The sequence below is a fragment of the Mycena indigotica genome (assembly GCF_014461135.1).
Source record: "Mycena indigotica strain 171206Taipei chromosome Unknown Mind.scaff0006, whole genome shotgun sequence".
NCBI lineage: Eukaryota > Fungi > Basidiomycota > Agaricomycetes > Agaricales > Mycenaceae > Mycena > Mycena indigotica.
The window spans coordinates 236,551-343,531 of NW_023503005.1; the positions used below are offsets into that span (position 1 = coordinate 236,551).

At 51.1% G+C, this 106,981-nt stretch overlaps 25 protein-coding genes across 25 annotated transcripts; 10 read left to right on the forward strand and 15 right to left on the reverse strand.

The window, feature by feature from the left end:
- Window positions 1–20,640: 20,640 nt before the first annotated feature.
- MIND_00659700 (uncharacterized protein) lies at window positions 20,641–22,650 on the reverse strand (the record flags this gene model as incomplete). The annotated part of the gene is made up of 10 exons (XM_037363322.1): window positions 20,641–20,832; window positions 20,879–21,169; window positions 21,214–21,375; window positions 21,423–21,470; window positions 21,519–21,577; window positions 21,621–21,916; window positions 21,966–21,980; window positions 22,033–22,182; window positions 22,227–22,341; window positions 22,389–22,650. 10 exons carry the CDS (start codon window positions 22,648–22,650, stop codon window positions 20,641–20,643), a joined length of 1,590 nt encoding a protein of 529 aa, XP_037218966.1.
- A 132-nt stretch (window positions 22,651–22,782) lies between these two features.
- Window positions 22,783–23,416, reverse strand: MIND_00659800 (Rsa3 domain-containing protein; the record flags this gene model as incomplete). Its single annotated transcript, XM_037363323.1, has 2 exons — window positions 22,783–22,905; window positions 22,958–23,416. The coding sequence occupies 2 exons, from the start codon at window positions 23,414–23,416 to the stop codon at window positions 22,783–22,785; spliced, it is 582 nt and encodes a 193-aa protein (XP_037218967.1).
- A 73-nt stretch (window positions 23,417–23,489) lies between these two features.
- On the forward strand, window positions 23,490–25,409 carry MIND_00659900 (phosphoribosylaminoimidazole carboxylase; the record flags this gene model as incomplete). Its single annotated transcript, XM_037363324.1, has 4 exons — window positions 23,490–23,523; window positions 23,615–24,373; window positions 24,419–25,161; window positions 25,212–25,409. 4 exons carry the CDS (start codon window positions 23,490–23,492, stop codon window positions 25,407–25,409), a joined length of 1,734 nt encoding a protein of 577 aa, XP_037218968.1.
- A 613-nt stretch (window positions 25,410–26,022) lies between these two features.
- MIND_00660000 (Pectate lyase a) lies at window positions 26,023–27,664 on the forward strand (the record flags this gene model as incomplete). Its single annotated transcript, XM_037363325.1, has 14 exons — window positions 26,023–26,073; window positions 26,127–26,190; window positions 26,235–26,250; window positions 26,300–26,352; window positions 26,407–26,523; window positions 26,571–26,593; window positions 26,640–26,703; window positions 26,755–26,823; window positions 26,874–26,889; window positions 26,985–27,039; window positions 27,095–27,256; window positions 27,307–27,463; window positions 27,513–27,587; window positions 27,633–27,664. 14 exons carry the CDS (start codon window positions 26,023–26,025, stop codon window positions 27,662–27,664), a joined length of 954 nt encoding a protein of 317 aa, XP_037218969.1.
- A 775-nt stretch (window positions 27,665–28,439) lies between these two features.
- MIND_00660100 (Abhydrolase domain-containing protein mpaH) lies at window positions 28,440–29,779 on the forward strand (the record flags this gene model as incomplete). The annotated part of the gene is made up of 8 exons (XM_037363326.1): window positions 28,440–28,749; window positions 28,792–28,918; window positions 28,968–29,196; window positions 29,246–29,267; window positions 29,313–29,380; window positions 29,426–29,532; window positions 29,578–29,656; window positions 29,699–29,779. 8 exons carry the CDS (start codon window positions 28,440–28,442, stop codon window positions 29,777–29,779), a joined length of 1,023 nt encoding a protein of 340 aa, XP_037218970.1.
- Window positions 29,780–32,015: 2,236 nt separating this feature from the next.
- On the reverse strand, window positions 32,016–35,492 carry MIND_00660200 (Periplasmic beta-glucosidase; the record flags this gene model as incomplete). The annotated part of the gene is made up of 19 exons (XM_037363327.1): window positions 32,016–32,172; window positions 32,229–32,305; window positions 32,353–32,458; window positions 32,507–32,518; window positions 32,567–32,622; window positions 32,674–32,801; window positions 32,851–32,895; window positions 32,945–32,989; window positions 33,042–33,447; window positions 33,496–33,671; window positions 33,718–33,810; window positions 33,867–33,987; window positions 34,036–34,089; window positions 34,138–34,154; window positions 34,199–34,338; window positions 34,389–34,737; window positions 34,782–34,901; window positions 34,952–35,058; window positions 35,116–35,492. The coding sequence occupies 19 exons, from the start codon at window positions 35,490–35,492 to the stop codon at window positions 32,016–32,018; spliced, it is 2,586 nt and encodes an 861-aa protein (XP_037218971.1).
- Window positions 35,493–35,809: 317 nt separating this feature from the next.
- Window positions 35,810–37,865, reverse strand: MIND_00660300 (Glycoside hydrolase family 3 protein; the record flags this gene model as incomplete). Its single annotated transcript, XM_037363328.1, has 11 exons — window positions 35,810–36,074; window positions 36,126–36,216; window positions 36,261–36,552; window positions 36,607–36,749; window positions 36,795–36,982; window positions 37,032–37,097; window positions 37,143–37,301; window positions 37,350–37,518; window positions 37,572–37,666; window positions 37,713–37,752; window positions 37,805–37,865. 11 exons carry the CDS (start codon window positions 37,863–37,865, stop codon window positions 35,810–35,812), a joined length of 1,569 nt encoding a protein of 522 aa, XP_037218972.1.
- A 107-nt stretch (window positions 37,866–37,972) lies between these two features.
- Window positions 37,973–39,213, forward strand: MIND_00660400 (uncharacterized protein; the record flags this gene model as incomplete). The annotated part of the gene is made up of 5 exons (XM_037363329.1): window positions 37,973–38,122; window positions 38,171–38,269; window positions 38,409–38,416; window positions 38,464–38,506; window positions 39,194–39,213. Exons 1-5 carry the CDS (start codon window positions 38,068–38,070, stop codon window positions 39,211–39,213), a joined length of 225 nt encoding a protein of 74 aa, XP_037218973.1. The 5' UTR covers window positions 37,973–38,067.
- A 160-nt stretch (window positions 39,214–39,373) lies between these two features.
- Window positions 39,374–41,670, reverse strand: MIND_00660500 (putative laccase 9; the record flags this gene model as incomplete). Its single annotated transcript, XM_037363330.1, has 16 exons — window positions 39,374–39,384; window positions 39,436–39,575; window positions 39,623–39,766; window positions 39,814–40,013; window positions 40,064–40,135; window positions 40,180–40,325; window positions 40,370–40,540; window positions 40,589–40,706; window positions 40,754–40,917; window positions 40,963–40,983; window positions 41,032–41,076; window positions 41,124–41,183; window positions 41,230–41,275; window positions 41,323–41,340; window positions 41,387–41,545; window positions 41,599–41,670. 16 exons carry the CDS (start codon window positions 41,668–41,670, stop codon window positions 39,374–39,376), a joined length of 1,587 nt encoding a protein of 528 aa, XP_037218974.1.
- Window positions 41,671–42,796: 1,126 nt separating this feature from the next.
- MIND_00660600 (uncharacterized protein) lies at window positions 42,797–43,620 on the forward strand (the record flags this gene model as incomplete). The annotated part of the gene is made up of 5 exons (XM_037363331.1): window positions 42,797–42,879; window positions 42,967–43,017; window positions 43,063–43,152; window positions 43,200–43,233; window positions 43,285–43,620. The coding sequence occupies exons 1-5, from the start codon at window positions 42,803–42,805 to the stop codon at window positions 43,618–43,620; spliced, it is 588 nt and encodes a 195-aa protein (XP_037218975.1). The 5' UTR covers window positions 42,797–42,802.
- On the reverse strand, window positions 43,586–43,884 carry MIND_00660700 (Ankyrin repeat protein; the record flags this gene model as incomplete). The annotated part of the gene is made up of 2 exons (XM_037363332.1): window positions 43,586–43,825; window positions 43,867–43,884. The coding sequence occupies 2 exons, from the start codon at window positions 43,882–43,884 to the stop codon at window positions 43,586–43,588; spliced, it is 258 nt and encodes an 85-aa protein (XP_037218976.1).
- A 2,605-nt stretch (window positions 43,885–46,489) lies between these two features.
- On the reverse strand, window positions 46,490–52,242 carry MIND_00660800 (putative ankyrin repeat protein; the record flags this gene model as incomplete). Its single annotated transcript, XM_037363333.1, has 12 exons — window positions 46,490–47,233; window positions 47,282–47,408; window positions 47,457–47,576; window positions 47,625–48,387; window positions 48,436–48,567; window positions 48,622–49,346; window positions 49,405–50,613; window positions 50,664–50,835; window positions 50,881–51,181; window positions 51,228–51,502; window positions 51,546–51,642; window positions 51,694–52,242. The coding sequence occupies 12 exons, from the start codon at window positions 52,240–52,242 to the stop codon at window positions 46,490–46,492; spliced, it is 5,214 nt and encodes a 1,737-aa protein (XP_037218977.1).
- Window positions 52,243–52,617: 375 nt separating this feature from the next.
- On the reverse strand, window positions 52,618–54,070 carry MIND_00660900 (uncharacterized protein; the record flags this gene model as incomplete). Its single annotated transcript, XM_037363334.1, has 9 exons — window positions 52,618–52,875; window positions 52,926–53,027; window positions 53,076–53,161; window positions 53,213–53,338; window positions 53,387–53,465; window positions 53,511–53,660; window positions 53,708–53,823; window positions 53,876–53,909; window positions 53,957–54,070. 9 exons carry the CDS (start codon window positions 54,068–54,070, stop codon window positions 52,618–52,620), a joined length of 1,065 nt encoding a protein of 354 aa, XP_037218978.1.
- Window positions 54,071–54,920: 850 nt separating this feature from the next.
- Window positions 54,921–56,303, reverse strand: MIND_00661000 (uncharacterized protein; the record flags this gene model as incomplete). Its single annotated transcript, XM_037363335.1, has 9 exons — window positions 54,921–55,160; window positions 55,219–55,320; window positions 55,372–55,457; window positions 55,510–55,635; window positions 55,682–55,760; window positions 55,808–55,957; window positions 56,010–56,125; window positions 56,191–56,224; window positions 56,274–56,303. The coding sequence occupies 9 exons, from the start codon at window positions 56,301–56,303 to the stop codon at window positions 54,921–54,923; spliced, it is 963 nt and encodes a 320-aa protein (XP_037218979.1).
- Window positions 56,304–56,728: 425 nt separating this feature from the next.
- MIND_00661100 (uncharacterized protein) lies at window positions 56,729–57,570 on the reverse strand (the record flags this gene model as incomplete). Its single annotated transcript, XM_037363336.1, has 3 exons — window positions 56,729–57,052; window positions 57,106–57,394; window positions 57,449–57,570. The coding sequence occupies 3 exons, from the start codon at window positions 57,568–57,570 to the stop codon at window positions 56,729–56,731; spliced, it is 735 nt and encodes a 244-aa protein (XP_037218980.1).
- Window positions 57,571–57,726: 156 nt separating this feature from the next.
- Window positions 57,727–59,839, reverse strand: MIND_00661200 (uncharacterized protein; the record flags this gene model as incomplete). The annotated part of the gene is made up of 9 exons (XM_037363337.1): window positions 57,727–57,851; window positions 57,902–58,045; window positions 58,089–58,237; window positions 58,285–58,347; window positions 58,396–58,515; window positions 58,565–58,920; window positions 58,970–59,230; window positions 59,280–59,468; window positions 59,522–59,839. 9 exons carry the CDS (start codon window positions 59,837–59,839, stop codon window positions 57,727–57,729), a joined length of 1,725 nt encoding a protein of 574 aa, XP_037218981.1.
- Window positions 59,840–60,710: 871 nt separating this feature from the next.
- Window positions 60,711–62,094, reverse strand: MIND_00661300 (uncharacterized protein; the record flags this gene model as incomplete). The annotated part of the gene is made up of 3 exons (XM_037363338.1): window positions 60,711–60,924; window positions 60,974–61,986; window positions 62,038–62,094. 3 exons carry the CDS (start codon window positions 62,092–62,094, stop codon window positions 60,711–60,713), a joined length of 1,284 nt encoding a protein of 427 aa, XP_037218982.1.
- A 601-nt stretch (window positions 62,095–62,695) lies between these two features.
- On the forward strand, window positions 62,696–64,670 carry MIND_00661400 (ABC1 domain-containing protein; the record flags this gene model as incomplete). The annotated part of the gene is made up of 4 exons (XM_037363339.1): window positions 62,696–62,968; window positions 63,020–63,046; window positions 63,093–64,294; window positions 64,343–64,670. Exons 1-4 carry the CDS (start codon window positions 62,774–62,776, stop codon window positions 64,668–64,670), a joined length of 1,752 nt encoding a protein of 583 aa, XP_037218983.1. The 5' UTR covers window positions 62,696–62,773.
- Window positions 64,671–64,913: 243 nt separating this feature from the next.
- Window positions 64,914–66,990, reverse strand: MIND_00661500 (SH3-domain-containing protein; the record flags this gene model as incomplete). The annotated part of the gene is made up of 6 exons (XM_037363340.1): window positions 64,914–65,092; window positions 65,144–65,636; window positions 65,680–66,241; window positions 66,294–66,368; window positions 66,419–66,792; window positions 66,838–66,990. The coding sequence occupies 6 exons, from the start codon at window positions 66,988–66,990 to the stop codon at window positions 64,914–64,916; spliced, it is 1,836 nt and encodes a 611-aa protein (XP_037218984.1).
- A 15,885-nt stretch (window positions 66,991–82,875) lies between these two features.
- Window positions 82,876–84,262, reverse strand: MIND_00661600 (H-K-ATPase alpha; the record flags this gene model as incomplete). Its single annotated transcript, XM_037363341.1, has 5 exons — window positions 82,876–82,968; window positions 83,013–83,434; window positions 83,481–83,856; window positions 83,919–83,985; window positions 84,036–84,262. The coding sequence occupies 5 exons, from the start codon at window positions 84,260–84,262 to the stop codon at window positions 82,876–82,878; spliced, it is 1,185 nt and encodes a 394-aa protein (XP_037218985.1).
- A 3,068-nt stretch (window positions 84,263–87,330) lies between these two features.
- MIND_00661700 (H-K-ATPase alpha) lies at window positions 87,331–88,247 on the reverse strand (the record flags this gene model as incomplete). The annotated part of the gene is made up of 4 exons (XM_037363342.1): window positions 87,331–87,419; window positions 87,465–87,840; window positions 87,885–87,966; window positions 88,021–88,247. 4 exons carry the CDS (start codon window positions 88,245–88,247, stop codon window positions 87,331–87,333), a joined length of 774 nt encoding a protein of 257 aa, XP_037218986.1.
- A 512-nt stretch (window positions 88,248–88,759) lies between these two features.
- Window positions 88,760–90,173, forward strand: MIND_00661800 (uncharacterized protein; the record flags this gene model as incomplete). Its single annotated transcript, XM_037363343.1, has 3 exons — window positions 88,760–88,768; window positions 88,819–89,790; window positions 89,841–90,173. 3 exons carry the CDS (start codon window positions 88,760–88,762, stop codon window positions 90,171–90,173), a joined length of 1,314 nt encoding a protein of 437 aa, XP_037218987.1.
- Window positions 90,174–91,143: 970 nt separating this feature from the next.
- MIND_00661900 (Laccase 17) lies at window positions 91,144–93,459 on the forward strand (the record flags this gene model as incomplete). The annotated part of the gene is made up of 16 exons (XM_037363344.1): window positions 91,144–91,215; window positions 91,269–91,427; window positions 91,474–91,491; window positions 91,539–91,584; window positions 91,631–91,690; window positions 91,740–91,784; window positions 91,833–91,853; window positions 91,899–92,062; window positions 92,112–92,229; window positions 92,283–92,453; window positions 92,505–92,650; window positions 92,695–92,766; window positions 92,817–93,016; window positions 93,064–93,207; window positions 93,258–93,397; window positions 93,449–93,459. The coding sequence occupies 16 exons, from the start codon at window positions 91,144–91,146 to the stop codon at window positions 93,457–93,459; spliced, it is 1,587 nt and encodes a 528-aa protein (XP_037218988.1).
- A 1,733-nt stretch (window positions 93,460–95,192) lies between these two features.
- MIND_00662000 (uncharacterized protein) lies at window positions 95,193–98,157 on the forward strand (the record flags this gene model as incomplete). Its single annotated transcript, XM_037363345.1, has 11 exons — window positions 95,193–95,907; window positions 95,952–96,029; window positions 96,084–96,170; window positions 96,222–96,347; window positions 96,395–96,496; window positions 96,553–96,594; window positions 96,647–96,799; window positions 96,852–96,881; window positions 96,930–97,268; window positions 97,319–97,378; window positions 97,430–98,157. The coding sequence occupies 11 exons, from the start codon at window positions 95,193–95,195 to the stop codon at window positions 98,155–98,157; spliced, it is 2,460 nt and encodes an 819-aa protein (XP_037218989.1).
- A 151-nt stretch (window positions 98,158–98,308) lies between these two features.
- MIND_00662100 (uncharacterized protein) lies at window positions 98,309–99,498 on the forward strand (the record flags this gene model as incomplete). Its single annotated transcript, XM_037363346.1, has 7 exons — window positions 98,309–98,516; window positions 98,569–98,612; window positions 98,663–98,703; window positions 98,756–98,834; window positions 98,880–98,966; window positions 99,011–99,123; window positions 99,174–99,498. The coding sequence occupies 7 exons, from the start codon at window positions 98,309–98,311 to the stop codon at window positions 99,496–99,498; spliced, it is 897 nt and encodes a 298-aa protein (XP_037218990.1).
- Between the last annotated feature and the right edge of the window lie 7,483 nt (window positions 99,499–106,981).

Below are 106,981 nucleotides of genomic sequence, written 5' to 3' on the forward strand. Positions count from 1 at the left end.
CATCCATGCCCTCCAACATGAGCTCTACCCCCCTCAATACGCCAACTCGGCCCCCACAATCAGCAAACCCAAAGAGTTCTTGATGTTTTTTGCAGCACCTTCGACACGGCACCCGGCGCAGCCATGCCGGACGAAACCACCGATGCATGATCTTTTCTGAACCATGGATCAGCGCCGGACCCAGCGGCAAAGCCTGACGGCGTACCCGAACCGCTTTGGCGTGTCGACCGCCCATATGGCTTCCCAGCGGCGCGAACAGCACCGCTAGGGTAGAGCACGGGTCAGGGTCAACCCGCAGGGGTTTCAGGGTAGGGTCTGTCAGGGTCAGGGTCAGGGTACACCAATTTCTGAACCCGGCCAAACCCGGACCCTTTCAGGGTCAACCCGGAGGGTCCAATAAGCTGTTGTGATTTAACAATTCCCTATCTAAACATGATTTTTGTGAGTTTTTAAGAGACACAAAAAATTACATGTCACTTAAGTCACTCGTGTGACATGTGACATATAAGTAAACTGTATTAACTATGCTTAAAATCTTGAAAAATAGGCTACATATTCTATATCTGAGCCAATATCACATGGCAATATATATATGATGTCAAAATTATTGTTCCAAATACACCTTCTGCTACCATGTCTGTAACCCGTGGGTCAACCTGGACCCGGTTAGACCCGTACCCGGAAGGGTCAGGGTTGGTCAGGGTCAGGGTCAGGGTCAGCCTTCTGAGACCCGGACCCGGACCCGTGCTCAACCCTAAGCACCGCTCCCACTCCTCCAAGCGCTTTTTGTACCGGGTCGAGTACCCTATCTTGAAGGCGACGCGCCCATCGTCGAGGACTACCTCCAAAGCGTAGATGTAGCCGATTTTCGGGTCATTGACGTATATATATCGGTGCCCGATTGTCTGCGCGCGATTGTAAACGGCCTCCTTGAATTTGGATTCGAGTTGGACCCATTCGGCCTGGGTCGTGGGAGCAGGGTATGCCGAGAGGACCTGACGAGCGATGAAACGCACTTGTAGGTCGAGCCTGTGGTATTGGATGAGGTCTGCAGCGCAGGGGCGCGCCCATAAACTTCGACGGCATGAAGGGATAAAGTGGTGCTTGGTGTGACGATGGCGGCGAAGGTCACGTTAAGCGCGAGAGCAGTGGTGACGATGGGTGACGAAGAATGCGCTGGGACGTGTCGGTCAACGGCGGGAGTGAGGAGCGGATGGGCAGGTGAATCGGGAACGGTGTAACGGCCCGGTGACCGGCTAATTGACGCCGAATCCCGAAACGGTGCGAGTGGGCCGACCGGGAGAACGGGTGTGGACGGTCCGACGGCCCGGTTGCCGGATAAGGCCCGGGGCTTGGCGGGGGCGCGTTTGGCGCGCTGAGCTGGCCATGCCAGCCTATGAGGGGGGCAGAGGGACGGGCTGGTCCGCCGATGGTGGCCGCGCCAACGAAAACTAGGGCTAGGGGAGATTTGCGGGCGCGAGTGTGTCAATTCGTCGGTGGTTGGGGAAGACATGACGTGAACGGGTTGGTGTTCGTCGGCGGGCCCGTCTAAGATCCCTAGGATCAGTTAGCATACCATAATACATGCAAATTGAAGCACATACCTGGAGTTTTCATCCCCGACGACGTGGACGAGTTTTTGCCCGCCTGAACGATTTTTCGTTTAGGTGCAAATTTTTGAGGCCTGACGAGAAAAAAGATCGCCCAAGGGCTTCGCCACTGCCGACGCGAAACGCGTCCACGAATGCAGGGTGGTGACGATTTTTCGCCCACATGGACGATTTTTCGCCAACAGGGCGATTTTTCGCCCAAGTGTCCATCTTGAGGCGGAAGGGGAAGGGGGGAAAGAGGGATGCCGGAGACACCACCACGACCACTCCCGACGCAGAGCGCGTCCAGGAAGGCGGGGTGGGTGGTGGTTTGGTTTTCGTCGATGAGGACGATTTTTTCGTCGTCAGGGACGAGTTTTCGCCCGGGTCTGTATGTCGATGGAGAGGGGATGGAAATATGGGAAATAAGGGAGCCACCACTGCCGCCACTCCTGACGCAGAGCGCGTCCAGGAGGGCGGGGGTGGTGAGGAAGAGAAGACAAGAGGTTTGATGTGACAAGCTTGGTGTGACGATCACGGATCAAATCATGATCATCATCACATCTCAACTCTGAGCTCAAATGAAAATTTTTGTTGCATCGAAGCATTGTTTATCGACAGACACTTACGACAAGTACTACTGAATAACAACACTATGCTGCTGCCGCACGCTCAGTGGCCAACACAAACAGATTAAATACCTGGTGAGACACCTTCAGCTTCTTGACCTCGGATGGGGATTGCTCCTTGAGCCAGCCCTGGCTGTATAAGCTACGAGGAAGGCCAACGGGAGCGGGAGCAAACCCAGGCATCTCAGAGTGTTTGCGGGGCAGGGATTTGGGGCCGCGACTTCCTTTTTTGAATCCTTCCACTTCTGGATCCACAAGGCGATGCAGATAGTCCGTCACGAGCTCGTGTCGCCAGATGCAAAACTTGACCCAAAATACTTCATAACGTTCCCCATTCTTGTCCTCATCCTCGCCCAACTCCTCCGATGACATGCCCTCCCAGCCGAGTAATTCAACCATCTGCAAAAGGTGCTGCCAAGCTAAGATATCAGGCTCGTTGTTGAGAATCTTGTATTCGATGGTGCTGCGAAGAGCGTCCGCACGATCGACAAATTTCTATAGACCCTTGAGTAAGATGACGCCTTGTGAAGAGAATACTGACCCGCGTCTTGGCTGAATTGATACGTTGATCAAACTGCTGCTGTTGATTGGTCTCCAGTGCATGGTCAAGAGCAGCCTGTGCCGTCTCAACTTCGTCCGTGTCTGGGTCGAAACGTGGCTGCGCACTCATCCATTTGCGGCGATAAGTCTCGATCTTGTCATAGACCATCATCTCTAGCATTGCTGGAGTAACATCGGTGCCTTCCAGTATGTTCCCTGACTTCTTATCTTGCGCAACAGACACTTCAACAATCTCAGCCACAATCAACTCGTTCCACCTCGATTCACGGTACTTGCGACCGAAGTCTAGATGCGAGCAGTCTTGTGGGTCTTCGGCATGGTTTTCGCAGTTAAGGACCTCGTTTTCGGTGGCAGGAACGTGGGTGAGGAAGCTTTTGATGTTTTGAACCCCTATAAGCTTGTATGCCGCTTTTCGTAAAAGTTCCTGCAATGCCGGAGTTGATCAAGGCCATTGGGAAAGAATGGATAAACACGCACATGAATGGCATTCTTCACGCTAGGATCTCGCAGACTTGACGACGAGGCGAGAAGTTCCTCTCCTACGAGCTTGCCATCGTTCCCGTCCTCAAACGTGCTGCGCGCTGTCTGCCTTTTGCGTCTCCGCGATTTGGAGGGCGTGTTAATGGTTGCTGAGAGTCCTGTCCGACGAAGCTCATCCACCAGTTTGTTTACGATTGCGTCCAAAGTCTCCGGAGTCAGTTGTGAAGGTAGCTCTGGGACAGTCAAAGATTGTTGTTGCGGGGAAGAATTGCTGGTGGATAAACCAAGGGGTAGCATAAGGATATGGCGATTGTTGTGGGGGGTGAGACTGGCCCTTGTACCTTGACGCTGCGCTGGTAGCCGCTGAGGGGTGGTTTCCGCCTTCTTCGGCGTTGTGAAGTACTTGAAAAATCTCGTTGTCTTTCATCGTCTAGATTGATCTTAAAAGTGTGCACTATAAGGAGGATAGTTGGCTCACGACATCGCTGGACTTTTGTGTCAACTCGTTGGACTTCTGGGCCAACTCGTTAGCCTTGTCATCCTGGAGGGTGTTAGCCCGCACTCTCGACGAATACAAGTCTACGAACCCGCTCTTGTGTAACTTCTTTCAATTTTTCTGAGCGCTGAGCAAGATCTTCTTGAGCTTTGTTGATTTGCGCTTTCAAATTGGCTATCTGGGCTCGCTGGAGTCTTGTCAGTCGGAGTTTCAACGGGTAAGCTTAGATAGGCCGACACTCACCCCCTCCGCGTCATCATCATCGACCTCCATCGTCTTGTCATACAATTGACCTTGGACAGTCCTCAAAACGCTTTCCTGGTCTCGAACTGCCGCCGTAAGGCCTTCTACCTGAATCTGGAGTTGCCGTTTTTGCTCCTGAAGCAGTCGATTTTCGGTAGTAAGGGCGCGGGCAGCGCTGTGTTGTTTCTCAGCCCGCTCCTTGTAGATCTTGACTGTTTCAACAGCCTATGCAGTGTGAGTAAACAAAACAGTGGGAAGGGGGAACGAACATTGTCTTGTTGTTGTTGAGACGGCCCCGCGACCGCACGAGCTTTGGAAGAAGCTTGCCCGCCGTTGGATCGCCGACGCATGTTGGGGGTGGGATGTTCAAGCTGGTTACCCAGCTTTTTTTAAGTGAACGAGCGATCCGCTTTCAGCAAAAAAGCAAACAGGAACAATAACGAGGCACGATCAGAGCGGCACCACAATAATCGAGCTGACGCAGGGCGCGTCCAGCTCAATCGTTTCCATTGTCCGCGCAAAGCGCGCGCAACAAGGGGTGTGGTGGAAGAAAGTAAGGTGAAGATCAAGGTGACGTGACGGGTGACAGTGATGATGGCTGGCATATTTTCACACACAATCGTAACCACATTGGGAAATTTCGCACACGATTAGGTACGATTGATTCAAAGTAGACTAAAATTATCACACATCCTCCAATTCGACTGAGAGACTACTAAGGCTACTTGTATCTGAGCTTTCAACCTCAACTCTGTGTGCGGCTTAATAAGAACAACGATGAGCATAAAGATGATGACTTACTTCGCCCGAGCCTTGCCCTTTGCCTTGCCGGTCTTTGCCGTCGGAATGGGCTTGAGGATCACAGTCTTCTTCTTCTTGGCGGAGGGGCCGGCTTCAATTGTGCTGCCGGCCTTGGCAGACTTGCCGGCCACGTTGCCCGCCGCGGCTTTGTCGGCTTTATCGGCTTTGCCGGCCTTGTTCAGCTGGGCACTGAAGTCAGGACGGAGATGAGTGTTCAACTGCTCGAGAAGTTCTGCTCTCCCGGCGGCCTCCTTGTTTGCCGCGGTACTCGTGCTGTGGAGACGCTGGATAAGGAGAGCTTCGACCGGCCAGTTGCCCATGTACTTGGCGAGCACCGGAAAAGCTTGCTCAATCTATAAACGGGTTAACTTCGACACCATGCTGATCAGCTACTAACTTTGTGATAGACAATAGCTAGCTGCTGATCGTCCTGGCCCTTGAAGCTTTGTTTTGTGTCGAGATGGAGGCGATCGGACTGTGTCCTGTGGAAGATCGTTCAGATGACAAGTAAGATGAAGAAGCAAAACACACTTTGAGTTCCTTTGTAAACAGAGCGCTCTCCTTCCATTCTGCACAGAGGTCCAAGTTCAGTTTTGACAAGGGACCAGGAGGCGGAATCTTCTCAGTTGCCGCGGGCGAAGGAGGATATGTCCCTTGACGGCCAACAAGTCCGAGTGGTTTAGTTTTGGCAGGAAGATCGCTAAGACCCTTGGCGGGAAGATCGCGCTTGACAGGAAGATCGCCTTTCAAGTCTTCGTGCATCAGAAGCCTCACATTCGAAATGACTTTCGTATCAAGATCCGTGTGGGCAAGACTGAGAACGAGAGGAGGCGGCGGAAGTTCTGTCGCAGCAAACAGGGAGATATGATGGGTGAGTGCCATTTCTTGAGGACGTTGATCATGACGGGCACATGTTTTATATGCAAGCGTGATAATACAGAGACAATAGTGGTTGACAAGGTGCTAATAGCAAGGGTTGGATGACGAAGCAGAATGAGTGACCCAGGCTTATAATAATCCTAGAACGCAAGTGACGCGAAGTTCAGCTATGTTTTTTTCGCGCATCACGTTCGAAAACCGGTGCATACAGCTTGCGCGGCGAAGCTTCGCGGTCATACAGGTGCCATTCTGACCATGAGTGCGAACGATGACGGGTGACTACTTGCAAGTGGAGGTTTGACGAATTGTTTTGTCCATATGCTATTACTGAGCGAATGGTAGGAAGCGACGGCACGAAGATTTGGGATATTCAAGCGATGAGGTCGGTAACTGTGCCGAACATGGCGGAAACGTGTGGAGCAACGACAGCTCTCACGTGGGCGGTGCATGAAGAGGTCATGGAAGAAGGGGTCTTTTACGGGACAGAGAGAGGCTATTTGGTCTGTTGGACTCTAGCGCTGGATGATGCGGTTCGTTTGAATCCCAAGTCAGACTGATTCCCATGCTGATTACAGTTCCAGGGCTCGTTGAAGGTTGAGCAGATGCAATATAAGCGCATCGTCAAGCCAGCAGAGATTACTGGTATGGCTTGGGACTCCGCAACGTCACGCCTCGCGGTTTGCCACCGGGGTGGAGTTATCTAAGTATACACCTTGCCCCTCAAAATGATATTTTCTGTCGAGCTGCCGGGTGTCGTACCGAGAACTATTGCGTTCGGCCAATTGAAGGGCAACTCGAGGGAACACCTGTAGTTGTGCACATTTGACAACTGCACTGAGTGCACTGAGTCAACCTGGTGTCAAATCCACTAGCTCCACTGAGGCCTGAGTGCAGTTAGTCCATTTGTCTTCTGTTCCCCTATAAGACTGATCAAACTTTGATATAACATCAGTATTAATAATGATTATACTTAATAAATGAATGTTAAGTTCCTTTTCTTCAGGCCGAAGACCCGTTATATAATTTGGAAGACTATATATCTAGAAAATAATTAATAATCCCAATTTGGGCAGAAATGATGTAGCTGGTTACAATCATCAAAACTTTTGATGGCAATCAAAAATGTTTCCACATTGATAACATTATCTAGATGCCATCAATTCCATCATCAATTACCATAATAGTAGTGTTAAATAAATAAAATAAGCCTTTGAAGGAATGTGACATATGTGACAAAAAGCCCTGCTCAGTGTATTTGACAACTGTTATGCTAGCTGTAGCTAGTTGCATTTGTAAAAATATAACACCCATGGCTTCGAGGGAAATCATGGTCTTCGGCCTGTACAGTGGCGATGTGTGAGGTAAAGTTGAGCAGTTTGACGATTTACTAACCTTTTTTCAAGATATGTGCTGCACGATGCTGGCCAAGGAGTGGTGGAAATGGATGAGCCGTGGAATGTCGGAGGTCTCATGTGAGTAATGGTCACGACTTTGGGAAGCAATCTTATCGCCGTTGTTAGTGGCCACGCGGGTCGTCGACACAAGAAAAGGGATCGCATGTTTAGACGACCCTTCGAGCGGTGCTAGACTGTATCGTCTAGACAGTTTCAGGCTTGTCAAGACTTTCAGAGTTCCCGTGACGAAGAAGAGGCGCATTCGGAACGTGGCCTTGATAGACGACGCCCAAGTCATTGTTAGCGGCAGTGACCATGGCTTGATTTATGTGTTTAATCGGCGGACTGCTGAGATGATTGACGAATTAAGGGTGCATCCCAAGGAGTGGGTTCAAACAGTCGCAGTAAGTCGTTACTAATGCTGGACTGGGTCTGAACATACACTTAGGTTGCTGAGCGGGGTCGAGCTTGTACGATCTTTGCAGCCAAGTCGCGCGACCTCGAAGGGCCAAATGCCATTACGGTTTGGGACAAGCAGCTCGGAGAAAGGGAGAAAACGAGTGTCGGCTTGCTTGCTCTTCGAATTTTGCTGGAAGTCATCGTCGCGGTTATTGTAGTTGTTGGGGCGATCGTGTACTCGGACAGCATATGTTTCCCACTTCATCGCATGTAGTAGTCCATTTCAATGGAAAATCCCTTGGTTATTAACGCAGGGCGCGTTCAACAACACTCTGACCAGCCATGGCGCAGTGCGCGCCCAAGGTGGTGGTGTGGATTAGAGACGATGACGAAGGCTGTGTTGATCGATGGAATCACGTGCCAACGACTTGTTGACTCGATTCAGACAAGAAGATATCGGCAGCACTTATTATTGATTGACAAAAAAATACAGCACTTGATTGACAAAAAATACAGAAATATGATACAGCTACTGATGACGCTTGACTACTACGGGGCAACGGTCCAAGAAATAGGCAGAATGACTGGTATGCTTATCAGCGAGAGTCTTGGTTCGCCCATTCAGTCGAATCGCTGATTTCCATTTGTGGGATTTCATCAATTTGGCCCCACCTGCACGCATCCCTCGCAAGCGTGTCTAGAACCAGTGTTCGCAATTAGCATTCCACCAACTCGTGTTGAGACCGGACGGTTGGAAACTGCCTGGAGATAGCCACCATGAGATATACTTGCGTTGCGATGAGTTGTTCTCTGTCAAGCGTTGAATTAAAATGGCTTAGCCAGCAAACCAAGATTACCTGTTGGAACCGAATATACTCCACAGATGAGGTCTATCTCGTCTTCTTCCAGAGCACATTGATATAGTCCATCTCCGTCCAGATCCAGAATCTTGCAACTGAAAAAAAGGTCTTCGTCTGAGGGGTATGACGAAACCAAGTCCTCCACGTTCTCGATTACCATGCGAGCGAGCCTACCGACGAATCCCCCCTGTAGCAGTGCCAATGCGCCACGCGGTGTACCCAGAAACTCTTCCCGGCGCTGAACATAAGCGTAATAGTCGAGTATGTCGCCTTGGTGCTGCTCCAGTCGCATACCGAGTGGTTTGGGCAGGTACGAGCCATCTTTATATGTCGACATATTAGCACATTTGAAACTCGCAGGTCTGCGCTAAGCGGGGTAAAACTCTGCACCGATGCGGGCAAGATGCCTGACAATCTCGATTGTGCTTTGTTTACCCAGTTGAAGGCATTCTACTACTAAAGCAGCATTGTGAATCACGATGTATGGCTCCTTCAACTCGTCAAAGACCGGAGCGAGGACATAAAAAACATAGGATTGCCGCTGAATTTGCAACACAGAAACCGACCAGCCTTCTTGTTGCAGGACACTTCTACGGTCGGACAAGTCGGACAGGCCAAAAGGAATGGTGTCCGGGGTCTCCTCAACTGTGATACATTCGAAAAGAACTCCAATGTTGTTCATCAGAATCATCTCCGTAGACCTGCGATTTCCTATTGCCCATTTAACGTCATTGACATTGAAACGTTTCGCGTCATTGGGGGCATTGTTTGCAAGTAGGAATCCATAATGCCGGAATAGCTGGTCCTGGTCGACAACAGGAAAGTAACCTTGGTCTGCAATTTCATCCACTTGATTGTATGCTTTGGCGACCAATGGTATCAAACTATTGACATCGACATCCTCAACAATTTTATGGCCAGGCACGTCTTTAGGGACTTCAAGCGCCTTGCTCGTCGACATTTCGATCGGGCAAGTTCCCGTAATCGTAATCTTTGTCGTCATCGATGTCAGAAGATGGTGGTGTTGTTGCTTTGGGGTCCAATTCCTTGGCAAGATCCCATTCATTACGCAGCCCGTCATATTTGCGTTGAGTGGGCGCATAATCATCCCAAACTTCTGCTGCTCTTCTGACATTGTATGGTACACGAGTGGTTATTTCATCTCTGGGATTGACAAATTCCCAGACCCAGACGCGAGTGCGATGTTTCCCATTCAGAGAAGGGTGATGCCCAGTTGCTGCAATTTGTTCCCGTTGAAGTCGTTCTTGTGCTTGCCTCTCTGTTTCTTTTGCCAGTCGCTGTTCCGTGGATGGCGCTCGTCGAGCCATAAATTCATGGAAAGTCTCCCCTGGTTTCTGCCCGCTGGTTGGATCAACAGCCGGGAAAACCTTCACAGGCGCTTCCGGAAGTGGCCCAGTATCTTCCCAGGCTGGAGGTGCTTGTCTATTTTCCCAGTCCATCCACGACGATGGATCATGAGGTGGAGAATCATGAGGCGGAGTTTGCCTTTCCGCTGGAGTGAAGTGAACACGAGAAGGCTCGGGAGGGCGTTGGAAGAGATTGGGGCGAGGGGCTTTTGGCGGTGGACGTGGCGGAGGGGGAGCTGGTTCAAATCCTTCGGGAGCATTCCGCAAACTCATCCAGACAGACGAATGGATGTCCCATGGACTAAACACCACTTTGTGGAGCCGCATTTGCAGATACTCGACCTCCTGTAAATCTGGTACGAGTCCTTTGTCGATTAATGCTGGAGGGATAGGCTCTGTGAAGGGGATTTGATTTCCATAGTAAAAATACAATGGTACTGGTAAGCGGCCGAGTATGTAAGGCAAAAGCCAACAAATATAACGAGGAAGGCGATGCTCTTGGTGGGATTTGCTCTCAGTAATGTCAATCATGCCGCCTAGATGTCTGATGCGCATGTTGCCGACAACTGAATCTTGTAAATCGTCGAGCCATTGAAATGACACGCTTGCTGCCCGCTGAACAGAGCTTCTCCAGTCGCCCATATCGATCTTGTCGAGAATAACGATTGCCATGGTAATCGCTGCCATGAGAGGACGAAATGCATCGCGTGAACGGAGAGCAATTCGGATTGCATCCTCGCGCGTGCGGGCCATTCGGAGAGTGTAGCCATATTGAAGGGGCAGTGGGAATGTCCACACCATAGAGTCTCTAATGTGGGTCTCTATGAAGTACCACATTTTCAGATACATTTTTCGAAGTGCGCCTTCGAGGTGTGTCCACTCGTCGATCGTCTTCTGCGTCAGACCCCAACGCTCTATCCTCCGGGGACGACTGGCAATCTCGACATCGTCGCCCCCCACGTTCGACAATTACGGTTCGGGCTGTTATGTCGAGACAGCCCGAAAATAGGCCCTTTAAAAGGGTTGTCGACGCGCGGCAGAAAGAGGAGGAATGGGTAGCTGGGATGAATCCAGCTTGGGCGTTCGAAGTCGCCTCTTTGAATTCTCGAGGAATCCGGCAGGGGCGCGCGGTCTTGAGATGGTATATCCAACATAAAATATGGGTCCCCGCAATGGACGCCGAAGATACCTTGGGCGTTGCGGAAGAAGCCATCGAATTCGTCTTGCTAAAGATGTGTCAGTGTAAATGCAATAGAGAATTGGTCAAGAAACGTACCTTGGGGAACGTTGGGATGGTCGATGAGCGAAATTTAACAGACATGGCTGTTTGCCAACCACGGGGGAAGATTTAAGATGCTGCGCAGTGCGCGCACACGTTTACTTCTGTCCCAAGTCCCAAGCGATGAACCAAAGCGCAGAGCGCGCTCTCGGATTGTTCGATGGTGGTGGTCCAAGTCAGAGTTGTTTTAGAGTATGTTCGTCACCATCCGATCAGTCTCGTGCCTTTGGTCACCATCCGATCAGTCTCGTGCCGTTGGTCACGTCACACCAAGCGATTTTCTTTCTAAGTCCACCACCACCGTTGGGCGCGCTCTGCGCCATCGGTGGTTGGTCTCGCGCCTGGCCATTGTTGGGCGCGCTCTGCGCCAACAAACCACAGGCTCATGACACCGCGTCGTTTCCATAAGGGCGAATCACCCTGAAGACGTTGGCTACTTGCTTTGTCCTGAGTCTTTTTGTCTCGAGGATTGAAAAACAGTATCGCTGTCCTTCGCTTTCACCCATCTTTGCTTCGATGAGCAACAGTCTCACTCAGGCTACCCCCAATCCCCATGCTTTGCGCATTAGTGCTTCTGGTTCTTGTAAGTTTCTGAACTTTGTCCTCCGCCCATTCTAACCGTTTGTTAGCACACCATGTTTGTCACCACTGCAATACTTGTAGTGCTTGTGGCTCAGTCCCCAACTCGGTCGTTCTTGCTGGCTCAGACTCTCGCGCCGAACTAACGGATTGTAAGTGTCGCACAGTGTGGTCTGTGCTATTATTAATTCTCCTCCAGATCATCTCTTGCCCAAACTTCCCAAACTGCCGTTCGCATTTATGGTCCTGCTGTTTTTCATTCTGCTCATCATACGGGTGAACTGGCTCTTGCTCGTCGTATCTTTCGGTGTCACGTATTATCTTACGTTGGGGTGCATGTGAACTCTTTGGAACAATAAATCACCCTTTCCATTGTCTTATATTGTGCGAAAGACTTGGCATACTTCACCCACTTTGTCCTGAACACCTTGCGTCTTGACAATTCCTCCACATATGCCACCAGGCGGTTCTCGATACTACAAGTGTTCAAAATGCCCATTGCACAACGGCAACGCGCATTTCGAGGAAGTCACCCGGCGTGGCATACATAACGCCGAGATTTCCGCCAAACGGGCTCTTGTGGACCTGGACAGGCATGCCACTCTTGTAATGGGGCTTGTTGTGTCAGACGACGGTCCCAACGTCAGAGGACAACAACACTCCAAACTATTCAGCCCTCGCGACGAATTTCAAGAGTCACTTTCTCGTGTACCAGTCCAACTCAAGGCGCCTTCGTTCCAGGAAGCTACAATCAGTCTGAAAGCTGTAGCTGTCCCACCAAAACGCGAGCCGCAAACGACCCGAAAGGAGCGCCGACAAATGACCCTCGTTGAGCTGCTTGGTCGCCTCCACGCAGCGCACGACGACCTTGATTTTGCCCGGGTAATCCATGATGAGTCATCAAATGTCGATGCAACGATAGTGGCTTTGGATGCTGCAGCAAAACTGGTAGATGAAGCGGGCACAACCTTGGCAAAACAAAAGGCTGCGAGACGAGCACGTGAACCTGAGACCCAAAAGTTGTGGGACGACGCCTATGCGGCAGCCTTGAAGCTCGACAAGCTTGTAGACTGTGTTGGGGCGATTGTCCCTGAGTCTGGAGCAGTCGCTGTGGAATCTCAAGTATACGACACCGGTAAGTCGTCGATCGCTAATATTATAAACGAGAAACCTCATATTCTTCTTTGCAGCACATCATTTCGAGGATCCAGTGGGAGACATGAACGTCTTATCCCAAATTCTCATCCTTCTTGCTGTTATTGCCAATATAATCATAGGTTTGAGCAGGGAGGCTGTCAACTTCCTCCTCGACGTTGTCAACCTGGTCGTTCCGATAAGCATGCAATCGTCCCCACCGCATGAGTTGACAGCTGACCAAGACCACATCATCTCCGAGCTCCCCCAAACTCTCGAAAGTGCATTGCAATCGTTTCAGCTCGAGCCTAAAACCAGAATTTTTGCTGCTTGTCCCGAATGTCACCACACGCACGATCCAAAGGTGAATCGACTGACCAAGGAAGCAAATTATCCGAGACTTTGCCAGAACAAAGTGTTCCGGGATAAACACGGGCCAGCAATGCTCTGTGGGACACCGTTGCTCGAAAGTCGTCAAGGCAAAGAACGCCCAATCAAGCCTTTCATCTATCCCGATGATGAGTGCGGAGTGGGGACAGCAAATGAGCTCTCTAACTAACCAAACCAACAAAAACAACCAAAACTCCACTTTTCGTAGAGAGAAAGATGTATAATGTCGAGTAGGAAAAGTCACAAAACCCAAAAATCGTCAACTCCTTGTGCGAGTACAGGCCCCTGTGAACAGAGCCTTGGCACAGATGTGTAAGGTTGTAGGGTAGATACGAGTTTCTTGCGAAAAACATTGATTTGTCGTGCCCCAAAGCGTACTATCGATGAAACTCAGCAATAGAGAAGCGCCAATACGATGCCCGGAGAGTTTATACTCGTTGGATCAGGACTAACTGCCTTAAACCCTCTGAGTTGTCTCGAGTCAGGAACTAACTGCCTTAAACTCTCGACCAGCAACTGAAACCCAATAAACAGCAACCGGAACTCTTGTATTCAGCAACCGAAACCCTCAACCAATAATCCTTCCGACGCGATGATACTATTTCAAAAGAGCTAGCAAGATAGATTGACGAGCTAGATCCCCAGATGCACCTAGTAGAGCGGGGCAATCCGTGAACCTGCCAAATACAAAACAGAGATATAAATACTAAACAGAAATTGATAGAATCAGGGAAAATCTCGAGTAAGAAAAGTAGTCCATGTGCATAATTGTATAGGTATCGTTTCGCCATACGGCCCAGAGTCGAAAATCCAGGTCCAGATGACTGGTATCGCGTGTATTGGAGTCAATGACCTGTGTAAATCTTCTGTGTTCGCGACCATCTAGTTTTGCTTGTGAAGAATCCCTCGATCTTGAGTAGGATAAGTGGATAGCTCTGCTTCCCAGCTTTCAATTGACCCCCATAACTCGTATCTTGTGCGTATGGCCTCAGCGGTGGTTGTCCCAACTCTCCTGGCGCATTTCCAATGTTCAGATGATCAGTTCCTCGACAGTGTTTTAGAGTCGCCGTTGATCACAGGTCCAGGCCCCAATCAATTGAGTAGGTTTTCGCCGTTTAACCGTCCCTTGGCACTCTCGATCCTCCAGCATGATCCGAAACCACGTTCCAATGATGTCAGTCGTCGATACCAACAGAGATAGGGGTGTCCCTTATCTAGGAGAAGTCGATCTCGAGTCTCCACTGAGCGCCAAACCGAATATGCCTTTAGAATACACTCCCTTTGGGTATTTTGCATAGAATTGGATAGATTTTAGCGTGGAACGGGCTCTGCGAACTTTTCCTAGTCAAGATTTTGGAATCACTGAGAGCGATTTGATAGATTTTGACTGGAGTTTGACTGGTTCTTGTGCAGGTAATTCCCTAGTTGACCATTCGGGACTCATGTCAACTCTGAGACGTGCGCTGAGTAACAAAATCGACAAAAATAGTCGTTTCCTGGTCTGTCCCAGACTGCGGCTTATCACCGAGTTCAAAGATTACTTGGCAGCAACACTCTCCGATCCCGATGTTGTTCAAATGTGCAATAGCGCCTGCGACAAAGCTTGGGAAGCAGTACATGCGGGCATAGATACGGATGGGAACAAGTCCGCCCGAACGAGTCAACGACATATTTGAAGCCGAGTTCCTACGGAGCTTCCCAGGTCCCGTACCTGATGAGCTTTTCATTAACTGAGGCGGTCGAATGAGACTGGCTTTCGAAATACTTATCGACTTCTTCAATCCACACGGCTTGAAAAAGCGAGGCAATCACGATTCTGTTGGGATTATGGCTGTCGCCTATCTTAACATCCCCAAACATCTTCGATACAAGCCGGAGTTCTTGTGGCTCAGTATCATCCTTGGCCCCCAAGAACTAAATCACGATCAGATTGGCTCTTATATGCGTCCTTTGGTCGACGAATTTGTTACGGGCTGGAAGGATGGCTTGAGTTTTTCCCGCGTCGGCGGCACTGACGATGATGATGGGCCAATTCATGTCGATATCGCTATCGCTCTGACCATAAACGACCTTCCCGCTTCCCGCAAAATCCTTGGTCTTGCTGGTGTTGGCTCAAACCATATATGCACCGTCTGTAATTGCAAGGGTGCACGGAACGCTCATCGGACCAATACTGACCACCCCTACTGGGCAAGGAGAGATGTCGCAGATCTTCATCGATGGGCACTCGAATGGAAAAACACCGAGAGTCAAGCCAAGCGAGACAAGCTCTTTCAAGATCACGGAGTCCGTTGGTCCGAACTTTGGTGGTTACCCTATTGGGATCCGACCAAGATGGGTGCTGTCGACTCAATGCATTGCATCCTCGAGGGTCTTGTGCATTATCACTGCCGTCGCGTATTACGAATCGACCACGACATTGCGAAGAAGAAAGACAGCCCGAGTATCGCATTCCACCACGATTGGGTCGACTATGAGCCTTCTGATTTGCCTGAATCATACCACCTCTCCAATCCTGATACCGAGTTATCGCAAATATATCGCATTCAGAACACGCTTGTCCAGTCTCTGCAAGACGCTCCAGAGAACCAACAATTACCTGACGCGCCCAGAGGCAATGAAACCCACTCTGTAACTGAGGCAGCAATGGAAAAAGCTCTCAAGACCAACAATATCGCCGCTCTCCGATTTGTTGCCTTCACTCTCGGGGTTGATACTGAAGGCGCCACACAACGGGCTCATTTCGCTGCCAAACTCATGGCCTGGGTAAGTATTTATTCGCATTATCTTAGCAGCATGCTAATGAGCTCACAGCGTCGCACCAAACCTCGGAATGGTAATCTGTCCAACTCGAAGGCAATCAATCGCGACCAACTCAAGTTCATCCAAAGTGTTATTGCGGATACTGCTACTCCCTTATGGGTCAACACAGTACCTCTCGCAACTATGGCGAGAGTGCAGCGGGTACCATCAAAGCGGACGAGTGGCGAACATTGTCGACCTTGTACCTTCCGATTGCCCTTGTCTTACTTTGGGGCGATCGTCCTGTCGATGAACATACCCCCGCGTCTTACTCGAATGCTTCAACATTCTATGGCACTATTTGCCGCCGTCCTCCTTGTTTGTCGTCACACCATGACCAAGGAACGTGCTGAGAGATATCGAGAACATCTGCAGCGGTGGGTCGAAGACATTGCTGTATGCTATCCCCATACCAGTCAATACGTGGAAAGACCCAACATTCGCATGGCATTCCATATTTACAACTTCCTGCTTCTCTTCGGCCCTGTCACTTCTTGGTGGTGTTTCCCATTCAAGCGGATGATTGGTTATCTCCAACGCATCAACACCAATAATCGTGTCGGAGGAGATCTCGAGCGCACTCTTGTCATGTCGTATTTCAAAGGTGCCAAGTTGCGTCGCTGGCTTCGACGTCCCGATTGTCCAGAAATCATCAAACAGTTCAAAGCCCTATTCGATCGAACCTTTGCTCCTCGTAGTGAAGCTGGAACTTCTAACCCACCAGCTAAGGAGGGTGAGCGCGCATACTACAGACTCAACGGTGTCCATCATCCCACCCCTTCAAGTGTCGCAGTCGTGGGAAGCATCGAAAGGATCATATATAAAGATCAAACGACTTCATTTGTTATCCGCCCACAACTTCCCCTGCTCGAAGGAGAATCGGATCCTTTTGAGCCTTTCCACCCATATTTTCCTGCTTTTACTTATTCATCCAAGATGATGGAACGCACTGATACTGTTGATCCTTCGCAGGTCGTTTCGCATTGCGCCACGCTATGAGTTTAGCCAGAACCGAGCTGTAATACTGAACTTATCTAGAAGTTAGCATTCTCATGTACTCTTATCTCTTGTAATCTTATCTCCGTAATCTCATCACCGATTGTCTCATAAATCATTCGCTGAGTCTGATCATCATGATATCAGCATCACCTCATCACACCGTCACACACTTCTCTTCTCTCTGAACCACCACCCGTAACAGCCATCAAGTCCCCCACCTTCCTGGACGCGCTCTGCGTCAGGAGTCGTGGGGGGTGGCATTGCTTTCTGTGGGCGAGGAAAACTGTCGCGCTCGCAAGCTTATCGCTTTCGGAACCCGCTACGGTGGGGATACAGTATATACTGGACGCGCTCTGCGTCAGTATATACTGTATGATGTCTGCCCAGCTGCTCGCGGTATCTTGGACGTACTCAATGCCGTTAAGATTTTCTCCCTGCTTGTCAGCACCGGCTGGTTATTTCCAAAGACAATTAGACAATGCAACTTTTTGATATATAATTCTTGCTCGTCTCGTCCTTTCGAGTTCGCCTCACCGCTCCTCTGTCCCGTCTCCTGTTCAAAATGGCCCACGGGCGCATTGCTATGCCATCAACGGTGTGTTGTGTGCCCCCAATTTCCCCTGAAACTGAAAAGTATCTAGCGAAAACGTGTTCTGCGTGTCAGGCTTTATTCCACTGACCGCCGTAGTCCGCTCTGTGTTGCGGCACCTATCGTTGCTCAGCCCGGCCTGCGAAATTGGCAATTGCTGGCTGTTGATGCTATCCTTGGCGGGCATGAAGTTCAGCCTCGGGTCCACGAAATGGATGTCGGCCTTCGCCACGGACGCGCGCAATACACTTACTTCAAAGTTTTTTACAAAGATCACACTCGACTCCCGCAAAATAACCAGCTCGGTGTGAGGGGTGATATGGCTGTGGTCAAGTTGGGCAGAAACGGGTATCCAACCTCAATTGTCAGTAAGCATGACTGCTGTTTAGCGGATTTTGTCGCGATCTCGTATGTAACCTTCCATTATGCCGCCGCCGTCCTGACTTACTTTGATTTCTCAGCGCCAGCGACACCGTCCAAGATTTCCAAGACTATCAACGTCGTGCTCCACGAAGAGGTTTCGCAAAAGCGTATGATATGCCCAGCAACTTTGTATCATTATGGAATGCGTAGTGTGTACACTTATATGTTAGTATCTTTACTATTCAAATATTTCTACCCCTTTCAGACCAAGCCTTGAGTTGACTGGACGGAATTTTCATTTGATCATGATCGTCACATCAGCATGTCACATCAAACCCCTTCTCTTCTCTTCCTCACCACCCCGCCCTCCTGGATGCGCTCTGCGTCAGGAGTGGTGGCGGTGGTGGCTCCGACATTTCCCATCTCTCCATCCCCTCTCCATCGACATACAGACCCGGGCGAAAACTTCGTCCCTGACGACGAAAAATCGTCCTCATCGACGAAAACAAACCACCACCCACCCCGCCTTCCTGGACGCGCTCTGCGTCGGGAGTGGTCGTGGTGGTGGCTCCGGCATCCCTCTTTTTTCCCCCTTCCCATCCCGCCTCAAGATGGACACTTGGGCGAAAAATCGCCCTGTTGGCGAAAAATCGTCCATGTGGGCGAAAAATCGTTACCACCCTGCATTCGTGGACGCGTTTCGCGTCGGCAGTGGCGAAGCCCTTGGGCGATTTTTTTTTTCTCGTCAGGCCTCAAAAATTTGCACCTAAACGAAAAATCGTTCAGGCGGGCAAAAACTTCGTCCACGTCGTCAGGGATGAAAACTCCAGGTATGTGCTTCAATTTGCGTGTATTATGGTATGCTAACTGATACTAGGGATCTTAGACGGGCCCGCCCGACGAACACCAACCCGTTCAGGTCATGTCTTTTCACGTTGGCGGCCTTCCCAAACCACCGACCAATCGACAGACCCCCGCCCGCAAATCCCCCTAGCCATGCTTTTCGTTGGCGCGGATATTATCAGCGAGCCAGCCAGTCCCTCTGCCCCCCTCATTGGCTGGCATGGCCATTCCAGCGCTGCTCAGCGCGCCAAAAGCACCCCTGCCAAGCTCCGGGCCTTATCCGGCAACCGGGCCGTCGGGCCGTCCACACCCGCTCATCCGGTCGGCCCACTCGCGCCCGTTTCGGGATCCGGCCTCACTTAGCCGGTCACCAGGCCGTTACTCCGTTCCCGATTCACCCGCCCATCCGCTCCTCACTCCCGCCGTTGACCGACGCGTCCGCCCGACGCCATCTCCGCGTTACTGGCTCCCCATCGTCACCGTTGTCACCATCGTCACCATCGTCACTCGCGCTCGTCGCGCTCCCGCCGTCACACCTCCACTACCACACCACCTCATGCCATCCTCCGAGAACGCCTTCACCTACCACCGACTGGACCTGCGCTCGCGTTTGATCGCGCGTCGGGTTCTCTCGGCATACCCGTTCCCCAGCCGAAGTCGAGTTCCTTGACTCCCAATACCAAGAAGCCGTTTTCGATCGCGTTGACTCCCTCGGCCAACGTTATATGCGTGTCAAAGACGACAAATGCGGGCAGATCTATGCGTTGGAGGTGGTGCTCGATGATGGCCGGCTTGCTTTCAAAATTGGCTACACCACCCGTGGAAAGAAGCGGCTGGGGGAGTGGGAGCGGTGCCGTCTGCGCCGCTGGGAGGCTGTTTGGGAGGTCCCCGCGCCGAAGCGGTTTGGTACGCCGGTAGGGCTCACCGCAGGGTCCGCCACTGATGCGCGATTCAGAAAAAATCGCGCATTCTTGGTTTCGTCCGGCGTGGCTAGGCTGGGTGCCGTGTCGACGCTGCCGCAGAAGACATCAAGAACTATTTGGGTTTGCTGCTTGTGGGGGCCAAGTTGGCATGGTGAGGGCAATGACGTTGATTCTGGAGGGCATGGATGTGCCTGTTCGGCGCGTATATATATATAAAAACTAAATGCAATACAAGCGCTTTTCGCGCGATTTCGGGCGCTCTCGGGGCGAAATCGCCCACCCTTGGAAAAACTTTAAGTTTTTATTTCACCACATTCGGCCCAAAAAACTTGTTGTTTTCCGGTTCAAAAAATGGATTGAAACACCTGAAGTTTTCCGGTTCGGAAAACGCATTAAAATACTCGACATTCTCCGGGTCAAAAAACGCATCTAAATCTTAGATGTTTTTTTTTCCATTATTCGGGTCAAAAAACGAGTCAAAACACTTGAGCTTTTTTGAGCAGAAAAACTCATTCGAATACTTCCCCTTTTAGAATACATTTTCCCTCGTTCTCAAAACTCGTAGAAAAGCCTCATGTTTTTAGATGACTTTGTAGCTAAAGAACATTTGTAGTAATACTTGCCATTTGTAGCGCCAAAATACCTATTTGTAAATTTTACTTTGTCCAATAAATTCTTCTCCCCCGAAAACTTTGCCTTTTTGGTCCAGTTTGTATGATGAAAACATGGGTTAAAAAACTTTGCCTCTTCCCACTAACGTTTCCGCCCTCAACATTTTTGAAACGCGGCTGTGACTACATAACTTGAAAAGAGTTGGTGTCACGTGTGACTTGATGTCACACCACTCACTGGACCCACCGCAAATGCCTCCCACCAAGCGTCGGTCGGCGCGAAGTTGTAGCATGCGATGGTCGAGAGCAACACCTGGGAATGATCTGCTCGTATCGTAACGTGGCAACAGCTGCGTGTTTAGTTGTCGAGTACTTTCGGTTGCCTCTGAAGCAGTCCAGAGTGCAGTGATAAAGAAACATGTCTTCTGTCTTAGAGTACGCTGGTTGCAGGCTCATCTACGAATTCACACTTTCGAACGACCATCATGACTGCTGTTCCCCCAGAGCCTCCTCTCACTTTCACTTGCGGCCGCGCAACTGGCTCTCCAACCGCCTCAACTGGGGTTTGTGGACCGCGTGGCAACGCAAACGTGTACCGCCGAACGAGAGTGAAGACAACGACCTGTCCTGGTTCAGCAATTTTGCTTTCGGAGATCGAAAGCTGTCACCTTTATCATCGCTAGGGCAAGGCCAGAGCCAATGCACGCCCTACTTCCGTCTCCAAATGCAAGATGCTTGATCTTCTGCCCACTAGGGGCTGGTTCATCTTGAGTCGAGAGATTCCACCACCTTTCAGGGTCGAAAGCACCCGCGCCGGGGCCCCAAAGCTCTTTACTAGTATTGACAGGCCGGATAGGCACCCTCACATGTGTTCCTTTCGCAATTTTGATGCTGTTAACTGAGTCTCCCGCTTTTGTCATTACTATACCACTGAGAGGTATAACGTCGTCTCGAATGGCCTAAAGCACTCAACGGATGGAATCATACGGGCAGAAATTCATACCACACGCGTCGTCATTCCAATGGGAGGATGTAGCCGTAAGCTTTCATAAACGACCGCATGAAGATATGGCTGACGAGCCACCTCAGCCTCGTCTAGTTGCCGCAGCTCTTTTTTAAGGCGCTCTTGTATGCGGGGATGTTTTGCCAGCTCGATTAAAACCCACTGGACCCGATTCAACGACATTGTAGGGAAGGGGAAAGCGAAGTCACCGTTAAGCTGGCGGCAGTTGTCTCGAAGCCAGAAAAAAGCCACGTATTCTGCCAAATATATCAAGTTAGAGAGTGAGACACAATTATAGAGCTCACCACTTGGGTGGCTACTTCAGAAGGCGACAGTCTCAACTGGTCCTCCGCCAGCGTTTTCACTGTACGATTTTAGGAAGAACTAAGAACAATGATCCGACATACTCAGAGAATCGATGAACGACTGTTTTGGCAAATCCGTCATTGGTACCTGCTTCAGGAACACGACATCCACCATGGCCTTCACCACCGCCTGGAATTCTCGCAGAATTCGATTGCGATGGCCAGGCCAATGTCTAAGCAGCGGCCAAAACCATGTTCGGGGTCCAAATCGGAATATCTTGTCTGAGAGTGTTGTAACTGGAGCCCTCAGCACGTAGAATGCTGCAGTCGTTGGGCAATACTCTCCAGCGAGCGAGTTGAAGTCGTAACCAAAGCCGGCTAGGCCGAGAGAGTCGAGACTAAAAGGTGTTCAGTCTTGTGCGGTTGGTGGAAAGCGTGAAAGCAAACACAACGCTGTTCATCCTAAGGAGACGTATTCAATTTGGGAGAGTCTTTTGTGGCGTCTATCACGCACCAATGAGATATTTCAACGACCATTCCGCGTGGTCTAGATACTAGAGCTTGTTCCCACACAAGATGGACCTTCTTGGCCATTGCGGAGAAGGTAGGAGCATGACTCTCGATAGCATTAGCGCCAAAAAGTGGAGTCAGTACTTTGCGGTAGCTATTAGAATGTCAGCATAAGCATCCAAGTAAGGAGAGACAAACGCTTCATGTTGTGCCCCGTCAACCCAGGTCAGTCCTTCGCCCACTATGTTCCCCGTCCAGCGTCTTGTCGCAGTTGTCAACCGATAAACAGTGGGTGTCTGAGCGTAAAAATGTTCTATGTGGGCGTTGATAAGTTTGGGCCCTCACGGTACAAAATCATACCTATGCCAGAAGCATCATTCAACACAATCGTACGCTCGAATAACGTCCTCGGAACGGAGTAAACAGGCCCATATTTTGCTTTACAACCGATAGGGTCCAAATCATCGTTGTTACGCGCAGGTCCCAGAAGTTGTGTGGTATTGAATCTGCGACGGACTGTTTGCGCGCAAAACACGAAAGACAGCAGAATGGCGATGAGGACAAAAGTCCAAACAAGCCAGAGGCCAGAAAGGACGACGATACGGACGATGGTGGGGTCCATGAAGGGTCGATGAATGGTGTAGACTTCATATTAGAAAGGTAACCGAATACGAGTGGTAGCAGCCGAAGACTCTAGTTGGGAGGATATTCGGATCGGAGGGCTTGGTAGTAGGTAGCACAGAAATACACACTTTTAGTCTAAAACAACTTGCATCTCATTCACACCGTCTCTTTGCGTTGTCGACGAAAACACATCCGCACCGGATGCTAAGGAGTCGATTAACATGGCAAGGCGGGACTGTCCAAGATTGGGCTCCTGAAGAAGGATTATTTAGGTGAGCATAAGGCGGTATATTGGACGGACACACCTTAACCCGAATTTGCTCCAAATCCTCCTTGAATCCGTCTGCTACGGAGGCCATCCAAAACTTTCTGAATTTCTCCTTCATTTCCTGTTCGGTATTTTCGAATTCTGCTGCATCCTTTGGGGGCAGGAAAGAGGGAAGTGTGGGTGAAGGCGGTGGTGGAGAGGGAGAATCACGTCGATTTGGAGGAGGCCTAGCAGCGGGTGGAGCTGATTTGCCGGAAGTATTAGCAGTGATACTCTCTAGGTTTTGCTCGGGTTCGGAATCCGAATCGGATGAGCTCGAAGAAGATTCTGAGCTGGAACTGTCGTCTGAAGGCAAAGGAATCGCTGCTTTTGGTTCAGGCAACGCCTTAGCGGTCGCAGGCGCATCTGAATCTGAAGAGGAGGAGGAAGATGACGAGGATACGGAAAGGGCGCGTCTTTTGCGCTTTCGCGTTCGTTTGCGAGGTGCAGGTGGCATTGTGAAAATCTAAAGTCACGTGCCAGTCACTGTGGTCACACACACACATAATTTGCTCACCGACACCATCATCATGAGCGATAAGGTGGTTGGAATCCTTGGTAAGAGTATGTGATACTCTCCTTACAATTGGGCCTCGATTTGCTGAGATAGTGTAGCTTCCACGACGAGATTCGACCATTTCCAAGCATTCAATAGGCGGCGGTCAGCTGGGTCGAATGCTTGCCGCATCTGCGTCTTTACTCAACATAAAGACTGTCGTCCTTGATGTCGGAGAACACGCGCCGGCCAAGCAAATTATTGCGCCTTCCTCTTCTCAACACGCACATATCGATGGCTCTTTTTCTGACCCCGATAAAATCAAAGACCTGGCACAAAAGGTTGATGTTCTCACCGTGGAGATCGAACATGTCGATGCCGATGCGTTAGAACTCGCTGGATGCGTCACTCATCCTAGTCCGACCACTATCAAGCTAATTCAAGACAAATATGGCCAGAAAAACCATCTCAAATCGCATGGCTGTCCGGTGTCGGAGTTCGTTGTTGTGGAATCAACAGTGGAGTCCATAGAAGCTGCCATCAATACCCTTGGACTTCCTCTAATGCTTAAAAGTCGTACACTTGCGTATGATGGACGTGGCAACTTCGTGCTCAAGGACTTGTCTCAAGCACAGGAGGCGTTGACTGCATTAGGCAATCGTCCCCTTTATGCTGAAAAATGGGTGCCGTTTACGCATGAACTTGCCGTTATGGTTGTACGGAGCACCAGTGGGGAGGTTAGGGCATACCCTGTGGTGGAGACAGTCCACAAAGAGAGCATATGCCATCTTGTCTTTGCTCCCTTACGATCTCGAGACGCAACTCTGACGCGGAGAGCACAGTCAGTGGCGATGAACGCAATCAAGACTTTCACCGGTGCTGGTGTATTCGGCGTAGAAATGTTCCTCCTGCAAGACGGTAGGTCTTTAGTTTCTTATATTTCCCTTCCTAAAACTGTTTCAGGCACCCTGTACATAAACGAGATCGCACCCAGACCTCATAACTCAGGTCACTATACCATCGAAGCCTGCGAAACCTCCCAATACGAAAACCATCTCCGTGCAATCCTCTCTCTTCCTCTGGGCTCAACGGACTTGAAAGTTCCGTCCTGTGCTATGCTCAACATCATCGGTCAATCCTCGTCAATGAGCGAGATTAGAGCTCTTACCGACGTCGCCTTAACTGTTCCTGGAGCCTCAACACATCTCTACGGCAAGTCCGAATGTCGCAAAGGGCGAAAAATGGGTCATATCACAGTCGTGGCCCCCTCTGATGCCGAGCTTCGGTTGCGGTTGCGTACTCTCCTTTCTGCCCTCCCTTCGAGTCCGATCAAGGAGACCAACCTCTATGCACCTTTACCACCAAGCCGTGGCTCTGGTTTCTCCAATGCCTACCCTCTCGTTGGCGTCATAATGGGCTCTGACTCGGATTTACCTGTCATGCTTCCGGCAGCTCGTATTCTCGACCAGTTCGAGATTCCATATGAGCTAACAATTGTTTCGGCTCATCGCACTCCCGACCGGCTGGTCGAATACGCACGAAGCGCATCGCCGCGCGGCCTTCGCGTTATCATTGCTGGAGCCGGCGGTGCGGCCCATTTACCAGGAATGGTGGCAGCAATAACTGCACTCCCAGTCATCGGTGTCCCCGTCAAGGGGAGCTCGCTTGATGGGGTTGACTCGCTACATAGCATAGTTCAAATGCCAGTTCGTCATTTCCACTGTCATTATTTGACTTGCTCACAGCACGTTTTCAGCGCGGTATTCCCGTTGCGACTGTGGCCATCAACAACGGGACCAACGCCGGACTGCTGGCGGTCCGCATTCTGGCGGCGGGTAACCCCCTACTCATCGAGGCAATGGATGGATATCTTAAGAAGCTCGAGGCAGAAGTGCTTGGCAAAGTTGACAAACTTGTGGAGGTTGGCTGGGAGACGTATCCGGGGACCAAGTGACCCAGTTGCAACTTTGTTTCGATTCAGTCGCAAAATCACGAATCAGACATTTGAGCACCTGGTCAAGCAGTCGCAGCGAGAGATTCTCCGAAGTGTTGGTCAGCCAGACGACGCCTGTACCCCCACGGCAACATGTCGGGAAACCCCGTTGTCGCCCCACATTGAGAGGTGGGGTCGGTCACAAGGTTTCGGGCTTGGCATGCCTTTTTTCTCAAGTGGAGTCACGGTCTTGTGATCGTTTGAAGACTGACCGCAATTTCCTTTGCGAGCCTATTTCCACCCCAAAAAATGCGCCAGTATATGACCAGGATAGTGCACCACTCTGTCTCTATTATCCGAGACGTTCAACCGGAAAAACCGTCTTTCCAGTTTACTCTCCAAAAAATTCCTCAAACCAACACCATCTTTCGCAAAGAACGAATTAGAAGGCGAAACAACACACAGCCATGCTCCTCAGCCACATCCGAGCCTCCCGTAGGTCCGGGCGGCCCGTTACGGTACATTGGACCACTACCTCGATTCCGAAGCTGTACCGCGTTCAGACGGGATACCACAGTATAAAAGACAACGTCGTTCGCTCCGTTTACTTCAGCACACAGCAGCAGCAGCAGCAATGAAGTGGCTTTACTCTCTTATCGCTCTCGTCGCAGTTCAAGTCGTCTCGGTACGATTTACTGTGCTGGTCCATTCAAGTTGCTCTTTCTGACGCTAAAATAGGCCAACCCCACCCCAGAACTCGCCAAACGTGCGTCGGCCAACGACGTCGCTACTCTCGGCTACGGTGAGCTCTTTCATAGTGACTATCAGCGTACTGAAGCGATACAGCGACGCTCAATGGAGGGTCGGTTTCCATCAGTTTCTGGCTCCTGCGAATGCTTACGCTCCAAAAGTACCTCGGGTGGCTCGGGCGGCAGCCAGACCACAGTTTCCAGCCTGTCCGCATGTATGATTGTCTCATTTCTGTCGTCTTTGTTATCGAAATTCAACTTTGGAACAGTGACATCTGCTGTTTCGGGAAGCGCGAAGAAGATCGTTTTTATTTCTGGGACCATCACGGGCAACACCGTCGTCAAAGTTGGCCCCAACACCAGCATTATTGGAAAGAGCGGCTCTTGTGCGTTTGTTCTTTTTATGCGAGAGCCACCAATTTATCTGCATTAGCGCTCGTCGGTGTTGGCCTCCGCGTAAGTTGTCAACTACTGTTCTGATCGTAGCTTAGTTTCGTCCAAGATCTTGGATGTCTCCAACGTCATTGTCCGCAACGTCAAAATCTCCAAGGTTCTCGCTGACGCTGGTAGACACACATCTTCCATTGTTGATCCACGAATGACACGTGACTCTTTAGGTGACGCGATTGCCGTCCAAAACTCCCACCAAGTCTGGATCGACCACGTCGACCTTTCGTCTGACAGAGGTGAGGCCTATCTCTTTGCGTGACTGCAGTGAACTCACATATATTCTCAGACCATGACAAGGTGCGGTAATCATATTTTTCGTGCTTAGTCGTACCGAGCTCCATTCAGGACTAGTCAGTCGTTCCTTTCAGCTTTGCGCAACCACTGATGTGTTTTGAAGCTACGACGGTCTTCTTGATCTTACTCACGGAGTAACTGGCATCACCGTCACCAATGTTCGTCGCCGAAATACTTTGTGGTATGCAGAAACAGTATTGATTCTCCAAACAGAGCAAGCTCTATACGCACTGGAAGGCCTCCCTCATTGGTCACTCCGACAACAACGGCGCCGAAGACACCCCCATCACCGTGACCCTGGCCAGCAATTACTGGTACAACCTCAACTCGCGTACCCCATCGTTCCGATTCGGTCACGGCCACATTTTCAACAACGTCTGTTCATGTTGCACCTCCGTGCTGTGCTTCTTTTGACAATGAGCTAGGTCTTCGATAACAACAGCGACGGCATCAACACTCGCGACGGCGCTCAACTCCTTGTCGAGAACAACGTCTGGACCGGAACCAGCAAGCCCCTTTACTCGACTGACGGCGGCTTTGCTGTTGCGACTGGCAATGACTTCGGTGGCGCCTCAAACACAGGTGGGTTATCTGATTGACCGATGTCCTTATCTAATCGTTATCATTCCAGCCCCAACTGGCAGCTTCACTAGCCCACCATACTCCTACAGCAAACTCGCGGCCTCTGCGGTCCGCAGTGCAGTTGGTGAGTTCTTCGTAGCATGCGAAACTTATCTCTCATACTTGATAGTCGGGAGTGCTGGCCAGACTCTTAGTTTCTAAACACCACTCATGTACTACCCAAAACGGAAAATTGACTGATTTGTTTTGCCCTCAATATATCGCTTAAGACCGAAAAGTTACTGCCATGTTCGTGCACAGAAAGTGATCGAGTACTGACGTCGTGATAAATGCTCTAACGTGTGGCTATCACCACACAGCCTACAGCTTCACTGCCTCCGAGTGAGTGGGAACAGATTTCGACTTTCTTTCCAGAACTAAACACGACCGGAGACTCTTTAATGCCGTGCGAGAGCATCGAGCCCAGATACTCCCCTTCAATCCAGAAATTATATCAATGCAGCCCAAGCCTCAGCAAGAATCAGCTTTGTGGATCGAGTATGAATTGGCATTGAAACCACTTCGAGTCTTTCGACGATGCGGACCAATGTTTGCGTCATAGGGGGCTGTATCCGGGGCACAAGACGCCGAACAGCAGTCAACATCCATCGCGTGGTACCTATTTTCCAGGTCTCGTCTTGTCTTGCCTCCGACTCTTGAGAACTCACTATTATTGCCATTTTCTAAGCGCTCCCCGAGTTTGTTTCGCCGATAATCACCTCCCAACCAAAAACCTCAACTTCTACATCTCTAGCCTGCAAGAACCGGACCCAGGGTATGGGTTCTTCGTCTTTACTGACTTCTTGTGGGGGCCTGTCTTCATCATCAACTCGGAGCCGAAAAAGGAAACCATCAATCGGCCTCACGGTCAAGTCAAATAGCCGCGATGACCTTGTTCTTACCACCACCCCGCTTCGCGCCACATTCTTCGTTTTGAATGCAGGAAGAAGCCGTCCTTTACCACCCGACGACCGCCTACCCGTTCTTCCTCTCTGCAAAGCGCTATTGGCTGCCGGAATTCAAGGAAAATGAGCAAGACCCGGAGGCACTGACGCTCCTCTTTCTGCACGCTACGAGCTTCCACAAGGAGACATGGATGCCCACTCTCGAGGCGATCTTCAAGCTGGCCGCGTCCAGCGGGAGTTCACTCAAAATCCGTGAAGCATGGTGCTTGGATTGTCCGAATCATGGCGCTTCTGGCCACGCAAACGCCAATATTCTCCTCCAACCCGAGTTTTTCCTCAACTGTACGCGTTTTATTGCTCTAAAACACGACCTAACTTTCATAGTCTCCTGCGAACGGTACGCCCAAGGAATATACCACTTTCTCTCTATGGGCCCCGAACAAGGCGGGAAAGTGGATTTCCGGAAGAGAAACTTGGTGGGGATTGGCCACAGTCTAGGTGGTGTTGCGGTGTCCGTTTTCTTGCTTTCCGTTGAGCTCTCTTCGCTCACCAAGCCAAAGCACATTGCTACAAGACATCGAGCCACACTTCCCCTTCTCTTCCCTCGTCCTTCTCGAACCCCTCATCAGCCCCGCTGGTGGGCAGCATCTCATCAAGCTGCGCGAGCTGCTTGTCAAAGGCGCCTATGAGCGTCGAGATGTGTGGCCAGACCGCGAAAAAGCACTGGCGGCCCTCAAAACCCGCGACCGTACCAAAAAATGGGATCCTCGCATCCTCGAAATCTTCGTCGTGCGCTTCTTCTCCTCTTTGGCTAGGCGCAGCTGACATATTTTCCCAGAAGTACGGCATTGTCGAGCACCGTGTGTGGCCTTGCACTGGTTACCATCTCTGCTGACTTTCTGCAGCGGGGAACCAGTACCCCGAAGGGAGGTACCCTGGCGTGACGCTGGCGTGTACACGAGACCAAGAAGCTGTCCGTGCCTTGCTCGATTTTCTCTTGCTCGGCTTACTCTTTCAGGCAATGTACCGTGACCCAGACGGCGCAACCAAGCCAGTCGAGACGCTCAAACGGCTGTGTCGCATAATGCCCGTCCATCTCATCCTCGGCGGAATCGCCGACTTCATGTTTGTCTCTTGTCAACAAGCTTTCTTTTGCTTAAACCTCCGTAGACCAAAGCGGGTCCACAAAGCCATCATCGAGAGCCAGCCATGGGCATCTGTCGACGTTATAAAGGATGCCGGCCATCTGGTGCGTGTTGTCCGTCTTTTGCCACTGATCTTATGGGCGTAGATTGTCCAAGAGATTCCTGAAACCCTGGGCAAGTCGATATTCACGGCTCTCCAGGCCTCAAAAGTACGGAGTCGACTGTGAGCAAACGATGGACAAGCAGTAGGGAATATTGTAAAGAGTTACAGTTAATTGGCTATCTGTCGACGTGGAACTGCAAAACCCAGTTGTGCATCCTTGACCAGTTCGGGGAGCTATGGATTCTATCGACTTTCAAGTTGTAAAGTGACATCGACCGAAGGGACATGGAGCTGTAGACTCGAGTCCTGTGTCTCCGTGAAATAGAGCAAGTCCGTGGGGTATCCCCGCGCGAAGCCGTCGTCGATAGTGACCCACGAGCGCATACAATTGAGTGACGGGGAAGTAAAAGCCATGCTGGGCAATTATCAAGGCAAGGTGCACGTGACGATGAAATAACTCACCGAAACTCATGCAGCGTGCCTGTTGACCACATCGCAATCGGCTCAGCCGCTCGCTGGTCGTCTTGTGGCATGCCGTGGACCACACGGAGAACATCTGAGCCCCTGAGTAGCAGCTTTGTCACCCAGAATGACCCTCCCATGACCGCGACGACAATCTCTGAGTTTGACGCTGGCTCAGTCCACCGGCCGGAATAGATATTGGCGGTCTGCTCTGCCAACAATTCGTCGAGAAATGGCTGCAAATAGCGGAATATATTCAGCACCAACTCGCCCCCGGCTGGCGAAGTGCCTGTCATGAGCAATGCGACGCCGTACGACATGTCCGCGTTGATTGCAAAGACACTGCGGGCGGAATTGAGCATTCCTGCTGCAATAGGGTCAACAAGGCCAGTGGGTTCTACTAATGGACCCACATTTCTCAAATATCCTGACTGGACGGCGGTACGAGTCGCGGATTTTCTCGATCTCCCAGATGAAACCGACCTCTGTGGTGTCATCGAACCAGCCATGAACGGGATGCAGCCATTCACGGACTACATGGGGCGGAAGAAGACTCTGGGGGAGTGTTGGGTCGAGGAGGGTCTGCATCAGCGCTGTGTAGTCTGCCAAGGAGCTCATTTGGCCTCCTGAAGAAGACATGGCGAGGAAGTCGAGATCCTGGAAACATGATCAATGCCCAGAAGCAAGACAAAAAAGACACGTACGACTTCAAAGCTGTCATGCGCTGCCACTGCTACTCGCGCCTTGTTCTCCGAGGTCACGACGAAATCGCTGTCGTTGAGCCCCAGCGGTGCGAAGATATCTCGCTTGGCCAGCTCTTCCCAGCTCGATGGAGAGCTGTTGCTCGCTTCAAAGGCCTGATTCGCACTGACCGCCACCTGGCCGAGCAAAGCAACGCCGACATTCGAGTAAATCGGGTAAGAATACGTCGGTATGGTGAGAGGGTAACGCTCTAGACCCGAAATTATATGATCCAAGGTTGGAAATGGCTGCCCGTTGCCGGGAGGTGCCCCCGTCCCTTCCATCGAGTAGGGCCAGTGAGGCATATCTCCCCGAGGGAATTCCCGGGTAAGCCCCGACATATGAGTTGCGAGTTGGCGCACGGTTATGGGCCCCGACTCATCCGCCCGCCCGGTCCATCCATTCGCGGCATGGGCAAAGCCAGGAAGGTATTTTCCCACGGGATCATCCCTGCCTTGCATTAGTCCCAAAACACACCACACAGTCGAAACATTCACAGCTGCAGCGCGCCTCTCTCTCGCAATACCAACGCCTCCAATGCGGCGAACAGTTTTGACCCAGACGCAATGCGGAAGATACTGTTTCGATCGACCGTCCCTCTCGCTTCCGCGCTCGTCTCGTTGGCCTTGAGCTTCCCAATCGCCCGCTCATAGACAGCCCCATTACGGGTGACAATTGCTACCACGAGACCGTCGATGCCTCCAAGAGCATAAGTCTTGTTGACCATACCGTCAACAAAGTCCAGAGCGGAGGGAAGTTGCGCGGCCGTTATGGGGCTGTTCTTGAAGAGGTTTGGAAGTGGCGGATGACATGTAGGCGAAGGCGAGTGTCCTGCAGGACTGTGGATGGTTTGCAGAGAGAACAGGTGCTTATAAATTTGAAGGGAAAGTAGAGCCGTGAATAGCCCTATGAAAAAAGGGATAATCCCATTAGTTTTCTGCTTTGTTTGAATGTGCGGCTGGATTGACGACTGCATAGAGGCCTTGGAGTCCATCGCTGACGTCAAGTAGCGCCAACGACTTCAAATCATTGTCAAACGCAAGTCGCAGAAGATGAGGTAATCTGATCTAATCAACGACGGACACGTGATAGTGACGGATCGCGACATTCTACTCTTTCCCGGGTTTATCGATAAATAGAGAGCAGACACATCCAGCCTACGTTACAGTCAAGTTCGACTGGGCGAATACCTGGTCGCTCGTCCCAATTTTTATCGAGAAGACCCCCGGCTCTACCACCCATTTGTTCTGTAACGTCCAGACCGCAAGTTGGGAGGAGTCAACGGGGATGGTAACGGTCGTCGATCCACCCGCACTAGAATCCATATGAGGGACACAAGAAAAGAACATCGACCGAAAGAGTGCACGTACGGGATGTCGACCTTTTGGAAGCCAACGAGTTGTTGGTTCGCAGTGACGGTGGAGCTGACGAGGTCTGTTGCATACACCTAAGGCAGTGAGGCTTAAGTTACAAACGGTAAAAGGTGCTCCTCACCTGCACCACCTCTTTCCCAGCAACGGATCCAGTGTTGTGGACTGTCACGACGACATTGAACGGCTGCGAACCGCTAATCTTGGCGGGGGACAGCTTCAAGTCAGTACTATAAGGCACAATTTAGCGCCGAAAAATAAACGAGCAATCCTCATACTATGCGAATGTTCTAGTTTGCAATGGTTAGTGGGAGGCAAGTCGCAGTAGACAGACGCACGTGTAACTCAAGCCATGGCCAAAGCTCCAAAGGGGAACGGGGCTGTCGAGCACATACTATCATCGAATTCAGACCTTCACAAATGTCGGAGAAGCAAATCAGCAGACCTGATGACCGAATTGCAACCTGCCATCATCCATGACTTGTCCAGGGTCGATGGGCCGACTGCCCTTCAAGTAGTTATAAAAGACGGGGGTCGTGCCAACAGAGCGGGGGAAGGACACAGGTAGTTTGCCTGAAAAGATGTGAGCGCGCATGAGTCAATACGAGCTATGGACACGTACCAGAAGGGTTGACTGCACCAAATAGAACTTCGGCAAGTGCGAGTCCTTAGTCAAGAAAATAAGCTCTGTCCAGGCCGTGTTCCGGTCTACTCACCGCCAAGTTCGCCAGGATAGAATTGCTGGATAACTGCATCCGCATCTTTTCAAGGCATTAGCATTGAAAACGACACCAGCCCCAGAAGACAACTCACTGGCTTGGATCCATGGTTCCGCGATAGGCTTTCCTGAAACAAAGACGACCACTGTTGGTTTTCCCGTTGCTTTCACAGCTTTCACCAGCGCCAACTGTGCACCAACAAGCGCCAAATCACTCAAGTCAACATGCTCTCCGGTTGTTGCATTCGTGCCAGGGGTCCAAAGGTTGGTTTGATCGAGACTCCAAGTGCCCACCATCACAACTGCAACGTCCGAGCCTTGTGCCGCGTGTACGGCAGCCGAGAAACCAGACTGGTCGTTAGACCATAGCTTGCAGCCTTCTGCGTAGTTGACCTTGACATTGGAAAACCCTCCAGCCGCGGGACTAGAGATGAATTGATTAACACCAGCGACTGGGGTGATGCCATTAAGAGTGGCGTTGAGGAAAACGTAGTCGCCAAGCTGCGCGATAGTGAGTTATACTGGGGGGAGAACGTATGAACGAGCTACCGTGACCCGATTCGCGTGTGGCCCAATCAACGCGATCGACTTTAAGCCGCTTTTGAGAGGAAGTGTGTTTTTGCGGTTCTCCAACAGAACGATAGCCTCAGACTCGATGGAATGAAGAACATTGCGCGATGCTGCTGTACGGAGACTGGAAGTGTAATCCGCATATGGATATGGATCTGAACAATTTACTGGATGGTTTCGACAGCATAGAAATTCACGTACTCTCGAACAGCCCCAAAGAAAATTTGGTCCGTAACATGGCCGCAACAGTCTGGTCAAGTAGTTTCTCATCGACCTTCCCGGCTGCAACCTGGTCTGGTCTGGCGTTAAGTTCCCCTCCAAAGGAAAAAACAGGAGAAGCCTTCACTCACCGGGAAGGGTGAGATATGTGTATGTCCCACCACCCATTTCACCTTGCAGACCATTCTCCAATGCTGTTTTTGCAGCACATTCGCGGGAGTCGCATGTGAAGTGAAGATTGTAAAGCATATCCTGCCATCCTTGTCAGTAAGATTGATATTTAGCTATATCCTCACTGACGATTGAACCAGCATCACAAGTGACCCAGTATTTGTAGCCCCATTCGTTACGAAGCTGAAGCAGGATCGATATGTGTTAGCACTGAAAGAGAAAAAAACTGACAATGTCGGTCAACAAATCTACAGATGTCAGAGAAGTTGGTTAATTTTGCAAAACAACGCACGTTTATTAGCCACTGCCGGAATACCATCGTAGCTGGAGTAAGCGGTCATGAATGACAACGCATTCAAGCATGCTCGATTGAATGGCTTGAGGAAAGTTGTTCGCAGCTCACGCTCTCCTCCAGAGACCTGAGCGATGTTTCTGCGCTGTGGTCAGACCCGAAGCAACTCGCAAAGTAGACGACAGCTCACAAGCCACCTTGAGGGGAGCCAAAAGCCGCAAAATGCTTGCAGGTTGCTGCAACACGCGCAATAGCTGTCGAGCTGGCATTTCTCCGCTTTCCGGACTGCAAGCCTGTGACATACGCGTTGCCGACCTCTCCAGTCAAGAAGGGATCTTCGCCAAAATTTTCTTCTACTCTGCCCCAGCGAAGTTCTCGCGACAAGTCCAAGACTGGCGCAAAAATGTGGTTTATTCCCAGTCCCTCTGCTTCGCTTCCAATGATTTGGGCTACTTGTTTGACGAGATCGGTATTGAATGATGCGGAAAGACCGATTGGAGAAGGGAACGTCGTGCCATTGTCCGTAAAGCCATGTAGACCTGCAGGGATGAGTATGGGCATCAAGTCGTATATGCACACGCACCTTCGGACTGGAACAACGCAGGAATGCCCAAGGTGGTATTTTCGATCATGTACTTTTGAGCGACATTAACGGCGAAAGCAAGTTTTTCCCAAGGCATTTGGTAGCCCGCCCAGACGGAGCCTGACCTCATTCAGTCTCTCCTCGCTTGAACAACGAAGCCCGCAACTCACCTCCTGTTTGCGCGTACATTTCGGCAAGCCCTGTCTGGTTGAACTGCAGTGTGTTGTCTAATGGGTCGAATGGGTTCGCGATATAGGACTTTATGTCGCCTTGGATGCTAGCGGGGATAGCATCAGCTCCAGCTTTCCGCACACCCACAGTGGAATAGACTCACATCTGCGAAACCTTCTCTTTCACGGTCATCCGTGGCAACAAGTCCGCCACCCTCGCCTCGATTGACGCTTTGGGGTTTTTGTAAACCGGTAGGGACCCATCCTTGTTCGTCGCACGCGATTCCAGGCTAAAATGGAGCCCGTCTTGGAGAGCGAGGGCGGGAAGAGCCCACAGGGAGGCAAAGAGCAGGCGAAGCATGGCCAGCTGACGACCTCGTCTCTGCTCGCAGTTCTTATAATATTTTCGCTGGCAGCAGTGTGTCGGCCAACGCGCCGCCGCCCTTCCATGTGACCATGTCGAGAGCGGTCCGTAAATTCTTCTCCCGAGAATTGTCCTGACGGTTGGAGGGAAAGCTGAGTTCAGTAGCCAGCCAGACATGTGTCGAAATTAGTCCGGATGCTTCCCGGGACCGGGAAAAGATGTTCTCGAACTGCATAATGGAACAGGCACACTGGTTGTGGGCTGCTGGTCATGGCGGAAGGAGAGAAATGCAGTTATGTAATCATTGTCACGTGTCGCCTAGGCAGGTCAGGAATTTACATCGAGAATCTCAAGCCACTTGAACGAAATGCATTAGTAGTTCCACTATTTACAGGTAGTATGCTCTAAGAAATATACAGAAAAGCACGGTAAGATAACACTTTCGATCGAGTAGCAACAAGAAAGCTTTGGTCCATGGTCAAGCCGTTCTCCGGTCATTCGATTGACCTGGCTTGTCGCTTCGCACTTCTCTCATCATCTCCCTCATCTATAGAGCCCAAAGACCGTTTCCCCGTGATTGGTTTGCCAGGAGTGGCCAGCGAAAAGTTGAGCGGCACCCTTGTCAACGAGTTGCCATCGAGCGAGCCAAAACTGGATACGCGGGAATGTCCGGTCCGTGTAGGCGTTGTGGGTCGCATGATTTCGTCCTGAATTGACTTGAGAACAGCACGATAACCTGCTTGCACCACGCCAAAATACCTGAAAACGATGAGTCAAGGCCAACGACAAGCAGAAGGATTTGAAACGCACTGGGGCAATTTCGTGATAACAGAGAGCTTAATTTCTGCGAAGTATTGGGGCAAGAGAGTTGAATAGTCGCCTCTTTGAGCCAACGCACATTCTGCCCTTCGGTAAGCCTTGGTTGAGAGACGAACAGACACGCACGATCGGGGTTATGCTTGGAGTAAAATTTGACGAAATCAAGCGGATTCTTCTCCTTCATCCCATAGTGCATGGTGGTCTGGTCAACAATAACCGTCTCGGGGGTGAGCGAGCCGAGGTCCAACGATTCCGCCTCTTCTGCCGCGATACGCTTGGCTGCTTCGACGATTCGTTGGCTGGTCATTCGTTGCCTAAATATTCTCTGATTTTCCCAGTCGACAAAAGTGTCGTCCACTAGCTTATAGAGATTGCGGATGTCGATGTCATCGAGAAGGTCTCGGGAAGCCTGCAGCTCCTAAAGCACCGCGATGAGAGAGAGAAAAAGGTAGACAACCGAATGAGTCCACACCGGTCCTCTACTAGCTTTGATCTCCAGCTCGATGTTGTCGGTAAGATGAAGAAACTCCTCTGGGACATCGATTCGAGTGGCGATTTTCATGTGTGGCTCGGCAAGCTTCAACGCGTCCACTATCATGTACTCGATGGCTTTGGCTATAACCCTTCAAGCAAACGTTCCGCGAAAATGTAGAAACTAACCGGTTTTGTGATTGTACTGCTGCTTGTGAAGCCCGAAGCGACTGGTGCCAATGTCGTGTAGGATGTTGACGTCTTTGATGTCGTAGCAAATTTCGTTGTTGATGACTCTCGCACTCTGGATGATACGAGAGGAAGGAAATTGGCTGGAAATGCCCATCATGTAACGGTCCCGGGCAATGTAGTCAAACCTCAGGACCGCTTCAACAAGGCTTCGACCAAAAAGGGCAATGAACTTACTTGTCCACATCGATTCCATTCCTTTTGTTGGCAACTATATCAAATAGGAACGGCTTCTCTTCTGGACTGGAAGGGGTGAGAAGCGCAAAATGCATCCAAAATCCAACGCACTCGCACTGAGCCGGGTCTCCGTCGATGAGGGCAAGTACGAATTTGACGTCCTTTTCGGGGAACGCGGTTTCCTCGACGATACCCTTTCGCTTTAAGAACTTGATGAGGTCGTCAAACATCATTTTCGACGCGTCCTCGTGCTTCCAGTTCTTTTCTGGTCTGGTTTATTCGTCAATAAGTTCGCGCTCCATCATGTGTGAAGCTTACGCGACGGAAGGAATAAATAGGCCATCCCAGACGTGACTATACGGACCATGCCCCAGGTCATGGCAAAGACCCGCAATCTGGACACACTCCACATCCCGGTCCGTTATGCCCAGTTCAGGTTGATTACTTTGTAGGTGGACGGCCATAGAACGCGCCAAGTGAGCCACGCCTGTAACCGAGTCAGTCAGCTTGCCCGAACTAGCCCCGAGTAGTCCAACGCACCGAGACAATGCTCGAAACGATTGTGGGACGCGCCAGGATAAACTCGATAGGTTGTGCCCAGTTGTTTGATATGGCGTAAGCGTTGAAAGTGTGGTCTGCAGGAGGCTTGAGAGCGCGGCATATATTCAGCATAGGACGTACGTGTCGATTATGGCGCTAACTTGTTTCGAGAAGTTCCCCACTGTCGCGCTGTGAGCAGCCCAGAATGAAAACAAGATGTTGAAAGGACGGACTGAAGTCGTGAATGGGATCCTTGATGGACCTAGCTTTCGCCTGCCTCGAAAGGATAGCCATAGCGCCTTGGCTCGGCGACGAGATGACAGTTTCTGGTAGAGCAAAGGCTTTATGGTCACATGATGAAGTGATTTCATTTCTTTCTTGGACATCGTCTTGCTTGTCGTGCTCGCAACCCTTTCAGCATCCGAGTTGCTCACGAGCGCGGCTATACAGCCTCAATCCGACGGTCTTCTACCTCGGTCGCTCGATTCGACAAACTATGGACATGCCTTCACCTACCCATGCTTGCTCATCGTCTGGACGGTCAACCTATTGTTGGGGCAGTTAATGCTAGATAAGTTCTTGGTAACCTGGCTTGACAGGTTCCAATTTGGTCGCATCCACACATAGCCACAAATCGTGGCCACATGCCTTCTTTTTTTTGTTCGATGACTCTATCGGCGACATCTCTGGCGCCCGGTGTGGGCGTCTATGGGGATGAGTATAAAAGGCGTGCTAGCTTGCAACGTGATCAACAGCCTCTTGTCCTCTCCCCTCATCTCCTCTTCGAACTCGCTCCACTGCTCCCCAAGTAACTGACCGTTCCACGACCCTCAACAGCACTCGACGTAGGTGTCGCATACCTTATTACACGATGCTCGCTCACCATGCTCAGATCGGACTCATCGTCGTCAACATTGTACTCATGCTCGACACTGGTGAGTAGGCAGTCAGCTATCCACCCATTCTCTCTCTCTCTACGGGCATCGTCCCATCGTTCGCGTGGTGGTCGGTTATCAACCACCTATTCCTATTCATTGTCCATCGAGACTGGGACCACCACGTCGTTCACCATCCACTACCTCTGCCTCTCTTTCTTTCTTTCGCACACACTCGCAAACCAATCCACCAACCAACCACCGACTACCCATTCATCGCCATGCTACCCTTAACCGAAGCAGGCCCAGCCATAGTCCCTACACACACGGTCTCAGCAACATCAGGACAGGACCATTCTGCGAGATGAAATTCCAAAGCGGTCAGTTGCCTCCATCATTGTCGAGAACGACCACTCACCCTTGGACACTAGTGACTAAAGTGAGAAGACCGTGTTGTTCAGGCGATCAATGGCTGGAGTCCGACCGGCAAGAGCCCGACTGTCGCAGTGCGCCCGCCGCGGTTTCGGATCGAGGATGCCGCGTCTTAAATTTGCATCGCTGATGCTGGCCGGCAGGTCTCCTGTGAGATTCCAACGGGGCGTACGGACGGGGGCTCACTCAGCATCGAATGGGCGTCAAAGGACATCAATAACCCGCTAAGTTGTCAAATAACTCCTGTTTCCTTTTCTTTTCTTCGTTTTTCTTCCTCGAGGAATGGGATACTGGCTGACCTACTCAACTTTTTAGGTGTTCTTCGCGGCTGTTGACTCCAATTAGTAGTAGCTCAAGTACGGTCTTCTTGTACAGTAACATTCCCATATATAGTTGAAACACTTTCGAGTTCCAAGCTGGTGTCCACGTGCAAATAATAATTGATTTTCGCGAATACAATGAGCGTCTAAAGGAACTAAATATTGGCTCAACCGCTTACTGGAACTCTGCAGCAAACACATCAGATAATATATCATCAGGCTCGCAAGGAAGCCTACCAGGAGGAAGAGCATCGTAAGCAGGGCACAAGTCGAGCCACTCTTGTTTGATGATCTGCGACTGGGGACCCTCGCGCTCTTCTGGAGGCGACTCGGCGAAGACAACAGCGAGACCAGCCTCCAAATGCCAATCGATGTGGCTGTTTAAAGTGAGCGAGAAATTCAATTAGACGAACTGATAAGTCACCAGTGCAAGAACCAGGGTCCGGGATTGTCGGCCCGGAAACGGATAACCACGCCACCTTGGTCGACAGCGATAACGTCTCGGCGTGGCGGGTTAACGAAGTTGACGGGCCCAGACGCGCTCTGAACAATGTCGAAAGCGTGGCCGCTGCATCACGATTAGCAGTCAACCAAAGACCAAAGGAACTAGCGCACTGAAGATGGAACGGATGGGTGATTCCATGGTCAGCGCCGTGAATGCGCAGCTCGACAACCTCTTGGTTCTTCAAAACGAACGTATGCTCAGAAACATTGAAGTCAGATTCGACGGTAGCTCCGTTTATGATCTTGAGGAGTGTCGGGAGGTCTGGAGGGACATACGAAATACCGTTGATTTCCCAGGTACCTTTTCCGGCCTGTAAAAGGCTTTAACATGAGACGAGACTGCTAAAAGAAGTATACTGACCTCGTCGAACTGAAGGTCAATGACATGGTCAGCAGGAGCACTTCCTCCTGGTGCGCCGGGGTCGATCAGAGTCTAATGAACATTTAGTCGTAAACTGGGAATTCAAGGCTGCTTACTTGAAGTTGGTATTCCTCGAGAGGAGCTGGTGCACCACCACCCGCACCGCCCTTAGAAAGTGGGTGGACAACAACCGCAGAACTAGTAGGGTCTTCTACCGGGGCGCCGACATATCGCAAAATGCCCTTGACGTTCTTCTTGTCCACTGTTGCAAGTCAGATTTGAGTTGACTCTGGATAATCAACTTACGGAGAGCGTTATTCCCTGCTACGTCCATCGGGGCACGGAACCAGTAGTTTCCAACAGGCTGATTGGCCTCCAGCACAAAGCTATAGCGTTGCGCGGCATGAATGTCGAAGCTGGTGACACTAAGCGGGACGGTTTCAATGCCATCGATCTCAATGATGCTCATCAGATGCTCTGGAAAGGAGTTGAACTAGGAGGGGAAAAGCACCACAATCCACGCACGATCGACAGAGACTGTGTAGGCAGCGAAGGCGGAGATGTCGATAACACGGAAACGGTACCGCTTTCCTTGTTCCACAGTCACAACTGCCCAAGGGATTGCTGGACCCCCAATAAAGCGCTGGATGATCGTCAACATAACGTTGGGACTGACGGTGATGGACCCACTCCAACGCCATTGAAAAGCCCGGAAGCAGGCACAGGCGTCACGTCGTCCTTTTTGAACTGGTCCATAAGCTGCTCAGCTGGAGTGTGGTACCAGTCAGCCAGGGTGATGATGGTTCCAGCATCGTCGACATCGTAGAGGTCGCCAAGTGGGTCCTCCGGATCGTCTGGTCAACTATTAATCATGGAAAATTCAAAAGCATAGACCATACAGATAACGAAGGTGCCACGTTCTTCAGAAAGAGATGAGCTCAGGCAAAAATCAAGAAGTGAAAATTTACCGCCATCGGCGTACTGAGTACTGAGATGGGAGTGATACCAATAGGCTGGAACGGAAGTGAGCGACGAAACATAAAACTAGGCCGGAACGCACTGCCAGATTGATTTCCCGTGCTGAAGCTGTAGACGTACGAATTGTTTGGAGCAATGGGGCCTGCAAGATACGTCAAGAGAAGTGGATAAGGCTGAGACAATCTTACACTGATTGACGAATGACGGTCCGTCTTCGCTCGCTGTTCTGTCTTGCTACAACAAGTGTCAGAGACTTCCATCATCGCCCGTAACTAACTCACGAAAAGACCATGCCAATGCTGAACAAGATTAGTGAGGTTCACGCGAGAAAAAGTGGAAACACACAATCGAAGTCGACCGACGCATAGTTGGGTCCGTGAGGGTGTTCGTAACATTGATGTTGACGAAGTCGCCCTTGTTGAGCACAATAGGCACGCCACCAAACTGCCCCGCAACGATGGATGAACGAGGGAAGCCGTCTGGGCTCTCGACAGAGTTGTGGACCTGCAATGGAAGCGTAAATATTTGACCTTTGGGAGACTACTTGAAAGTCGCACGTTGATGTCGAAGTTGACCGTAGCGGCGAGCGCATGACCTAGGAGGAGTAGGAAGGCTGCAGTTTTCCTCATTGCAGTGGAGAACTCGAAGGAGGATGAGGATTAGTGCACTTTGAAGGCCGTTTTATACGCAACCCAAAGAGCATCCAGAGGTACACTGAAATTGAGGCATATTTCGGCTTGAAGGCTCCAGAGGCACAGAACGTGGGTAAAGAAGGGGCGGTTTCATGGCCTTTCTCGGATGGCGGAATCAAAGGAATTCACGTTTTCTGGGTCTGCAAGGAGTATCAGAACGAGTGTTGTTGACTTGGAAAAGTCCAAACTTTGGGCACTTACAGCTTCAGTAAGCTCCTCGACATTAGCATGCCCTCGGTCGCATCCACTAGTATCGAGAGTCGAGAGGCAGAAATTTGAAGACGCATTCAATATGAGCGGCTGCTGAAGGCATTTGTCAGTGCAGGCAGCGAATACGACTCGACACACGTACTCACGCTTGAGTCTTGAGAAGTGCCTGGATGTCTGCCCAACTTTGCTAGTGGGGGTGGTGGTTGAATTGGTCAAGGTGCGCGGCTGACAACGGCAATTGGTGATCCGGTCTGTTCCGTTCCCACGATAACCACCTGAACCTGAAGCGCATTTGTAGCTGCCTTTATTTAGCCTGGCTACCAAAATAGAGTAATGCAATGCAGGTACGCCAGTGTGTGAGCCTGAGAAAGACATCTCCATGCATGTGCTCAGGCTGTTGCTCCAACAGATTCAAGTTTCGGACTCGGAGTGACTGTTGGACAATTGGAATGTAAGTAATTCGTTCAGCAGCTCTGCGCTCGTATGTATGTACTAGATAGTGCTTTGACATGGGAGCCACAAATGAGTTTTATAGTATAATAGTAAAAACAGACATCAGGCTAATACTAGACTATAAGATGACGTAATTCAAGTTGTGCTTTCCAGCAACTTTCCAGTCCTCTGGAAAATCGGAATGCTAACTGAGTCGGGTAAAGCTACGGCCAGAAGTTGAAGAATATCATAGTCCTGCCATAGTATAAGAAACATCGCCGAAACCCACCGTTTCTCCTGATGTTTTTGCTTTTTTGTGTCGAAAGTGTCGCGAACTGACGCGCGGCACGTGGTGTATACCACGTGATGTGACCATCATTGATATACTAGTGAGCAGTCCCGTTTTTTCCCTCTGAGCCGGGCGACCATGTCTGTACCCACATATGCACTGGAATCCGGCTCCGCGCTTCCGCATCGAAAGCCGCCACCCCCATATGATGCTCTGTGCGTTTCTCCTCCCCTCAGTTGGCCGTCGTTTGCGTTGCCAATGGCCGCAGTGCCTTCGCTGACTTCTTTTGCGATTCTCTCCAGACTGAAGCGACAGTTGCGGCGAAACGAGATGGCAAGGCAATATATGGCCAAGTATGTTTTGCCCGTCGGTCGCTCTGCAACTTACAAGCATTATAGAAAGCGCGCTAAGCTCAAGGACAGGCCAGCTCGGGAGCAAGAGGAGGCTGCTGCACGCGCGAGAGCATATCGCACGCGCTATCGCCAGAAGTAAGCAAGAAAACATTACTTTCCACTTTTAAAACTATCTTGGCTAGGATCCGCAGTGCCAAAGCGCGAGAGCAACCACAGGTTTGTATCACATGTGGTAGAGCTCGTCATGACGGCACACCCAAGTGCCAGCCTCTCACCTTACACTGGGCCACACCTAATTTCCCAATTCAAGATAACGAATCCTTCTATTTCGAGCAATATAGCGACGACAAGTGGCCTGGGCTGAACCTCTATTTTTCGGAACCTCCTCTGCAACCCTCGAATGACTTCCAAACAGCCCATCCTCCTCGTGTGGATTCACAAGCGCCAGAGCCAGTGCAGTCTTCCCCTTACTTCCGATTTGACGACAATCCATGGCAGCAACCAACACCAGCACGCCAAGTCGAAGAGGTCGTTCCAGCATCCCCTGCTCCAATCACACAACGATATGTCAGCGAGGATGAGCGACATGCCCGTTGGTGGTGACTTGGGAGAATGAGCATGGACAGACAGAAGCGACCGAGAAATCGAGGATGAGTTGGGTATTGGCCTCGGAGAAGTCAGAGGAGAAGGCGTAGTTGCGGAACAACTTACAGTGAATCCAGACCGTATGTTTCGTCCTCACACAAGCAACATCCCAGGGAAAAGAGTTGCGAACAGCTTCGTAGATTTTGACGACCGCTGCTCCAACCTAGAGTTAGAAAACTGAGCAACAACGTAATAACAACATACCTGTTCCAGCAGTGGCATATCCCAAAGAAAATTGAAAGAAACAACTCTATATGACAATGTTTGCGCATCAATAGTCTCGTTTCCTTCGCCAGCTCGGATAGTGGCTCCAAGCATGCAAAGACGAAACCGGCAACAGCCCCGTTACTCCAGCCGGGGACGGATACTTGGGATTGAACTCAGCCTCGTCAACAACGACACCGTTGCTTCCTCATCGAGAGACGGTTGGAGGACGGAGTGAAGAGTGGAGGCATGTTGAGCGTGTAATGCACATGTTGTATGAAGGATTGTGCTTCTCCATGAGACCGTCACGAAAGGAAGAGCCTCAGGAGTTGAGATAGAGAAAAGAGGAAAAGCTACCGCTGCGTCACGTGTGCACGTCAACAGCCTCCGTCAACCAACCGTCGACTGTCACTCCTTCTGTCGTTCAGTATCAACGGAGCAAGCGTCATCCGAGAGGTTCTCAAGAGAATACACAATCAAGTAACTCGGAAATGTTAATTTCGTCTACCAAGCTCGAAGCTAATCTACACAGCCGTACCAGAGGCTTTAGCGTCCTCTGCTCCACTTTCCGAATACTCTCGCGGCGCTTTGGGGTCGGTCCAATCATCTCTGTTGACCAAGCGCGAGACGTGGACATTAACCGCACCAAGTGGGTAGGAATCAATGCCGCCCAGATTCCCTCGACCAGACAGCGACGCCGAGTTGGAGGAGAACTGCGATGATTTGGGCGGCGAGTGGGCTATGGATAGGCGGAGGATGATGCTGCTGAACGTTATCCCGATGATGGAGGAGGTCTGTGACATGTGTTAGGCAAGAATAACAGTCAAAAGGCACCAACCAGGTCGAGAATGATGAAGGAGGTGTTGATTCCCAGCTGATATGTGACGAGCAACGCAATGAGCGAGAGCGAGTAGAGGGCTGCAGACTCGAGGAATATAATCTTGATCGGTTATAAGAGTGTGTCATTGACAAGCAGGCTGCAAGCATACCAATGCGGGGATTACTCGTCCCATTGTACTCTGTGCGCCCCTCCGCCGCAAACGAAGCTGACTTAGAAGCACCTTATACGCAATAAGGACTGCGAAGCCCAGTCAGATGAATATCCGGTAATGGCTGAACTCACGCGTGCAGAAAACATTGGTGGCGAGCGACAGCGAGAAGAAGCTGATGATCCATGGCTGGAGATTGGAATGAAAAATCCCGCCCTTCTGAGTCTGCACAATCTCAGCCGTGCCGACCCAGCCGGTTACTTCACCCGTCAGTCAGTAGAGAGCCGCTGCTGCCACGACTTACTAGCAGTTGCGATCCAGCATAGCACGGGAAGAGCGAGGACGTAAAAATTGTGGTTCCATACCATCCAACAGCGGTAAATCTAGAACAACAGTCATGTCAGGGCTCGCCGAGATAACTTATGCGCACCATGAAGAAATCAGCAACGATGGTAATTGTTGAGTAAATTCCAATTTTTGCGCCCTCAAGAGGCTGGGCTGGATTGCTGAGGTATAACAGAGCATTCGCGGGATCGTCAATGAATGCTATTCTGGCCCGGATAATGTCCACAACCCAATGCTGAGTTTTGTCACATACTAAACGGAAGCTAGTGTTGACGGACGCACTGTAATCGAGAGAACCCAGATCAAGCACAGCGTCGGCGTTAGAATACCATTGACGTCTGACGCCCTCTTGGTGAAAATGAAGCGGAGACATGCGCCAAATAGTATGGTGAAAGCGCCTAAGCCACGAATTAGCGTTACACAGGCCTGGAAGTATTGAAGCTTACGCACCAACATTGAACGTTTCAATGACAAGAGCAGTCAGCCAGGAGGACATGAGTAAAGGCGGCGCATCTCGAGAGCTTCATACCGTGGCCTTTTGCAGGGAAAGATCCGACATGCAGCGAGGAACTTGAAGGCCGCAAGATTTCCTCGGAGGGTGTCCCAATTTATGGCGGTAGGATGTCTCATGCTCTTGAATAGACCGAGTAATAATACTCCGCACACAATCAAGATCAGAAGGAGAGGGGGGTGAGAAGCAGCGCCGTTAGTGGCGCTGTCACCGACGAGCCAACCAGAGGTTGGGCCTGTGGGGACCATCGACTCAACGGCGACAGGCCCAAACTGTGATGCCCGCGGCAATTGCAAACCTCCAAAAATATCGACGACCCTTGTTACTCGGCGGCATTACACGCATGAGTTTTGACATGGAGACTCCTTCTATCGATACGGAGTCTGTCTAAGTCAGTGGAGGGACTCTGCCAGATCCATTTGTTCGAGTTTTGTCTGAGTTGTTGCTTGTTTGAGATGTTTTCCACTAGTCGGCGAGTTCAAATTCCCACTGTTGCCCTCAGTTCGCGCCAGGCTCATCGCGTCATTGGAGTCAGCGCTAGTCACCACATTCGCAGACAGGTTTTCAAGTTGTCGCACTGGCATGATTTTGGAGCAGGATTGGAGGGGTAACTCTGATCTAACATCAGACGCGCAACTCGGTCTCTTCCCTCACACTTCCCCCCCACAAATACTGACTCGGCGCTATAAGCATGCAAAACGTTAGCAGCCAATGGAAGGATCGACTGATATATCGACACGAAAGAGGGGCTGTGAGATAGCAAGAAGGTGCTTTTCTCTCATAAATCGTCCTCCCCAGTTACAAGCCGGCCATAGAAAACCGACCCACTCCGAAGCTCTTTCTCCTCCGGGGTTTCACCTTCTTCTCCATCTTCCTCATCACTTTCCTCCTCCTCATCATCATCGTGACGACGCCCTGCTCGTCGCTGGTTCTTGTCCAACGTATTCTGGACCGACATCTGAACATCCACCAGATGCACCAATTCACGATTAGCCTGACTCGTCTCCCCCGCCGCCCGCAATATACCCAACACCGAATCACCCGCTCGCTGCGGCTCCACACTGTCGCCTTCCAGCGCCTCCAAATGCTTCACGAATAAAGCAAGTGCTTTCTGAGTCGGTGTCCCCAGGGTCAACGTCCCTTGCTCAACAAGCATCCCAATCGCCCGCTTCAACCGCGTCAGCTCGTCGCCCAGCCGCACAAATGCCCCCGGGAACTTATGCGGATAAGAAAGACGGTCGATTTTGGTAACGCTGGGTGTCGCATAAAGATCCTCGTTGCGCGAAACCAAGTCTTGGTGCATGGCCATCTCCACCGCAGTCTCACCCACTCCGTTCTCAGTGAGCAGTGTCAATGGCTCGGCCTTCAGAAGCAGCTTCACCATTTCTGTATCGTCAAGTCGCACAGCGGAATGCAGAGGCAACGAGCCCTCGACATCGCGTAGACGAATAGAAGCGACCGAGAAATCGAGGATGAGTCGGACACACCCATGGTGTCCGTGCTTCACAGCGACATGGAGAGGCTTGGAATAGATCAGCTAAGACCTTCGCTACGAGTAGACAGTACAAACCGTGTTCAACCGTCCGCGCGACTGCTGTAACAGTAGTTGCTCAACGGATTCGCGGGGGAGCTTGCCCATCAGATGCCCCGCCAGGTCGTGTCGGTTTGAGTTGCAGAGGAAATGGAAAACGTTCCAGCTGCAGCGTTGGTCAAAAAGGGTCAGACGGCAAATCGCGTCTACTCACCCTCTGTGTGCATCTCTCTCCGTGGAAGAGACTGCCTTGGCAAGCAAAAAGTCGAGCACAGCTGGTGGGCAGCCGACTTGGACCGCAACCAACATCAGGTTAACGCGGAGGTATTTGATCCTACCAACGACATGTAAGCAAGAACGAGGGGGAAAGGCGGGAACATACTCCTCCAGCAACGATTCCTCCATTAGTTGCGGATGTCTGCTGAACAAGTCTTCAATGACAACCAGGTTGCAACTGCAGATCGCGGCAGTCAACGGAGACTCGCCAAGGGACGAAATCTTCCAGCCCAATAACTTTGGAATTGCCTTGGACAAGTCCGCAACACGCTGGAGAGCTTTCGCACGCTCGGTATGGTGGGTGGAAGCATAATGCTTGTACGCCGCCAACGGTTTGTCTCCTTGAAGGTACTCTCTAATCTTCGTGCGACCATCTGAGATGGCGGTCCAGACCATCGGTGTACTAACGCCATCTCCATTCTCAGCATCCGAGTGAGCGTTAGGATCGTTCTGTTTGGCGAGATCAATTCGCTTTTTCCCATGGACATTGAGTCCAAGGTAAAGTCGATTTTGATCGTTGGCCCCCCCTTCGTTGTGAACTTGGGTGTCCACATTGATGCCACGACCCGTTTGGCGGATGAGTTCGTCGAGCATGTCTGGCCTGTCGTAACTGATGACACTCGTCAACACAAAATGCGGGACGTTGAACGGAGTGGGTCCATGCAGATACACTTGAAGAACGTTTGCAAAGGCTTCAAAATCGTCATCGACGATGGCTCGATATAGCAGGCCCCATCGCCACTCGAGTAGATTTTGTGGACTCATTTCACATTCCACCGTTGAAGTTCGGTGAGCAACATCAACAAAGTTGATGGTATTCTGCTCCACGGTCTCGTTGGATGTGTCTGATTCGTTGTCTGAGTCGTCATCTAAGGCAAATTAGCGGCAGCCCTCCTTCGCCAAACAACAACACTGACCCAAATGAACGTGAGAAGTGCTGAACCTCTCCTCCCCTTTTGCGGGCTTATGCTGCGCCGATGCAATAGCAACAATCAACCGAACAGTTTGCCAGCGGCGACCAGCAACGGCGGCGGTAAACGGAGTATAATCTGGAAAGAGAGATCAGCATCCAGTGCCAAACGAAAAACTGTCAACGAACGAACCTGAAGGGCGGTTATCCCCATCATCTTCATTGACCGCAACAGCGATTTGCAGTTTAGTATCGTTTGTCAAGGTATTATGAGGCAAACAGAGCTCTTGAATCTTGTTATTGTCCCCAACGAAGCACGCCTCAAACAACTCGTCGTAACGTTCGTCCAAATGACTGGGAACAGGTTCCTGATTCCAGGGGTTGACCATGCGGTGATAATTGCATTTGGGATTCGAAAACGATGTGGGAAGTTCGAATTTGGCACTTGAAACGACGTCAGGATATGCCTCAGCCCACGTTTTCGCTCCATTATCGAGGAAGAGCTTCTCCATCTCGATCAGATATAGCTTGCATCGAATCGCGTCCTCTCGCCTGTTCCTTTCGCTGAACCACTCCTGGTCCTGCATCGAGAGTCGATGCTTCTCTCGCAATGCCTGTAAATGTCCCTTCCACCCCGGATGTGTAACGCTGTCCCCCGTTGGCAGACGATATCGATCAATCTTGCGGGTGAGCTCCGAAATCTCGTGGTCCACCACCTCTTGTGCATATCGCAACCAGTCCAGGAATGTCTGGCGGTTTTCTGCCCGGTTATCGTGGGTCAACGCATGCCAGACCCCACTACTGATGTTTGCCCCCAGTTGAATGAGAAGTGGGAGAACATCCCGCGCCGTGTAAATTTGGAGAGCGACTTCAATCGGCGATATGTCCTTCTTGTCCATGACATAGTCATACTGTTTGCTGAAAAGGAACGCAGTTCGTTGAGTAAAAATCAAAGAAAAGTATAGAAGCCACGGACTTGCGAGTATAGGCCGTCTCGGCCTCTTCCGAGGTCAACATCAACTTTGCGCCATGGGCTAGCAGAACGGCCAAAACGGCATGGTGTCGTAGAGAAACAGCAGTCGTCAGAGGAGTGACGGCGCCATTCCATCCAACAGTCGGGAACTCCAGAGCTATCCTCCCGTTTGGATCGTTTCGTAAGAATGCATTGACGAGGTTTGGTTTGTTCTTTTCGACCGCTCGATGGAAAATAGTGCGTCCCTCGCCATCGGTCTCAGTGGCGGTACATGACGCGCCAGCTGTGATTAAGCGTTCCGCAATACGGCAAGTCTGTTCGTCGTCTGGACGCAGCAGCGTAAGAGCAAGGGGTACAACGGCGTCCGAGCTGCCTTTAGCTTGCATCACGTGGCTCGCATCGGCACCAGCATCGAGAAGAGCCTCCACGACGGGCAGACGGGCAAAAACAATTGCATAACCCAAGGGAGAATAAGTGATGTCCCAGTCCGTCGCATCTATCTCAAACACATCCGGGATGTCGAGCTCGTCGTCAGGAACGCCTGAGTTGGCGTTAGGCTGTGTTTCCGAATTCTTATCATCAGAGTCAACATCTTCCCAAGATTCTTCATCTTGGTTTTCTTCATCTTCATCGCCTTCTTCAGGTTCTTCATCTTCGTCTTCGTTTTCTTCACCCTCCTCGTCGTCTTCACGTTCGTTTTCCCATTCCGCATCATCTCCATCTTCCTCAACAACGGGATCTTCCTCGGAACTCCAATCGTCCTCAGACGACAATCTTTGCCGCTCAGCATCCACTTCATCATTGACTTCCTCGTCGTTATTCTCGGACCCAGTCAGTGCCTTATTCGCAGCACTCCGCTCCAAGAGCTTCTGCAAAACAACAAGCGAGTCCATTTGTGCCGCAAGATGCAACGCGGTCCTCCCGTCCGCCAGCCGCGAAGTGATCCGCGCACCAGCATCCACCAGATCACACGCGACCTCGAATTGACGCGCTATTATTGCGACATGAAGGGGCATACGGCCAACATGATCACGGCGGTTGATGTCTTGACCGTCTTGAATCATATTCGCCACGGTGGCACCATCACCAAGAACAATGGCGGCGAAAAACTTTTCGCTAGGTCCAATGTAGGCCTGCGCGGCCCATTCGCCAACGTCGATGGGATTGAAGCTTCCTGAGATGGACTGACGGCCTGGGTCTTCTTGGATAAAGCTGGGAGAAAGGGTGTTTATGCTCAACAGAAATTGGCAATGAAAACCCACGAGATTCGACCCCGGATATGTGTCTGGTCTTCAGTAGCTTGCAGTTGGCGTTCATCTTCGTCAATGGGAGCAGGACAATGTTCGCAACAGTCATCCAGGCACTCCTGCGCAGTCCCGAAGAAAGCCGGATGACGATGAAGTCGACGACCTTTATTCTTCGGATTGAAAGTGGCTAGTAATTGTGAGAATTCGATATAGACGAAAAATGATGACTGACAGTTCATTGCAAGGTCAGTTTGATATACCAGCCTGTCAATTCTCCGGGCATTCCAGCCTGGACCATAGGGGATGTGCAAAGAGGAAACATCATAGTCATTCATTTCTAAACCTGTATCTTCCCCTTTGAGATCACCTTTGAGCTTGCGTTTGCGACGGAAGTACTTGTTCGAGGCCTCGGAACGCCCTCGTATAGTGCGTCGTGCATTGAGGAAGGCATGTCGTGTCTCGGCATTGGCGAGCTTTTCCAAAACAAGCAGACGAGCTAATCCAGTGATTCGGGCGATCGAGCGCTCGTAGATCTATCGGAATTGGTTTGATTCCGGTGACAAAAGGCAAGAAGCTTACAGTTGGATCCACTTCAGACCGAGAAAGACTGGGGACGAAGACTTCGAAACCTCGTCGGGCATATTTGGCCAGTCGAACTTCGTATGAAGGTGAACGACGGGTCATATCGACAGTGTTGCATTGGCGCATCATTGCGATGATAGCACGAGGGCTGGCGTAAACCCTACTGCCATTATACAAAACACAAGGTGCGTCGATATCGAAACCAGCAAGAATTTCGGCGGGGCTGGAATAGAGGCGGAGGACGATTTGGACCGAGCGATAGGGGTATTGGCCTTGAACAAGGTCAGTGTGTCCGTGTAGTCACGGAAAACTCACAATGAATTGAGACGGTGTGTTTCGTCCTCACACAAGTCACATCCCATGGTACAGAATCGCGGACAGCCTCGTATATTTTGAGGATCTTAGCTTCAGCCTGGAGATGGGAAACTCAGAAAAAAAACGAATAACTGCATCGATGACATACCTGTTCAGGTGTCATACCCCACAGAAACAAGTCCACATCCGAAGTTGGGTAGGCAGCAGAGTGGTAATGCTTGCGCATCGACCGCCTCGTTTCCTTCGCTGACTCGGGCAATGGCTCCAAGCACGCCAAAACAGAACCACCAGCAGCAACCACATTGCTCCAGTCGAGTAACTGGAAAAGTGAGCCCTCGGAGAACATGCTCCAATTCTTCTGAAACTCCTCCAGGTCAGCCACCATGCACGCTGACCCGTCCTTTCTACGAGCCTCGGTTGCCAAGGGCATAACATGTTTAGCGTTCCAGTCAGTGTCGTCGACAATGACACGAGCTCTGGTCGTCCGAATAGCATCTGGCGCCGCAAAAACATCGACTAGCCCAACAAAGGGGTCCTGCAGCCGCCCATTGGCCTTGTCGGTCGCGAAAAGGCGGCGGAGCTCTGCTTCATCATCCAGGAAGGGTCGCAGAACGGAGTCGAGAGTAGATGTAGGGTTGTTGAGCGTGTCAAGTACACAGTTCACGAACGAATTGGCCTCCGAGTTCAATGACCCCATGTGAGTCTTGAGAAGATGAGGAGGGAGTGTCGGAGGACCGCCTCGAGGCAGAAGGCGGCGTCAAAAAAAAGGGGAGTATGGCACTATCGTCGGGAAGAGTAAAACATGGGCGCTGATCCGCCCACTGACGGAGACGCAAGCCACTCCACATCGGCTGGCATCGGTTGAGTCTGAAATTGGGCTCAGAGTCGAGCTCAAGAAAGGACGAAGGCTTGGAAGGAAGGTGGTACGTTGTAGTCACGTGGATGTCACGTCGTCGTTTTGGCCACCAAATATTTCCTTCCAGTCTCCTTCATTCCCCCTCGCTCGCCAGGACTTGTGTCCTAAAATATGTGAGTCAATGGATTGTTGATTTTATCTACTGTAAATACAAAACTATACATCTGTATCAGAAGTTTTACGGTCCAGTCTGTCCTCCTCTGCTCCACTGCCACTCTCTGAATAATGTCTGTGCGACCAGTCATCTCTGGTGACCAAACGAGAAACGCGGACAAGCGGGTAGTTTCCGCTTGACGGAGTGTGAAGAGGAGGCAACGACGCGGCTGTGGTGGACTGTGCTGATCTGAGTCGCGAGTTGATGATGGACAGACGGATGATGATGATGCTGAACGCGATGCCGATGACGGAACAGGTCTGGAAAACGCTATTTCAGACCAGTGTTCAAGGAAAGCAAGTGGATATACCCAGTCGAGGATGATGAACGAGATGCTCAGTCCTGTTTGATAAAGGACGAGCAGCGCAATAAGCGAGAGGGAGTAGAGAGCAGCAGACTCGAGAAATATGATCTTACGCGACCATGAGAATGCGTACGGTGCACATAATGGTCAACGTACCAGTGCAGGGATTACTCTTCCCGTTGAATGAGTACCGGTTCTGCGTAAATAGATTTGACTCAAAAGGACTTTGTAAGCAATGAGAACTGGGAGCCCCTTTAGCTGGGCACATTGTTGCAGTCGATAACCTAACTCACGTGTGCAGAGGACGTTGGTGGCGAGAGACAACGAAAAGAAGCTGATGATCCAAGGCTGGAGATTGGGAATGAAGATGCCTCCCCTCTGAGTGCGAATGATCTCAGCTGTCCCGACCCAACCCGTTGCTTGGATTATGTTTGAGCTAGTCTGGCAATTTGCTTGGCATTACTTACAAGCAGTAGCAAGCCAGCATAGCACGGGGAAACTAAGGGCATAAACATTGTGGTTCCATACCATCCAGCAACGGTAAAGCTGCAACAGCTTAGGAATTATGTTATATGGACGTGACCGGCGCACCATGAAGAAGTCGGCGACAATAGTAATTGATGCATATAGTCCTAGTTTTGCGCCATCAAGAGGTACAGTTGGATCGGTGAGGTATTGGACAGCATTTGCGGGATCATCAATGAAGGCTATTCGAGCTCGAATAATATCAACCACCCAATGCTGACCTTTCGTAAGTCTATGGAGGCTGGCAATCCCGATAAACGCACCACAATCGAAAGAATCCAAATCAAGCAGAGTGTCGGGGTTAAAACTCCATTGACGTCGGACATTCTCTTGGTGAAAATGAAGGAAAGACATCCACCAAAGAGTATGGTGAAGGCGCCTACACGAGTCACAGATAAACATAAGCCCGATGAAATTGATGGATTTCGTACCAATGTTGAATGTTTCGACGACCAGAGCAGCCAGCTGAGAAAGCTTCGGCAAGAACAAGGCATAAGAGTGAGAGTTATTACCGTGGCCGTGGGTAAAGAAAGATCTGGCACTGGCATTGGAGAGGAGGCTCCGAGGCTGGCGCTGAAATTATGGAGCTCCCCGTCCCATTTATGGCGTGCACTGGCAGCTCTCATCGATCCGGCTTGCTATCAACTTGTAGCAAGAAAGACGCCGGGAGTGGTGCTGACACTGGCAGGAATACTAAATCTGTCTTCGGTTGGATTTCAGTGTAACAATAAAGAGAAAGAAGGCAACGTGAGGATGACATGGAGTTGATAGAGGGAGAGGGACGATCGTGTTGCGGAGAACACACCTACATATTATTAGTCCGTTTCTCCGTTGCAAATGCCATCGAATTCCATACCAGTGCACATACTTGATGCCTCTACTTTCACGCACAACTTGAAGGACCTGAAAGACAGAATGCTTTGTGCTTCAAAAGTTGCAAGGTATGGCGCTGAGACTGGCAATTTTTGACAGTCAATAACCGTGACGTTGACTCACAGTCTCACACAAACTTCACCGGGGAGCGGCCTTGAGCAAAAGTTCACATCGTCCCGAGGGCAGCAGTTTACGCCACCGCCCCTGGCTTCTGAACAGTTAGACGGCCCTGGGCCTTCGACGAGGGGTTCGATTCCGGCGTGTCCAAGTTGCGGTGACGGTCAACTTGAAGGATCAAATTTGCAAATTGTTTTCCGCTTCTTTGATTCGACGTCACAGTCCAACTAAACACAACCAAACACAATCATTGAATCAAGTGCTTCATCCCGCCTCTACTTGGCCTCTATGCGTCTCTTACACACCTGAACCAGCGTGGATTGTCTGAGGCTTGTAAAAGGACAACCACTATGTAAAGACCACAGTTTGCAAACTGAATGCTTTCTCGCGCCGGCCAGGCAGAGGGTGAAAAGTTACTATGAATGCTGGAACATGCTAGTGGACTGTTGATTGCGTTGAATCCAACACATTGGGGAATTTCCGGTATCATCTAGGTAGTACACCACTCTCTAAATGCCGCGCTTTGGGGTTCGACCAATCATCTCGAACCAAACGCGAGATATGGACAGTACCCAGTGGGTAGGAGTTTGGGTCAATCCCACCCAGTCCGGAGACGTTCCCTCGACCAGGCAACGATGCTGTTGTGGTGGACTGAGATGGCTTGGAATCAGCCATCGACAGGCGGAGAATAATGCTGCTGAACGTTATCCCAATAACTGAAGATGTCTGTGCAATGTCATTTTTGACTGAGCACATGAATACTGGTGAAATGGAGAGTATCTACCAGGTCGAGGATGATGAAGGAGGTGTTGATTCCCAATTGATAGGTGACGAGTAACGCGATAAGCGAGAGAGAATAGAGAGCGGCGGACTCGAGGAATATGATCTGTTTGACCATGAGCATGCACATAAAGCATATAAGCACATAGGTTCTTACCAACGCGGGAATGACTCGCCCCGTGCTTTCAGTACCGCTTCTGCGCAGTCGAATCTGGCTCAAAAGTACCTTGTAAGCAACCAGAACTGAGAAATCATTCAGGCATGTACTTCGCCCCCAGAAAAATGATAGACTCACGCGTGCAGAGAACATTTGTGGCGAGCGACAATGAGAAGAAGCTAATGATCCAGGGTTGAAGATTGGCGTGGAAGATGCCGCCCTTCTGAGTCAGCACAACCTCGGCCGTCCCGACCCAGCCAGTTACTTCACGCACAAATGAGTCAATAAACGGAGTGCCGCCACTGCTTACCAGCGGTTGCAACCCAGCATAGCACAGGAAGAGCGAGGGCATAGACATTGTGGTTCCATACCATCCAACAACGGTATATCTGAGAACAGTCAACAGCCGTGTCATTTAGCAGTGGCTTATACGCACCATGAAAAAGTCAGCGACAATAGTAATCGTTGAGTATATCCCAATTTTTGCACCATCGAGAGGCTGGGCTGGACTGCTCAAGTACAACAAATCGTGCGCAGGGTCATCGACGAATGCGATTCTAGCTCGGACAATGTCAACAATCCAATGCTGAGTTCAAGTTTTCTCAGTTCGTTTTGGACAGGGATCACTGTCAACATACCACAATGGAAAGAACCCATATCAAGCACAGGGTCGGAGTTAGAATGTGATTGGCGCCGGAGGCCTTCTTAATGAAAATCAAGTGGAGACAGGCGCCAAAGAGGATGGTGAAAGCGCCTAAGTCATGCCAGTGGGCGCGGGTTACACAGAGGCCCAGGATGCCTGGACTGGAATCCACGCACCGACATTGAATGTTTCGATGACCAGAGCAGTCAGCTAGCAGGCTTCAGAAAAGAAGTATGTAGCGTATCCCGAGAGCCCATACTGTCGCCCTTTGCAGTGAAAGATCGGACATGAAGAGAGGAAGGAAGTAAAAAATTGTTCAGCAGGTGTCCCACTGGCAATTTATGCCTGTTATGATCATTTGCTTTGAATAGGCAATGAGATATCAGAACGAGGGCGGGAAGTTAGCGCCGTCATAGAGATACTTATTACCGGCGAAACAAAGAGGCGAATCCTGCCAGTCGGTGCGGGTGCCAACCCGCGAGACGTCAAATCGTCGATGTGTTTCGAAGGTATCGACGAGAAGGTGACACGTCGGCATTACTAGGAGGCGCCATAAGTATTAAGCTTTCGTTGGAGTTTCATTAGGATTGAAGGACGTCCTCACGTTTTAGAGCGTCTTGAGAAGGTATGGCTACTGAAAGTGATGGGTGGTAGCTGCAGTCACTTTATGAACAGTTGATCCATTTAAATTAAGTCGAGCTAACAACGCACATATCATTCATCCTTTTTTGTTTGCGGCTCCATGAAAGTGTCCCGACTATCATCCAAAACCCGGGCAAGTTCCACCACGATAGGTTGAGCTCTATTCCAAAAATCGACCCATTGCGGCAGCTCTCCGTCGTCGCTGGGCCCGCGGTAGCTGACAAACAGCGCATCGAGGGCCCCGTGCAGTGCAAAAGCGCTGGCGTTTGCCTCCCTGATCTTCGATGACGCTCCAACCGCCCCAAGTATCTGCGCAGTGAGTTTTGTTGTTGTGAAGATCGCTTTCCTGGCACGAGCCACGTCGGAGTCGGCAGGCACGGCGGTATTCGTGAAAATCTGGCATATTTGGGTCAGTTTGGTGCTAATAGTATTCACGGTTGTCGACGCACACTGATATACGCTGGCGCCTCCTCCCCATGTCGCGAAAGGTAGGCGAGCACTTCACACAAGAGGAGGTAGGCGGCAGCGAGGCGCTCCGGCGAGTCATGAGGGACGGTGTGGAATACATCTCCAAGACTTTCTATCCGCTCAATCCTCAGTAGCGCCTCTTCTTCGGACATATTAGCCATTGGGCTGGGATTTGGTGCTCCATCGGCTGGCTGCGTGCTGTAAGGTTGTCGTCTCGCGACAGAGCCGCCATTCTGAGCGACAGCGTCGAGATGCGAAGGTAAATGTCGACTCGAGACTCGTTAGCTTGGAATCGAAGCTTCCGAAAATTGAAGACACACGGACCGATTCAGCAGCAACGCGGAAATGGACACAACGTGGTTTTGACTAGACCGCCAGCGGGCTGATTGGAAGAACGGGCCTTTCCCAAACGCCCGCAGTTGTTTTCCCGGAAGAAGACGCAGCATTCGGTTCAACAGTTGGCAAATGGTTGATCAGAGAGAGAAAAAAGTGGTACACGTCAAACAGCTGACGTCACGGAGTGATAGTGATAAGCGATAAGATTAGGATTACAATGATTTGATTAGGTACGATAAGAGAAACGAGCGACTCGCGCAGGTGGTTCAGTTAATGGTTTCAAAGCTGATTTTTTTCCCTTGATCGGGAACTGGTGGAGAGGCACCCGACCCAATCATGACTTGAGCACCTTTGCTCACATATGTGTCTGCGACTGTGACGTAGATGTACCCTTGGAAATCAGGTTAGCACAAGCTACAACCTGGCAGAGGCAGAGCTCACCAATACCAGGGGGATAGACCCTGTTGTTGGGCGGGCTGGTGATGTGGAGGGTTTTGTGGTCCGAATCGAGCTTCGCATCAAGGTAAACCAAGCGTGCGCTCGAGTGGAAGGCATGCGATGAGAATCCAAGGTCCATCAGGGCAACTTGAGAGCTTCAGTTTGAGTGATTACAGACAAATTCACGCACCTTTGACAGTCGGGAAGATACCCGCGCCTTTCGGGAGGTTGATTTGGACGCTGAATTGTGTGTTGAACGCCACCTTGCTTGGCACATGGGAAAGCACGGGCCGTTCCAGCGACATGTATGGCGGATTCAAATGCTCCACGCGGAACTCACTATAGTTAGGTTCAAACACGGCCAGGCCAATCTATGTCGTACGCACGTCGCATATTTGACGGTGGTGTTGACGTTCAGGTTGGGATTTGATCCCGCAATCATGAAGTTGCTGTGTGACCGATAAGACAGAGACAGATATAAACCGCAGAAAACTCACCCAGAAGGTGTCAACGAAACTGTAGAGTGGTACATCCGAGGGATCTTGGATGCTGGGAGGCCCTTCTTGATCATCCGTTGTCCAACGGGCGCATTCGGGTCATACAGCGTGGGGGTGAAGCTAGCAGTCCGTCAGCCAGTATTTCCAGGTCATCGCAAGCTATACTCACTTTGGGTTGTCAGAGTTGGAGTTGCCGACGGGGTCGCTGATGGACGTCAAGTTGCTCGAGAATGCGGAGTAGCCCGTTTGTCCGCCATTAATGATGATGAGCTCTCCGGTTGGTAGAATGAGCATCTCGGGAAGCATCCTAGCCTCAGGCATACGCTCGACGACCCATCCTTTCTTGATTCCAGCGGGAGTGAGAGTGATGCGACTACATTGGTGAGAAGCAGGGTCCTGGCTGGACAACTTGATCGGGGGGATCAAGTCGCTCTTGTCAGAGCCGCCACAGACGAGCACCTCGGGTGTGTAGTTGGGAGGGGAGAGAGGCAAAAGCTGCGCAGTCCCGTCAAAGGGGTTGGTCGCCTTGCATAAAGTCAATGATCTGGGTACCGATAAGTTCTAAAATACTCACTTTGACGCCGTTGGGAAGGTCTGGTAGCCTGGTTTCCTTCCCAGTATCGACGTTATATATGATCGATTGATTCCCGGCAAGCATATAGACTGTGCCATCTGGCAGCGCAAAGATGCGAGGGAACATGTTTGCTGGTCCACCGCGTTTTAAGAACGGAGAGGGTCGAACAGCTCCATGGTCTTTCTTGGGGAAGAATTCGAAAGAGTTTTCGGGGAACTCGTTGTAGAAAAGAGAGAAGTTGAGTGAACCGCCAGCAATAATCTAGACGCGCTAATCAGTCCACGATCAAGAGAATAGTCTAGGCACTTACGAGCGAGCCATCATATAGTCTGGCGGATGACGGGTACCAACGTGGAACAGCGAGGTGGACAGTAGCCGGGTTGTCGAATAATGTGCAGCCGTGGCCGTCAGAAGTTTTGCAGGGCTCGAATATCCGCAAACCCTGGAGCCCGTTGCTGCCGGTTGAGAAGCCTGGAATCCAATTACCGCCTACGCTGACCTAGGAAGCGCTCGGAGTCAGATGAAATAAAACAAAATGCGAATAAAATTTACCATGCTACCGTTGCTGAGGATGGCTCCCGACGCGCAGAACGTGTCGGACTTCACATCGATTGGAGCGACCTTGTTTGTCTCGAGGTCGTACAAGGCCCCCCAAGCCGAGTGGTTGTTAATCTGCAATGGCGCGCCAGTACCCGACAAGTCATAGAGGAGGGCGAGGGTCGGGGAGACAATTGTCATTTCAATTGCGAGGATACCAGAGGTCCCATTCTGGACAAACTCCCAGCCTCGGGACGTCGATGCTGTGGCTGCAGCAGTCGATAGACCCGCCAAAAGAGAAAGAATGAGCGAGGGTGAGTTGAAAATAGGCATTTTGGTGCCTGTGGTGGCTTCACAGTAGAATTGCGAGCCCTTTTTATAGCGAAGCAATTTATTCGGGCGGTAGTTATTGTCTGAGAGGAAATGAAGAGGCTGTCAAGGTGTCCCGCAACTGGATGTATCGATACATAGCCCAGGGCAAGTGAAACCCAGCGCCATTTGAGCGGCGTAGATGATAGACCACATTGATTCCTGAAATAGCCTCGACGGCGAGACCCATAGTGGGGGCCGGGCTACGAAATCCTGGCAGACACGGGAGCGTGAGCACTAATCCAAGTGGTTTGTAACAGAGAATCCGAGGACATCCAGCTAAATTTGGCCTCAGAATCGGTGTTTTCCCTTGGCAAAAATAGTCGACCGACTGCAGCATTTACTTCGGTATATCAATGACAGATGATGCGGTCCCTTGAGTCAGGTTATTTATGGTCAGAGGCCCCGGGTTCGGGTTACCCAAACCGCCTTGTGGGCGTCCGCAGAAGTTGATAGAGAGGAACACCGACGCCGGTGTGACGCCAGGTAAGTGACGATGCGTATCAGAAGCTCTTGCTGCACAGGTCGGCGGTTCATGGACAGCGAGGGGCCCAGAGTTGGAAGGAAGGGAGGATGGAGGGAGACAAGGACATCTTCTCACGTGCCACTGACTGACATTGATCTATCAGTCAACAACGATTTCGACTTGCAATGCCAACCAAAAATTAGACTGGTACGCATAAGTATCTTTTTTAGGCCTAGGTCGTACAGATACATATAAGAGCGTTGGCTATTAAAGCACTGGAGAGTAAGATATTTACATGCAATGATATGGGGCAACAACTTGAATGAATCAGATGCAACAAATGCCGAGTGAGGGAACATAGTCCTTTCTTTAGCACCGAGTGGGCGGGGCGGGCGGCAACCGCAGGCGCCGGCGCAACTCCCGCAAACAGTCACGGTCCAGCCCAGCAACATCTGCACTGGCTTCCGGGTGCATTTTCTCGCAGTGAGAGCGAAGAATGTCCCATGGAGCATCAACAGGGAATGCGTGGACTGCTGGAGATGATCGCGTAGCCGCCGGGGATGGACTTGAACTTGGAGTGAGTCTAATCAACCATCAGACCGAAATATGTAGTTGATGACTAAAGTACTTACACACAAGCGCGACAAACGAGCTTTCCTTCGGTCGGCCAGTACATTATATCGACATGCTCGATTCCTAGGTGGGACGAGCGCCGACAATTCCGAGGCTGTGCTATTGGAATAGGCTGTTGAATCGACGGTCGTGCGACAGGGGGAGAGACGACAGTTGATGTGGGCTTGGAGACCGAGAATGAAGAACAGGCAGTCAACTCGCCGTCAGATTCGACATCCGTTTCAAGATCCATATCGCATTCACCGTCACTTGCATGCGGATTGTATGGTGGGTGCGTGTCACGGAGAAATGACTCGGGAAACTCGGAGACGGGAATAGCTGGCTCTGGACTGACTCTACGACGCTTTGCAGGACGCGGCAGTGCATCACCAGTGATAGTCAGATCGAAATGGGTGCCATCGGGAGAACCACTGCGGTTACGACCCGCTGCAAGAATAAAAGGGCTGAGAAGACGTGGAGGAGGCGAATCGGGATACCGGAGTTCGAGTTCGTCAGCATCAGAGTCTTCTTCCTCGAGGATTTCGAACTGCGCGCGAGAGCGCTTCCGTCGATCCAACAGAATACGCAGCTTCTCTGTTTCAGCACGTGCCTCGTCTCGCTCTCGTGTCAGCTTCCGTCGCTCCTCCGCTGTTTCCTGGACTAGTTTTGCCTTCTCTTCCATCAACAGTCGATTACAAAAAGCGTTGAGCTGATGTATCTCGCGATTAAGCCGGCTCGCAGACGCCCGAACGACATTGCTGAGAAAGTTGGTGATGCTGGATGGCGATGGCTGAGGGGCCGAAGGGGGAGGGGGAGGTGTGGGTGCATGTAGTTGAACTTGCAGCCTATCATGGTTCTGGCGAAGCCGGGCATGAACAAGACGCGCATTGGCCTGGGCGAGTGCAGAAACGGGGGTCATCGTGTCGTTTTCTGCTTTTGGGAGAAGAACAGGCAGTTGATGTCTACGTTGAGGTTGATTGTTGGGAGCAAGAGGAACTCTCGGGACATGTCGTTGGTGTGGGGTCAGAGGAGTCTAACAGGACGGTCAATACTCTCCAATGATAGTCGGATGTTTGTTGCACACCTTGGGAGGGACCGGAAATTGTACGTTGATAGGAAGATGGATCATGTTTCCAGCCATCCGGTGGTCACTATTTCGTCGATTCTGGAGTGCGGTGTATGTTTGGCCATAGCACGGTCAGAGCGCGCCTTATCATAGTTGTAGACAATAGACCGCGTCGAAGTCACGTGTGATGAGAGAGACAAAAAGCCTCAGTCATAACTGCAAAATACGGTGAGAAAAGAGGAAGTAGTGTGAGAAGAGCCTCGTACGCGACAATTAGCCCGTCTACACGAGGCGCGCAAGACAATGTACCATCGCCGCATCACTTCTCCGAAGTAACGCGTTTCGCAGATAAATCCGGCGCGTTTGCCATGGTAATTGTGGCGGGAGTGCGGGGAGTGTGTGCCCCATTGTTTGATTAGCGATCTTGGCGAGGAACGACAGAATCGGTACGTAGTCGACAAAGGAAGGGGGTAAACATTCCAGCTAATTTGAAGTAGTTCCTGATGAGCCAAGAAGTAAGTTTTCCGATCCGAAAAGGCGCACACTAGCCGCTGTTTTAACGCTCCGTTGGTACGTTTCCGATAGATCAAGACGTTCCACTCACGGGTGGTCAGAACTTGGAGAACTTGAAAGGTTGGTCGTGATCAGGTGATCGTCACGGAAGCGTCACCGTGTGACACTCCACCTTTGCCGGTTGCCGAACTCCTCGTCATCCTGCTCTCGCAACTTTCCTCCATGCTCCCTCTTTGACCGAATGCTGCTGGGACGAACATGGCGTGCCGGACTCCGCTTTTCACGTAACTCATCGACAACGGCAACGCCACGCCCACGATGGCAGCGTTATTTGCGACGTGTTGGTTTTATGGGTGTCGGGGTCGGCGTGGTGTACACGGTTGACAGAAATTATAATGCCTCTGCGCTGGGGAGGAACCTGAGGACCCTCTGGGCCGTGCGTTATTCGGTTTCTCTGTTATATGGTGTCCTCACAGTCCCCATTCAGTGCGCCTTAATAACGGCCGATTACAAGGTCAGGAGCCTCGCAACAGACCTTTTTCGGCTAACTCTGAGGACAGCTCAACTTCACACCTGAAAAGTCCGACCAAATTCCTCAGTTGCACGAACGAGTCGCAGAGGTCATGTTCAACCTCTTCACCTCCAATGGCGGACTTTACATCAAGATTGGCCAGGCGATCGGGGCCAATGCTGCGTTTCTTCCTCGGCCTGTACAAGTCAAATTCGGGACACTCTTCGATGATGCGCCCCAAATACCCTACTCCGATATCCTTTCTGTCTTCAAATCAGAGTTCGGTCGTCCTCCCGACGGTCCAGACGGCGTGTTTGAGTTCTTCGACGAAAAAGCCATCGCCAGCGCCAGCATTGCGCAAGTCCATAAAGCAAGACTGCGGCCGGAGCCCGGAGAAACAGAGGGACAATGGGTTGCGGTCAAAATCCAGAAGCCAGACGTGGCAAAGCAAACCGAATGGGACTTGGGGGTTTACCGCATCGTTATGTGGCTCTTCGAGAAGGTTGCCTTCGACCTCCCGGTCTACTTTGTCGTCGACTTCATCTCCGAGCATCTTCGCCGCGAGTTAGACTTCGAGTTGGAAGCCAATAACGCACGGAGAACTGCGGAATTTGTCGCCGCCGACCCCGATCTATCCCAAACAGTCTATATCCCGCGAGTCTACCTGGAATTGACGACGAAACGCGTGATGACCGCTGAATGGATTGACGGAGTCCGGTTAAGTGACCGACAGGGCATTCTGCGACTTGTCGGTGGGGCTCTCCATGGCGGTGCTCGAGGGGTTATGGAGCCAATGGTCGAGCTGTTCAGCGCTCAGATGTTTCGCTGGGGTTGGGTTCACTGTGATCCGCATCCCGGTAATGTGCTGATCAGGCCTCACCCACAACGACCCAGCCGCCCGCAACTGGTGCTGCTCGACCACGGCCTCTACGTCCAACTCACTGAAGACTTCCGAAGGGACTGGTGTTCGATCTGGGAGGGCATGCTGGCGGGGGAGTGGTCTGTTGTCGAACGGGTAACGCGGAAGTGGGGTGTCGGGATGCCAGACCTGTTTGCAAGTGCAGTTCTTATGCGACCAACAAGACTCGGCCGTGGTCGCCCGCCTCCGGACCCGACAAAGCCGAAACGCAAGCCCATTGACGAAATGACCAACTACGAGCGGAGCGTGATGATGAAGGCGCAGCTGAAGGGCTTCTTGCTGGACACTGATCGGATGCCGAAGGTGCTCATCTTCTTGTTGCGCAATATGCGGTACGGTTCTTACCTGATACGTGCGTAACTCTGACTCTTTTTTTTCAGCATGGTGCAAGGCAACAATCAGGCGCTCAACTCCCCGGTCAATCGAATCAAAATCACCGGCTTCGCTGCCTCGCGGGGGCTCACTCGAGACCGCAACGCTGCCTTGCGTGTCCGACTATACGACTACTGGCACTACACCCGTTTCAGGATGTTCATGTTCTCGATTGATGTCGTGTTTTGGCTGTCGAAAGCGAGACAGTGGACGTGGAGATGGCTGGGAATGGGGGCTGTGGGCTTGGGATTCGAGGATGAGATAGAACGGAGTGTGCGTGGGCTGGCTAAGAGTAGCTTTGGGGTGGATGTCGGGCCTGAGGCCTTCCAGGGCTAATAATAGAGGTAGACGTATAATTGCTGTCAACAGTGAATACCCTTGAGCTGTTTAGAATGACTACAGAGAGTTAATTCTTGAAGTAGATTCCCTTTTGAATATTGAGTTGATGGGATTTCAGTCCCATCTGGTTCAAAAATTAAGTCTTCAAACCTCATGTCTAGAAAACGTATGGTACTTAGGCTTCCTCTCTCAGGCCACCCGCCTCTTCTTCAGTGTCTGTTAAGTAGCATAAAGATATACTCAAAACAATGTCACGTAGTTGCTCGGAAACACATTTCGCCCATTGACCCTCCTCCTTTCATCCAAGAGCTCCCCCATCCACCACCCGTCTGGGGGGGTCGCGGTCACTGCGATGATGTCTCCAGGTTGGAAGTTGAACTCGTCAGGAGAAGTGGCCTGATATTCATATAATGCTTGTACTAAAATTTGTTAGTCAGTGGGGGATTGTGCTGTTTCGCAAGGAGACGGACCATAGAACAAGATGCGCTCGGAGTCCTTTCCTTCTGGTGGTTCTGGCGTAGGCGGCGCATGTTGTAGTGGCGCGGGGTCGGATGATGCTGTTGCTGGTCGCGCGGGAAGCGGTCCTGATAGCCGTTGTGGTTGTGGTTGTGGTTGTGGTTGTGGTTGTGGTTGTGGTTGGGTAGTATTGATATTCGTTTTCTTTGACGAGGAAGGCACTGGTGTCTTCAGAACGGGAACACCGACAATGGGCCTGGCGGTAGCCGCCTCAACATTGACTGTGCCTTCGCGGGGCCGGTGGAATACGTCTTTTTTGTTCGGTGAGTTCTGGTTTGACTGGTATTGCGGGGCGGGCCGCGTTGAAATGCGAGAGTACTGGGAGTGACGTTGTTTGGAAGAGTTGAGTTGGGGAATGCTATTCCCCGTTCCGTAGTCATGCACGAAGCCCAGAATGTCCACCTCTGGCTCCAATTGGTCCAATGCCGTTCGAACGTGCTCGCAAGCCTGATAAAGCTGAGTCAAGTAAAACTTTTAGACCATGATGTACCTGATCATCAGAGACACACAAGGTCGACACAGCGTCGACGTAATTCCAGATAACGTCTTTCGTGGTGTCCAGCCTATCTTCTTCCATGTCCTGACTCGAGTCACAAAATTCCTTCCAATCCCTCTCCCACTTAGGCCCCCCATCTCCATCTAGCATCGCTCGTGTCATTTCAGCGATGGCTTGTTCGGCAACTTGCACAGCCAGCTGAGCACGCTTCAATCCGGGTCCCGCGCGTGGGTGGAGATGATCAATGTGTTTGCCTGGGTAATGTGGCGTTGCAGGCGTGGCTGGCTGTTGCAGCTGTTGGCTATATGCTGCTACCCTTGAGCATTCATCTCCGTATTTGTCTCGTGCCTGAGTTAACACCCTTTCGGCCGTCTGCTTCTCCGCAAATCGTTTCTCGAGTGGGGTGAGGAAGCGTTTCCGATGTGATATCTGCTTCTTGAGAAGATCGGTTGTCGCTGCTTCAAAGCCAGTACGAATCTGCGTCGCCAGTTGGAGGTGAGCTGTTGCTTGTTGGGAAGTTTCGAGCAGGAGGGTATCGAGAGAGTTGCGGAGATCGCTTTTCCGTAGTGTTGAGCACGATAAGACGGAACGATTGACAGTAAACTCACCCGATTTCATCCCTCCCTAACCGTACTTTCGCCAGCTCAAGCAGCCGATTCGCGTACTCCTCCTCAATAACAGCACTAGTCATTCAATTAGCTTCAGCTCACCCATAGATCCAAGTATGGCACACCGTTCTTGCCAGAATTTGCGGAGGTCATCTGTCGTTTTTATGGCTCCTCGCATTCGCGCAAACAGTATATCCACCCCCCGCATGTCCCTCGCCCCAAAATGAGTTGCAAAAGTCGCGGGAAGAGCTGCCATTGAATGGGTCGACGTGTGGCGATTTGGCGACTGCATAGCGTAGAAGGTTGGTTGAGGAGGATGTTGAGGCGACTGGCGAAGCCATACGACCATATGGTGGTGAAGGAAGACTAAGACGGGAATGCACGGTGTCAGAGGAGGATCACGACGGAGATAGCTGGCAGTTATGATCATCGCCCGGACCGGCTTTAACCTCGAGAGCGTGAATTGTCGCAGGTCTGCGGAAACATGATGGCCCTTCAACTGCGATGATAGGCCTTGCTCAATTCTTATCAAAGGGAGACTCACCAGAGAATTCGCGATGCGATGCACAATCAGATCAGACTGTGGGGAACGCCAACGCTGCTTGAATCGAATTAAAGTTATAGCGCAGCCATTGGGACTGAACGAAACCGGACAAGACAACCGTAAGCATATCTGAACTGGTTGGAACGAGTGCATACTGGAACATCAGTCAAGGGTTCAATGATGGTGGTGGAGAAGCAACGCACAAATGATCGAGTAGTCAGCAATGCACGTGGTTTTTGATTGGGGCCCGAAGAAAGCCGAAGCGTAAGCGAGGGATGTACCTCCGTGCCCAGTTAGGGCCAGCTCAACCATACCTCTAAAATTTCCGATAAAACGAATGTGAGAGGCAAGACAAATAGTCTGAGTTGTGGTTTGTTCTCGGTTTATCAGGCTCATTAGCCAAGGCCGTTGCTGGCTTATGCCAAATCGGGCATGAGCCACTTGATTGATGGTAGCACAGCCCTGTGTCACGCGAGATAAGCCATCGTTAAGCCATCTCCGCGCGACAGCGAGCTCTCCCCACGTCCAACGGGCCTTCTGCTGCTTCTCGACATGGCGGGAGACACGGCACCCAATGACCGCAACCACGGTGGTCGCCGGAACGGCGCCGGCCGACCGAAAGGCTCGAAAAACAAACCCAAAGAGCCTGCACCGTCCACACCTCCCTCTGCACCTTCCGCCGGCCCTCGTACTTCCGCCGCAAGCGCGGACACGGTCAATCCATCGACCAAGCGAAAGACCGCGGACCGGATTCTCTCCGGCTTCTCGAAAGTCGGTCGTGGCATCGCCAACTTTTTGGACTACGGGCATGCCGCAGACTGGAGACGCAACGTCCACCGAGGGACCCACCGGTGCGTTTCTGTGTGCTCTGGCAACGTGCCCTCTGACTCGGATGACCCAGACCTCGACTCCAGCGCGTCTACAACCGCGACCAATGCTGTCATGCAGCTTCAAACCGACATTGCCGCCGCTGGTGCTGCGTTGTCAATTCCGGACCGCGTATTCGACGAGACCATCGAGGAGGATGGAGAGGGAGATGGAGGGGTGGGATTGCTGGACGATGAAGCGGATGTGGGTGACGAGAACGACGAGAGCAACTTGGATTCCGAGCAGACAGCTGCGGAAACGGCGTGCGAGTCGGTCAACGACCAGTGGCTTGCGTCAACGCTGGAACAGGTGCAGAAGGAGATCGAGCTGCTTGGCCAGCCCCGCGTTTACCGCGACGGGCAGTTGTGGGTTCATCCTAAAGACCCCATTTTTGCCCTGCACGACGCTGCAACCACGGGCGTCTTCACTCCCGATGGGCTCTACCTCCTGCCAATATTTCTTTGGCTGCCCGAGCATCTGCCTGGTCATCCCGACGACTTTCACTGTGAATGTGGAGAGAAGCTCAACAAACACGGTGTGTCTTTGCGTTCCTTTCCAGTTAAGACACTTCTGACTTGTATGCAGGCTTCAACTCAAATCCAATTGCACGACGTGTATGCACCACATCTGGGTCGGACTATTTCCTGCTCACGCGGCGGTTCTACTGCCCCAATCGCGAGGGAAACCGGCGAGGATGCGGAAACACCTACCAAGGAACCGATCCATGGATTCTCGCTCAGCTACCACGATTCGTTCAAGACCGCTTCCCTGGTGTGTTTGTTGCTTAATGCTTCACTCTTCATGCTCAATGGTTTTCAGTGGCGATTAGCCACCGGTCCGCGCTCGACTTGTCGCAGATGGACATGATGAAAGTCACGTTCGCTGGACGATTCGGCGCAGATCCGTTCTCCAAGATGGTGGGCGAGCTCAAGCGTCTACGCCATAGCCGCCTTGAGGCCATGTACCTGCACGCAGCCATGCATTATGGCTTGCGCGGGACGCAGATCCCTTCGTTCTCGCAATTCAGGGACCGAATGCGCTTTGCCGGCTATGCACCATCCACCAAGTACCTCAAGAGCATGTTTATTGCATGGTTCGCCGCCCACCGCTTATATATGGACCGTATCATGTCATCATTGCCTGCTCGAGTGCTACGAGCCGACCACACCTTCAAAGTATGTGTTGCTCTTGCCTGTCTCTCTTCTGGGGATTGACAAATTTGTGTAGACTGTTGAGCACCAAGGTCGTCTGCCTGGAGGCGAGCCAATCCACACCGCTCTTGTACGAGGGTGTCAACGAATACGAGGAGGTTCGCTTCTACAACCTCGTATTGACGCAGGGCTTTGCCCCGCTGCGAGGGACGTATGAGCGTGTTCAGACCGAGCTCGCACGTCATGGAAACACGCCGACAGAGGTACTTTATACAGACAACCCGCGTCGTGAGTTGATCATGTGACCATACTACTCTCGCTAACTCAGACGCAGATGAACGGAACTGGCACGAGTCAGTGACTGCCTCGCTCAAGAAGAATGTCGAGCACATCGTCCTCAATCCGTTCCGTGATCTCCCGGAGTATAAGCTGTCGCTCACGCCGCAGTTTGCCAGTACATCTGAGCGTGTCGAGACCATCTGCGACACAATCATTCAATCCCTCCCAGATGTCGACTCTCTCTACACCGCTCTTTCTGTTGTTCAACGGGGCAACACTGTACAAGCCCTCTCGCTTCGAACAAAGTCCGCTGTTTATGTCATTGATGTACGTTGTCCTGTTCGAGCTTTGTTGACTGAAGCTGACTTGCAAGATTTAGACGACCAACTTCAAGACCGTCCTCCCCTTGTCGCTACGCTCAGTGCTCACACATCCACGTATCATCAAGTTTGGGCATGACATCAGCTCAGCGGCCAAGCTACTCTCCTCTACGTGGCGCCTTACAATTCCGCCCGCCAGCCTCGTTGACCTCGGCAAGCTTGCCAAGGTCAAGGGCGCTGCCAGCGATCCAAACTGCACTCTGGCCACACTCTGTGGCGCAGTATTGGCCGTCCAACTCATCCAGCCTGATTTGTCCTCACTTCCCGTCTCGACCCAGGTCAGTAGCCTAGCTCTGCCTGTTGACTGTGCGTGGTTCATTCAGGCTGCACTCATGCAGCTCGGTTCGGTAGGTATTCCGTTACAGCCGAGCCAGCTGTCTGCTGGGCAGCTAGTGGCATTCGTCATTGGCAACAAAACGCAAGCATGGGGCGAGCTTGTGGCCCACGATGGCTCCCTTCGTATTCCCAATACCGAGGGTGCGGTGACCGTTACCGCTGCCTACTCCGTCATCAAGTTGACGAAGGTCCTTGTACCTGGCTTCCTTGTCGCCAAACATGGGCAGACTCTGGAGTGGCTCAACACAAATGGTGGGCATGCTGTTGTTCAGACACGCACTCTGCGCAGTCGTGCTCCCGAGTCTCCTCATCCTGCAACCGAGTCCACCGAGGATGCCTCATTTGGCATTGCGGCTCCCATCACCATACCCTCCGTTGTTGAGCAACTCCAACAACCTCCGCATTTTGATCCACACCAGGTTGCTGCAGAGGTCAGCTCCTGTATCCTCTCTGACTCTGCTTTTCCTGGAGATGAGGACGAGGACGAGAATGAGAACGGGAATGATCCTGTGGTACGCTTAGCTTCTGCTACCTGCCTTCGCTGACATCGAACAGGTGGACTCCAATACTAGCGCTACACCCGATCTCCAGACTCTACTCACCAACTCTATCGAACATGCTCAAAACGTCCTTCGGCAGCCTGCTATGGCGACCAAGCTTGACAGTCGTGTTCTTGACGACGCCTACCACTTCATGGACCGTCTCCTTCGCCTCCTCTCCAAGAAGCACCCTGCGTTTAAGGAGTTTTCCCATCTTTTCAGCGAAACGATTTTTATTCGTGACGCGGAGGACGAGGCCAAGGTCCGAGCCATCCTGGAGCAAAAGGGCATTCGGTGGGAGTATGCGATACGAGCTCGGAAGGATTCACTCAACCGCAGAATCCGTCGGTATATTGCCTGCCCCGAGAAGCTCGTTCAGGATCTTTTGCTGCTATTCACCTGTTTCCAGGACCTCCGAGATGCTGATGGCAAAAAGTTCTTCTCCAAAGAAGCTCAAAAGCAGGCTGCTGCCCTTGTCGAAACTGCTCGACTCGGATTCCTCTCGGACCCAGCTGGCCTTGCCCTTTACTTCTTGGTCGGTTGCGACAAGAATGGTCTGAATCTCTATCGCACTATTCGTGGCACCAACTCGGTCGAGGGTGGGGTCCACAAGCAGATTCGGCGCATCTTTGGCTCCCTCCATGCATCGTTGGCCCTAACAGAGGCAATCCTGGCAAACTGGTTCCATCGGCGCAATCGTCGGGTATGATCTAGTTTTTCTGCTGGGTACTTCCAGTTTTCTGATATACATCTGCAGATTGGACACTATAACCGCACTGGCTTAAGGTGGAACAACCACTTTGACCTGTGGTTACTTGACGAGATCACCGAGACCGCAATCAAGTTGGACACAACGACCACCTTTTCAACTCCCTCCCTCCTTGCAACTCGAATTGCAACCTCCGAGTCGTTTGGTGTTATTCCGCTGACAAACGAACTTGCTGTCGACTACGAGATCCTCACAGTCCCATTCCCGGACATCGTCGCCCGCCCACACCATCATGACACTCCTCGCTCTTCCCTTGTGCGCTTTGTTACAAAGCCGGTCAACCTCTACCACTACATCCAGCTCCGCCAACGCACAACAACTCCTGTGGTACCTGTTCACACACGCCGGGAGTTTGAATTCTTCCAGGCAAACATTGCCTCATTCATCCCGCTCAACGCTCACACATCTCCTGACAACATCCATAAAGTCACCAAATACGTGGACTTGGCCCGTTTCTGGAATCGCCAGGTTGTTGCGCAATCGCCTGCCGAGTTGGACTCGACAAAGCGGCTCTACTTCAAGCTCCCTGAGCAGCTCGAACGGCACCACAAAAAGTCGGTGCAGTGGCGACAGACTCGCGCGACGCTCAACATGGGCGAGAATGTTACTGCACTTGAGCCCATCCACCAACTTGTCCGCGACCCTGCTCGCAAGGCCATCGTCCTCCCGCCCATCATGCATGAATCAATTGAGGTCGACTATGCCGCAGATCGTGCGTCCTTCTTTTCTGTTCGGAAATTGTCTGCTCACACTCATAAACAGCACTTGTCGGGATGGATGTGTGCTCCTTCAACCCAACCGAGATGCGGCGCCGTCAGGACATGCAGCGGGCACTCAATGCTGCCATCACTGCAGCTCCCGGACTTGAACCACCTCCGATTGAGCTGGCCGGACCACAAGTGCCGCCGCCTGAGTTGCATCAGACCGTGTTGGCATTTACGCCAGCCGGAGGCGACGGAGACTACCAGCTTATGGAGGTTGCCCGGCACGCCAAGAAGGCACGCTTGAATGCGCCTGCAGTGGTCCAGAAGAAACGAGGCGGGCGGCGATGCGCACTCTGTGCGCACGCAAAATGTCCCGAAGCGTTGACATGCAAGGGCAAGGGTGGACGGCTGAAATGTGAGCACAAAACACGGGACGATCACAGTGAGCTTGGTTTCGAGGAGCTCACGCGCAGGCGGCACCGGGATAAGGCGTAAAAACTTATATTTGCTTGTAAATAGTGTACATGCTGCCAAAGCCACGTTAGTGAGGAATCTGAGTTCAAGCGACCCAACGAACCTAATAAGAGTGAAGGGCTTGAGTCGCCCATGCTGATGCGGTTCCCGTGGCGGCGAGAGAGCTTGCGGAAAGTCGCGTTTGCAGAAAATCTGCGGAAAAGTCGCGTGCACGTGACTTTCCCGCAGATTCTCTGCGCGACGCGAATTGCGGCAGCACAGTGAGCAAAGCTGGCTCAAAAACGTCAGAAATATGCATGATAAATCAGTTGGAAACATACCTTCAAGTTCATTGCTTGTGGATTCCCCGAATTCACGCGTTAAAGTTTGTGGTGAGCGGGAGCGGGAATCGAGGTGATGAGGGTCGGCGGAGACGAGTGCAATGGCGGCGGGGTCTCTTGGGCTAACTGTGCGCATGGCGCAGGCTCCCCGACTCCTCCACTCATTCATTTGTGCTCTGCGCCGCAGCGCGACACCACCAGGACACGCGACAAGGCGTGAGGCGGGTGCCGGTTCGTGAATCGGATGCGGGGGGTCTTGGCGCGCATGGGGGGCTTTGGATAGAGTGTTGTCGGGTTGGGAGGAGTGTGGGTGTGGTGTCGGGGCAGGCGCGAGACAGAGGGTGTCGCCAATCAAGCCCAATGTAGCACGGTTTATACCGCAGGTAGTTGTTTGAGGCCAGGCTGGCCGCCCAGGCTTGTCGGCTTGGCCGTTCGTGGCAGCGCTGATGGTGTGGCCCGAGGCAGGAGGCGGGAAGAAGCAGCTTGGACGGCTGTTGTTGCGCAGACCCAGCGAGTGAGCAGGCAGTTGGTGCTGTTGGCGAGTGAGCACAATTCGCAGACAGCCACAAAGAAGGGCAACGCACCTTGAGCCAGGAGTTTCATCCCAGTGCGTGCCCGTGCCGGCTGGGGGCCTTGTCTCCCGCTCCCAATCCTCGAAACCCCAGCTAGCGCTCGAGTGTGGCTGTCGGTCGGCGGCGGACGACAAGAAGATGGTGGTCGAGGGAAGGAAGATGGTGGGCAGAGGGCTGAGGAGTTGAGCGCGAGCTCACGTCGGACGGTAACTGCGTCCGACGTGAGCGTTGCGAGCAAACAATTCGCGGCGTCGCGCTGGGTCACAACGCCGTAACACCGGCTCGGATCCCGTCGGGCGGCCTCGCGTCGCAAAGTCCGAGGTGAGCTATTCATATCTTGATTTTCATTGGCTGGGGCTTAACTCTTTCGGGCAGTCGTCCCCATTTGCGATAACTTGATATCCGGCCATCAGCCCGCCAACCCGCCAGCTTGATATCCGGCGCTCTTCGTGATTTTTTACGCGTCTCGGGCCACAATCAAGCAGGGAAACTGGTGCATTGGATTGGCAAGGTACGCTACAATGTTCCTCCCTTTTCTCTCTTTTCTCTCTCTTTTCCCTCTTGAAAAACTTGATATTTTAGACCCCGACAACTGACATAAGCCATAAGCCGTTTATCAGATGATCCGACGCCCTTGTCTCACCTTCGAGACACCCAGATCCGTTCCACTTGACATTCGTCGGTGACCCACAATTACCAAAAAGCAAATGTAATTGATTGAATGCACTCCTCGACTTGGCTCATTTGGCGGTCACACCCGCTTCATTCCGCCCTCTCTCGCCAACCACCACCAACCACCCTCCAGTCCTTTCCCCTCTGCGCAACCTATTCCCCGTACGCGTCTCCACCGCTACCTATCTTCTATTTCGCTCCGTTTCCTTCCCCATCATGAGTCTGACGAGCTTCACGTCCACGCTACTTGGTTCTATTTCGCGCATCTTGTTCCACCCCCCTGCCTCTCCAACAAACACGATTTCCAAGACACAAAGCGAGTCCGCCTTGACGAGCTGCACTCCTACCGACTCGCCCCGCTCAGCGAGTAATCAAACACGAACCCCTTCAGAAACAGGCAGCTATTGGAGCTGGCAAGACGATGGTGGGATGGTTCTTCGGCATCGTGGCGGAGATGGACAAGGCGAGTTGACCAGCGAGGAAATGGGCAGTCGCGGACGCAAGGCGAGATTGTTTTTTCATCCTCGTTGCCTGCTGATTGACGCGCCACTTATCAGGCTCGTCCCCATGTTTCCTCCGTCTTTGCGTACCAGCCGCCAGGAGCATATTACACGCCATCCCAATCCCACAGCTTTCCGTCCCCCATTATGCCGACCCAACTCATCGACGAGCCCTCGTTTGACATTTCTCTCATTAGCGACACCTCTACCATCACTTCTGGCTCAGATGACATCGATCACGAAGCCTCTCTTTCGTTTTCCTTCGCCATTCCCAACGAAGATGATATCGAGACCGACAACGAAACGTCTTTCTTTCCACCGCGCGGGCTAGGCATCGGACTGGGTCTAGGAGCTCTGTTCAAGGCAGACGGCACTCCATTCGACGGTCTTGGGGTGGTTGGTCTTGGTCTTGCTGGAAATGAAGACAAGCGCCGAGAAAGCAACGCTTCTCGCGGCCTTTCTCGCACTTTCCTTGAAGAAGCTGCTTGGACTTGGGCCAACGACCCCCACCATCGCATGCTCAGCGTCATTTCTGAAGGCAGTTCGGAAGATGAAGACCTTGACGTCGGATACGAAGACGAAGACGATTCTATTGCTTGTGGCTTTGCAGAAACGAACAGCAACGAGAGTGGCAGCATCCGGATGAAAATGCGTGATTTCTCCGCCATGGGCACGATTTCGAGCGAGTTGAAGCGTGCGACACCCACTCGCCCCTTGCGTCCAGTAACGAGTCCTGCCCCGCGCTCTGATACGCCCGGTCCGCGTCGCGTAAGAGCAGTTTCACATCCTCCATGGCGCGTTTGAAGTGTAGAGAAAGCCAGAATTCACGAACAGAACGACATAAACGCAAATCCTTCTTTAGCCTTTGTTTCCATACACAGTTTGTAGCGCACAATGTACTGTAGGCGATGTACGAATTGATCGACGTCTTGAACACAAAGGCGGGAGTTCAGTTGGATGGTTGACTTGCTCGCTCGAACAGAAAAAAAAGAGGATGGTGACATATGTGACATCAGGATGATGGATGAGGCCCCCTGCGTATACGCTAAGATGTCCGATACAGAATCACGAATTTTGGCCATTTTACGCATCACTGATTTTGCCCAGATCTGTCCGCATAAGTATCGGGTACCCTCTTTTTCGCCCAAATCTGTCCGCATAGTGCATCGAACTTCCGGATACATTGAAGGTATCCGCATAAAGTTATCGGGGTCCAAGAACAGCAAGATATATCCGCATTATGTATCGTACTAGGCTACAGCTATGATTGGGGGAGCTAACATATGTTGTTCAGCTGCCCGCGGTACTCTCGTCAAGACTCAAGAATTGGTTCAACCAAGAGATCCTCCATCTCTTCATCGCTCTCCGAGTTCACCTCAACAGCATTCATGACTGTTTTCACCACGACAGGCCGCTTCTTCCACACCAACTCCTTTGTTGTCTCCAATGCGCGGGCAAGTGATGTTGTTTCAACGAAGAACGACTGCACGAACGATGCCAACTCGTCCGAAAAGGATACAATGGCACTTGGATAACCGTTTGCATCTAACCAGTTTTGATGAATTATGTTTGGCGCATGCGAGGCAAGGGAAAACACTATGTGAGTGCGGGGAATCTGGAGGATGGTCGGTGAAGCAAGTGCCGAGCATGTAATTGATGTCAACAAGTTAAAGTTGCCGAGAGCCTTATACGTCTTGACGTAGATGTAAGATGGCTCGCCGACGCTGTCGACTCTCCTGATCCATTCATGAAATGTTGTCTTCTCGTACATTGTCAGAACTAGGGGCAAGATATCAGGCCAAGTCAGCAACAAACCGATAAATCTGACCTTCCCCGATAATGATCCCCCGACAATGAGGATGGAATGCGATGATGAAATGGCCAGCGGTGAGAGGGTTGTACGATGTGATATTTGCATTGTGCATATTCTCGTGAAGGTGCTGGTGGTTGCGGAGTGCTTCTGTCCGGATTCGCAGGTAATTCTGTGTGAAAGTTAGAATTTTGCACTGCCAATCATATAGGCATACCGCGGCAGCAACATTCTTGACTGTTGCCTTGTTTGCTGCCCGACGTCCGCCGTCCTTTATATCGACGGTACCAGAATGCCGCAGTTGTCGTCCAGCACCTGTTGTCTGGCGTACAACACCGGCATTAGGAACGAACACGGCGAGTTTCTCAATGAGACGTTCTCTTAATGATGGGGCTTTGTCGGTTGGTGCATCTGTACCTGAAAGTACGGTTGATATTCGACCATGTTGGCGAACAGATTTGGCTGCAAATGTAGTCTGGTGGCGGAGTCTCTCTACGACCAAAGCTGGATAATTAGGGGTTGTATGGATAATAAAATTGTGCGGCTCGTCAATTGACAAGACTGGTGATGACTCGGAGCGTGTTTCTGAGATGCTGTTCTGGGTGATAGCTTCTAGAGTTGCCTCTATTTCGGCACGTAGTTGATCTAAGGTCTCTTCTGGGGAATCGGGAGAGCAGCACTGGAACAATGAGAAAGAGCATAGCGATATGATGACAGGGCAAAACATACATAGCATGAGTTTTGTCAATGGATTCTGCAACCAACGCAAGTTTGAACGTGTTTGCAGCTTGCTCGGCTTTCAGCGTCATACCAACCGGGTTGGGGGAGTCATACAGGTAGGACAACGCTACCAATGTCTGAGGGGGTCGTGAAACAAAGGTAGGTCGTGTCGGAGTGGTTGGGGCAACATAGCGTGTCAACATAGAATGTCCATCAATCCCGAGCAGCTTGAGTAGTTGCATAGCTTCCAACAATCCATTATGTGAATCGAGTTGCATTTCAACGTCAGTTGGCCACGACATCAGGCATGTCAAGTCGAGACCATCGGTGTCGAGGTAAGAATGGAGATAACCGGACGAAGATAGATTTGATTTCTGCTCGGCGGTTAAGCCGTCAATAGCGCCCATTTGAAGGGATCAAAGCTTGCGTTCAAGATGCAACACATCGATGTATGCAAAGTCAATCTTGAGTTGTCGAAGAAGCCCAAAGTAGTGCTCGCAAGGCTCGGTTGAGTGGAACCATGGGAGTAATGGAAATAAGGGAAAGAATTTTCGATGAACCACGATAAGCATGATAAGACTGTCAGAAAGAGTTATGAAGATATCATAGGATTGCCGAGAAATGAAATGGGTGTCAAGGGAATGGTCAGGATGAGCAAGTATATGGGTGCGCCAGGCCATGAGAAAGAAACGGGCTCGTAATACCATCTTGACACGCTCACGATGGGAAATACTCCGGTTTTGCCAGGCATCTACAAGTTCGCCTAAAACAAAGAGATATATCGCAAGACCATGGCGACCATTGTAGTGGGTTGTGAGAAATTCGAGGGTTTGAGCACTGAAAAGTCGAGCGGCTGCACGATCGTCCTGCTTATCTAAACCCTTGGCGTCTCGTGATTGCAGTGGCGAGGCGGGATTTTCGGCAACTTCTCGAATCATGGCATAATGTGCTGTATAGTGACCAAGAGTTGGCATTCGTGCTCCGGTATGAAGTTGATTCCGAGCAGTTTTTGCTGCATGCTTTGAGTCTTGGGTAATAACAAGAGGATGAGAACCATAGGCGATTGGCAGCTTGTACTCGATACTGCAGTTTGGTGCGTTGTTGGGAATACAGAAGAATAGATGATCGGAAGTAGAGTTGGCGATAATCCGTTGGACAGACCGTTCAGTGTCCGCACCATCAGCAGAGAGCGACATGGGATGAACATCGTGTTGATGAAGAAGGTCAAGGACCTCTTGGTGCATAGCGGCCAATCTCTCGGATGTTACTGAGGAGCCACGAGCAACTGCAGCAACGACAATTGGTGGGACCTTTGGCATAGGAATGCTCAAGAGCCAGAGACGAAGCTACCAAAAGTCAGGTATGGTGGGTAAAATATCAGAATGAACCCGCCTTGTCAGCTTTATGGAGTTGGGCAGACCGCATAACAGCATCTAGGTCGTCTTTCTCTCCAACACGGATAGGCCCCTCGGTTGATCCAAGAATTAAACAAGTATCGATCGTCTCTTGGTAGATGGAGATGGCTGGCTCAAGTGCAGTATCGTCGCACGATAGAGCCAACGGACCAGCATAACCAAGCTTGAAGAGAATGTCAACAATACGCCCGATGTTGGCGCCAACAATGCCAGGCGCAAATTGAGGAAGTTTAGAACGGACATCCCTATAGGAATGTCAGTACTAGTGAGAGTGAAATAATGCAGTAATACCGGATACTTCGCATCCCGCGGCCACCAAATGTTCTTCGGAAGGTCTCATATGATTGGGGCGACATTGACGCGAGTAAATCACAGAATTGGTCAAACTCGGGTGGATATTTCATGTTCTTGAGTGATTTCCCGGCATGTATTCGGTTCTGTTTTACCACCATAGCTTTGATCATCCCTGGAAGGACATTCGAACTATACGAGCCATCAAGACAACCTTGAGCGAACTTCAAAAAAATAGGAACGGCCATCTTTCTGCACAGCCAAATCAGTAAGCTGGAAATCTTTCAAGCGAAGGAACTCACGTGTTCCATAAGCTCCCGAAGCCCATGATACTTCAGATATAACTCGCCAAGTTCTGGATTGCGATATGCTTTTGGCACATGTTTCATTGCCTCCTCCTTCGGCATTGGTCGGTTAATCCCAACCTGGAACGACCGAAGCTTCCACAGCTTTTGGCACTCGCTACATGGTAATGGGATATCATCGTCTCGCACTGGGACATCCCGTAAGCAAGCCGCAGAGAACACAGCACCGAGTGAGTGGACATTCTTCCATTGTTGAAGCATTATTTCACGTCGCAAGACCATGCGCTGCTGCTCTTTGTTAAGCGCAATCCAACGGTCTTCAAACAAATCAAGGGAAATTCGTTGGCGAGATGGGGCACCACCACCAGGAACAGAGGTGCGCAGGAGAGATAACGCAATCTTCTCATTAGACTCATGGGTTAGACCTGGACAAGGTCGGGGTCGCAGCGGCAGTGATGGTGGTGCAGTATGCAGAGGCTGCCGTTGCTTGGCCGTAAAGCCAAACGACAGAAGAGACTTGGTCTTGAGCTGACTTCTCTGGTTTTTCTGGCAGATAGCTGATGCTCGATGTTGTCGCCATTGTCGCACATCGTATAGAGCTCGCATCTGAATCCATCGAGCACACTGTGAACAGCGAACACTACACAGATCGTCATCCTTGAACTCTGCGGTCGAATCATCTGCTTGAATTTTCGCTCGAAAGTTGGCAAGACGGGCTGCATTGGCGACAAATTCTGAATGGTCCGAGTGGGCTTTGAGACGTTTCTGTTTCTCCCATGAGGATCCAACACGAGGAGCAGAGCGTCGATATGGCTCAAATTCGTGGGCCGGAGCATCATCATTGTTGTCATACTGTATCGAAACACCAACATCAAAGAAAGCGTCGTTACTATCATCAATAGTAAGAGGGGGAGAGGAATGGTCTTCAGAGGCAGCATCGATGATATTGAACGATGAATCAGATGATTGGTTTGGCGTAGTGGGGCGTGAGGATGGCCACGAGCATGAAGTGATAGATTCAGCTGGAGTTGATGGTTGAAGTGGAGACGAGCTTTCGAAATCGCTATGGCTAATTTCAACATAATTTTCCTAATGAGATGCGTTAGTTGAGTATATAAGAATGTAAGTACCCGTACCTCAATTTCTTCATGGTCGGAAAAACGATCCGCCAGTCGGACAAACCATAGTAAACGATGCCGGACCGCATGTTCAGCAGACCAATTATCTTCATTGAGAAGTATATGGGCAAGAAGTGATAGAACGACAACACCGCAAGAGTGACTATCATTCTGCTTGGGTGATGGGAAGTTAGGCTTGACGACTGAGAAGGGCGGACAATTGGGAATGAGTGACGTCAACCACCACCGGACTGTATTCAGTTCGTTGGTTGGTATAGCAGCATTCGGAAGTGAGTCCGCAACAGAGAGTGTACACGTCCGAAGGTCAATTTTGAGAAGAGACCAATGCGAGTCACGAACATGAAGCGGAAGGAACACTATGCTTGCAGTCCCATCCATAAGAGCTTTGTCGACAAGTGAAAGCCGTTGGGGAGTATAAAAAGGTGCATTGCGATGTGCGACACGTAGCATTTGGAGGAATAAACAGTTTTGCAGATAGACAGTTTTTGGCTGAGGTAGGCAACCATCGATATACGCAGCACCGGCATTGATCATTTCATCATCAAGCCATTCACTGCTCAAGAACCCAATGAGATCTTGTGTTGTGAAATTCCCGGTACGACTGAGATCGGGCACTGGACCATCCCACGGCATGAATTCCAAGATATCCTCACAGGATTGGACAAGGTCACGACAATTTGTTGGGGCAGCTTCGAGAAATGCTTTTGCGGCTTGCAGACGGCGATGCTTAGTCACAAAGCTGTCGTATACTGCAAGAAGGTTCTCGGTCCACAGTGGGAATGACTGACGAGGAAAGTCGGGAAGAGATATGGAAAGTGCGCCAGACAACCATGCATTATTGAACTTGGCACGTAATTCCGGCAGTAAATCCAGTGAGGCAGCAAGTACATCACGAGTCGGTTCAGCAGTAGGAGGATGGGTAGTGAATGTAGCAAAGCGGTCTGATGAGGAATAGTGTCGTGGCGAGCAAGGCATTGCGATTATTTGCGCAGCCGGAGTCGATGGTGGGGGCACAATTGAAGTGATGATACGACTTGGGGACGTTGCGAGCACTGTCCCGTGCCTTTCGGACCTCCATTGGCATTTTCTCGTTCCATATCTTGCCCAAACCAATCCATTCAGCGGGCAAAAAAGATGCGAGATCTTCGCCATCGTCCGAATTCACATCAATTACGCCAGCATCCGAGTAGTGAGGGGAATGTGGGTTGGGGGCCTCGGGGCCACCACCTGCACAACGAGAGTGACCAAGAGGGATATTTCGGGGTGTCTGAAGTATTCCGGACCATGGAATATGTGTCGAAGTCAGTTTTGCAAAGGACTCGAGGCGTGTGCATTTGTAGGCTGCGTCGAAAGAAAAGGGGACAGTGTTTGAAGACCATGAGCTGGGTGAATAAAGTAAGTAAGCAACGATGTTTAAGATAGCTGATGAACGTACAACGTGAAGACTTGTTGTGGTATTGACTGGGTGTAGTGCCGAGAAGTAAGGAGCTGGCATAGAACCAGTCGCTCTTGAGGATTATAGATACCGTATTGGTGCATTCGGTCTCGTCGAAGATGTACTATATGTGTGCGGCTGTAGCGCACCGACAACCCATAATTGGACAGTGCAGAGTAGTAAGCTGAGAACGATATAAGAATGTGCCATAAAAAAGGGCCGCAAAAGAAGCTTACAAATAGTCCAGACGACGGTGAGGATTTCGGCACAGAGGATACTCGCTGCAGCGGCAATTGTAGACGGCTGGACTTGTGTCTCCCTCGCCAGGCATTTCAGAGTAGATACAGTGCTCTCCTGGGAGAAGAGAGCGGTTATGGAAATGATTATGGCCGTAAAAACAAGGAGTGGTCGTTCATATGACCGGGCAAAGGAATGTCGTGAAGGTGGTCGAAGGAAAGTCGGTGAAAGTGGTTTATGCATGTGTCGGTCTGTAGTGACAGTCAATGGCAAGCTGAGAGAACCATGAAATACAGCACCTTTCTTTGCGCATGCTTAGCTTGAGGAGAGGTGTTCGTGGTATGGTAGTGCTGGAAGGAGAGAAAGCGGTTGTGTTGTGTGCTGTTGTGTGTCGCGAAACTATATATCGGCCGGCCATTTCTCGCGTACTCAAGTATCCTCTTTGGGCTAAGTTGATTATCTCGACTTCTGGACAAGAGAACAGGGTCTTACTTTGAGAGCCGAGAGGTTTACCTCTTTCGTGTTCGAGGTCGTGAGAGAATAGCGTAAATCAAATGGTTTTTGAGGTTTGAGTTGCATGATATAAAGATGTAAAGAGGTTGAAAAGTCGATATCGGAGAGATATTTGAGCGGAAGAGGGAACTTGGGTGGCCAACAAGCAATAGTCGAGACAAGGCCGTGACGCTGAGTTCATATTCTATACCCAGCACATTCCACGCTATCCACTACAAGTTCGGGGCGATCCAGCCGCCGCCCGATTTCCGTGAGCGCGTGAGCTGGTTCGAGCGAGAGCCAAGGCGAATGCTTGTTCGAGTAAACAGGGTGTGACGTTTTCGTCACGCCAAAATGCCGGACCAGATGCCGACTTGTGAATCGGACATTCGCTCTGACTGCCCAGTTTAGCCATCATGTGATATCGGACACAACTCAGGAAAGGACCACTTCTAACCGCACAATTATCGGACACAAAGGCCTTTTTGGGGCCATTTCTATCCGCATAAATATCGGACCCTTAGGCGCATACGCAGGGGGCCTGATGGATGATCATGATATTCAGCAATCACTTCTGGGCAACGACTCGGATGAATCTGGAACATATTTATTAGACTCTCTATGCTTCCAACTAGTCCTTGCTCGGTCGCAGTGGTTCGACGCGCGGCAAGTGAACCCAAATGCCTGCCGACTGGACCAGGAAGGATTGCTCACTACCGTCTCCCTTGAAGACGTCAGTAAAAGTGGGAAATAAACGGCTATACTTACAATCATGTTAGTGGGGAAGCCTGGGTCGAATGGTACAACACTCTCGAGGTACTTGATCTGCTCGGGCGAAAGATCGATGTCAAGCGCTTCAATGTTGGCGACAAGGTGCTCGATTTTTCGGCCTCCAATGATGGGGAAGCAGTAGGGGGCTTTCTGCATCACATAGGCGATTGCGACTGTCGGTGGGTCAGTTAGAGAGTTGGAGATGAGGAAATATGTGTACTGGCTTGGATAGACTTGGCGCCCGACCTCAGCAGCGACTTTCTCGAGAGCACGTGATATCTTGACTTCGTTTTCGTTGCGTTCCCAGTCTGGGCCGAAGAGGGCGCGGCCCTTCTCGCCGCTCTCGCGACGGACTTGCTCTTCAGCATCGGTTCGAATCTTTCCCGCAACGAGAACATCCCATGGTGCCAATGCCATGCCTGTTAGTCATGTAAAAGCGAGAAAAAGTTGGAGCATGAGACGCACCATGAGCACGAGCCATAGGAATGATCTCACGCTCAAAAGAGCGTTCGAGGATGTTCCATCGACCTTGGTAGATGACAAACGGTGACTTCCCGTGGTCTTTCGCGTAGCGGTTGGCCTCGGAAACGACCCAGGCCGGAGCGTCTGAGATGCCGAGGTAGAGGACTTTGCCTTGGACAACAAGGTTATGAAGACCGTTCATCACTTCTTCGATGCTCGTGTCCCAATCCCACCAATGGACGTAGAGGATGTCGATATACGAGGTGCGGAGCTTCTTGAGACTGGCTTCGACGCTGAGATGCATCGATTTGACGTTGTTGCCGGCGTGGTTGGCCTTGTTGAGGAAGCCTGGTTTGCGCTGCTTGTACAGGGCAGTGTACTGATAAGCGATGAGCTCGTGGTTAAGGAAGAGGAGAGCACGCCTGCCTTGGTTGCGATGACCATCTGGTCGCGGATGTTGCGCTGCTCCATCCATTCGCCCAGAAACTCCTCGGACGATTCGTCTTGACTGTCGATCACAATGAGATTGAACACTTGAACAACGATCAGGAGACTTACTAGCCGTTCGCGGTGTCGATGAAGTTACCACCCTTCTCCGCAAAGGCGTCGAGCAGTTTAAAGCTCGATTCCTTGTCCATTGAGCCCATTCCGAGCTTCGCCCATTTGTCGCCAACGCTCATCGCGCCAAGTTGCAGAGGAGAGACATGAATACCCGCATTGGGGGAAAGAGTTCGGTAATGGGCAAGCTTAGTCGCCGCAGGGATAGGAGCCTCCATGAAAGACATGTTGAGAGATGTGCAATGATACTGTGGAAAGGATTCCTCTTTGCTCTTTTATACCCATTTCTCGGGGTTGCCGGACGCGTCAGGCCTTGCCGTGTAGCCATTAGAGTCAGCTGAATCACCTCGGTGAGAAGAACAAAAGCAGGCGAGACATCCAGCGGCGGGCGTCCGAGAATACGAACCAAAGTGACAAAATGGGTAGAACGGCCTGAGAGCCGCTTTTGATCCGATGCGTTAGTCAAGTTGGTGTACGTCAGGTTCTTCAGTTCGAGAAACGTTTTTGTGTGCGCTTTAACTCGCAGGGTCGCTTTTAAGAAACTACTTCCTTGGGATGAAAAAGTTGTTTTAATTACTAATATTTTGCCATCAAAAGTACATTCTTTTTTCATCACCCTTCACTGGAATTGAATTTTTTTTTGTCTGGAAAAGTCAAAGAAAAAGGAAAATTGACCTTTCTAGGACTTGAAAAATGTGGGGGGATAAATAGAGAGAATCTAAGTTTTGCACCTGATGTTGAATTTGAAATTGACTGAGCAAAACATTTTCGAATATGTATTGATTATCCCAGATAGACCTCTCAGGCTGAAAAGATTTCATATTCCAACAATACTTGGTCTGTAATTATTTAATGAGGTTGTGCTTAGTATACTACCTAATAGCATTGGCCTCCCTTCAACCATTTGAACTTGAGGCTTGTGACAATTTGGCAGAATTAATATGCAATCCAGGCCCTATGCTCAAAGGAGGGATTGGAACCAGAATTTAGCGGTGAATTGTGATCTGTCACTGGCAGAATTGTCAGAATTGACCTACAAAATTTCTCTTCTTCAAGTTGGCCAGAGCACTTGTGATAGTTTTTTCTGGCATTGTGCTCATCAGGACAAAGGTATTTGTTCAACTCCATTTTACCTTCCCTTTCAAGTATAATATGAAGGAAAGGGAAGGGGCTACATATCATTTCATGGTCCATTCATTACACTTTATTCAACATTTAACTGAGGAGTTCAACTCGAAGCATCATGGTGTCAGATGAGCATGGAGCAAGTGCTTATATCAAGCCTGACTTGGTCTCAAAGGCTCGATGCGAGGTAAGGGGACCCAGATGCCGGCAGACTTAGTCAGGAAATGTTGTTCAGTGCCATTGCCCTTTCAATCTGTCAGTAGAGCAACAAAAGGGAGCAACTTGAAACTCACAATCATGGAAGTAGGAAAGCCTAGGTCAAGCGGGACAATACTCTCGAGGTACTTGATCTGTTCTGGCGAAAGGGAGATGTCAAGCGCTTTGATATTGGCGACAAGGTGCTCGATTTTGCGGCCTCCGATGATAGGGAAGCAGAAGGGAGCTTTTTTGCAACACGTAAGCAATGGCAACTAGGAGTTGTAGGTGAGTTGAACAATAACGGGAAGCAAAAATCTGTGTACCGGCTTGGATAGACTTGGCTCCGACCTCAGCCGCCACCTTTTCTGTTGGTATATACTGTAGTTAGTCTGCGTGTCTGCAGAGACGTAGCTACTTATTGTAGTCACATGATATGGATCTTGGCTTTTCCGCCATCTTCTTGCGCTCATCTCAGAGTCCGGTCTCCGTTGTGTACCGACAGGTTATGGGCCCCGAGCTCCTCTAACCCCATCTAAGAGTCTATCCCATCTAAGAGCCCCCTTACACACCTTATCCACCCCGATCTTCCACCCCTTCCTTCTCTCTTCCTACCATCATGACGACTGCTACCACTGGCTTCCTCGCACTTGCCAAGGACATCCCCAAGCTCTCTGTCAACAAGGCTGAAGCCTGGACCTTTTGGAAGGATGAAATGGTCAACACTGTGTTCGCTGCTGATGGTGTCACTAATGGCATTGTCGAAGGCACAACAACGCGTCCAACGCAGGCGGCTGAGGCAGCCGAATGGGATAAGCGGAACACAATTGCTGCAGCTGTTATTCGCGCCCTCACAGATCCAAATACGCGTTCAATCTACGCAAAGGAGAATGGGGGGGGCAGCAATTTTTGCGGCACTGTGCAAGCGTTTCGACAAGTCCACCTTCACCACTCGTTCCCGCGGCTCGTGCTGCTTTCCATCGCTGTCAGCATGATCCATCTCTCCCCATTTCCGTCTATCTTGACCTCATCACGTCCCTCCGCGATCGTCTGAATACACTTCTCCCCGACAACGAGAAAGTGTCTGACACTTACCTCAAGGACGTCATGCTCACTAATCTCCATTCATCCTATGGGGCCGCAAAACTCAATCTCCTGGGTTCTGCCTCTGGAGAACCAGATCTTGACCAGTGCAAGACTATCTTGTCATCTGCTGGTCCTGATTTCGACGTTCAAGAGGAGGCTAGCAAACTTCTTGAGTCGGCAGGTGCTACTATCAAGACGGAGCCTGTCGAATCCGCATACGCTGCTCGCGCTACGCGTCAACGCGACACGCGGTACAAGAACTTTGGTACTGCAATTGCGACAGGGGGAGTTTCCGGTTCTGCCCCCAGAGGGGGAGTCGGTACCACTGGTTCTGGGGGAGCCACCGGTTCTCATCGAGGCGAGGGTTATGTTGACCAGCAGGGCAACCGCTGGTGCGATATGTCCATGGATGGATGTCATCGTTGCGGTGGGCGGTCACACAAGGCAGCGTGCTGCATCAAGGACATGCCATCCGAAGTCAAGGACTGGTGCCTCAACCGTGCATATGAGACGACCCACCTTGCCGCAGAATCCATCCAGCCCGTCACAACATACTTCGTTCAGGAACCCGCTCCAACGCCCGCACATGGACTTTACGCAGTATCCGACACCCCAGAATATGGAGGTCAAGGCTCGTTTGAGATGGTTGACGATGACTTTGATGCCTAAGTACATGTTCTCTGTCTACGCTTGTCTCTTCCGCCCTGCAGAGGGGGAGTGTTGGTATATACTGTAGTTAGTCTGCGTGTCTGCAGAGACGTAGCTACTTATTGTAGTCACATGATATGGATCTTGGCTTTTCCGCCATCTTCTTGCGCTCATCTCAGAGTCCGGTCTCCGTTGTGTACCGACATTTTCGAGAGCGTGCGATACCTTGACTTCGTTTTCGTTACGCTCCCAGTTGGGGCCGAAAATCGTACGGCCCTTTTCTCCGTAATTTGCCCGCAACGAGCACATCCCATGGCGCCAACGCCATACCTGTTGGTCTTGAATAGGACTCCAAGATTCATAGAGAAGCTATACCGTGAGCACGAGCCATAGGAATAATCTCACGCTCAAAAGAGCGTTCGAGGATATTCCATCGACCTTGGTAGATGACAAACGGTGACTTCCCGTGGTCTTTCGCGTAGCGGTTTGCCTCGGAAACGACCCAAGCTGGAGCATCTGAGATGCCGAGGTAGAGGACCTTGCCTTGGACAACGAGGTTATGAAGACCGTTCATCACTTCTTCGATGCTCGTGTCCCAATCCCACCAGTGGACGTAGAGGATGTCGATATACGAGGTGCGGAGCTTCTTGAGGCTCGCTTCAACGCTGATATGCATTGATTTGATGTTGTTGCCGGCGTGGTTGGCCTTATTGAGAAAGCCTGGCTGACGCCGGTTGAATAGAGCGGTGTACTAGCAATCGGTGAACGGTGAAACGCTGTGAAGAATGGCTTTACCTTGGTTGCAATAACCATCTGGTCACGAATGTTGCGCTGCTCCATCCATTCGCCCAGGAATTCTTCGGAAGATCCGTCTTGACTGTTGACTCATTTCAATGGAAGCTAGCACCGGAACGACGCGCAGGAAACTCACTAGCCGTTCGCGGTGTCGATGAAATTACCCCCCTTATCTGCAAAGGCATCGAGCAACTTGAAGCTTGTTTCCTTGTCCATCGAGCCCATTCCAAACTGGGCCCATTTGTTGCCAACGCTCATTGCGCCAAGCTGCAGAGGAGACACATGAATGCCCGCATTGGGGCAGAGTGTTCGATAATGTGCAAGCTTTGTCGCCGCTGGAACGGGAGGGTCTATGAAAGACATGTTGCGACGGTGAACTGGAAAGCATTTCCAGTTTCCTTCGCGCTTTTATACCAGTTTCCGTTGCCGAATACGTCAGCCCCCCTGCCGCGTGGCCATTGAGGTCGTCAGCTCAATTAGCTGGGTGAGAATGAAACAAAAGTATCCAGCGGCAGCCAGCGGCGAGAGTCCAAGAAGCTGAACACCAGTGAGAGAACGGAATGAGAGCCGATGTGTGAGTCATATCAACACACGTCACACGATAAGATCAAACTAAAGTCTAAGATAAGGGAGGATGTCAATGATGCCGCGAGCTTTTTTCTTATAACTCATTGAGCACCACTCACATGGCCATGTATTGTACACTCAACGAGTAGTAGCAGCGTGTCGTCATACCTGTAAATACAAGCCTTCAAGTAGACAACAAGTAGACGCAGGTCAATGAGACACGTGACAGGATTCCTTCTCCCTTTCGACCGACGAACACGATGCTGTCGACTACATGACAATTCATTGTGCCCACACCTGCTCCTTCCATGAGCCAAGTACGTCAACATAGTTTATACTGATCTTTCGTATATTTAGCTTCTGACAGCTACCACCTATCCCTCTGTCGGTTCGGGAGGGTTGGGCCAGAAGTCAACCTCCCACGACCCATCATAATCTAGACAAACGACAACATCCTCACGGACATCCAACCCCCCCTCCACATGTACACTCGGCTGTTTTCTCTCCAGAAAGCAGTCCGAAAAGCCGTGGACTTCCAACGCCGCCTCCACCAAATCTCGGCCCACCTTTGAATGGCCGGAACGATGGGGTGCTGATTCGCCGTCCTGCTCCCAACACTCGTAATCTCCCACCTGCAGCCAACGCACCACAGTTTTTCACGATGGACGGCCGGGCAATACCCCAAACGGTAACCAGCCCATCTCAACCACCCACACGGATTACAGCAAGTCTGCCGCGCACCGCTCAGCACTCCCCGCCCATGTTTGCCTCCCCCCAGACGATTTCATCATCGCCAGACCTCGCTATCACCCGTGTCCAGCCTACTCCACAACCCAGACCCTCAGCATACGACACACTCAGCACAGTTGTTGCCGACTTTCGTGCAGAACGAGAGGCAATGCAACAGGAGCGGAAGAAGCTGGTCGCGGAAAACGCATCACTGAAACAAACCAACTTTGCGTTGATGAAGTCAGAAAATGAGGCGCGGGCGCGGATGCATGCTTTGGAAGAGCAGCTGGAGCGGTCAAGAGCGGAGCGGGAACAAGCGCATAAAGCTTTTGTTGACGCTTCGGCTGGGCGGCATAATGACGGTATCGCGTTTGCGAAGGAGCGACAGTGGCTTAACCAGGCCCTCCTTTCTGAGCAGCAAGTGCGCGCAAGTGCCGCGCAACGAGCCCAACTGACTCTGATGGAGAACGATCACCATGCCAGAGCTACAATTGCGGAGTTGCAGCAGAGAAATGCCCGTTTACAAAGCGACTTGAATGCTGTTGGACGAGACCGAGAAAGTTTGATGAGGGAGAGAACGGAGCTTCAGGATCGTCTTCGTTTGCTAGAGGTGCGTTGTTTGCTTAGGCTTTGGTCTTTTTTCCTGACACGACGCGACAGCTCCAAATTTCACAACAACAAACAACAGTGAATCCAGCGCATCTACAAGACGGTGTAAAATCCGAGCCGGTTGCCCCATCTATTCCCCTCGCAGGCCCATCGTCCGATAACTGGCAGTCCTCGTCGTCATTTTTCAGCTTCGAGCCTTCATCTCCTCGAAAGGCCAAGCGGTCTCGTGCTGAATACGAGGATCAGAATGTAGAAGAATTCAGCCTCGGACCAGAGTTTCCTCGCCTGGTTCCTATCTCGAACGTCGGTGTCGCAAATAGCCCGAGTAATTGGGTCATGGCGATTCGAAAAACGCAGGAGAATAAGCCGGCCGCAGGAAGTTGATACCTGACCGTAGGGTCATTTGTGCCACTATCCACCCAACTCAAGATCTTGGTTCCCCATCTCATCGAGGTCATTGTCAGTCGACCACAGCGCCAAGGAGGGGCTGTAAAGACTCGCAGGTCACTGTCAAGGTCGTCGATGGCCATCTAACACTAGCGAAGCATTGGATTTTCGCAATTATTGGGCCCTTTTGAGCTTAAAACCACGACTTGTTGTGGTACAGGCATGTCCAACGACGACATGCTGCATTATTGGAAATTCGTGGCGCGTTGGTCAAGCTGTGATGCTTTTACATACTAAAGCCTTCTTTACATCTACATGAATGTATTTCCCCTAGGCTCACGTTGGCGTACCTAGTCTTTATTTCATCAGCTTGTTCTATTCTGGTGACCCAGCGGCTAAAAATAAAAGTACAGGCTTGAGCGAGATTCAGGTCAGTATCGTGGGAACGGAATAACTCTCTTCATCCAATTTTCATCCATTTCCGTCGTCAACCGCTCACGCTTGAATCATCTCCAGGTACATCTCAGAAGTATGTGTGGGCCGTCGAGCCTTATGTGCCATCGTTATTCCGTTACATGCCTTAGGCCTCAGGGCTTCAATGACCAACACACTGGCACGAGCTACCTCGAATGGCTCGATTCTAAGAAAGCCCGTGGCTACTTCAAGTTATCGGTGTACCCTTCTACACCCTGGCGGTAGATTCGTAAGTAGTCGGGACATTCAGCTTTCCAAGGCTTGTTCTGATTCTTTTACAGCTGTAAATGGGAGAACGTGATTTCTGTCGCAGAGGAATGGTCATCGGCGTTTCGCCAATGTGTCTCGCCCAGTTATTACCCACGTCCTGTGCCTCGAAAGCTCTCAGGTCGAAATATGCCTCTCTTTGTGGTGCCTTCGGATGCTCTTTTCGCTCATATAAAGAGGCATCCCAGTGCACTGATCCTCATCCTCCTTCGGACTCCCCACTGCAATGAGGAAAACAGCAGCCTTCCTACTCCTCCTAGGCCATGCGCTCGCCGCTACGGTCAACTTCGACATAAACGTCAGTGGGACTCCAATCTATCGACGGCCAAGTTGTTTACGCGTCCATTGCAGGTTCACAACTCTGTCGAGAGCCCAGACGGCTTCCCTCGTTCATCCATTGTTGCGGGGCAGTTTGGTGGCGTGCCTATCGTGCTCAACAAGGGCGACTTCGTCAACATCAATGTTACGAACACCCTCACGGACCCAACCATGCGTCGGTCGACTTCAATTGTGTGTTTTTACTTTTTCTCGCGTGAAGCTCACTAATTTTATTCAGCATTGGCATGGTCTTTTCGTGAGTTGGTTGCGGACGACGATGGAATTCTCTGACACTTGTTGTAGCAAGACAGAACAGCGAGTGAAGACGGACCGTCATTCGTCAATCAGTGTAAGATTGCCTCAAATTTTTCCACTTCTCTTAACGTAGCCTGCAGGTCCCATTGCTCCAAACAATTCGTACGTCTACAGCTTCAGCACGGGAAATCAATCTGGCAGTGCGTTCCGACCTAGTTTTATGTTTCGTCGCTCACCTTTCCGTTCCAGCCTATTGGTATCACTCCCATCTCAGCACTCAGTACGCCGATGGCGGTAAATTCCCCTTTCTTGCTTGTTGCCTAAGCTAATGTCTTTCTAAAGAACGCGGTACCTTCGTTATCTGTATGGTCTATGCTTTTGAATTTTCCGTGATTAATAGTTGACCAGACGATCCGGAGGACCCACTTAGAGACCTCTACGATGTCGACGATGCTGGTACCATCATCACCCTGGCTGACTGGTACCACACGCCGGCTGAGCAGCTCATGAACCAATTCAAACAGGACGATGTGACACCCGTTCCTGCCTCTGGCCTTTTCAATGGCGTTGGGGTCAGTTCATTGCTTTCCAGTTGAATTCAAGTATATTCAACTTCTTCAGCGTTTCATCGGTGGCCCCGCGATCCCTTGGGCGGTGGTGACTGTAGAACAAGGAAAGCGATACCGTTTCCGCGTCATCGACATCTCCGCATTCTCTGCATACACCGTTTCGGTCGATCGTGGGTTTTCCTCACCGGTTACTCACTAATACTCTCGTCTAACCCTCCTCCAGAGCACTTAATGAGCATCATAGAAATAGACGGCATCGAAACTGTTCCACTCACCGTCACCAGCTTCGAAATTCACGCAGCACAACGCTACAGCTTCGTCCTCAATGCAACGCAGCCGGTTGGAAACTACTGGTTCCGTGCTCCGATGACTGTGGCAGGAAGCAACCCAATTCGTGAGTGTACACTCAATCCTCTTGTTTTCACGACTAACTAACCGGAAACAGTGGACAAGGAAAATGTCAAAGGAATATTGCGATATGTCGGCGCCCCTGTACAAGACCCGACTAGCTCTGCAGTCGTTGTTCACCCACTCGCCAAAGGCGGTGTCGCTAACGCTGCACCGGCTCCTCTGGAAGAGTACCAACTTCAAGTAAGCAGCTTTGAATTCCCAGTTTATGACTAAATACCCTTTAGACTCTGATCGACCCCGGCGCACCAGGAGGAAGTGCTCCTGCTGACCATGTCATTGACCTTCAGTTCGACGAGGTCAGTATACTTATTTTAGCTGTCTCGTCCCATGTTCAAGCCTTGTGCAGGCTGGCAAAGGTACCTGGGAAATCAACGGTATTTCGTATGTCCCTCCAGATCTCCCGACACTCCTCAAGATCATAAACGGAGCTACCGTCGAATCTGACTTCAACGTTTCTGAGCATACGTTCGTTTTGAAGAACCAAGAGGTTGTCGAGCTGCGCATTCACGGTGCTGACCATGGAATCACCCATCCGTTCCATCTTCAGTGCGCTAGTTCCTTTGGTCTTTGGTTGACTGCTAATCGTGATGCAGCGGCCACGCTTTCGACATCGTTCAGAGCGCGTCTGGGCCCGTCAACTTCGTTAACCCGCCACGCCGAGACGTTATCGCTGTCGACCAAGGTGGCGTGGTTATCCGCTTCCGGGCCGACAATCCCGGACCCTGGTTCTTGCACTGGTCAGTTATTGTCGGTTTGTCGACCTGAATCGCTCCCTCACATTATGCAGCCACATCGATTGGCACTTGGAAGCCGGTCTTGCCGTGGTCTTTGCCGAATCTCCCCCAGAAGAGCGCGAGGGTCCCCAGTCGCAGATCATCAAACAAGAGTGGCTCGACTTGTGCCCTGCTTACGATGCTCTTCCTCCTGGTAGGCTTCCTTGCGAGCCTGATGATATATTATCTGATGTGTTTGCTGCAGAGTTCCAGTAAGCGGTTGAGCCAATATTTAGTTCCTTTAGACGCTCATTGTATTCGCGAAAATCAATTATTATTTGCACGTGGACACCAGCTTGGAATTCGCAAGTGTTTCGACGACTATATATGGAAATATTACTGTACAAGAAGACCGTACTTGAGCTACTACTAATTGGAGTCAACAGCCGCGAAGAACACCTAAAAAGTTGAGTAGGTCAGCCAGCATCCCATTCCTCGAAGAAAAGAAACAGAGAAAAGAAAAAGAGTCATTTAACGACTTAGCGGGTTATCGGTGTCCTTTGACGCCCATTCGATGCTTGGTGAGCCCCCGTCCGTACGCCCCGTTGGAATCTCACAGGAGACCTGCCGGCCAGCATCAGCCTGAGCGATGCAAATTTAAGACGCGACATCCTCGATCCGAAACCGCGGCGGGCGCACTGCGACAGTCGGGCTCTTGCCGGTCGGACTCCAGCCATTGATCGCCTGACACAACACAGTCTTCTCACTTGAGTCACTAGTGTCCAAGGGTGAGTGGTCGTTCTCAACGATGATGGAGGCAACTGACCGCTTTGGAATTTCATCTCGCAGAATGGTCCTGTCCTGATGTTGCTGAGACCGTGTGTGTAGGGACTATGGCTGGGCCTGCTTCGGTTAAGGGTAGCATGTCGATGAATGGTTGGTCGGTGGTTGGTTGGTGGATTGGTTTACGAGTGTGTGCGAAAAAAAGAAAGAGAGGCAGAGGTAGTGGATGGTGAACGACGTGGTGGTCCCAGTCTCGATGGACAATGAATAGGAATAGGTGGTTGATAACCGACCACCACGCGAACGATGGGACGATGCCCGTAGAGAGAGAGAATGGGTGGATAGCTGACTGCCTACTCACCAGTGTCGAGCATGAGTACAATGTTGACGACGATGAGTCCGATCTGAGCATGGTGAGCGAGCATCGTGTAAGAAGGTATGCGACACCTACGTCGAGTGCTGTTGAGGGTCGTGGAACGGTCAGTTACTTAGGGAGCGGTGGAGCGAGTTCGAAGAGAAGATGAGAGGACAAGAGGCTGTTGATCACGTTGCAAGCTGGCACGCCTTTTATACTCATACCCATAGACGCCCACACCGGGCGCCAGAGATGTCGCCGATAGAGTCATCGAACAAAAAAAGAAGGCGTGTGGCCATCGATGTGTGGGTGTGCGACCAAATTTCAACAGCTCTTCACAGCGTCGGAGTCAGCGTTGAAGCTTCCAGAACCGTGGGTTGGTGGTGTTCTTGATTACTAGGAGGACAGATAAATCCGAGTCGCCCACTGCCACTAAAGTGGAATTTGGGTCGGATTGTTCCACCGAAATTCAACAGGGTGCCAGGGTAAGAGAGTAGGCAGACTTAGCGCATTACAGGAGCGCTTGGATGGGGAGAACAACAGCAGTGACGAACGGGACAATGGAGAAGAAGGCTAGGTATGCGCCGTCACGGTCACGTGTCACCATCGCGTCAAGCCTTTACCGAGACTCCCATAATCCACTGGCGACACTTGCTTACTTTTCTCGCGTCTTTGCAGGAACACTACTCGCTGTACCGCTAGAGCCCCTCTGGTCAAGACCAAGCCCTTCACCGGCAATATCCTACCGATTGTTCAGTACCGAGCACTAGATTTTTGGATTTCAGTCTTAATACCGCCTCACCTCGTGCTATAGCGACTTGACGCCTCTCGCCAAATAACATTTCGTATCGACCACAAGCTCAAGCTCCAGATGGTGTTCTATTTCATCAAACTCTTTTCGTTCATACTTGCGACTTTCACGACTATTGCCAACACACCTGTCATCGTTCCGCCACTGGGTCTGCAACTCGATCAAGCCTTGACTTCCTATGCACGCCTAATTGATGGACTGAAAAGTGTTGTCAATGCCACATCGCACTCAGCGCTGGCAGCTCCATCTATTCCTCAGGCTGTTCTCTGCCGCATTTACCTTGCCATTCAACCCACCTGGTCGTGTCCTCGTCATTCGCCGTTCTTTTGCGTTGAAGATGGTCTTCCTTGGAGCTTAGGCAGTGTTTGTTCGGCCCAAACGTCTCTTCAACGAGCAGCCATATGTCTCGCAGCCCCTCCGCATCGTTCCCTCAACTACGAGCCGCCGTTGTGGTCACGTCTCATTATGGGTCTCTTGTCCCGCTTGCCCCATGTGAAGAATGGTTTGGTGGCCATTGCCGTGCATATCTTATTCTGGGTGATTTTCTTTTCAATTTGTGTCATTGTCGGCTGCGCGGGGGTGGACTTGATATCGGTGTCTGTGACTTGGATTTTTAGACTCAGACGTAGGGAAATACTGCTCACAATGCTATTCCGACTGCTCTTCGGCCAAGGTCGCCAGCCAGAAGGACGCGGGGAGCATCCGCAATGGCTGCCCGCGATGGTGAAGATTGATCCGCTCGATCTCGCGCTTGGACAAATCAGAGAAAATGAAGGTACCGCGCACATTATCCATTCCCCCGCGCTCAAATCTCGCTAGGACAAGCCGCGATTGAACCATTCGAATTCGCTCTTCAGTTTCCGCTTGTGAACGTTGATGGTGAAGGTCACGAAGCACGTGAGTTTCCCTTCCTCTTCCCACCATGACACTTTGCCGATTCGACTTCCAAAGATCTTGTCGAGGAAGCAGCGGAGCACAACGAACGACTGCATGCCGCTTTGCTTCTGCTGTTGCTGTTACTGGCCGAGCAAAATCAAGGTCAGTCGATGTTTTTAGCAAGCCTTTCCCGCATGTTTTAATCTTACTTAGCTGGGCTCAATCTTTTGACTGCTGATGGAGCAAACGACGGAGAACCATGGCAGCTAAATGAAGAACTTGTTGAGAACAAGGACGATGCAGAAGGTGGTGAAATCGAAGCCATTCAGGCTGACGAATGTACGTTGCCTAGTTCATTAACCATGCACATACCAACTCCTCACTAGTGAATATTGCTCTTGACCCTCGCAAAAAGTATACTGGAGCCGGTCCGCTTGTTTCCGAGGAAGACAAGTTCGAAGAAAATGTTGCCGTAGAGGTTGTTCCCGGTACATTTATTTCCCTCAAAATTCGAGCTTTATTTATATCTTTTCCGATATGGAAGTAGACAATGGCCACGGACTGGTCAACTTGAATGGACACGAAGGTCTGTTGGTCCATTACCATTCATCACTCGAACATTGCTCAGTAGTTTGAAGACGCTGCCCCGCCTCCAGCCAGGCAAGAGGACTCGATAAAACATGTGGCGCTGGCGGGTTTAAATAAAACGGAGATTAATACCGTCGGTGAAGAGCTGGTTGCGGAGCAAGCTGCGGAGGGACAAGAGGCATCGACAGAAGCCATTCACAAAGGTGTGTCACCTCGCTTGTCGTTCTCACACATGCGCCAACCCATCTGAACCAGAAAAGGACATCGAAAACGCCGGTAGTCGAGGTGAGTCATATATCACAACGTTTCTCAAAGCGCCTCACCATTCGGCAGACATGCTCCCCTTTCCAGCCGATTTTTCGACCTCTTCATCTTCTATTCAGGAGCTGTACAACGCTGGAGTCAAGATTAATGTCCGGTTGGGTCGGTCGCGCGTCAATCCATTGCATTTCCCACCAGTCGAAATCATCATTCAATCGCCACAAGTCGTCTCTCAAGAGATATTACCGTTTGACAACTCAGACGTGTTTATTACAAAGCTTCCCGTTTCTCCAGCAACCGCGTTCCCTCTTGGCTCCCCATCGAACCCAGTGCAAGACCCTGTTTCCGACCCAGAAAGCCCCTCAGCCAGGCAAGTGGCTTCAGCGCAACCCAAGATAGTTGTACCCAAAAGTATGTGTCTCGGTTTTATCCAGCTGTTCTGGCACTGACAACTACCTTAGCAACCTCGAATGTCGGACCCGGTCTGGACTTGAATGGCAAAGACAGTGTCGGAGTCGATGGTACTTGTTACCTGTCTCTCTTCTGATTCGATCTGACTTGATTCTTCGTAGTCCAAACGAATCCAAATACATCTCCGAATCTGGACAGGACGGCAACGGAAGTAAAACTGAGGGCGGCGAATGCGCCTGCAAGGGTACAGTTGGCGCGATTTGGCTCCGTGGCTCCACGGGCGGATGAAGTTGCGGCCTATCATGTTGCCCCTTCGCTATTACGATCAACTGGGCCGTTTGCTTCAACAATGCCGATGTCCACCTCCCAATCTCAGCCTTTCTCCCCAACCACAACTCAAGTCGTTGGCAGCTCCACCAACACTCTTCACGTCCCTCATAATAGCTCTGCTTCTCAAATACGCCGTTCTACAGTGTCTGGTATGGTTACTGGTCCTTCGTTTCTTCGGATCCCATGGCAACAGCTTCCTCCGTCAGCCCACGCGCTAGGAAAGCGAGCAGATATAAACAGACCGGAACAACCTCCCATGGTCGTTGCTGCACCACACGATGTGACAACACAAGAAGAGCGTCCCGGAAGGAGACGATCAATAACGGAGGAGCCTATCGCCCGTTCTTCGATCGAGTTTGCGCGCCATCGTAGGGCAGCAACTGGCCAGCCTGTGCTTCCAGCTATCGGCGAGCGACATGTGATGGACAATAGCCGTGGTTCTGGTGGAAGTCAATCGGACAAAGAGAACATCAAAAGGAACGCAACGACATCGAATGCTACTGGTGCTGCTCCAAAAAGCGATGGCGGTTGGAGGCACAGAGATGAAGGGTTTGTGTAGGTTATTTTTGAAGACTGGATTTAGCTTGGGATACTTGCTACGTAAATGCACGGCACATTGAAGTCATTCTAAGAATCCGATAATCGATTGACGCGCGTCAGGGTGGGTTGGAGATCAAAATGCGTCCACATATCTCGTAAGCTTAACCTCGATGTCTGCCTCGACCTACCCTCCTCATGGACCGTTCTTGGGCATCATCAAACACTCATGGGATGCAATTGCGGTGGTGTATGCAGCCAGAACTGGCAAAATTCCTCGGATAGTAGCCAGATTACCCAGTGAAGAGCGTGAGAAGTGGATTCGAAGTGGTGCAGTCCTCATATTCAGCCTTCAGGAAAGCAACATTGCAAGGTGGACAGGTAAGTATTGCTAGTGCAGCAGTGACTTCTACTCCCAAACTTATAATCCCAGATGGTCATTCTTGGACTTCATCACGCACAATGGGAAACTTTACTGTATGTATTATTCAACATTTCCTTAGCGCCTTTTTGTCAAACCCTGCCAGATGTATCATGAAATTGACTCAGAAGTCAAGCCTCAAAAGAGGTGAGCTGGATTCTCAGCCACAAGTGGTATGCTTACCGCCCCTGGCATGCAGTTTTCCCATCTTCCATATGTCCAGTGGGGGGGAGGCCCCGGGCCCAAGACCGCTACTACCCAATGGCCTAATAAAAAAGGTCAGCACCCCATCTCCACCCATACAAATAAGCCAAGCTTTACAGACTATTACCTTGACAGTGGAGGGGGAGGAATATCGGGTGATTGCATACTACAAGGTTACAGACTACCAAGACCCCACCCTCAATGAGGTGAGCCACCACCCATGCTCAAATCCCATTTCATGAAGATTCAGAACACAGCCAACTTGAACCTCCAAGTACCCCAAAATCTCGACTGGCTGGCCAATCTCAATCTACGCCTGTCGCCCCAGTTGGAGAGACAAGCAGATGGTAAACTGGTGTGCCAGTATGTGCCAATTTATATATATATATGCCTGATGACTAATTGAGAACCAGCAACTTGTCTCTGCTGTTGACTGAGTCCACGAAGGATCCATGGGCATATGAGTCAAAAAGTAGGGCAAAGACACACCACACCTTATGGCAGAGCAATGCCACCCAGGCTCCATCCCTGGACATAGGCTTGGCTACCACTGCAGTGGCGGAAAAGGATCAGAACCGCAGAGAAGAACCCATGAGTTGGAATTTGGATAGACATTGGCACAACCCACCACTCCAAGAACCAGAAGATGAGACTTCCCCCTTCTTGGAGTATCTGAACATACCCTTCAGCACGGATGGAGAGTTAGGGGTGCAATCAGATGAGGAGGTACGTACCTAGGACATGGTAGGTATATGATGAGTGAATTAGAGAGATATTCCTGCCAGTGAAATGCACGGGAAGTGCCAAAACACTTCAGGCAAGAAGAAAACAGGGCAGCGTCAGTTTAGATAGGCAAGACTGGGGAAAATCAACAAACGTGTGACGTTACGCGTCGGGAAGGACGAGACAGGTATGATGTTATCATACCTGCAATGATCCCAACTGACCCCCTTTCCGCCGAGAAGAAGCTAGATGAACATCACCAAATGGTATGGCCGGTGGGCCCCCCAAAATTGTAGGGCCAAAAAATAAGTAGGTGGGGAAATAGCCATTTCCGAGTCATCAGTATCTGCTGCTCTGCGATAAAATAGCAAGGCTAGACAAGTCATCAGAAGAATCGACGAGTGAAAGGAATTGTAATTTTATTGAAAAGAAGGGACAAGAAATAACTACTAGTACGGTACAGAAGCGCGTTGTGGATCGCGGAGCACCACTGGTGTCTCCGCAATTCCGAGTCGACGATAAAATAGCAAGGCTAGACAAGTCATCAGAAGAATCGACGAGTGAAAGGAATTGTAATTTTATTGAAAAGAAGGGACAAGAAATAACTACTAGTACGGTACAGAAGCGCGTTGTGGATCGCGGAGCACCACTGGTGTCTCCGCAATTCCGAGTCGACGAAAAAAGGGACAAGTCTCGACGGTTGGAAGTACACGGAGGTATCCCAATTCTCATAAGACTTGGATAGACTTGACGGTCGGACAACTTCAACAACAACTGTTGTCCGATTCTCAATCAAATCTGCAAAGGCCTCCTTCAGAACAAACTCGTAAACGACGGGATTCAAGACGGACCTTCCTCAATCACTCGACTCCAAGTTGAAGTCGCTGGTCTTGACGGTCGAAAGCTGATCGCGGGGCTGGAAATATGCGGTCGTTCGTCAGAATCGATTCTCAATCAATGCTCGCTGGTGGTAATGGTCGCAACTCGAGGGTCGGAATTTGATTCTCGCTCGAAACCTGCAGTCGGTGGGTTGACGGTCGAAAGCTGATCGCGGGGCTCAAAAGGCCGTCGTTCGTCAGATTCGATTCTCGATCAAGACTTGCTGCGAGTTTCGAGGATCGGGCGTCCAATTCTCGCTCGAGGGTTGGTGGGTCAGAACTTGACGGTCGGAGTTCAAGTCGGTCGAATAATGTCGTCCTCTATCGGCTCCGATTCTCAATCAAGACTGGCGCAGAGTTCGAGGGTCGGGTCTGATTCCCGCTCGAAAGCTGCTGGGGTGTGTGTGACTTGACTGTCGATACTGACATTGGGTTTGCCCGTCCCGATTCTCAATCAAGTCGAAGGATGTCGTCCATGGGTCGGAATTCAGGCAGCGAGGTGTCTGTCGGTCCAATTCTCGCATGGTCGTCATAATCAGTCGCTAGATGGTCGAAGTAGTCGTGAAATCTCTCTCTCCGAGTCTCTTGAGTCTCTTCGCATTCTTCGATTCTCGATCTAGCGATTGTGCAAATTCAAGGGTCGGTTATTCCGCCCCTTGCTCGAATGCTGTTGTTTCTCGACGGCGGCAGTAGAATGGCAAAGCCCACATAATGGCATATTCGCTAGCGAAAGGGGGTTGATGGGTAATGCGACATGACGATTCCAAGTAAGCCGATGCAATTGGGCGTCCCCGTATGGTGGTCGTGCTTTGCCGTGCACGTCGCGTCGATTACAGCCCTGTTATGGACTGTTCAGTATCGGATGCACCCTTGGAATTGTCGCACTTACCCCGACCATCGAGCAGACGTTTCACAATACGAACAGCCTGTCGGAATTGGAAGACATTTGGGACCTGTTGCAGACGCTTTAGGACGATTCAGCTGGCAAAAGAAAGAGAGTCACCACTTGAGAGTGGACGTAAAAGAGGATCGGGGGCAAGCCGATGACCTGCCGTCGTCTCAGTATATAATGCTTGCTGACAGAAACCGACTCACTAATATCTGCCATAAAGGCGCGTTCCATTCAAGGATTGGGTGTGTGACTGCTTGATGGAGGTGGTGGGCGACAGCAGCAAGACGTTGATGTTGGCTTGCTATCCACATATCGCTCTCTTCGACAAATTCGAGCAGCATATGCTCCCGGAGCGGCCAGACACCGTAGTTCCGAAAAGTCGTAGCATAGAGCACGATCGCAGAGCATATATGGTGACGAACGAGGCCCCAGAAGAGTAACTGGCCAGCGGCACTCAAGAGGTAGGCGTAAGAAATCACGACAGCTTTCCAAGCCAACAGATAGGCGACGAGTATCGCGAAGTAGATGCGCCAAAAGTCTGGATATATACGCGCAGGAGGGAACATAGCAGCAATAATCGAAGCTGCGACCGAAACACAGAGGCAGAAGCCGTGGAAGACTGCTGGTCCCAAACAAATCTAGAGAAAGCGATCAGGCAAGTCGAAGAAAAGCTAACAACATACCGTCAGGGTACTGTAGTTCATCAAGCCCATATTTTCGATCCACGAAACGAGGAAATAGGCCTGACGAGCGATCGTGTCCGCAAAGGATGAAGTAACAATTGGACGAGTGGCTATGAATGCCATTAACCACGCAGCCCTCCGTATTTCGTGCCAGTAGACAAAAGGAAGGGGAGTTGGGAGAAACATCATCAGGAATCCGGAATTTTCAAACGGATGGACAAAGAAAAACGCTCTCAATCGATGCAACTGCCAGATAATCGAAATCCACCCAAGGTGACTAGCCAGACAAACGGCTGAATATTTGGCCAGTGTTCGCACTGCACCACTTTGTAGGGTCAAGATGAAAAACACAATCATTCGGGACAGGATGCCGAAACCAAGCTCAAGTGCCTTGCTGGGCAAAGGGAGGAGTGAACAGCCGATGAATATGCCCGGATGAATGGAGCGGAAGCAAAGAGCAGCCCCAAAGGACATCCCAACTGGGACCCATAGCTGCCTACCCGTGGCCTTCGACTTGCCGTTCGCATTCTTCACATGGAAAAGAAAGGGAGCGAGTGCGGCAATGAAAAGGACGAGTGCCACAGGAACAATGGCATAAGTCGAGGGCCGGGAGATTGAGAAGGTGCAGGGAGTGGGAGGCTTGAAACTAGACGTCTTTGTCGCGGGGTAACCGACAATAGCCGCCACTGGAACATCCTTGCTATGCTCAACGTGATGAACATGGAGGTAGGTGAACTTGACACTCAGAAGCAGCAATTGAGCTGGGACGATAAAGCTTATGAGGAAGCAGCGGACAGAGGGCATTATCGAGGGCATGGCTGTCGAAGACAAGTCAAGTGTGACCGTGACTAAGTGACACATGAGTCTTGATCCGACATCACGATATTTTCGCCATCACGTGCTCATATCTGTGGTGTCGCGGTTGGCTCTCCTTCTTTCAGACTCCCAGCATCGCCCTCATTGAAGTGCTCGGATTCAACTCGCCTACCCCAGACGCATTGTAATGCTTCAACTACATCTTTCAACCTTGGCGAGGGCACTAATTCGGATTTAGCTCGTACATCGCAACGCGACGAAGGTTGCTTTCCATTCGACTCCGACTCCTGCGCAACTGACAAGGACGAGTCAGATATCTTCATCCTTCCCATTCTTTTCATCGTTACGTTTTTTGTGTCCCTCGCACAAGGACCCCGACCAACCTCGGCGTTTGCTGATATCCCAACGCTCGAAGACTATCGGGCAGCACTTCATCGCCGTCATCGAATCCTCAAGAATCTACGCCTCATTTATGCCCCTCTACTCCGACCTTCCATTGGCGAGCCCCATTCCGTCGAAACCGAGTCAGAGAACGACGCAGCCCTTCTGATGGCAGAAGATGCAAGCTCTTCTCGCAAGACTCCTGGCCACGATAGTGACGACACCACTCCTCCGAGTAGCGCTCTTGAAGCTCTCAGCGCGATATTTCAACAAACCACATTGTCAATTGACTCGCTGCTTGAGCTCCCAGTTTTGATCGCAGCTGAAGTTCTGCCCGAGGCAGTTGGGGTCGTTGGAGTGGCGGTTCATGCAGTGTGGTGGCTCTTGGTTTGCGCCCTATGCAGTATCCCTGGGGCAGTCATAGTGCTGGTGGTATGGTATTTTTGGCCAGACATGCACCGCTTTTGGCTGCATCTTCATCGACTTCAAGGAGCCCTAGAACCCATTTGGACGTTTCTACTCAGAGTCGCGAGGACTATTAGGCGGTATCTGTTTGGTTCAGAGCATGTTGCTATTAATGTCGCTAGGCAGGAAGTCGAAGTCGGACCCGTTTTTGAAGACGCCGAAATCCACGGGAGATTGGCCAACCTCAATGTTGGTCCGATAGACTGGGTCTTGAATGGGATCGCGGGTACGTCTTGGTATTCTTGGCTTCAGACTGGTGAGAGCCAAAGCAGAGGGTGGATTTGTCGCTGAACATGGCGGGGGAGACGAGGGTCTGTTAGGAGCACGTGACGAAAACTGTTGGTTACTTCCTCCCGCCATATGCATTTGCTCAAATGCTCCGGCAGTCAACGAGCAACCGCCCCGAGTCGAGGAACACGCGCGAGGGACTGAAGGAGCCGGTCGACAAGCTGATGCGAACGGTTCGCACTCTCTGACCAGTTAACCTAACACGCTGACGCAATTCAGGGACTGGTATCGACACCGGTACAGCGACTGCCTGATTCCAGCAAGCAGAAATGACTTAGAAACACTAGATGGTGGCGACGTGGCTGACGGTGCCGTAGCTGGACTGGAACAAGGCAAGTTGGCCTGACTTCGTACTCAAACGAGAAACTCTGAATCTTTTACACTAGATATTGAGGCTGTCGCTGCTCCTGACGATGCGGTGCCCGAGGCGGACAACGGACATCCCATAGGAGAAGCAGACCGCTTTCCTGATCAACTGGATGAGAATGGTATGTGGACGGATTTTTGGAAACCAAATCGTCCTCCTCACTGCGTTCCAGTCGATGCTGTCCCTGAACAAGCACTGCCATTTGCCCATGGACTTGGCGGAAATGAGGCCGTTGAAATGGAAGAGGCACAAGGGGACAACGGTGCGTGAACACAGTACTAGCTATGTATCTTCTTTGTCTCATTTGTTATGCAGCAGAACGAGAAGGTGATTCTTATTGACTCGCAATGCAAATTTCAATATCTTCAACAGATCATGAGGCAGACGACGGTGGAAACGACGACTGGGGAGACGGTCTTCTCGTGATCGAGGAGGCTGCGCTTGAGCTGGGTAATCTGTTTAGATTGAGTTTCCCGGCCATCCATTCACTAATTCAAGGTGTTTTCGCCGGTCATGACACGGACATCTGGTCACTCAAAGATCTGCTATGGATAGAGGAAGCGACACTGATCTGCCATGAACAACTACCTCCTCCCAACGACCTTTTTGATAGAGACGATGGTACAGGCGTGATTCGATTGGGAGATGCTGGTAACTGTGTTGCTCATGGTGCTCAACTTGTGTTCTCAGCCTTTACAGATGCCGAAGCCGATGAAGAGACAACACTCGCGTTAGGTTAATGATGATTCTACCCAATTACAACTTCTTACTGATGCTCAGAAGTTTTCGCCGCGGTCGTTGAAGAGGGTGTCGAGGAAGACTTAAACGAAGGTTAACCAAATTGCTCGCACTAATTGTGTTCTCATTGTTGACCTAAGGACTCGGATTGGCGGACAATGTCCAGCCGCAGATCCACGAGGAACCGCAAGAGCCTGGCGTGGCCCCGCAACTGCAAGTTCAAGGCGCTGGCGGTAAGCTGCTCTGACCCGTCGTTGCAACATACTGACAATGCCTCCACAAGCAGATGCTGCTGAGCTTGAAGATCTCCGCATGGCTCGATATGTCCTCATTCTCTTAGATGTCGACGAGCAGGAGCGGAACAATGACGATCACCTCCAGGAGGCAATGAAACATTTGCGTCTGGCTGAGAAAGTCATCCTCGCATTTGGTGAGTATTTTTCTTTTCCAACTGGGGTGTTTCTTGATTCGCCGGTCCAGACATCTTCGCTGACAACGATGACGAGTTGCCGTTGCTATTGGACTTGTTCAAACTGGGGGTTCCTGAAGGTGAACAGTTTTGCTTGAAGTTCACGCAATGTGCTTATGTTTTTCCAGAGGATGGGGAAGCAGAGGTCGATATCGAACTTCTCATCAACCGCCGTCCAACAAGTCTGAACGATATTCAGCCACAGGACTTTGCCCTGGCGGCTGAAGTGGCGGAAGGTAAGCCACATTTCAAATGATCCATCTAATATTTCTCTCAGCGGACGATTTTGAGGAGGAACTCGAGGTTGATGATGACGACAACTACGACGACTGGGTCTTCGATTGGCTCAATGAAGGGGTGGAGGTAGTGGACGAATCCACCTTGCGTGAGAATATTGAAAGTGGAATGAATCCTGGTGTGTTTCTTTTAAACTCGCACATTATTTGAGCTCATGCGAACACAGAGCTTGCGATTCCTGCCCCACCCATCGACTTTGCTGAGTCTGTTGTTCCCGCCACCCCACCTGGCTCATATTCTCGCATTCGATTTGGTCAGGGAATCCGCGACAACTACTCTCCACATCGATCACCTCAACTTAACCACCCACTTCCCGCCTCTCAAACGCAAGACGCTCTGGTCGATTCTCCCCCTCAAGGCGTCGCTCTTGTCTACATCGCTGGGAAGAAGCCAAGACTATTGCCTCCAGCCCCGTCTTCCATCCACTTCCTCAATAGACTTGTCGGCCAGTTGCCTCCACCACCTTCTGCCAAAGCTCTCGGAAAGCGGCGGGCTGTCCCATCAATTGACGACGACAACGAAGCTACTCCTCAGTCAACTCCCAAAGCAACACCTCCCGCAACGCCGCCAGTCGACCCTTTCGCACCCTCAACAAGCAAATTGCGGGCACCGCACAAGATTGCTATCGCTGATTTGGCTAAATCTTTTGTTGCTCAAGGTTCGAATTTAAATGCTAGGTTTGACCTGGGCCATCAACGCGCTTCTTCTGGCAATGTGGCGCTGGGTCTGCAGCGGGCTTCTATACGTCTGCGGGTAATGGAAGGCGAAGCGGAGACGCGGAGAGCGCGGACTGCGTCGGGTCCGATTTGAGTATTTTTTGCGGTGGTGGATATGGAGTGTGGTAGGATTCTCCTGCAAGTTTGATTGTACATTTCTGATGTTTTTCCTCGCAAAGTTCCAGCAAGTGCGATTGAGCCAAATGTTGGTAGCCAGACTGTTGCACGTTGAACCTATGCGAATATGTACAAAGATCGGATTACTACGTTTACTGTCCATCATTTGTTGACTGTCCCAAGTCAGCCCTAAGGGTGAAGAGGCCCCAACGTGAGGTGAGCGCACGAGTATCATTATGTACCCCAGCACTTTCCATGACGAAAGTGGTGTGCAAATTTGTTACTGTCCACACAAAAGAGGAAATAATGGTTGGTCGGAGAGTGATGACTGTACAATCGTTCGAAGACCGCAGGGGACTGGGTTAAGCTGACAAATTAGCGAGGCCGGGCA